The following is a 144,179-nucleotide window of genomic DNA, read 5'->3' as shown; positions in this document are numbered from 1 at the left end:
GACCCCCAGTGCCGGCCCCCCTGGAGAATCCTGACAGCACACATTATGAAGATTCACAAGTCTGCAGTCACAAGAAGTGACTGCAGACTTTTGTGCTAAACTTGGACAACCCCTTTAACATCTCGGTATAGAAGTCTGTCTGCTTGTGACGTGGACTCTCTACCATCCAAGACATGGTGTGGTACCATGCATAAGGGGAATCTTCTAATAAAGGAGCAGTCACTGTGTTATGCTTATTGCTGGACTTAAAGGGGTGGTCCATGATTTACAAAAGGCTGAGCTGAAACATCAGACACAAGTCTTGGACATGGATGGCACTGTTTCTGATTTTCCAAGATCATACTTCCTGTTTAACTATAGTAGACCCCCCCCAAAAAAATATACATCCATATATATATATATATATATACACACACAGTATAGATATATATATAATATTTGGCTTACTTCATCAAAACTGTTCAGCAGTAAAACTGTTCATTTCCCATAGCAACCAATTAGAACTCAGATTTCAAATTTCTAAACCAGTTTACATTTTGAATTCCAAGCTTTGATGTGGTTGCTATGGGCTATATCTATAGACAGAAATATAGTAAGGAAACACTTAGCTAACCTAAATGAATTCAAGTCTCCAGGTCCAGATGAATTACACCTGTTATGATGAGTCACCGAAGGAGGAAAAAACAAAATACCAGCTAAGTCCAGAAAAACCAGAGAGGTTGGCAGCTATATTCTTTTGCAGACCCCTGAACCTATCCACAACAACTAGCAGTAGCCGTGGGGGGTTTCTACAGTGCCCTAGACCCCTCGATCACAGCCGGAGAACTATATAGCCTAAAGACAGAAAGGGGAAAAACTAAACTGCCCCAGAGCAGACCCCAAAGCAATAGGCAGCCCCCAACATATAATGACGGTGAAGCAAGATGAAAACACTAACACAGATAGAAAGATAGGTTGAGCAAATGATGGGGCCCAAGCTAACTACATAGGACAGGATAGGAAAGCTGCTGTCTGCCATCCGTAAAACCCCTATCAAAATGAGCCAACCGACTGATAGGAAAAACAGGCCCTGAAGTCGCTAGGCTTCAAAAGACTATATCAGCACTCAGGTATATTCTGGAGACAGAGCAAAATATCAACAGATCAGAGACAAAAATGGAGTTCAGCTCACCCCCGGCCGGGGATGGCAGAACTCCCCAAAAAACAAGGCAAAACAAAAACAAAACTGAAGAGTACAAAGCAGAGCAGAAAACTTAGCTTTGAGATGCAGGAATCAGACTGGTCTCCAAGAATCCAGCAGGAAAATCACCAGCCAGGAAGAAGGGCGTCGGCAACCTTATATCCAGTCCTCAATTCCAGCCACCCAGTCATCATCTAGCTGCCCATGTGTTTGGTAATCAGCCTCACTACCTTCCTTAACCAGAGGAGGGAGTTCATCAGACCTCAATGGTGAAGGGAAAAATGAACTCACAACATACACCCCAGAGTACTGAAGGAGTTGGCCGAATAAATTTTTGAACCCCTCTCCATAATCTTTGAAAATTCTTGGAGAACAGGAGAAGTCCCAGAGGACTGGAGAAGAGCAAATGTTGTTATTATCTTCAAAAAGGGGAAGAAGGTGGATCCAGGCAACTATAGATCTTTGAACAAATTATTAAACAACATGTATGTAAGTACCTGGACAAGAGTGAAGTGATTAAACAGAGTCAGCATGGGTTTGTAACTAATAAGTCATGTCAGACTAACTTAATTTCCTTCTATGACAGAATCACTGACTGGGTGGATCAGGGAAATGCTGTAGATATAATATATCTTGACTTCAGCAAACCATTTGACAAAGTATCTCACACAATCCTTATTGAAAAAATGGCTAAGTATGGAATGGACAAGGCAACTGTTAGGTGAATTCATAACTGGCTTAGTGATCGGACCCAAAGAGTGGTCGTAAATGGCTGCACATCCAGTTGGAAGAATGTCTCAAGTGGGGTACCACAGGGCTCTGTCCTGGGCCCTGTATTGTTCAACAACTTTATCAACCATTTAGATGAAGGAATTGAGGGTAAACTGATTAAATTTGCAGATGACACAAAGCTAGGAGGGATAGCTAATACTAAAGAAGAGAGCGAGAGGATTCAAAAAGATATAAATAAACTGGAGCAGTGGGCAGCAACTAACAGAATGGTCTTTAACAGGGAAAAATGCAAAGTACTACATCTGGGCAATAAAAATGAAAAAAGCATATACAGAATGGGAGGAATAGGGCTAAGCAACAGCACATGTGAAAAAGACTTGGGTATACTAATAGATCACAGACTGAATATGAGTCAACAGTGTGATGCAGCAGCAAAAAAGGCAAATGCAATTCTAGAATGTATTAACAGAAGCATACAATCTAGATCACGTGAAGTCATTATTGCCCTCTACTCCTCTTTGGTCAGACCTCATCTGGAATACTGTGTCCAGTTTTGGGAGCTACATTTTAAAAAAGACATCAATAAACTGGAGCAAATTCAGAAAAGAGCGACCAGAATGGTGACCGGTCTGCAAACCCTGTCTTATGAGGAAAGGTTGCAGGATTTGGGAATGTTTAGTTTGCAGAAGAGAAGACCGAGAGGAGACTTAATAGCTGTCTACAAATATCTCAAGGGCTGTCACATTGTAGAAGGATCATCTTTATTCTCATTTGCACAAGGAAAGACTAGAAGCAATGGGATGAAACTGAATGGGAGGAGACACAGATTAGATAATAGAAAAAACTTTTTGACAGTTAGAGTGATCAATGAGTGGAGCAGGCTGCCACAAGAGGTGGTGAGTTCTCCTTCAATGGAAGTCTTCAAACAGAGGCTGGACAAACATCTGTCTGGGATGATTTAGCGAATCCTGCTTTGAGCAGGGGGTTGGACCAGATGGCCCAGGAGGTCCCTTCCAACTCTGCGATTCTATGATTCTATGAAAACAGTTTTAGTATCAGAGAGATAAGGTCTGTAATCTATAGCTTAGTACTTGTTTCAGATATTTGTGGAATTTATGGCACACCTTCCTGGTATGGTGAAGAAACCCTTTAAATAATAATAAAATTAATCTGTCTGGGTTTTAAAATTATGTTTTATACATTTTAGGTTTACTGGGTGGAAACGGTTAATTTATTACATTTTACATAAATCTGATGGAAATATTAATAACTTTCTGTCTGAAGACAAATACAGTGATAACATAAACACACAAGTAAATACAGATTGTAGACCATTAATGATAGTGGTGTAAATATATACAACATAATCCAGTGTAAATTGCTGAGGATTTAAAGGGGTTAGACATTTTGGACAATCCCTTTTATTGGATAGGTCACATGATAGGTAGATCACCGGATTACCCATTAGTGGTAACCTCAGTGATCAGAAATAATTTGTAGAGAATCCTTACAGCAAGAGTTTAATTTCTCTGCAGCACCACCACAGGAGAAATGAAGTATTACACAGCAATTTAGAGTGTAAATTACAGCAGGAGAACTTGCAGCAGGAGAACTTGCAGCAGAATGTCTGTGTCTGCCTCTCCCCTTTCCATAGAACATTATGAGTAGCAACTGTAATCTCCTGGTGAAAGTGAAAGATCAAACCAGGAAAAGAAGGAAGCAGATTTTCTCTGATAAAACATATTAAAAAATTGCTTATTTTCATGTGTTCTATTGATTTACAAAAAAAAAAATATTTAAAGTGATGGTTACACTTTAAATCAATGGAATGTCCACGTAATTCATGATGGTTCTCCAAACCAACAGATGCAGTTTGTAGCAGTAGACAGCGAATCGTCTACTAGCAAATCAATATTAAATTATTTATAAACATTTTTTAAAAATGTAATCTATAATTTTCATTATTAATAATTTATTTGAAACAATAATAAATGAGAAATATATATAGTATAGATGCCTAAAATAGGAACATCAATCACTAATATACACAGCAACAGAGTTTACACCTCAAAAGTGATTGTAAAAGTAAAAAATTGTGCTTCATAGCAGCCCTGACAAATTTAAGTAAAAATGAACGAAAATAAAATTAAGTTTAAACCTTTACCTTATCTTTCAGGTTATTCAAAAACTATATAGTCCATTAAAAAAGTCAGTTTCAATAAAATCTCAAAGATTTCCTACAGCCAAACCCATATTTTCATTTATAGGGGGCAGTACTTTATTATATATTATATGTTTATTTTCTTATATTTATATTTTTGTCCAAAAGGAAATAGTATTGTAATACCTTTATTGTCCATTGGGGGCAGTACTATAGTAGCTATATTCTTATTCATAGGGGGCAGTACTATAGTAGTTTTATTCTTATACATAGGGGGCAGCACTGATAAAGACTGTTCTGTTCCTTTACTCTCTGCTTTCCTCTTAGCAGTCTATACATTATCAAGCAGCAGGCGACAGTCAGCGCAGTAGAAAGCCTCTCTCAGTGAAAAGAGATTGTCTGTTCCTACCGTGAGGCATGGTGGGAGTAATATCTAGAATTAAAATATACGTCTTTAGAGAAACCTGTTTTATAAAACCGCTTTACCATCCACTTTAGGAAAGCTTGCTATCCTATAAATACTATTATCGATGGTAATTGGAGTTGCTCTTTAAAAATGTTATCAGCTATGGACAAACCTTTCTTTCTTGAGAACAGTCCCTCAACTATAAGCTTAGATAGCAAGTGTTCAATCTCCTGCAGCTCCTCCACAGGTCAAATGAAGAACTGACAATGCTAGGACCTCCAGCACAAGAGTCGTTCTTTACAGATGCTCCTAATGTGGTTTATAAATTAGGGACTTGAAAAGCAGAACCCCACTATCGTTAGTTATAGGGTATATGAATATAGGGTTTTTTAACCCCCTTATGGGAAATTTATAAAATCTGCCCCTAAAAACTTTTTAGAGATTAGAGTTGATAACAAGCTTGGTCTTACGATTTACCCACTTTAGGGCTTATCCTCCATCATTTACCCGAGACATTGTGTTTCTGTACTAAAACATGTATTTGTGCGTTACCAATATTAGTACATTCAGTGGACTGTACGATCCAAAGACATTCATGCTGTCGACCCTGATGTCTAATTGTTAAAACGGGAAAGTAAACCGAGATACCCAGCAAAGACCACGTGAAAGCATGCACTATAGATCTGAAAAGTCACTTTGGTCCTCAGGGGTTCATATTGGCCTCCAGTCCATGACAACAGTCTAAAAACGGGTGGCCTTGTTGTTCAGAGCCTGATTTTCTGAACTTATGCCATTGGCAATCACCTTGACTTCCGGAGTCTCGTCAAATGAGGGATCAATTGGCATCTCAACATCGGTAATTATGTCATTACTCTTGTACCACACTTGAGAGGCCTTGCCCCTCTTCAGGGCTTGGCCAGTCGTTTCACCGATTGGTGCCAGCTCCTGGCTGCAGCAGAGGCTTGCATCGCATTTCTTGGATATGCATGGAGCAGTGCATGCCAAGGAGAAGTCTTTGGCGTCTGTGAACTCAGCCTGAAGCGTGACGGCATGGACGCCTTCTGCGTGGAAGATTTTACGAATGACGTGATTGGCCAAGGTGTAGCTTTCAAGGTCCTGAAACTTCACGTGAAGCGTTGCGATGTTCTTCCCGCTGGCTAACTCCCAAACGTGAATTTCGTGGATACTTTTTACTCCCGGTACCACAGAAATTTTTTCACCTGCACAATGTGAAATGAAATGAAAAAAAAACATTTTATAGGTAAGATAAGAATTTGCTATTTTTTTTACGCTAAATGTAAAAAAAAATAGTAAAAAATAGGATATAAAAAGACAAATCCTTGTAAAATATTTTTATACCTAAATCTGTTCTGGGCCAACACACTAAACAAGAGTTTCATGATGAGTTCTCATCACCGAAAAGCAACATTTATTGATTTCAGATTTTGGAGGTGTTCCCCTTTAAATTGTGCTCAGGATCACTGAACCAACAAAACCTGAGTATTCTGATGGGGTTTTTTTAAATTCCTCTTACTGTGATAGGAAACGCACCCATATTAGATGCTGATATCCTGATAAATCTTAGTGGTTGATCCCTTTTAATTGCTAACTGAAAAGATGGTAAAACATTGCAAGCTTTCGGGACTACTCAGGTCTCTTCATCAGGCGTTGACTAATACAAAATCTGAAGAATCACATATTTATACACAAAACAGCACAGAAAAAATGCAATAGATAAGGCAAGTGAGGTGAAGCAGAACTATCAATATGGGAGAGGGAGAAACATAAATATTGGAACAGTTCATAGATAAGGAGTGTGAAAGTTTTATTGCCCTCTGATTGGGGTCTGGTTCTGTGTTGTGTGATGACAATTGTTGTTACTAAGTTTCACGCAAACAGCAAAGTCTTCTTGTCGTACCCTTGTGGCTCACAAGCTGATTATGTGCTTGGAGATTATATCTATTTTCCGGAATGAGATTCTTCTTTCGCTCTCTGTTTGTTCGTGCCTAACGTATGTTTACCCGCACCTGGCAGGGCTCTATGGGCCTTTGTGTTCTTACACGGAAATGCTTGTATAAATGACATTAGATGTCTTATATTTTTGATCTGATTCCAGAAGATCCAGTTTTAATCTCATTTTATATGTATCAACTTGTCTTTGTTTGTTTGTTGCGTTACTGTATATTATCTGTTTGTAATAACAGATGCAATGTTGGTTGAGTGATAAGTAAAAAAATAAAGAGACAACCAGGATCGGGCAGGTTCTGGGGTGGCCCGGTGGGGTTTCAAAGAGGGGCAGGGGCTGGGTTGGAGACCGGGCTTACACAATCCCAGAAATGATGGCAGCTACGACTATAGGGTAGTTTCTCAATGTCTCTACAGACATGAACACCATGTCCACATTTTCGTAAGCAGCGTTGACAGAGGAAGGTCACAAGTCCCAGGGACCACCAGGTACTGAGTGACTGCAGGAACTACTGGGCCGTAACAGATACAGATCAGCTCTGCTGGATATCTCATGAGGTTGCATTTCCCAGCAAAAAAAAAAAGCAATAAAAGATAAAATAATGCAATGCCCTCCTCAAAGATCTTGTATGACTTGATGACCCCAGACAAACCGCGCTTAAAGAAGCCCTCCCATCAAAGTTTTTATCCTCTTAATATATTGCAATCATCATATTAAATAGCAATGTATACTTACAATTGCTCATTTTACCTTTCTACTTAGTAAATTCTTCTGCTTTCCGTTAAGTCCACGACATCACGTGATTAAAAACAGACTAGCTGAATCCTTCTAAGCTCTATGTAGAAGCAGGAGGTAAATTCTCCATGCATGAGTCATCATTAGAACTATAATTCTACATCACTGCAAAGTCCTTAGCAGGGATGGAGGAGGTAGCCGCTGGGTCAGGAATTGAATAAGAGGTAGAGCTGGGCTGCCAGGAGCTTAGCAGTGATGTAGAATTGTAGTTCTAATGATAACTCATGCAGGGAAAAGAGACTTCATGTTTCTATATAGAGCTTAGAAGGATTCAGCTAGTCTGTAATCACGCGATATCATAGATCTAATGGAAAAGAGAATTAATTGGGAAGAAGGGCAAAATGAGCAATTGTAAGTACACGATGCTATATAATATAATGATTGCAATATACTAAGAGGATTAAAATTTTGATAGGAATGCTTCTTTAAAGAAAAAAAAAGAAAAAATAATGTCAATTGGAAAAAAAAAGAGCATCAGTGACCCAAACCACATCTTTTAGCTCCACTTCTGATGATCGGAAACTGTGTGTCTGTAGGGAAGGTGACCTGACGGACGGACGGACTAGTCAGAGTGAAGAAAGATAGGTTTGCACAGTGTAGGTAGGAGACAGTGATTACAGTGGGGAAACAACTAGGAAAGTGTAGTGGACGTGCAGTACCTTGGGATGACCATTAGATGGCAGGGTGGAGTGTGAGCAAAGGACTTTACAGCAGCTTAGGGCTTTAGAAACCGTTGGTCATGGGGGGCGTGGTGACAGTTAGTGACAGTTTCAAGGAACCGGGGAAGTTATAAATACTGAGGGAGGGTTCCAGAAGGTTCCAGTCCCCAGGGGGAGCCCAGGTGACAGGAGGACTTCTCCAGTCTGTGTGCCCTGAGGAGAATCCGACCAAGGGGACTGAGGAGAGGAAACGTCAGGGGGTGGTCCTGACAGGGAAGGACCGCAGCAGAGACAAGGCTCTGGGTGGAAGACACCGTATGTGTAACGACGAAACTGACCAGTAAAGTGCTGTTGGTGTACGGGCCTAAGGCGGCCACAGTAACCGAGCTGTCAGGATTGTCACAGTGTGAAACGGGACGTTGCGTATAAATACGTCCCTAGTGTGACATACGGTGTTGAAGCGGCCCTGGACACAGAGGGCAGAGAGAGAGATATCGCGGTGTACCGCGAGGACCGTCAGTCGGACGGTGAGCAATAAACTTGGACCTGTTGCACCCAGAATCTGCCTCATCGTGTCTCTGTTATCATCTCTGCGCGGTAAGAAGTGGGACCACCCCCCTATCACCCCCCCCCAGCTCGGCACCCCACCACCGACACTACATTTGGCGTAGTCGGCAGGATCGCCGCCGCTAATACGCTATCTTCTGCGGCAGGCCTGCAACTGAAGGACTGAGGAAAACTTGGACTGCTCTATTTTGGATTATAAACACCTGTGGACTAAAAATTACTGACCTGTGGATTACAAATTGGGACGCTGTGTCGGATCTGTGTTGCTTGCAGAGGATCCAAGGCAGTAGCTGATTCTGCCCAAGATGGCGGTATTACTTCAGCGCAGAGGAGAGGTCCGGGTGTTTGCAGTTGTTCAGAATGGACTGGGACCCCCTCCAACGTACCCCAAAAGGAAGCAATATATGCCCGGAGACCGACGTTTCCATATATTGGACCCTGGCAGATGGATGGAAAGGTCTGCCGACGCCCCACCCAGCAGGAGGAGTGGCACAGAAGAAAAACTTGGCTGCGGCTGTCTGACGCCATTCGAGTGCTGCCCAACAGACGGTATGAGATGCTGCGGGTGTCGGGGCATCGGCCGCCTAGAGTGGCAATGGCAGCGAGAGATGGAGCTGCACCAGAAGTCATCTTCAGATTTACGGGCAGGCAGCGGGATGCTGAGCCGGGGAGCGGAGCCTGAGGGGAGTTAGCGAGAATGGCTGCCACCAATACCAGCAGAGGACTTCTCAGCGGAGCCCCCGAGTCTGGAGGGAAGGCCCGCAGGACAGTGGAGCAAGGAACGGAGGCTGCGGGGGAAACTGCGTGATGATGGAACGGAGGCCGCAGCGCCAGGGAAGGTGAGAGTACCCCCGGCCCTACCAGGGCCTCCGCAAGCGGCCCCCACCATTCTGCTGCAGCACGCGGCCCCCTGCGCACCGGAAGGCCTAGTTACCACGGGCCCCGTGGTGTATGCAGAGCTGAGCGAGGTCCCCGCTCATGTCCCCGAACTACCCCGCCCGGAGTCACCAGTGCAGAGCTCACCCAAAGAAGACGCTGCTGCGCTTTCCATGCTAATAGCAGCTGCATCGTTGAAATCGGCCGTTACTCCAGCTCGGTTGGAAGTAGTGGATGCGGCCTGTCCTGAGGCTGCGGTTATGCCGCTGCTGGAGTCGGCTGCGGCCAACTTAGCGGGCCCTGTGATTCCAGCCCCCGAGGACCCGGTTGTCCCCATTTGCCACCTGACCCCAGCGGCTGCTGGGCCACAGAAATCTTCGGCCGTTTCTGTCTTGCGGTCTTTTTCAGCGGAGTCCCGCCCACCGGACTCCAGGGCCCGTGCTGTTCCCTCCGTGTGGGAAGCGGAGGTGATCAGGAAGAAAAAGGCCCGGGAGCAGGAAGTGTGGAACCTGCTCCACACTCAAGGAGAGGCCGTCATGGAAAAGAAGAGGACTTGAATGGACACCCTCAGTATCCCCGTGGAGCCCTCACCTCTGTCCATTGAGAGTGGTATAGACTGTCAGGAGTTCGATGCACCGTTGTGCAGATTATAAGGACAGTTGCATTTAGAAAAAAGTTTTGTTGTTTAACTGATGCAACTATTTTCTCTCTCTCTTTCTTTCTTCTTTCTATGTTCTTTATATACGAAAATATGTTTACCTGACAGAACGGGGATACGGAAAAGTGGAGGAGTGTCCAGGTCCAAGGAAGGGGGGGAGGAAGAAAGAGGAAATGCAATGTTATGTTATATTTTGGTTTTAAAAGTAAGAGAAAATGAAAAAAAAAAAATTATAAAAAAAATGGGTACTTGTGCTATTATAAAGTTGTATGATGTATAATATGCAAAGTAAAATGCAACAGGTCCGGGTTAAGGGAAGGTCTGCGGGACCAAAGGAAAGTGTGAGATCCGGTAGGGATCTAAGAGTTGAGGTCTGGGAGACCGGGACGCCGACCATGACATGTAATTGAAAGAAGGAAAATGAATGGGAAGATGTGAGAAAGACAGCCGTCCTAGGTCAGGTCCCCCGACACCACGGACACCCCTGAAGAAGGAAAGGCGGGCGCCGGCAATGATCTGGTAGGTGAGTGGCCTCGATCATGGCGTACCGGATAGTGAAAGGTAACAGTAGGGGAGAGTAGGGGAAAGATACACGCCGTAGAGAGAATACGGGTGTACCTTGCCCAATGTGAAAGACGTTGTCATGTGGCGTGCGCGCTGGTGAGTAGCAGTAGGCTGCTCAGAGCATAGTGCTCCCAGTATAGTTCGGCCCCCGCAGATAGTGGGCTTGGCTCAACTTCTGGTCCGACAACAGAATGTAGGTGTAGATTCAGAACGACGAAGGCAGGGATGACGATTGTCGAGGACGACAATGGACAAAGGAAGGGGGAGTGTAGGGAAGGTGACCTGACGGACGGACGGACTAGTCAGAGTGAAGAAAGATAGGTTTGCACAGTGTAGGTAGGAGACAGTGATTACAGTGGGGAAACAACTAGGAAAGTGTAGTGGACGTGCAGTACCTTGGGATGACCATTAGATGGCAGGGTGGAGTGTGAGCAAAGGACTTTACAGCAGCTTAGGGCTTTAGAAACCGTTGGTCATGGGGGGCGTGGTGACAGTTAGTGACAGTTTCAAGGAACCGGGGAAGTTATAAATACTGAGGGAGGGTTCCAGAAGGTTCCAGTCCCCAGGGGGAGCCCAGGTGACAGGAGGACTTCTCCAGTCTGTGTGCCCTGAGGAGAATCCGACCAAGGGGACTGAGGAGAGGAAACGTCAGGGGGTGGTCCTGACAGGGAAGGACCGCAGCAGAGACAAGGCTCTGGGTGGAAGACACCGTATGTGTAACGACGAAACTGACCAGTAAAGTGCTGTTGGTGTACGGGCCTAAGGCGGCCACAGTAACCGAGCTGTCAGGATTGTCACAGTGTGAAACGGGACGTTGCGTATAAATACGTCCCTAGTGTGACATACGGTGTTGAAGCGGCCCTGGACACAGAGGGCAGAGAGAGAGATATCGCGGTGTACCGCGAGGACCGTCAGTCGGACGGTGAGCAATAAACTTGGACCTGTTGCACCCAGAATCTGCCTCATCGTGTCTCTGTTATCATCTCTGCGCGGTAAGAAGTGGGACCACCCCCCTATCACCCCCCCCCAGCTCGGCACCCCACCACCGACACTACATGTCCTCCATATAAAAACCAGCAGAAATAAAGAATACAATTTAAAATGTATTTAAGTGGCTATCTGGGTTGAAAAAAATATGAAAAACACAGTAAATATATATATATATATATATATATATATCTATAATACTATACTATATATGTATTTATATATAGTAATACCATTTTTTTATTACTTTTTGCTAATATATATATATATATTAGCAAAAAGTAATAAAAAATGGTATTACTATAGCATAAAAATGAGGATAAATGTATCACAGAAAATAGACCATAAATTATTTTAATAAACTTTATAGCGTTTAAACCCACATGTACAATAAAAAAAAATGTGCCTGGTCATAAACTGGGAAATAATGCTCAGTCTGGAACTGGTTAGGGGAGGATTTGCCACCACGTGCCCAGTCAACCATCCATCAGGTGATTCATACAAATGATCTGGCCAGCGACATACCAGACTCAATTATTAGATCATGGATGCGCTTGAGTAAAGCAGCATTCCTTGGCTGGCTAGTAAAATCCTAAGGTCCTTCTACAGTACAGCGTGAAATGATAGGAATGTATTATTCTTACCAATTTCTCCTACGTTGATGCCTTTGGGGACCATCTGAAGCAGGATGGTGGCTGTTTCTTTAATGAGTGGGAAGGCAGAAAATAAAATGATGGCCACCATCACTACCGTCAGGCTAGGATCGATGTAGCACTGCCAGTTGCACTCTGCTGCGGTCGACAGTGGTCGTACATAAAATATGACGGCTGCCACCACAACCACCACAGACCCCAGGGCGTCACCCATTACATGAAGCAGAACGCCTGCGGAGACAGGAAAAACAACATGAATCAAAATTACACATGGTGACATTCATGGGTTAAGATTAACATTAAATGACTTGCTGGAGGTGGCCAACGATTCAGTCCACACCACCAAAACCGCATAGGTTATATGCACACAGAGTCTTTGATGAGGCTTTGGATCAGAATCTGGCTACATACACACAACGTCATCTTCAGGCATACTCACAAGAAAAAATGCCAAAAAAATTAACGAAATGCACAGCAATACCAAAACGATATTGCTGTGCACATTTAGAATTTAGTTACTACATCTAACTACTTCATGGTTTGGGAACCCTGGAGTAGTTAAATAAGTTGTCCACATGTCCTATTCTAGTATAGGGCATCAATGTCTCATCGGCTGGGGTCCAACACTCACCCCCCCTCACTGATCAGTTGTTATCGGTGCCGGTGGCGGACACCATCTGGAGGTACTTACTTGCGGAGCTTGACCATCTACTTGTAGTGACCGGGGGCTTGTTACTGCACATCCACGTCCTATTGCATTGATAAGGAGGCGGATGTGTAGTACCACACGGCGCCCACTACAAGTAGACAGGCATCAATAGGGCCATCAATGTAAAAGTAGTGGACAACCTCTTTACAAGAAGTAACATGTTCCTTTTTTTTGGGTGCCACCCGCTCTCTTAATAAGAAAGACACCAAGAGCAGAGCCGATGCGAAACGACAGCAAAACCCTCCTCAGAGCCGACTCAGGAAAAAAAGATACCGGATTTTCGCTGAAGCGGTTTAACTTGGGAAAACTTAGCATATTTGCCACCATCAAAAACATCTCGTGAACACCTAGGCGGTTTCTGCTCCAAAAGCTCAGCAAAAAGACTCAGTGTGCACCTACCCTTAGCCTTGAAAATTTTGTTTGGTCCTTGCTACCTAGTTCTCTATCCTCTGGTACGATGACCAGGCCACAGTGACATATGGTCAACAGTAATGTCCCATGGAAACTGCATCTACAGGAGTCCTGGGAACACATTCTTCCGGTATGTAACGCCTCACCGGTGACATTTCAACATTTCAGCTGGAAACCTGCTCGACCGCATTGCACTAATTAAGTGCCTGCAACTATGTAAGCTTGATAGAAGAACGGAGTCAGGTCTGCTGCAATGAAATCCAAGGCCCCGAGCAGCATATTGTATAATACAGAGGGTGCAGGTAGAGCCATAAGTCATAGCAACTGATATATTAGATTGATGATCACCTTCTTTTTTTATGCTATAGGACGTTCCAACTCTTACAAAACTTCCAGGAGGCTCCAGATAAAAAATGGTGCCTCTCAGACTCCTCGAAGAGTTGGCCAATCTCCGTGAAGGCCTACCGGAATTTCTGGAATGCATCGGTGTTTTCGTAGTCATGATGCTGATCTCCAGTATCCTGAGGAACATTGGGGGTGGATGGAGAAGGGCCTGTTCTAGGGAGTATGGTGTATGGTTATACAAATGAAACCTCCCCAATTATTGTGGTTGGCTAATTTGGCTAATGGGACAATAGGGTCAAACAGTACATCTTGAAGACCCCATACAGCAATACACGTAGAACATACTAGTGCTTAGTAATAAAATTTCAACCTTTTTATTTTTACTCTGGATAGCTGTAAATCTAGAAAGGATATCGAAAGTATGATCGGGGCTCTACTAATTATAAAAGCAAGATGAGATAGAGAATAGCTGAAAAAACTAGGTAGAGCTAAGGTCACTCTTCTGACATTCGTTGGGCCTATGAGAGCCAATGGACATATATTGGCGGAATAAATTGACTACAGATGTATACCTCCGATGTAGCCAAAAAATAAAAATGAGCCTTTGCCTATATTACCACCATTTTTGGACAATGCCATTGTGGTGTAGGAGCATTTGACCCATAGGACCATTTGACCTTGCCGTCTACAAAGCCACATTTGTATTACCTCTAATGTTGAGGGCGGCCGCGTCCTTTTCATTCTTGCTCTTTACTTCTTCTAGGTCAGAGTCTTGGTCATCTATATTGTCACCTATGGCCAAAGCAGAAACGCTGTGTTGTGTATAAATTCTACAAACAGAAGAAACACCAGTTTTTTCAAAAAAAATCAACTCCACCATTGACAACATAATAATACATTCCCCAGAAGTATCAGACTTAGGTCGTGTCAGACACATCAGAAGAACCTTCAGGATAGTCTTCATTTACGGCCTAACCGGTGAACTCCACCAAAAAGAAAAGGAGATGTAACATCTAATACCCATGAGGGCTTCAGAGAAGAACCAAGCATTACGCTTGAACCAGATGATGACTTTTCATGGAATCGAGTTTTCAGATTTTCAACCTAAACTCTATTGTAAATCTCTGGCAATGATCACTTGACCTGGATTTCTGTTTTACGGAACTGAGAAAGTAATTTCGTCTACATAGAAGACCATCCATGCCACCAATTTGACCCAGTTCTTAAAGGAAACCTACATTGCACATGGTGTCTGATCTATGTTTAGCATGTTCTAGATCAGGAGGAACTGAGCAGATTTCTATGTTGGTTTAAGAGAAATTATTCTATATTACTTGAAGTTTATTCATTTAAATCCCTACTCATATTGACCTTAGGAGTCCAGTGGGTGGTACTATTCAGTGATCTATGTGAAAAACTAAGTAAGACACGCCCACTGGACTCCTAAGGATAAAATGAGTTAAGAGCTAAATGAATAATAGATAGGTTATGCCAAACTTTTCCCAACTAAACTACATTCAAATCTGCTCAGCTCCTCCTATTTTTTGTCCATATTAATGTCTACAGATAAATAACAACCACTAAAATATTATCTACACCCTGACTTCCTCTGATCCCTTGCTTATTTTTAAGGTCACAGGTGACATTTCAGCTGGAAACCTGTTAGACCTCATTGCATTTATTAAGTGTCGGTAATTATGTGAGCCTATCTAAGATCAGGACTAAATATGTTCATTATTAGCATTTAAAGGGGAAGTTACATTTTACCAAGACTTGTGAGATTGAGATCCTGAACTGTTAAAAAAAGAAGAAGGGTCCTTAGTAATGCAAATAATTTGGTCCCCAAAATAGATTTTAGAACAGCAAGTAGGTACACAGTTGTGTTTTGATCTGAAAGCAGAAGCCCAGTATTTCATATCATAATTGTTAGCGAACTTCTCCTTTAAGTAATAAACTTCCCCTTTAACTTCACACACTGTCACAAACTTAGGTCTTTAAAAAAAAAGAAATAATAAAATACATGGGCCAACCATATATGAAACGGCCTAAAATATTTTTTGCTTACAAGGACTGCAAAATATCTTAGGGCGCCGGCTTAGACAGTGATGTATTGAGGCAACCACAAAAATGGATTGCTGACTGTCAGCATTACCGCCACTGTCAAAGTGAACAGTAATGGTGCCTGTTGTGTAATATTTGCCCTTTACTCCTGAAAGATGCAAGAATCGAGTGACTAATTTGCTTCGAGTCATCTGTAACTGTTGTTGCCTATTCCAAAAAATAGTCAAAATTTTCCAAAATGTCTGCATTTTTTGCATTTTACAAAAGGGTGTTCTTTATCTGCAGAGAGCACGATCAGGGAGCCCATGAATGCACTTTGTAAGTTTATGTGAGATAAGGACAACTAGGAATTTATGAAGCCATTAACCCTTGGTGACCCAGGATGCTAACATGTTAAAGTACAAAGATTAAATGTGCTGTGGGATTATTGCACTAATTGCAGAATGGCCTTCCAAAAAAAAGAGGACTTCAGAAGGTCCTACAACAGCCAAAAGTGAGCTTACCTAATACCTTAGGAGTTGGACCCTTTTTAATAAATTTTCAGATAATGGAAAAGCAATATCTTCTTTACATTTTTATAAGAAAGATCAGGAAAAAGATTGAAATATCATAATGTACCCAACGCTTATAGTTATATCACAAATTCCCTTGTAAAATAATCGAAAGGCACCTGCTAAATTGTCCGGGCTCTCAGATTCTTGGCTCCTTCCACTTTGGTAAGGGGTGACATTGATGCGATCATTGGAGGTTTCTTTGGGCACCTTTGGTCCCTGTTGGTCTTTAGGCCCAAATAAGCAGCGCATACACTTTCTATAGTCTTGGAAAACCAATAGACCCACGATGTTTACTCCCAACCCAAGTGTACCGACGATCAACACCAACTCAGGCTTATCAATTTTTTCAGGTCTTGCCAGTCTTAGTATAGAGTCCACCAAGATGGTAAAGCAAAGAGCGGTGAGGAAGACGGCATTGCACAGTGCCCCCACTACTTCCGCTCGAGTGTACCCGTAGGTAGCTTGGGGTCCCCTGCTCTGCCGCCTAGATATACGGGAGGCTGTGATGCCAACGCACAGAGAGATCAAATCTGACAACATATTAAAGGAGTCAGAGATTAGGGCGATGGAGTTGCCTATGTAGCCCGAAACTAACTCTGCCACAAAGAAGATGACTGTGAGGACCAACATGAAGATGAGTCTGCAGGTCTTCCCGGTGTAGCGACCCATTGTGGGCACTGGTGGTCCTTACAGTGGGTTCTTGGAAGTCAGATGTCTTGCAGTGGGGTCAGGTGTTGAGCCACTGTCATCTAATAATGTTGCTCAGAGACTCAGGCTCAGGGACTCTTTTTGCACTCCCTTTGCACTCCCTTTGGGCAGAGAGCATATAGTAGCAGGCAACTGGTGGTGTATTAGCCAGGGTGAGTAGTCTTATTCAGAGGGATACGTCCAAATTTAATGCAACAGAGTCTAGAAGGAAGATGGAAATGAAACACTGTAGAGCCAGAGGTGGCAATTCAACATAGCACCTGTGCAGGATGGCGGAGCACTTGGAAAGTTGCTTTGCTTCTTGCGCAGTGGGTGGCGCTAAAGTTGTGTACTTGGTGTAGTAGAGCACAAAAAAAGTATTGATGTCCTCGGTGGTGCAAGTGGTACAGAAGGGCTTGTGGTGCTGTTCCCCGATGCAGAAGGTCTAGCGGTCCTGTTCTGGTTGGTGCAGAAGGGCTCCAAGTGTTGTTCTCTCCTGGGGCAGGTGGTCCTATCCTGGGTCCAGTTGCTCTCAGGGAAATGGATCAGGGCTTTTGTAGCTCCAGTTTATATATGAGGCTGAGATAAGAGCAGTTGCTGTGTCAGGATTACCTCACTAACCAGCCCTGGCCGCTCCTATTTTCCAGCACGTACACAGGGTAATGTGACAGCCCGGACCTCCTCCTGTTACCTCTTATTATTTCTTCTGCATAACTAGCACTTAGCACGAATGGCAGCAATTCCCTATAGCACTATATGAGCTGGCATCCTCAGAGTCCCTGCTGGCTGAGTGATCCTACATATCAAATCTGATTCTGGAAAAGCTGCGAGTCATCCTGCTTTCCCAAATGCAACAAGTCTGATACTACCATTCAATAAGACCTGGGTTACTACCCCTCGAGGAACAATATTGAGGTGTAATAAATGGAATCAATCATGATATGAATATTATGTCACATTTTATGTAGGGGCGTACGTAGAAATTATGGGGCCCCATAGCAGAAGTCGTAATTGGCCCCCCTACAATAAAACAAAAATAATATCCAATGGGGTCACAGAAGAGCATATGTCACAACTTTACAGCCCTTAAAAAGTAATGTTGCCCCTATTGAAGCCCCATAGTGTTCCCACTCATTAAGATACCCCTCTCATGGTCCGCATGAAGTATGATGCCAACATAAGTGCTCCCTAAACATATGGCCGCATATTCCTCCACAGCACCCGCCACACGCACAGTATGATGTCCCTACAGTAGCCCCCCCTGCAAAGTATAATACGACCACAGTGACTCCAACACAGTATGATGGCCCTCCACACAATGATGCCCCCAAACAGCCCTCCACACAATATGATGCCCCCACACAGCCCTTCACACAATATGATGCCCCCACACAGCCCTTCACACAATATGATGCCCCCACACAGCCCTTCACACAATATGATGGCCTCCACACAGCCCTTCACACAATATGATGGCCCCCACACAGTCCTCCACACAATATGATGGCCTCCACACAGCCCTCCACACAATATGATGGCCTCCACACAGCCCTCCACACAATATGATGGCCTCCACACAGCCCTCCACACAATATGATGGCCTCCACACAGCCCTTCACACAATATAATGCCCCCACACAGCCCTCCACACAATATGATGCCCCCACACAGCCCTTCACACAATATGATGGCCCCCACAAAGCCCTCCACACAATATGATGGCCTCCACACAGTCCTCCACACAATATAATGCCCCCACACAGCCCTCCACACAATATGATGCCCCCACACAGTCCTCCACACAATATGATGGCCTCCACACAGCCCTTCACACAATATGATGGCCTCCACACAGCCCTCCACACAATATGATGGCCTCCACACAGCCCTTCACACAATATGATGCCCCCACACAGTCCTCCACACAATATGATGGCCTCCACACAGCCCTCCACACAATATGATGCCCCCACACAGCCCTTCACACAATATGATGGCCCCCACAAAGCCTTCCACACAATATGATGCCCCCACACAGCCCTCCACACAATATGATGGCCTCCACACAGCCCTCCACACAATATGATGGCCTCCACACAGCCCTCCACACAATATGATGCCCCCACACAGCCCTTCACACAATATAATGCCTCCACACAGCCCTCCACACAATAGGATGCCCCCACACAGCCCTTCACACAATATAATGCCTCCACACAGCCCTCCACACAATATGATGCCCCCACACAGCCCTCCACACAATATGATGGCCTCCTACACAGTGTGATGGCCCTTCATACAGTATAGTGACCAGCAATACAGCATAGTGGCCCCCACACAGCCCTCCACACAGTATGATGGCTCTTCATACAGTATGATGGCCCCCATGCAACCCTTCACAGTTACACAATATGATGTGCCCAGCACAAGCCTCCACACAGTATGAAGAACCCCACAGCACTGCAGACAATCAGTGAGCTCAGCAGATCTAAGCGGTTTGTGCCGTCAACTTTGGCAAAGTCGCTGATTAGCTGCAGTGCTGCCAAACTAACGTCAGGGCTGCAGCCAATGTCAAACAACGGGAGCAGCGGCATATGATCAGCGCCGGTTTCAATGAGGGTAGTAAGATATAATTTGTTGGGCTTTTTTTAAATAAACTGCAGCCTGTGGACAGGAAATTTCCAAAACCGAAAACCCCCATTAAGAATATGCCATAAAAGTGGGTTTCACTTCGGGTACACTCACTCAGCAATGTTCAGAACTCTGAAGTGAATGGAGAGCCGTGCATATAAGAACTGTACAAAACAGGTACCCGTCCTCAAGACAGGCGGGACCCGTATGTAGCAGGCATTTATGGCATATCCTCGGGCTACGCCATAAATGTCTGATATGACAAGACCCTTTTAAAGAGAACCTGTCAGCAGGATTCCGGATTTAGTCCTATAAAATAAAGGCATGGCTATAATGGCACAGTGATGCCGATTAACATGATACCTGATGTGAAGGGAACTTTATGAAGTTTTCAGAAAATCTTCTGTGCTTCGGGGTGGGACGTTGGCGCAGGGTCTTCTTCTGGTTCTCAGAAGAACAGCACACAAGACGCCGGCTACCTCCGTGTACACGCCGCCCACACAATGATGGTGGCTGTTGCGTGGAATTTTAAAAAGGAGGCAGGTCACTGAATATCCAGTGACCTGCACAAGAAAAAGAGGAGCATGGTGGGGAGTAGAGGGCGGAGAACCAGAAGAAGACCCTGCGCCCACATCCCTCCCCGAAGCACAGAAAACGTCATTTTCTGAAAACTTCAGAAGGTGAGTATTCAGCAGCCACTGAGCGGATCCCTTCACATCAGTTATCATATTAATCAGCATCACAGCACCTTTATGGCCATACCCTTAGTGCTTAGGGCTAAATCCTGCTGACAGGTTCTCTTTAAGGAGGTGTACGGGCAAAGATTTCCTGGTGCTGTGACAGATGAGGTTTTTGAGTCTCCCGAAATAACTTTAATTTTCTAAAAAAATAAAAATAAAAAAAGTTCTGTGTACGGGTGTTGGAGTCCTGAAACTTAGGCTTCACCGGAAGTCTATTTTTAAATGATAGAAAACATTCCCATTACAGTCTATTGGGCTGTTTACATGTCCGTGGGGGTTTTTTTGTGGACCGAGGCGTGTTCATTTTTACGTGTCCTGGATCAACCTCACCCATTCAAAGCAATGGGTCTGTGAGAAAATGAACAGCAGACGCCGTCCGTGTGACAGCTACAGTCATTTTTACTGTTTAATGGATAGGAGATACTTAGAAATTTTACGAGCATCAATGAATGGTAAAAACGGACGCACGGACGACAAATGGATGAAAATTGGATCCAGCATACTAATGAAAAACATATGAGAGCAAAACTGACGTCCCCTGAGGAAGAAAATGACGAAACGTACGTCGGGGTCAGAAGGAAGTTACTAGCACTGCAGCATTTTATCTACTTGTGAGCGCCACTGTTATCTAGCTAAGGTAATATGCAGTATGGATGTTCATAAGCTCCTTCTATGTTAGGTAGTTGCATGGGAATTTAGCATAGGAAAAATTTTCCTTTTCCCTGCATATATGCCACATCGGAATAGAGAGCTCTGTCCTTACATACTAATCAGGTTGGATATTTTCTCAGTGGTTTAGTGCAATATGTTTTTTCTAAATTTTGATGCTTTATTGCAATGCTTGTACGTTCCCTTTTGTAGTTAGGCACCATGTGTATTATTTTGTAACAATTGGTTCATTTTTTATATGAAAATAATTATAATAATAAAGCATGATTTTTTAACGGACCTTTTGGTTTTTTGGTTCTTTGTGGTGTATTGGACATTTTTTTATGTCCTAAAATGCACAGGTGTTTTTGGTTTTTTTTCTTATGTTATAAATTGAACCTTGAATTTTGTGGACTTTTTTGATACTCATGCTCAGTAACTAGCGGTGATGTCACAGAGCCTGTGCGCGCTACTTCTCCTTCATTCCCCTGTAGTTTTACAGTCGGAGCGGTCACATTAGCAGCGCTCCGGCTGTAAACTGATTAACCCCTGAAATGGATTTATGCCGTGGGATGTGACTGATCGCCGGACAGGCATGGATATTATTGGTTTATTATTTTATAATTTCTTACAGGAGAATGATGGCTTCGCTATGGAATTAGGAGTATACTATAGCTTTAAACAGTGTGTGTAGTGTATTCTTTCATTAAAAGACTTTGTTCTTATTTTGTGTGTGTTTATTTAGCCCTTTAGCAACTCTAGGATTAGTAATGGAGAGGTGTCTTATTGACACCTCTCAATTACTAACCCGGGCTTAATGTCACTTTACAATAGAATGGTGACATTAACCCTTTATGACCCCGCTTGCCGCAGCTACAGGGCAAGTGGGGAGAACCTGACAAAGCTTCAGAATAGGCGACAAAGCTCCAGAATTCCCAGAGCCTTCAATATGGTAGCGTGGGGGCTTGTTTTTGGCGGGACGAGTTGTACTTTTGAACGTCACCATATTTTACCATATCATGTACTAGAAAGTGGGAAAAAAGATCAAAGTATGGTGAAATTGCAAAAAAAGTGAAATTGTACTATTGTTTTTTTTTTATTTTAATGCTAAAACTGACCTGCCATTATGATTCTCTAGGTCATTACGAGTTCATAGACACCAAACACGTCTAGGTTCTTTTTTATTTAAGTGGTGAAAAAAATCCAAATTTTAGAAAAGAAAGAAAAGGCGCCATTTTCCAAGACCCATAGCGTCTCCATTTTTTGTGATCTGGGGTTGGGAGAGGGCTTATTTTTTTAAAGCTGAGCTGACATTTTAAGAAAACGTAAATCTGGAGTTTTGATTTTTTTTCTTGCTATGCCATTTACCAATTGGATTAATTATTTTTATATTTTGATAACTCTGGTATTTCTTTTACAAAATGTTTTTTTTTAATTATTGTTTTATTTTGAATGGGGTGAATGGGGGGTGATTTGAACTTTTTTTTATTTTTTTATATTTTTAAAAACATTTTTCTTTAACATTTCACTGGCTTCAATAGTTTCCAAGGGAGACTAGAAGCTGCGATCATCCGATCGCCTGTGTTCCACATTGCAGGGCTGCAGCACAGTACAGTCTCTATGTTTCCTCAATTGCATAAAATAGGGAAAATTGTGAAGTCGTTTTCACATTTCCTCTCATCCTATTTAATTCTTGAAAAAGTCATGATTGAACTTAGTTGTTTTAATTTTCCAGTCACAGAAGAAGAAGTAATCAGGCTCCTTACATCTTCTCGCCCAACCACTTGCACCAGTGACCCATTTCTGTCACATCTCCTCCAGTCCCTTTCCCCTGCTGTCACCCCTCACCTAACCAAAATATTTAACCTCTCTCTCTCTTCTGGTATCTTTCCCTCCTCATTTAAGCATGCCATCATACATCCACTACTTAAAAAACCATCCCTCGACTAAAACTGTGCCGCTAACTATAGACCTGTCTCTAATCTTCCCTTCATCTCTAAACTCCTGCAACGCCTGTCCATTCCCGTCTGATCCGCTATCTCTCTGATAACTCTCTTCTCGACCCTCTCCAATACGGTTTCCGCTCTTTACACTCCACTGAAACTGCCCTCACTAAAGTCTCTAATGATCTACTAACAGCTAAATCTAATAGTCATTACTCCATGCTAATTCTTTTGGATCTCGAGTCTGCAGCATTCGACACTGTGGATCATCAGCTCCTCCTCACTATGCTCCGTTCCATTGGCCTCAAGGACACCGTTCTCTCCTGGTTCTCCTATCTCTCTGACCGCTCCTTTACTGTATCTTTTGCCGGCTCCTCCTCCTCTCATCTTCCCCTTACTGTTGGGGTTCCTCAAGGATCGGTTCTAGGCCCCCTCCTCTTCTCCTTGTACACTGCCCCTATTGGTCAAACAATCAGTAGATTTGGTTTCCAGTACCATCTCTATGCTGATGACACCCAATTATACGCTTCTTCTCCTGACATCACACCAGCCTTTCTAGAAAACAGCGGCGATTGTCTAAACGCTGTGTCTAACATCATGTCTTCACTATATCTGAAACTGAACCTGTCAAAGACTGAACTCCTGGTGTTTCCTCCCGCTACTAATGCACCTATACCCCACACCGCCATTTCCGTGTGTGGTTCCACTATTACTCCCCAGCAACATGCCCGCTGTCTTGGGGTCATACTTGACTCCAAGCTTTCATTCACCCCCCACATCCAATCACTGGCTCGCTCTTGTTATCTGCATCTCAAAAACATTTCTAGAATTCGACCTTTTCTTACTTTTGACTCTGCAAAAACTCTTACTGTTTCTCTTATTCATTCTCGTCTGGACTATTGTAACTCTCTTCTAATCGGTCTCCCTCTTATCAAACTCTCCCCTCTCCAATCTGTCTTGAATGCTGCAGCCAGGATCATATTCCTCGCCAATCGTTACACCGATGCCTCTACCTTGTGCCAGTCATTACACTGGCTACCCATCGACTCCAGAATCCAGTACAAACTTATTACCCTCACCCACAAAGCCCTCCATAGCTCAGTACCACCTTACATCTCCTCCCTTGTATCAGTATACCACCCTAGCCGCGCCCTCCGTTCTGCTGATGACCTGAGGTTAGCATCCTCGATAATCAGAACCTTCCAGTCCCGTCTCCAAGACTATACACGTGCTGCGCCAATTCTTTGGAATGCACTTCCCAGGTCAATACGAGTAGTCCCCAATCCCTACAATTTTAAGCAATTTTAAGCTTGCCCTGAAAACTCATTTATTCAGACTGGCCTATCGCCTCAACACATTAAACTAACTATCCCTGTGTGGCACAGTCAAAAGTTTTACCATAACCAGGTTCCCCGTATCATGTTCCCACATGCTTTATGCATCCATTAGCCCTCTGTGTCTGTACTGTTACGCACTTAACATTATGGCTGGTCCATATAATCAGGGCAACTGTTACCACCCACTTTTCGTGTCTACCTCTTTCCTCATAGACTGTAAGCTTGCGAGCAGGGCCCTCATTCCTCTAGGTATCTCTTATGATCTATGTGATTATTGTTATGCTGTAATGTCTATTGTCTGTACAACTTATTACCCTCACCCACAAAGCACTCCATGGCTCAGCACCACCCTACATCTCCTCCCTTGTTTCAGTATACCATCCTACCCATGCCCTCTGTTCTGCTAATGACCTGAGGTTAGCATCCTCAATAATCAGAACATCCCACTCCCGTCTTCAAGACTTTACATGTGCTGTGCTAATTCTTTGGAATGCACTACCCAGGTCAATACGATTAATCCCCAAATCCCACAGTTTTAAGCGTGCCCTGAAAACGCATTTATTCAGACTGGCCTATCGCCTCAACACATTAACCTAACTATCCCTGTTAGCCCATTCAAAAAATGTTTACCATAACCAGGTTCCTCACATCATGTTTTCACATGCTTTATGCATTTAATAGCCCTCTGTGTCTGTACTGTTACATATTTTGGCTGTTAACTGGTTCATGCAGAATTACATGAACACCCAATTCAAACGCTATGACTGGTCTGAACAATGAAAGCAATTGTTACCACCCACCTTTCGTGTCTACCTCTTTCCTCATAGACTGTAAGCTTGCGAGAAGGGCCCTCATTCCTCTAGGTATCTCTTATGATCTATGTGATTATTGTTATGCTGTAATGTCTATTGTCTGTACAAGTCCCCTCTGAAATGTAAAGTGCTGCGGAATATGTCAGCGCTATAGAAATTAAATTTATTATTATTATTATTATTAATTTTAATTTAAAAAAAACATAATTGTGTAACCCACAATGCATCTTTAAATCCTTTACTGCCCCCTAGAGGTAATAGCTGGTATTGCAGTCTGTTAAAGGTTGCACTCGCAAGCAATTTTCAAGCTGTTGCAAAACTATAATTTCCAGCATGTCGGGATTTGACAGTTCCTGCTTTTCTACTTTAAAAAAAAAATAATTAAAAAAAATAATTTGCTTTTAGTTGCCATATTCTAACTACAACTTTTGTTCCATAGCGTTGTATTAGTGCTTTCTTTTTTTTTTGTTTTGTTTTGCTGGGTGAGCTGTTTTTATTGGCACAATTTTGGGGTCGATACAACTTTATGATCTCTTTATCATTTAATTTTTCAGCCATAATTTTTTTAGTTTGGGTGACAACGTACTTTTTTTAAAGATTTTTCTATTTATGCTTGGCGGGAAAGGGGATATCATCTTTTTTAAATACTTTATTATAAATCTTTTTAATGTTATTTTCTTACATTCTTAGGCCGGAGTCACACTGGCGAGGAATACGGGTGCGTGAGAGGCGCAAAAAGCACGCATTAGACACGGACCAATGATTCTCTATGGGGTCACTCGCACCAGCCGTATATTTCTCCTCAGTATCCTACGCTCCGTGCCACTCGCAGCATGCTGCGATTGTCAGCGTACTACGCCCGTAATACGCCAATGCAAGTCTATGGGTGCGCAAAAAATACGGATTACACACGGAGCACACATGTGACTTGCGAGAAATACGCACCCGGTGTCTTTTAGCAAAGCCGGCAATTCAGTGCGCTGTACAGTAAACTCACACTGACAGGTTTAATAAAGAAATGAAAGAATAGATCTAGACACATAGAATACATATATATATATATATATGCATTCTATGTGTCTATATCTATTCTTTCATTTCTTTATTAAAACTGTCATAGGGCTCCATTATATGTCCATTTTGCAAGCCTGCGAGAAAATCTCACCATACGGATGCCATACGGATTACATACGGATGCTCACATGCGCAAAATACGCGACCACACCTTGATTACGGATGACATACGGAGCACTGTTTAGGGGTCTGTCATCCGCATTACGCATGTAAAATACTGACCGTATTTTACGCAGGTTAGTGTGACTCCAGCCTTAGTTCCAATTGGTAACTTTAACCCCTTCCTGACATGAGACGTACTATCCCGTCCACGGTACCCGGGCCCGTATGACCGGGGACGGGATAGTACGTCTACCGCGATCAGCGGCGCCCACGTGGTGAGCGCCGCTGATCGCGGCCGGGTGTCAGCTGATTATCACAGCTGACACCCGGCACAATGTGTCAGGGGCGGTCACGGACCGCCCCCGACACGTTAACCCCTTGCACACCGCGATCAAACGCGATCGCGGTGTACCGGGAGTTAAAGGGAAGCATCGGCAGGGAGGGGGCTCCCTCCGTGCTTCCCTGAGCCCCCCACAGCAGCGCAATGTGCAGCGCTGCTGCGGGGGGCTCCTTTCCTCCAGGCCCCCGAATCCAAGATGGCGACGGGGGCCTTCGGGGGCCTGGGGAAGCTGGCTTCCTCAGTGCCTGCAAAGCGCAGGCATGAGGAAGCCTTGTGCACTGCCTGTGACAGATTGCTGATCTGTCACAGTGATCTGTGATGTGACAGATCAGCGATCTGTCACAGGACAGTGATGTCCCACCTGGGACTATGTAATAAAGTAAAAAAAAATTAAAAAAAAGTGTAAAAATAAATTAAAAAAAATCGCCAAATAAATTAGTAAAAAAAAAAAAAAATATTCCCCAATAAATTCATTTTTTTAAAATAATAAAAAAAAAAACAATAAATGTACACATATTAGGTATCGCCGCGTCCGTAACGACCTGCCCTATAAAACTGTCCCATTAGTTAACCCCTTTAGCAAACCCCTTAAAAAATAAAAATAAAAAACGAAGCAAAAAATAATGATTTATTATCATACCGCCAAACAAAAAGTGCAATAACGCGCGATCAAAAAGACGCATATAAATATCCATGGTACCGCTGAAAACGTCATCTTGTCCCGCAAAAAACAAGCCGCCACACAGCATCATCAGCGAAAAAATAAAAAAGTTATAGCTCACAGAATAAAGCGATGCAAAAATAATTATTTTTTATATAAAATAGTTTTCATTGCATAAAACCGACAAAAACATAAAAAAACGACCTAAATGAGGTATCGCTGTAACCGTACTGACCCGAAGAATAAAACCGCTTTATCAATTTTACCGCACGCGGAACGGTGTAAACGCACCCCCCCCCAAAAGAAATTCATGAAACGCTGGTTTTTGTTCATTCTGCGTCCCAAAAATCGGAATAAAAAGCGATCAAAAAATTTCACGTGCCCGAAAATGGTACCAATAAAAACGTCAACTCGTCCCGCAAAAAATAAGACCTCACATGACTCGGTGGGTCAAAATACGGAAAAATTATAGCTCTCAATATGTGGTGATGCAAAAACTATTTTTACAATAAAAAGTGTCTTTTAGCGTGCGACAGCCGCCAAACATAAAAACCGCCATAAATAGTAAATCAAACCCCCCGTTATCACCCCCTTAGTTAGGGAAAAATAATAAAATAAAAAAAATGTATTTATTTCCATTTTTCCATTAGGGTTAGGGCTAGGGTTAGGGCTAGGGGTGTGTTGGGGTAGGGTTAGGGCTAGGGTTAGGGTTAGGGCTAGGGCTAGGGTTAGGGCTAGGGTTAGGGCTAGGGTTAGGGCTAGGGTTAGGGCTAGGGTTAGGGGTGTGTTGGGGTTAGGGTTGGAGTTATAATTGGGGGTTTCCACTGTTTGGGCACATCAGGGGCTCTCCAAATGCAACATGGCGTCTGATCTCAATTCCAGCCAATTCTGAGTTGAAAAAGTCAAATGGTGCTCCTTCCCTTCCAAGCTCTGCTATGCGCCCAAACAGTGTTTTACCCCCTCATGTAGGGTATCAGCCTACTCAGGACAAATTGCAAAACAATTTTTGGGGTCCAATTTCTCCTGTTACCCTTAGGAAAATAAAAAATTGGGGGCAAAAATATCATTTTTGTGGAAAAAAATGATTTTTTTATTTTCACGTCCGAGTGTTATAAACTTCTGTGAAGCACTTGGGGGTTCAAAGTGCTCACCACACATCTAGATAAGTTACGTGGGGGGTCTAGTGTCCAAAATGGGGTCACTTGTGGGGAGTATCAATAGTTTAGGTACATCAGGGGCTCTCCAAACGCACATGACACCCGCAGACCATTCCATCAAAGTCTGCATTCCAAAACGTCACTGCTTCCCTTCCGAGCCCCGACGTGTGTCCATACAGTAGTTTTCTCCCACATATGGGGTGTCAGCGTACTCAGGACAAATTGGACAACAACTTTTGGGGTCCAATTTCTCCTGGTACCCTTGGGAAAATAAAAAAAATGGTGACTAAAAGATCATGTTTGTGGAAAAAATACGAATTTTTTATTTTCACGCCCGGGCGTTGTAAACTTCTGTGAAGCACTGGGGGGGTCAAAGTGCTCACCACACATCTAGATAAGTTCCTTGGGGGGTCTAGTTTACAAAATGGTGTCATTTGTGGGGGGTTTCCACTGTTTAGGTACATTAGGGGCTCTCCAAAGGCAATATGACACCCGCAGACCATTCCATCAAAGTCTGCATTCCAAAACGTCACTACTTCCCTTCCGAGCCCCGACGTGTGCCCATACAGTAGTTTTCTCCCACATATGGGGTATCAGCATACTCAGGACAAATTGGACAACAACTTTTGGGGTCCAATTTCTCCTGGTACCCTTGGGAAAATAAAAAAATGGTGACTAAAAGATCATGTTTATGGAAAAAATACGAATTTTTTATTTTCACGCCCGGGCGTTGTAAACTTCTGTGAAGCACTGGGGGGGTCAAAGTGCTCACCACACATCTAGATAAGTTCCTTGGGGGGTCTAGTTTACAAAATGGTGTCATTTGTGGGGGTTTCCACTGTTTAGGTACATTAGGGGCTCTCCAAAGGCAACATGACACCCGCAGACCATTCCATCAAAGTCTGCATTCCAAAACGTCACTACTTCCCTTCCGAGCCCCGACGTGTGCCCATACAGTAGTTTTCTCCCACATATGGGGTATCAGCATACTCAGGACAAATTGGACAACAACTTTTGGGGTCCAATTTCTCCTGGTACCCTTGGGAAAATAAAAAAATGGTGACTAAAAGATCATGTTTGTGGAAAAAATACGAATTTTTTATTTTCACGCCCGGGCGTTGTAAACTTCTGTGAAGCACTGGGGAGGTCAAAGTGCTCACCACACATCTAGATAAGTTCCTTAGGGGGTCTAGTTTCCAAAATGGTGTCATTTGTGGGGGGTTCCACTGTTTTGGTACATCAGGAGTTTTCCAAACGCGACATGGTGTCCGATCTCAATTCCAGCCAAAAACGTCAAATGGCGCTGCTTCCCTTCCGAGCTCTGCCATGCCCCCAAATAGTGGTTTACCCCCACATGTGGGGTATCAGCGTACTCAGGACAAATTGCACAATAACTTTTAGGGTCCTGTTACCCTTGGAAAAATAAGAATTGAGGGTGAAAAGATCATTTTTGTGGAAAAAATATGATTTTTTAATTGTATGGCTTTATGTTATAAACTTCTGTGAAGCCCATGGGGGTTCAAAGTTCTCACCACACATCTAGATAAGCTCCTTAGGGTGTCTAGTTTCCAAAATGGTGTCATTTGTGGGGGGTTTCCACTGTTTTGGTACATCAGGGGTTTTCCAAACGCGACATGGTGTCCGATCTCAATTCCAGCCAAAAACGTCAAATGGCGCTGCTTCCCTTCCGAGCTCTGCCATGCGCCCAAATAGTGGTTTACCCCCACATGTGGGGTATCAGCGTACTCAGGACAAATTGCACAATAACTTTTAGGGTCCTGTTACCCTTGGAAAAATAAGAATTGAGGGTGAAAAGATCATTTTTGTTGAAAAAATATGATTTTTTAATTGTATGGCTTTATGTTATAAACTTCTGTGAAGCCCATGGGGGTTCAAAGTTCTCACCACACATCTAGATAAGTTCCTTAGGGGGTCTAGTTTCCAAAATGGTGTCATTTGTGGGGGGTTTCCACTGTTTTGGTACATCAGGGGTTTTCCAAACGCGACATGGTGTCCGATCTCAATTCCAGCCAAAAACGTCAAATGGCGCTGCTTCCCTTCCGAGCTCTGCCATGCGCCCAAATAGTGGTTTACCCCCACATGTGGGGTATCAGCGTACTCAGGACAAATTGCACAATAACTTTTAGGGTCCTGTTACCCTTGGGAAAATAAAAATTGGGGTGAAAAGATCATTTTTGTGGAAAAAATATGATTTTTTAATTGTACCGCTGTACGTTATAAACTTCTGTAAAGCCCTTGTGGGTTCAAAGTTCTCACCACATATCTAGATAAGTTCCTTGGGGGGTCTAGTTTCCAAAATGGGGTCACTTGTGGGGGGTTTCCACTGTTTAGGTACATCAGGGACTCTCCAAACGTGACATGGCGTCCAATCTGAATTCCAGCCAATTTTGCATTGAAAAAGTCAAACGGCGCTCCTTCCATTCTGAGCTCTGCCATGAGCCGAAACAGTCGTTCCCCCCCACATATCAGGTATCTGCGTACTCAGGACAAATTGCACAATAACTTTTGCAGTTCAATTTCTCCTGTTACCCTTGGTAAAATAAAAAAAATTGAACCTGAAGTATTTTTTTTCTGAAAAAAAGTTAGATGTTCATTTTTTTTTAAATATTCAAAAAAATTCCTGTGACGCACCTAAAGGGTTAATAAACTTCTTGAATGTGGTTTTGAGCACCTTAAGGGGTGCAGTTTTTAGAATGGTGTCACTTTTGTGTATTTTCTATCATATACACCCCTCAAAGTGGCTTCAAATGTGATGTGGTCCTAAAAATAAAATGGTGTTGTAAAAATGAGAAATCGCTGGTCAACTTTTAACCCTTATAACTTCCTAACAAAAAAAATTTTGGTTCCAAAATTGTGCTGATGTAAAGTAAACATGTGGGAAATGTTAGTTATCAAGTTTTTTGTGTGCCGTATCTCTGTGATTTAAGGGCATAAAAATTCAAAGTTGGAAAATTGCGAAATTTTCAAAATTTTCGCCAAATTTCCGTTTTTCTCACAAATAAACGCAAGTTATTTGAATGAAATTTTACCACTAACATGAAGTACAATATGTCACGAGAAAACAATGTCAGAATCACCGGGATCCATGGAAGCGTTCGAGAGTTATGACCTCATAAAGGTACAGTGGTCAGAATTGTAAAAATTGGCCCGGTCATGAACGTGCAAACCACCCTTGGGGGTGAAGGGGTTAATGTGTGATTGCTAGATCACCTGTACAATACACTGCAATAGGCCGGAGTCACACTACAGCGAGATACGGCCGAGTCTCGCAGGTTAAAACTAAGCTCTGGCACCGGCACTCCGGAGCGCAGCGTGCAGCTGCACGCTGCGCTCTGGAGTGCCGGCACCAGAGCTTGGTTTTAACCTGCGAGACTCGACCGTATCTTGCTGTGTGTGATCCCGGCCATACAGCGATACTTCAATGTATTGGTAAATTGACAGTTTCTTATGGAGCTGAAAAAAAAACAGCCAAGAAATGCACCGACGCACTACAGGTAAGGGCTCATACTCATCCTCGTTTACGACGGACGAGTGCAGTCCGATAAAAAATGGAATTGCTCTCTGACTAATAATAGTCAAAGATTCTCTGTTCATCTGCGATTTCTCAGCTCGAAAAAAATATCGGTATGCTGCGAGTGACCGCGTACATCGGACGAGACTCACCAATGCAAAGATTGTGATGCGATCCTCGCGCAAGTAATATGGTCGTCTGACTGTGCCCTAAAACTAAGTGAACCATTGTTCCCAGAAGGGGTTGATTCACAAAGTAGCACACCGTGGCTTTCCTTTGCTGCAAAATACGACAGCCTAATCCTAGGTTCACATTTGCGGATGGCTGAGCTGCAGAGGGCTGCGGACTTCCTCCGTGAAGCTCCGCCCACTGCCGCACCTCCTCCGGTCAGCTGCGCCTACATCCGCATGCGGCCTGCGTACCTATCTTTAACATTGGGTACGCAGGCCGTGCAGATGTATGCGGATGCATCGTTTTGATGCTGCGGCGACCCCACGTGGAACGCAACATGTTGGAATTTTGATGCAGTCGCCGCATCGTCAAAACGACGCGTCTGCATACATCCGCACGGCCTGCGTACCCAATGTTAAAGATAGGTACGCAGGTCGCATGCGGACATAGGCGGAGCTGACCAGAGGAGTTGCAGCAGTGGACGGAGCTTCATGGAGGAAGTCCGCAGCCCAGCTACCCGCAAATGTGAACCTAACCTAATTAAGGCTGTGTGCACACATTCAGGATTTACAGCTGAAAATTCTGCTGCAAATCCTGATGTGTCGTCAGGAAAAATGCAGCGTAAAATACACGCATTCTTGCACATTTTTGTGTTTTGTACATGCATTTTTGTTGCAGCGAAAAACGCTGAAAGAATTGACACGCTGCAAAACTGCAAGGAAAAAATAAGCAATGTGTGCACGAGACTGAGCACAAAAAAAAAAGAACACAAAATGTGCACAGACCCTGAGGGCTCGTTCGGACTTCAGGTTATTTTTCACGTACGAGAAAAACGGACTGAGTTTCACTAGTGATTTCAATCAGATTTTCATCATTTTTTTTTTCCTGTTGAGAAAAAAAAAAAGTTTCTTTACCTTCTCTTATCCATCATTCAGTGAAAAACGGGCTGCAAACAGATGGCATCCGAGTGCTGAACAATTTGGTCACAAAGCCAAGATTACAGTATTGCAGTGTAATGTAGCAGCAGCAAAGTGATTGCAGATTCAAGTCCCCAAGAGAAATGAATTAAGAGAGTAAGGCCGGGGTCACACTGGCGATTAAATCAGACGAATGCAATGCGATAAAAAATCGCATTGCATTCGTCCCAATGTTATTCTATGGGGCAGCTCCCATCATGCGATTTTTGATCGGATCCGATCCTCTGACCGAGACAATCGCAGCATGCTGCGATTGTAACCAATTTTCGGATCGGATTCGACAATACAAGTCTATGGGGGCGAGAAAAAATGGGACTAAAAACGGGCCAGATGTGTGACTTGCGATAAAATCGCACCCGGTGTCCTTTAGGCCTCTTTCACACTTCAGTTTTTTTGCATCAGTTCAAATCCGCCAAAAAGTCATTCAAGCGGATCCGTTGTTAACTGATGTGAACGGATGGCACAGGATCCGTTTTTAGACGGATCCTGAAAATGCGGAAATTTAAAGGAAATGAGAGAGAGAGAGAGAGAGAGAATATTTTTTTTTTTTTGTCCGGCAACCAGAAAGAATTTCGGGTTAATTGAGTGTTTGGAGGATCCGCGACAGAAAAAAACGTTACAAGCTCCGTTTTCAAATCTTTGAGGATGGTGACGGACAGCAATTTTTGGCGGATCCTCAAAAAAAACGGATGCAACGGACAGCAATCCGTCACAATCCGCCATTAATGCAAGTCAATGGGAATTTGAGGATCCGTTTTTTTAAAAACCTGGCGGATTGTGACTGATTGTAAAAAACGGAAGTGTGAAAGAGGCCTTAGCAAAAGCCGGCAATTCTTCCAATACAGTAAAATCACAGTGACCGGTTAAATAAAGAATGAATAGATCTAGACACATATATATATATTTTATACATGTCATAGAGACACATTAATATATATTACAAATTCATACAGTTCATCATTGCAGAATAGCCGCAGAAACATTTGCCGGCTTTTATCTAATCATTCTCCTGCCCGACATGAAATGACACATGGTTTACATATAGTTAACCATTTAATTTCATGTTTTTTTTGTTATGTCTATCACAATTAATTAGATGAGGGTTTGTGGGTAAAATTTTGGACTTGTAGGGGTTAATTTAAGGGGTTAATTCGTTGTATGAAATTACTGGGACTCCCTGCAGCCTCAGTGACGTTAGCAGGAGTCCCTGCAATTTAATACAACAAATTAACCCCTTAAATTAACCCCTACAAGTCCAAAATTTTACCCACAAACCCTCATCTAATTAATTGTGATAGACATAACAAAAAAAACATGAAATTAAATGGTTAACTATATGTAAACCATGTGTCATTTCATGTCGGGCAGGAGAATGATTAGAGAGGGGACTCTGTGTCCTAAGGGCCCGCAAAAACCTGGGGTCGTTACCATTTTCTGCTGTGTCATCTCAATCACTGAATGGTCGCGTCCGCCCGCTCATCCCACCATCCAGACCTCACACCTAGCGTCTTCATCACAAGTCCTGATCTGATTACTTATCGTGTTCTCATCAATAATTTATTCCCCTTGTATATCAGCACACGGCGCGGAGGATTTCATGACAGTAACAGATCGTCACATTTATAATGGATGTGAAATAGAACTGTCCATGTACAAAGAGCTAATTACTGCCGACTATTATCACAGCACTCTATGAGTTCTTTCTATAGGGTTAAATTATATTTTTAAAAGGCGGCAATATGAAATATTGTCTAATAGAATGAACCATCCGCATCACAAGTGGCTACAGCATTAGTGCGGTTTGTGAGATCACCTAGCAAATTTAGAAATGGTCTTGACTAAAAATCGTTTTGTGCACTGTACACAGCTCCTCCGCTGACTGTGTGTCTCTATAGAAACCGACTACAAACAAACCCTGTGCAGCCTGATCCTGAGGTCATTCTGCCTTCATCTCACTCCCACGTCTTCCTCACATACATAAGGTAAGTGTTAGCAAGAAGTAGGGTATAGAGGACCAGATTACACGGGTCTGTATCTACAGTACAGAGCAAAAGTTTGGACACACCTTCTCATTCAAAGAGTTTTCTTTATTTTCATGACTATGAAAATTGTAGATTCACTCTGAAGGCATCAAAACTATGAATTACCACATGTAGAATTATATAATTAACAAAAAAGTGTGAAACAACTGAAAATACGTCTTATATTCTAGGTTCTTCAAAGTAGCCACCTTTTGCTTTGATTACTGCTTTGCACACTCTTGGCATTCTCTTGATGAGCTTCAAGAGGTAGTCACCGGAAATGGTCTTCCAACAGTCTTGAAGGAGTTCCCAGAGATGCTTAGCACTTGTTGGCCCTTTTGCCTTCACTCTGCGGTCCAGCTCACCCCAAACCATCTCGATTGGGTTCAGGTCTGGTGACTGTGGAGGCCAGGTCATCTGGCGTAGCACCCCATCACTCTCCTCCTTGGTCAAATAGCCCTTACACAGCCTGGAGGTGTGTTTGGGGTCATTTTCCTGTTGAAAAATAAATGATGGTCCAACTAAACGCAAACCGGATGGAATAGCATGCCGCTGTAAGATGCTGTGGTAGCCATGCTGGTTCAGTATGCCTTCTATTTTGTGTCACCAGTGTCACCAGCAAAGCACCCCCACACCATCACACCTCCTCCTCCATGCTTCACGGTGGGAACCAGGCATGTAGAGTCCATCCATTCACCTTTTCTGCGTCGCACAAAGACACGGTGGTTGGAACCAAAGATCTCAAATTTGGACTCATCAGACCAAAGCACAGATTTCCACTGGTCTAATGTCCACTCCTTGTGTTCTTTAGCCCAAACAAGTCTCTTCTGCTTGTTGCCTGTCCTTAGCAGTGGTTTCCTAGCAGCTATTTTACCATGAAGGCCTGCTGCACAAAGTCTCCTCTTAACAGTTGTAGAGATGTGTCTGCTGCTAGAACTCTGTGTGGCATTGACCTGGTGTCTAATCTGAGCTGCTGTTAACCTGCAATTTCTGAGGCTGGTGACTCGGATGAACTTATCCTCCGCAGCAGAGATGACTCTTGGTCTTCCTTTCCTGGGGCGGTCCTCATGTGAGCCAGTTTCTTTGTAGCGCTTGATGGTTTTTGCCACTGCACTTGGGGACACTTTCAAAGTTTTCCCAATTTTTCAGACTGACTGACCTTCATTTCTTAAAGTAATGATGGCCACTCGTTTTTCTTTACTTAGAATTTGTTTTACGGCAAGAAAAAAGCAGCTAACAGTCTATTCAGTAGGACTATCAGCTGTGTATCCACCAGACTTCTGCACAACACATCTGATGGTCCCAACCCCATTTATAAGACAAGAAATCCCACTTATTAAACCTGACAGGGCACACCTGTGAAGTGAAGACCATTTCCGGTGACTACCTCTTGAAGCTCATCAAGAGAATGCCAAGCGTGTGCAAAGCAGTAATCAAAGCAAAAGGTGGCTACTTTGAAGAACCTAGAATATAAGACATATTTTCAGTTGTTTCACACTTTTTTGTTAATTATATAATTCCACATGTGTTCATTCATAGTTTTGATGCCTTCAGAGTGAATCTACAATTTTCATAGTCATGAAGATAAAGAAAACTCTTTGAATGAGAAGGTGTGTCCAAACTTTTGGTCTGTACTGTACAGTGGGGAAAAAAAGTATTTAGTCAGTCAGCAATAGTGCAAGTTCTACCCTCCACCAGCTCTACCCTCGCCTACTGTATTATCACCCATCCCTTGAAGATTGTGAGCCCTCGCGGGCAGGGTCCTCTCTCCTCCTGTACCAGTTATGACTTGTATTGTTTAAGATTATTGTACTTGTTTTTATGTATACCCCCCTCACATGTAAAGCGCCATGGAATAAATGGCGCTATAACAATAAATAATAATAATAATAATAATAAGTTCCACCACTTAAAAAGATGAGAGGCGTCTGTAATTTACATCATAGGTAGACCTCAACTATGGGAGACAAACTGAGAAAAAAAAATCCAGAAAATCACATTGTCTGTTTTTTTTCATTTTATTTGCATATTATGGTGGAAAATAAGTATTTGGTCAGAAACAAGCAATCAAGATTTCTGGCTCTCACAGACCTGTAACTTCTTCTTTAAGAGTCTCCTCTTTCCTCCACTCATTACCTGTAGTAATGGCACCTGTTTAAACTTGTTATCAGTATAAAAAGACACCTGTGCACACCCTCAAACAGTCTGACTCCAAACTCCACTATGGTGAAGACCAAAGAGCTGTCAAAGGACACCAGAAACAAAATTGTAGCCCTGCACCAGGCTGGGAAGACTGAATCTGCAATAGCCAACCAGCTTGGAGTGAAGAAATCAACTGTGGGAGCAATAATTAGAAAATGGAAGACATACAAGACCACTGATAATCTCCCTCGATCTGGTGCTCCACGCAAAATCCCACCCCGTGGGGTCAGAATGATCACAAGAACGGTGAGCAAAAATCCCAGAACCACGCGGGGGGGACCTAGTGAATGAACTGCAGAGAGCTGGGACCAATGTAACAAGGCCTACCATAAGTAACACACTACGCCACCATGGACTCAGATCCTGCAGTGCCAGACGTGTCCCACAGCTTAAGCCTGTACATGTCCGGGCCCGTCTGAAGTTTGCTAGAGAGCATTTGGATGATCCAGAGGAGTTTTGTAAGAATGTCCTATGGTCTGATGAAACCAAACTGGAACTGTTTGGTAGAAACACTACTTGTCGTGTTTGGAGGAAAAAGAATACTGAGTTGCATCCATCAAACACCATACCTACTGTAAAGCATGGTGGTGGAAACATTATGCTTTGGGGCTGTTTCTCTGCAAAGGGGCCAGGACGACTGATCCGGGTACATGAAAGAATGAATGGGGCCATGTATCGTGAGATTTTGAGTGCAAACCTCCTTCCATCAGCAAGGGCATTGAAGATGAAACGTGGCTGGGTCTTTCAACATGACAATGATCCAAAGCACACCGCCAGGGCAACGAAGGAGTGGCTTCGTAAGAAGCATTTCAAGGTCCTGGAGTGGCCTAGCCAGTCTCCAGATCTCAACCCTATAGAAAACCTTTGGAGGGAGTTGAAAGTCCGTGTTGCCAAGCGAAAAGCCAAAAACATCACTGCTCTAGAGGAGATCTGCATGGAGGAATGGGCCAACATACCAACAACAGTGTGTGGCAACCTTGTGAAGACTTACAGAAAACGTTTGACCTCTGTCATTGCCAACAAAGGATATATCACAAAGTATTGAGATGAAATTTTGTTTCTGACCAAATACTTATTTTCCACCATAATATGCAAATAAAATGAAAAAAAAACAGACAATGTGATTTTCTGGATTTTTTTTTCTCAGTTTGTCTCCCATAGTTGAGGTCTACCTATGATGTAAATTACAGACGCCTCTCATCTTTTTAAGTGGTGGAACTTGCACTATTGCTGACTGACTAAATACTTTTTTTCCCCACTGTATGTAGTGTCTATCTATATAGTCCTTATCTATGTAGTGTCTGTATCTATGTATTGTCCAGTGGCGTAACTACAGAGTTATGGGCCCCGGTGCGAACTTTCAAATGGGCCCCCCATGGCAAAATGCAGGCACATCTCTGCTCCGTACACCTCGTACACACGTGGCTCCGCTCCGTACACCTCGTAACACACGGCTCCGCTCTGCACACCCCATACACACACGGCTCCGCTCCATACACACACAGCTCCGCTCTGCACACCCCATACACACACATCTTCACTCCGTACACCTCATACACACACAGCTCTGCTACATCCACACTGTAAACCCCTCCTGACCCCACACAGAAACTTTACCTCATCCAGCATCATGACAACCAGCACATCAGAGTCCTGCAGACAACGAAGCTCCTGATCATGTGACCCCTGACCTCATCACAGCTCCTGTGCGCACAGAAAAGGACTTCATTGCAGGCTGCGGGGGTCTGCGGTGGGTCTATCTGGGAGGGCGATAATGGGGTGCATGGGGGGGCGTGGCGGCTCAGTGCGGGATGCGGGGGGGGTCAAAAACGGGACTGTCCCGTGAGAATCGGCACGGTTGGGAGATAACATGGTCTGACCTGTGGGCCCCTGACTCCCCCCGGGCCTGGTCGCAGTGGCGACCGCTGCGACCGTGGTAGTTACACCCCTGGTAGTGTCCGTATCTATGTACATTAGTCTGTATCTATGAAAATGAATAGAACAACATAGGAGATGTATACCCAAAACAGTAGTAAAAATTTAATCATGTTCATTTCAAAGGATGGAACTTTTTTTTTTAAGTAGATGCATTGGAACGATAAGTAGATTAATTACGATCACTGGCTCGCTCTTGTCATCTGCACCTCAAAAACATCTCTAGAATTCGACCTTTTCTTACTTTCGACTCTGCAAAAACTTTTACTGTTTCTCTTATTCATTCTCGTCTGGACTATTGTAACTCTCTTCTAATCGGTCTCCCTCTTACCAAACTCTCCCCTCTCCAATCTGTCTTGAATGCTGCAGCCAGGATCATATTCCTCACCAATCGTTACACCGATGCCTCTACCTTGTGCCAGTCATTACACTGGTTACCCATCCACTCCAGAATCCAGTACAAACTTATTACCCTCACCCACAAAGCACTCCATGGCTCAGCACCACCCTACATCTCCTCCCTTGTTTCAGTATACCATCCTACCCGCGCCCTCCGTTCTGCTAATGACCTGAGGTTAGCATCCTCAATAATCAGAACATCCCACTCCCGTCTTCAAGACTTTACATGTGCTGTGCTAATTCTTTGGAATGCACTACCCAGGTCAATACGATTAATCCCCAAATCCCACAGTTTTAAGCGTGCCCTGAAAACGCATTTATTCAGACTGGCCTACCACCTCAACACATTAACCTAACTATCCCTGTTAGCCCATTCAAAAAATGTTTACCATAACCAGGTTCCTCGCATCATGTTTTCACATGCTTTATGCATTTAATAGCCCTCTGTGTCTGTACTGTTACATATTTTGGCTGTTAACTGGTTCATGCAGAATTACATGAACACCCAATTCAAACGCTATGACTGGTCTGAACAATGAAAGCAATTGTTACCACCCACCTTTCGTGTCTACCTTTCCTCATAGACTGTAAGCTTGCGAGCAGGGCCCTCATTCCTCTTGGTATTTGTTATGATCTATGTGATTATTGTTATTCTGTAATGTCTATTGTCTGTACAAGTCCCCTCTGAAATGTAAAGTGCTGCGGAATATGTCGGCGCTATAAAAATAAAATTATTATTATTATTACTAAGTTGGATATAACCTTTAAAGGGTTCCACCAACTGAATGCATTAGTGATCACACCTGCAAAATACTCAAATTCATCTGCAACTTTTTAATTTTTAAAGAAACTGTTCAAGCTACTTCTGTGGAAAACTAAATTTAACTTTCAGGAGAAAATTGCAGGTGCCAAACTGTTGTAGAAAAAAAAATATGTAGCACCAATTATGACCACCAGGTGGGGATAGTGACATCATAGATGGTGCGTATGTTATTGCAGTTTTCTTTATGGAAAACCTGTCGATTTCACGCACGCAGATTCAGTCCATTTCCACTAAGAATTTTGGAAAATCTCCAAAATCCAAAATTCTGCATCATTAAAAAGCAGCTTTCTTTCAACTTGAGAAAAAAAACTAATGCTGGATATCCACTCAGTGTATATGCACCATTAAAGGGGTTGCCCAAGCCCTTAACACTGATGACCTTTCCCCATTGGTGGGGGAACGACACTAAGACCCCCACCAATCAAGTTCAAGAGAAGCAGCCACTGCAAAGTGAATGGAGCCGCAATGGTACGGCTGAGTTTGCTATTTACATCTGACCACCCCAGCAAATAACTGCGACTAGTAAGGGTGCCGGGTATAAGATCACATCTATTTTCGATGAATATTAGCCCAAATTGCCTATTTAAAGTTCCAGCACTCTGAAAATAATGTTATAGCCCCCCCACAACCACTACAATGAGCTGTTTTTTAATGTTGGTGTCTACTTACATGGCACATGGGCCTTTGGGTCCCTTTTAGGCACATCCAGGGGCGGATATATAATTGGTGCAACCACAAGGGCCAAGGAGGCCCCTTTCTATCTCCAATGCAGGTTGAATTGGGCATTATACTGAGCTCTTGTGCTGCAAAGTGGCCATATATTTTTCTTCACAGGGGCCCTTTTCTGTTTGCGTGCACTGGTCTCCTACCTCCTTTTAGAAGCAGAAAGGTGCACTTTAGAGAAAGACCTAGTGCTCTCTGCTTCCTCATTTTCCCTAGACTGCAGTAAGGGCATGTTCACTCCGTGTCTCTTTTTTCGGAGGTAAATATGTCCTTTTTTCAAGCAGAAAATTCCTCAACTCTCCTTTTTGATGTAGCTTCGTAAACCTGAAGTGTCTTTAGATTAGAAGGGAATGTCCTACTAGTGATCGCTCACAATCTATAAGATCATTACACAACTGATAGGAATACCTGGAAACGTCATAAAAAACGTCCACATAGGGTAATATCAGAGCTATAGCGTCTAGTAAGGTAAAACACAACTGACGTAGTATAGAGTGACGGAATATTACTGCAGCACCTTAGCTGCAGGTCACATAAGCTTCAAAGGCGCTGTCCGGTCCGTCGACATCGAAGTCCGGTCCGTCGACATCGAAGTCCGGTCCGTCGACAACGAAGTCCTGTCTGACGACATCGAAGTCCGGTCCGATGACATCGAAGTCCGGTCCGACGACATCGAAGCCCTGTCCGACAACAACGAAGTCCTGTCTGACGACATCGAAGTCCGGTCCGTCGACATCGAAGTCCGGTCCGTCGACATCGAAGTCCGGTCCGTCGACAACGAAGTCCTGTCTGACGACATCGAAGTCCGGTCCGATGACATCGAAGTCCGGTCCGACGACATCGAAGCCCTGTCCGACAACAACGAAGTCCTGTCTGACGACATCGAAGTCCGGTCCGTCGACATCGAAGTCCAGTCCGATGACATCGAAGTCCGGTCCGACGACATTGAAGCCCTGTCCGACAACAACGAAGTCCTGTCTGACGACATCGAAGTCCGATGACCAGTCAGGTGATATCTTTAGGAGCGGTCATGGATATCAGATCAGATCCGTAAGGGGTGCGAAACTCATTGAGTTTTTGGTAAGTTTCTGAAGCTGCGCATTTTTGCTGCAATAAAAACGCAGCATTTTACATTTCCAACAAAGTAGATGGGATTTATAGAAATCTCATGTCCTTTGGGCTTCTTTTTGAATTAGCGTAAACTGACCCGCAGTACATGATCCAAATCCACAACATGTCAATTTCTCTTGCTGGTCCGCTAAGTATTATGGGCGGATTTTGCCTGTAGACTTTCATCAGATGTGAAAACTCCGCAGATAAAAAAAAATGTATATGCGTTTCCACTGCGGAAACACATCCAAAATGCATGTAATCTGTACACGACTGCATAAATGAAGCAACATCAAAAACCCGATAAAAAGGTATGTTAAAAAAAAAACTCAAAAACGTAAGTTTACATAATAGGTTCAGAAATGGTACGAAAAATCTGCAACATGAAAAACTCACCAAAAGCTCATCGAGGGAACTCAGCCTTAGGTAAGGTAGGTTACTTGCATTTTGATCGTGTTTTTGATGCTGTGGTTTTTGTCGCTTTCTACTATGTCGAGTTTTAAATACTTCCTGGTATTTGGGTTTGTCAAAACTTATTAATATAGCCATGTTCGGATCACGTGTGTTTTTAGGGCGTATTCACTGCGGAAACTCATATGTCATTTTTTATCTGTGGATTTTCCACATTTAATGCAATTCTATGGGGAAAATCCACACATAAAACTCAGCGCGCCCGCAAGAGAAACTGACATGTTGTGGATTTTAAAAACGTACAGTAAATCAGGCTACACAGCGCAAAAAAAAAAAAAGAAAAAAACAAAACAAAACACGCACAACATTTTTATAAATCCCGTCCGCGTTGCTGGGCTTGTAAGGTGCTGAATTTTTGAACAACGAAAAATACAGAACGTCTATTACATCTAGGCTCCGTTCCCACTGTGAACTTTGAGGTTGCAGATTTTCTGCTCCATTTCTCCACCCATTAAGTAAATAGGTTACTTGGATTTTTTATTACAAAATACGCCGCGTCAAAAATCGAGTGAACGTAGCCTTACCATTATGTCTTAAACTCATTTTATTTCTTTGGTCATCACTTTAATTATTCTGCATGTATTTGCCGCAATCTATCATCAGCTGCTCTCCTGCACAGATCACTGGCTTTCTTTAACCCTTCTCAGACCTCACACACTTTGGGATCTATTTCGTGTTTGCGTGGGGTTCTCTGATTTCCTTCCACACTCCAAAGACATACTGATCGGGAATGTAGATTGTGAGCCCCATCGGGGACAGTGATGATAATGTTTGTAAAGCCCTGTGGAATTAATGGCGCTATATAAGTGAGTAAAATACATAAATCTATTCATATCTAGTAGGGTGTAAAAAAAAAATGTAAGGCTCCTTTATTGACCCCCATGAGCTACATTTCGGCTTTCTATGGAGCTTTTTCTAAACCCAATTTTGGTAAATGAAGGCACCTTACACTTTTTTTTTTCAACATGTTGGATGTGGTGCCTCATTTTTGGATTTTTGTCTGGGAGTTGCTCATTAGGTGCCCTTAGATAAGTTTTACATCAAAAAATACTGTATATATATATTGGGACACAATCATATCCTTGGGCGTGCCATTGATCATTATATATGATCGATACAAGTGATAAATCGATAGAAGATCTGCTTATTCAGGAATCTATCAAAGTTGGTGACATTCCATTCATTCATTCATTCATTCGACAATTGTTCATTTACCTTTCTCATGGTCAAGATTACGTTCAGACTTTTTCGGAAAGCAGCAGTCCATAAAGATGACGTAATTTAATAGATTAATGGCCAGGCCGACTACCCCAGCGATCAGCACCAGCAGAGCATTTTCGGTCTTCTCCGGCTCAATAAACCTCTTGATGGCTTCCACAAGGATGCTGAACATAAGAGCGGTGGCAAAGATAGCGTTACCAAAAGCGCCAACCGCGTCCGCTCTTAGGAAGCCGTAGGTGTTTCTCTTGTGCCATTGAACACGACTATACCGGACTCCCAATAGACCAATTATCATAGAAATGAGGTGGGAAAGGACGGCAAAGCCATCGGAGGAGAGGGAGAGGGAGTTCCCTATGTATCCTATCGCCAACTCTGCTATGAACAAGAAGAAACTGATCACGCACATGAGGACCAGGCGCCCGGTTCTGCCCGTGTAACGACCCATTACTGGACTCTTACTGGTGCGCTGACTGAGCTGGGACTGAGCAGCTCTCAGCATGGATAACAGCTACCTTATATCTAATGCCAATCACAGTTTACAATCTGGTTTTATGACACTGTAAAATAATAACTTTGTTTTTTAACAAGCCACTAAGGTGAAGGAGTATTATTACCGAAGGAAACAGGCTATGTGAGGGCTACTAGACTCAGGAACCGGGTCCGTGTTATAACCCTGCAACAAATCCATTGATGTCATAACATTGTGTTCATAAAAATGTGAAGTTATATAAAGCGTTAAAATAGTAGCAATATAATTGCAGGAATAAAGTGCTCATCATTCTCTGGAGGGCTCATCTCCGCTTCATTCAAATGTGGCTCTACAGGACCGCATCTAAAGAGATTGCAGAGAGTTTCAGTGGTAGGACCCCCAGAGATCACTAAATTATACTTCATCCTATTAATATGGAATAACTTATACACTTCGCACAATCCCTTTAACTTTTTATTTCCTATTCTTCTGGGTGGTGGAGTTCTGAATATAGAGGATGTGTCCAGTGCGGTGTAGTACATAAAGAATGTGTATACAGCTGTGTTAAAAAGTTTAAATATCCTGGCAGAATTTTTGCTTTCTTTGTCTTTTTTCAGAGACTATGAATGATAACACCAAAACTTTTTCTCCTCTCATGGTTAGTGGTTGGGTGAAGCCATTTATTGTTAAACTACTGTGTTTTCTCTTTCTAAATGATGACGGCAACCCAAAACATCCCAATGACCTTGATCAAAATTTCACATACCCCATTTCTTAATACCGTATATTGCCCCCTCTTAACATCAATGACAGCTTGAAGTCTTTTGTGGTAGTTGTGGATGATGGGGTTCTTTATTTTCTAACATGGTAAAGCTGTCAACTCTTCTTGGCATAAAGCCTCCAGTTCCTGTAAATTCCTGGGCTGTTTAGCATGAACTGTACCTTTGAGATCTCCCCAGAGTGGCTCAATGATATTGAGATCTGGAGACTGAGATAGCCACTCCAGAACCTTCACTTTGTTCTGCTGTAGCCAATGACAGGTTGACTTGGCCTTGTGTTTTGGATCGTTGTCATGTTGGAACATCCAGGTACATCCCATACTCAGCTTCCGGGCTGATGATTGTAAATTTGCCTTTAGTATTTGCTGATAATGGGTCGCCCTCCCAGGGCTGTGGGGTACTCGGTACTGGGCGCCGGTCTCAGGGGGAGAGTATCATGGTAGCTGTGACCCGGTCCGTGGCCCTGGGCGCCCAATGTCAATATTGGTGTGTGGTTAATGGAATTGAATAGTTTGTGACGCCACCTGTGGTGTTCGGCAAGGGAGATATTAAGCCGACGCTGCAGACAGATCCTCTGGGACAGATGGTGGGATGCAGCAATGGTGGTATAGCCCTCCACAGGCAGGGCTGTTGTCCCAGGGCAGTGTAGAGGTGGGGACACCTTGATGGTGTAGTGTCCGGCACAGGGAATGTAGCAGTGGTGGCGGATGCAAGAAGGAATGGAGGACACCAGGGCTTGCAGTTTCAACATTTTACTCACAGTTCTTGGTAACCACTGGTGCCCGCTTCCATGCCGTGTCCTCCGGGGCAGAGACTCAATCAACCTCCCGGGCAAGTTAGGCTTCTCTTCTCCAACACTCCGCCAACATGTACCTTTCCTGAACGACTCCTCTATTGCGCCTTTAGTGTGAAGAGCTCCAGTACCGTGGTTACTCTGAAGTTCCTCCTGTCAGATGTTCCTAACAACTCTACTTGTATGACAGACAGCTGTAGCGTCTATCGGGGACTCCTCTCTGAGTCCTGGCTCTCTATTCGGTTGCAGTTGTGTCCCAAGTCTTGGATGGGAGTAGTGCATTTACAGCCAACTACTTGACCGGTGTCTGCTGCAGAACCATAAGTGTCCATACAACCTCGGGGACCAGGCCCCTGCCTTGTGCTGAGAACCTATAGGCAGGGTTCCTCTTACAACCCGCAACTCCTCTCTGTTCTCCTACTCCTTTGTTCTGCGCTGTTCCTTCTCTCTCTTATGGAAACTTAGGTTGCAGTTCTACGTCTCTCTCCTTCTGTTCCTTTCCTAGGGAGCTCGTTCCACTAAGACCAGTCCTCAGCCTCGCCTGACTGACTGTCTTCCTCCGCCTTGAGCTCCCCTCAGGCTGACCTCCTGTCAGCCTGCTCTCTGACTCAGACTCCCCGTCTGACTGACCTCCAGACTGAACTGTAATTCTAAACCTTCCCAACCTTTTATATATCTCAACTCCACCCACCTCCCAGCACATCTCATGTTACGAAGCAAGGACCCACGAAAGGTGCTCTGCTATCCTCTAAGCATGGAGCCGCAATCTGGTCCATTGCTGAACTATCCTGTGTGTGAGTGCAGGTGTTGGAGTGTGGAAAGGAGTTCCCAACTTACCTAGTTGGTGGGGCACTACACCTTAGGAGAAGGTGCAGTACCTCTGTGGCGACCGAGCCTCAGGGGCGCCACAATAACGTGCTGCATTCTTCTTTCCTTCACCTTTGACCAAGTTTCCTGTGCCTTTGTAGCGAACACATCCCCAAAACATCCGTGATCCACCTCCGTACTTTACAGTAGAAATGGTGTTCCTTTCATCATAAGCCTTGTTGACCTGTCTCCAAATGTAACATTTATTGCATTGGCGGACATACCGCCGGTTCAACTGATGCAGCTGCACCGGGGCCCAGAGACTCCAGGGGGCCCCTTCAGGGCGGCTAATGCATACCTGTGATGGTTCCCAAGGGTGAACCCACTGGACCGTGGCAAGCGAACCTCCCCTGGGCGAGCGGGCCAGGTGGACCACCCCCTATACAGGGAGCGTTAGGGACAGGCCCAGGGGAAACTACTCACCACGGCAGCTGGTACCCGAGAGGGCCGGAGGCACGACAAGAGAACTGGCAGGCAGGCAGATGAAGGCGCTGGACCGGAACCGGTAGGACTGGAACTCAGGAACGGTGAGACACGGGTCAGACGGAGACACAGGCTGGAAGCGGACACGAGATGGCGGGAGCTGGGGAAACACAAGGACCAGGTAAAGCAAGGAGCACGGGAAACGACAGGCAGACAGGGAGCCGGAGTCACAGAGAGTCACAAGTGACGATCAGGCAGTGATTCCGAGGAAGAGGCTGCCTCTTATGGAGACCTGAGTTCCGGGTCCGGTCAGCAGGGTCAGGGAGGCGGAGAGAAGGATGGGCTTGGCCTGTACTGAGAGCAGAGGCGCGAGGCGCGCATGCGCCGCGGGTAGACCACCGGGACAGAGCGCGGACCCGACGGCAGAAGTGCAGGCGAGCGCGCGCCCGCTGCAGGGGCGCGCCGAAGGCGGCGGGCGCTCCCGGAGGCCACGGGCGACGCTGAGCCCGACAGGGAGGCGACAGCAGGAGCCGCGTGTGAGGCGGGGGTGGAGAGCGTGGAGCCGGCGGGGCCGAGAGAAGCGGTAAGTGTGACAGTACCCCCCCTTTTACGCCCCCTCCTCCCAAGGCCGGAAAGAAACTTAGCTAACATCTGGGGGGCTTGGATGTTCTCCCGGGGTTCCCAGGATCTCTCCTCTGGGCCAAAACCTTTCCAGTCAATTAAAAAAAAGGTTTTACCTCTAGATCTTTTCATAGCGAGAATCTCTTTGACCTCAAAGACATCCTGTGCGGACACGGGTGCGGGAGTACTGCCAGTGGAAGCATGGAACTGGTTGAGTATGACCGGTTTCAAGAGGGAAACATGAAATGAATTTGGGATCCGTAGAGAAGCGGGGAGTCTTAGCTTGTAGGCAACGTCATTGATACGAGCTAAGACCTCAAAGGGTCCGATGTAGCGAGGGCCTAGTTTATAGGAGGGAATCTGGAGACGAACAAATTTTGAGGATAGCCAAACTTTATCCCCAGGGCGGTACACCGGGGCATCCAGGCGTCTCTTATCGGCGTGACTCTTGAACCCATCACGTGCTCGCTTGAGTGCGGATTTGGTCTCCTACCAGACCCTGGAGAACTCCTCGGTCAGAAGATCGGCCGCCGGCACACCCGAGGTCGGGAGTACCGGCAGAGGTATACCAGGATGTTGACCGTAGACCGTAAAAAAAAGGCGATTTAGCGGAGGATTCACTGGTGTGGTTATTGTAAGCGAATTCGGCCCAAGGGAGCAAGCTGGACCAGTTGTTCTGGTGAGCGTTGGAAAAATGTCGGAGATATGTTACGAGGATCTGGTTCGTGCGTTCCGCTTGACCGTTGGATTGAGGGTGATAAGCGGAGGAAAAGTCCAACGTTACTTCCATTAGCTTGCATAGGGCCCTCCAGAAACGCGAAGTAAACTGAACCCCTCTGTCCGAGACAATGTGCTTGGGGAAGCCATGAATCCGGAAGACATGAGATATAAAAATTCTCGCCAGGTCAGGAGCGGAAGGTAAACCGGGCAGACGGATGAAGTGGGCCATCTTGGAAAAGCGGTCCACGACCACCAGAATGACCGTGTGACCTGAGGACCGAGGTAGATCCGTGATAAAATCCATCGCGATATGCTGCCAGGGAGCCGAAGGAACCGGAAGTGGGTGCAGAAAACCGGAGGGTGGCTGTCGTGGGACCTTGTTCTTGGCACACGAAGGGCAGGAGAGGATGAAACTTCGGACATCCTGAGACAAAGAAGGCCACCAATAAAAGCGAGAGATGAGGAAGAGTGTTTTCTTGAGGCCGGCATGACCTGCTAACTTGGTGGCATGACCCCAATGTAGAACTCGCTTCCGGTCATCATCTGGGACAAAACTCTTGCCGGGGGGCAGGGAAGCCAGGTTAACAGGTGCGACTATGATGAGCTTGTTTGGCTCCACAATGTGCGAAGGCTCCTCCTCGTTGTCAGTGACTAGGAAGGATCGGGATAGGGCATCCGCTTTGAGATTCTTATCACCCGGACGGAAATGAAGCTCAAAATCGAACCGATTAAAGGATAATGACCATCGAGCCTGCCGAGGATTAAGCCTTTGTGCTGATTGAATGTAGGCTAGATTCTTGTGGTCGGTGTAGATCTGGAGTGGGTGTACAGCTCCCTCCAGAAGATACCGCCATTCCTCCAAGGCTAGCTTAATGGCAAGCAGCTCTCTGTCCCCGATGGTATAGTTTCTCTCCGAAGGGGAGAAGGTCTTGGAGAAAAAGCCGCAGGTAACCAAACGACCAGAAGGGGATCTCTGAGAGAGAACCGCACCGGCTCCGGTGGCAGAAGCGTCTACTTCTAGGGTGAACGGTTTGTTAGCCTCTGGACGGTGTAGCACCGGGGCGGTGGCAAAGGCTTGTCTCAAGGTTCGGAAGGCGTTCTCAGCCTCAGGAGGCCAGTGGTGAGGATCGGCTCCCTTTCGGATCAGAGCAGAGATGGGAGCGGTCAGAGAGGAAAAGTGCGGAATAAACTGCCGGTAATAGTTGGCGAATCCCAGGAACCGCTGGATTGCCTTAATTCCTTGAGGACGTGGCCAGTTGAGTACAGCAGACACTTTTCCTGGATCCATGCGCAAGCTGGAATCGGAAATGATGTAACCCAAGAACGGCAGAGACGACTGTTCGAAGGCGCATTTCTCCAGCTTGGCGTAGAGGCGATGTGTTCTCAAACGGAGTAAAACTTGACGCACGTCTTTTCGGTGTGAGGACAAATCCAGGGAGAACACCAGAATGTCGTCCAAGTAAACCACCACGCAGGAATAGAGAAGATCTCGGAATATGTCATTGACGAATTCTTGGAACACTGCGGGGGCGTTGCATAAGCCGAAGGGCATAACCAGATACTCATAATGACCGTCACGGGTGTTGAAGGCGGTCTTCCATTCATCACCAGAGCGGATCCGGACCAGATTGTAGGCCCCTCGGAGGTCTAACTTTGTGAGGATCCGTGCACCCCGTAGACGGTCAAATAGCTCCGGAATGAGGGGAAGAGGGTATTTGTTCTTAATGGTGATATCGTTGAGCCCTCTATAATCAATACAGGGACGCAGGGACCCATCCTTCTTCTTGATGAAAAAGAACCCGGCTCCTGCAGGTGAGGAAGACTTGCGAATAAAGCCTTTGGCCAGGTTTTCCTGTACGTATTCGGACATGGCCTGGGTCTTGGAGGGAGACAGTGGGTAGATCCGACCACGGGGCGGCGTAGAACCGGGAAGCAGATCGATGGGGCAGTCATATGGACAATGCGGGGGCAAGGACTCTGCTTCCTTCTTGTCAAAGACGTCCAAAAAGGCCCTGTAGACGGAGGGCAACTCGGTTGATACCGACGTTGAACGTGGGAATTTCGGCGGCTGTACAGGAAGTAAACACTTGTCTTGACAACGTTGGCCCCACCGTAGAACGTCACCAGAGCGCCAATCTAGGATAGGCTCGTGGATCCTTAGCCAGGGGAGTCCCAGGAGGATGGCATGGGACAAAGAAGGCAGCACGTAGAATACTATCTTCTCCCGGTGTAAAGCGCCGACCTGAAGCTCCACCTCTTCGGTAACCAGAGTAACGGACTCCCGCAGGGGTTGACCGTTGACCGAAGCAATCTGCCGAGGGGTCTCCAGGGATCTGACAGGAATTCCAAGTCTCTTAACCGCCTCAAGTTGAACGAAGTTACCAGCCGCCCCAGAATCTATATAGGCCCATTCAGAAAAACGTTTGGAGCCCAGACGCAAAAGGACAGATAGAGTCAAGGGTAGAGAGGAGTCAAAATTACCTAGGAAGACCTCTCTTACCTGTCCTAGGCGGAGGCGTTTCCCGGGCAAGTGGGGCAGGCGCGAAGAAAGTGAGACGCACTCCCACAGTAGAAACAGAGCCCCTGTTCGACCCTCTCTCTCCGACGCTCCTCCACCGGTTTGAGGCGGTCCACCTGCATGGGTTCCGGTAGCGGGAGTGTGGAGGCTGGTGTTGAGCGGACTCGAAGTGGACTCTGAGCAGCCGGAAGAGCGCGGGGAGGTCTCCTGTCCCTAGCGAGCTCTCGGGAGCGTTCTTGAAAGCGGAGATCGATGCGGGTAGCCAAAGAGATTAAATCCTCCAAGGAGGTGGGGGTATCACGACCCGCCAATTCGTCCTTGATTCGCCCCGAAAGGCCTCGCCAAAAGGCTCCCACCAAGGCCTCATTGTTCCAACCCAACTCTGAGGACAGGGTGCGAAACCGAATGGCGTACTGACCTACTGAGAGCGAGCCCTGATGGAGATTAAACAACGCTTTGGTGGTGGAGGCAAGGCGACCGGGTTCATCAAACACCTTACGAAAGGTGTCTAGGAAAAAGGAGAGTTGGGTAACCAGGGGGTCGTCTCGTTCCCAGAGGGGGTTAACCCAGGCTAGGGCCTCTCCTTCTAGGTGGGACACGATAAAGGCCACCTTGGCACGGTCGGTGGGGTATTGTTGCGGCAGCAACTCAAAATGTAGCTGGCATTGATTTAAAAACCCTCTACACGTCTTGGGGTCGCCACTATATCGCGGGGGTTTAGCCAAACGCGGGGATGGGGGCGGCACCACAGGCTGTACCGGAGCTGCAGCCGCGGTCTGGAGGGCCAGCAAGCGGTTGTCCACCGCGGCCATGTAGTTCAGGATATGAGCCTGCTGGGCAAGCTCCTGCTGGAGACCGGCGATCTGGGTGGCATTCCCTGGGTCCGAGGCCTGTAAAGACGAGAGGCGCGACTCCATGGACTTGAGGAATGACATGATCCTCGCCTGGTTTTCCCGCAGAAACAGAAGTTCCTTTTGGGTCGGGGTCGGAGCACCAGCGGGGTCCATGGCCTGATCGTTCTGTGATGGTTCCCAAGGGTGAACCCACTGGACCGTGGCAAGCGAACCTCCCCTGGGCGAGCGGGCCAGGTGGACCACCCCCTATACAGGGAGCGTTAGGGACAGGCCCAGGGGAAACTACTCACCACGGCAGCTGGTACCCGAGAGGGCCGGAGGCACGACAAGAGAACTGGCAGGCAGGCAGATGAAGGCGCTGGACCGGAACCGGTAGGACTGGAAACTCAGGAACGGTGAGACACGGGTCAGACGGAGACACAGGCTGGAAGCGGACACGAGATGGCGGGAGCTGGGGAAACACAAGGACCAGGTAAAGCAAGGAGCACGGGAAACGACATGCAGACAGGGAGCCGGAGTCACAGAGAGTCACAAGTGACGATCAGGCAGTGATTCCGAGGAAGAGGCTGCCTCTTATGGAGACCTGAGTTCCGGGTCCGGTCAGCAGGGTCAGGGAGGCGGAGAGAAGGATGGGCTTGGCCTGTACGGAGAGCAGAGGTGCGAGGCGCGCATGCACCGCGGGTAGACCACCGGGACAGAGCGCGGACCCGACGGCAGAAGTGCAGGCGAGCGCGCGCCCGCTGCAGGGGCGCGCCGAAGGCGGCGGGCGCTCCCGGAGGCCACGGGCGACGCTGAGCCCGACAGGGAGGCGACAGCAGGAGCCGCGCGTGAGGCGGGGGTGGAGAGCGTGGAGCCGGCGGGGCCGAGAGAGGCGGTAAGCGTGACAGTACCTCCCAACCGTCACGGGCGGGAGCTTATTTTTCCCGCATTGCACTGAGCCGCCTTCCCCCATGCACCAACCCCATACTCCCAGCCCTCCCAGAGACACCCACTGGCCACCGCAGCCCCTCACTGACAAATCCCACTGACAAATCCCAGCAGGACCTATGATGAGGTCACAGGAGGGGAGGAGTCAGGGGTCACATGATCAGGGGCCTCGGACAGAGGCCCCTGATCATGTGACCCCTGATTCCTCCCCTCCTGTGACCTCATCACAGGTCCTGTGTGCACAGCCCTCAGTGTATTCAGGACTCTGCTGTGCTAGTTGTCATGGTGCTGGATGAGGGGAAGTTTATGTGTGGGGTCAGGAGGGGTTTACAGTATACGGAGCGGAGCCGTGCATGTACAAAGTGGACGGAATGGAGCCACGCGTGTACGAGGTGTACGGAGCGGAGCCACACGTGTACGAGGTGTAGGGAGCGGAGCTGCACATGTACGAGGTGTACAGACTGGAGCCGTGCGTGTATGAGGTGTACGGAGCAGAGTCATGTGTGTACGGAGTGGAGAGGTGTACGGAGCAGAGTCGCGTATGTACGGAGTGGATCCGCGCATGTACGAGGTGTACGGAGCAGAGCCGTGTGTGTATGAGTTGTACAGAGCGGAGCTGCGTGTATGAGGTGTACAGAGCGGAGCCGTGTGTGTACGGAGCGGAGTCGCGTGTGTACGAGGTGTACGGAGTGGAGCCGGGTGTGTGCGAGGTGTACGGAGCGGAGCCGTGTGTGTGGCCTGTGGCTCAGGCGGCAGACAGCTGCTGTGCACAGGGGTGGCATTATGTGCTCTGCTACCAGCAGCACCTACAATTTAGCCTACATGCTGGTGCTGCTGGTAGCGTGCAAAGGCTTGTAATTGATGAGGTCACAGAAGGGAAGGAGTCAGGGCCCCCGATCATGAGACCCCTGACACCTCCCCTCCTGTGACCTCATCACAGGTCCTGTGCTGTGCGTATCAGCCCTCGGTCTATCGATCATCTCCGTCCCTGCTCTGCCACTATGTTCTATTCTCTGCCACAGGACCTGTGATGAGGTCACAGTTCGGGGAGGAGTCGAGGTCACTTGATCAGGGGCCTCAGTGTATGTAAGACTCTGCTGTGCTGGTTGTCTTGGTGCTGGATGAGGTGAAATTTATGTATGGGGTCAGGAGGGGTTTACAGGGTGGATGTAGCAGAGCTGCACGTGTGCGAGGTGCACGGAGCAGAGCCATGTGTGTGTGAGGTGTATGAAGCGGAGCCACACGTGTGCGAGGTGTATGGTGCGGCACCGCATGTGTGCGAGGTGTACGGAGCAGAGCCATGTGTACAAGTTGTTCGGAGCAGAGCCGCGCGTGTGCGAGGTGTACGGAGTGGAGCCGTGCGTGTGCGAGGTGTACGGAGCGGAGCAGCATGTGTAAGGGTTGTACGGAGTAGGGCTGTGTGTGTATGGGGCGTACAAAACGGAGCCCTGTGTGTACGAAGTGTACGGAGCTGAGTCATGTGTGTATGGAGCGGAGCAGAGCCGTGTGTGTACGGAGTGGAGTCGCGTGTGTACGGAGCGGAGCCGCGTGTGTACGGAGCGGAGCCGCGTGTGTACGGGGTGTACGGAGCGGAGCCGCATATGTAAGGGTTGTACGGAGTGGAGCTGTGTGTGTATGGGGCATACAAAATGAAGCCCTGTGTGTACGAAGTGTACGGAGCTGAGCCGTGTGTGTGCAGAGCAGAGCCTTGTGTGTATTTAGTGGAGCAGAGCCATGTGTGTACAGAGTGGAGCCACGTGTCTATGGAGTGGAACCGCGTGTGTACGAGGTGTATGGAGCAAATCCGCATGTGTACAAGGTTTACGGAGTGGAGCCATGTGCGTACAAGGTGTACAGAGCATGGCCACGTGTGTAAAAGGTGTACAGAGCAGAGTCGCATGTGTACGACGTTTACGGAGTGGAGCCGTGTGTGTGCGAGGCATAAAAAGCGGATCCGTGTGTGTATGAGGTGTGCGGAGCCATACGTGTATAAGGTGTATGGTGGGGAGTATCCATATCTCCCAGTGGGACAGTCCCGATTTTGAGAGAGAGTCTGACCCTCTGCCCCGGCCGGGAGCTTACTTTTCCCTCGGACACAGGAGTGCATGGCGGAGCCCCGAAGAGCACTTTAAAATTCACACGACATTCCAGAAGCTGACCGGAAATGAGGTAATTTCGGGAGGAGATTGTGACGGAACCATGGAGGCACTTCAGGGAATGCTTCAGATCCATCACCCTGTCCCTCCGACAGCGGGATCGCCTTGGACTCAGGGATGCCGGCCATGTGAGCGGATCATGATATGTCCTGTATCGGGAGGCTCAGGTGAGCACTACAATGGGAGCCGGGCTGCTATAGTATCTTTATAGAATCTTTCTCTGTTCTTTCTTTATCTCTCTAATCTTTCATTTTTCTTTCTCTCTCTGTTCTTTCTTTCCTCTCTCTTTATTCTTTCTCTCTTCCCCTCTTTCTTTCTCTCTTTCTCTAATCTTTCTTTCTTTTTCTCCCTGCTTTTTCTTTCTCTCGCTGTTCTTTCTTTCTCTCTGTTCTTTCTTTCTCTGTTCTCTTTCTTTCCCCTCTTTCTTTCCTGTCTTTCTCTCTCTCTGCTTTCTTTCCCATTTTTCTTTCCCATCTTTCTTTCTCTCTCTCTGTTCATTCTTTCCCCTCTTTCTCTCTCTTTTTTTATTTCCCCTCTCTTTCTCTCTCCCTCTCTGCTCTTTCTTTCTCTTTCTTTTTTTCTCTCTCTGTTCTTTGTTTCTGTCCACTCTTTTTTTCTCTCTGTTCTTTTTCTTTCTTTCTCTGTTCTTTCTTCCCCCTCTTTCTCTGTTCTTTCTTTTGCTCTGTTCTTTCTTTCTTTCTTTCTTTCCCCTCTTTCTTTCCCACTGTAATCTTTCTTTATTTCTCTCTCTGTTCTTACTTTCTTTCTCTCTGTTCTTTCTTTTTGTTCTCTTTCTTTCCGCTCTTTCTATTCTCTCTCTCTCTCTCTGTTCTTTATTTCTCTTTCTTTCTGTTCTTTCTCTCTCTGTTCTTTCTTTCCCCTCTTTCTTTCTCTCTCCCTCTGTTCTTTCTTTCCCCTCTTTCTTTTTTTCTCTCTCGCTGTTTTTTTTCTGTCCCCTCTTTCATTCTCTGTCTGTTCTCTCCCCTCTTTCTTTCTTTCTCTGTTCTTTTTTTCCCCTTTCTTTTTCTCTTTCTGTTCTTTCTTTCCCCTTTCTTTTGTCTCTCTCTGTTCCTTTTTTCTGTCCCCTCTTTCTTTCTCTCTGTTCTTTTTTTCTGTCCCCTCTTTCTTTCTCTCTCTGTTCTTTCTTTCTCTCTGTTTCTTTCTTTCTCTGTTCTCTTTCTTTCTTCCCCTCTTTCTCTCTCTGTGTTTTCTTTTTTCTCTCTCTCTGTTCTTTCTTTCTTTTCCTCAGTACCAGTCAGTGTGCCCACAGTACCGGTAGAATAAGAGGGGTAGGAAACTAGGTGGCACTGGTCACATTGAGCCTTTCATCCTTTTTACTGGTGTATAATCATATGCCCTGAGCACCCCCATAAAGTGGGCCAGCCCCAGACAACAGGGTACAAACAAATCACTATTACTATCAGTCCAAGTGGACAATTATATACGTAAAGTTAATGATGTCCCTGTGCGAAGCAGTGCAGAGAATCAGAATACACTGAGGAGACCAGAGCAGCGGGGTATGGTGAAAAGAATTATATGGGGCTCATTAAGCTGTATGAAGTAATATATGGTGCCCATTATACTGTATGAAGTAATATATGGGGCCCATTATGCTGTATGGAGTATTATATGGGCCCATAATACTGTATGCAGTAATACAGTTGTGGCCAAAAGTATTGACATCCCTGCAATTCTGTCAGATAATACTCAGTTTCTTCCTGAAAATGATTGCAAACAGAAATTCTTTGGTATTATTATCTTCATTTAATTTGTCTTAAATGAAAAAACACAAAAAGAATCGTCCTAAAGCCAAATTGGATATAATTCCACACCAAACATAAAAAAAGAGGGTGGACAAAAGTATTGGCACTGTTCGAAAAATCATGTGATGCTTCTCTTATTTGTGTAATTAACAGCACCTGTAACTTACCTGTGGCACCTAACAGGTGTTGGCAATAACTAAATCACACTTGCAGCCAGTTGACATGGATTAAAGTTGACTCAACCTCTGTCCTGTGTCCTTGTGTGTACCACATTGAGCATGGAGAAAAAAAAGAAGACCAAAGAACTGTCTGAGGACTTGAGAAACCAAATTGTGAGGAAGCATGAGCAATCTCAAGGCTACAAGTCCATCTCCAAAGACCTGAATGTTCCTGTGTCTACCGTGCGCATTGTCACCAAGAAGTGTAAAGCCCATGGCACTGTGGCTAACCTCCCTAGATGTGGACGGAAAAGAAAAATTGACAAGCGATTTCAACGCAAGATTGTGTGGATGCTGGATAAAGAACCTCGACTAACATCCAAACAAGTTCAAGCTGCCCTGCAGTCCGAGGGCACAACAGTGTCAACCCGTACTATCCGTCGGCGTCTGAATTAAAAGGGACTGTATGGTAGGAGACCCAGGAAGACCCCACTTCTTACCCCGAGACATAAAAAAGCCAGGCTGGAGTTTGCCAAAACTTACCTGAAAAAGCCTAAAACGTTTTGGAAGAATGTTCTCTGGTCAGATGAGACAAAAGTAGAGCTTTTTGGGAAAAGGCATCAACATAGAGTTTACAGGAGAAAAAAAAGAGGCAGTCAAAGAAAAGAACACAGTCCCTACAGTCAAACATGGCGGAGGTTCCCTGATGTTTGGGGTTGCTTTGCTGCCTCTGGTACTGGACTGCTTGACCGTGTGCATGGCATTATGAAGTCTGAAGACTACCAACAAATTTTGCAGCATAATGTAGGGCCCAGTGTGAGAAAGCTGGGTCTCCCTCAGAGGTCATGGGTCTTCCAGCAGGACCATGACCCAAAACACACTTCAAAAAGCACTAGAAAATGGTTTGAGAGAAAGCACTGGAGACTTCTATGGTGGCCAGCAATGAGTCCAGACCTGAATCCCATAGAACACCTGTGGAGAGATCTAAAAATGGCAGTTTGGAGAAGGCATCCTTCATATATCAGGGACCTGGAGCAGTTTGCCAAAGAAAAATGGTCTAAAATTCCAGCAGAGCATTGTAAGAAACTCATTGATGGTTACCCGAAGTGGTTGGTCGCAGTTATTTTGGCTAAAGGTTGTGCAACCAAGTATTAGGCTGAGGGTGCCAATAATTTTTGTCTGGCCCATTTTTTGAGTTTTGTGTGAAATGATCAATGTTTTGCTTTTTGCTTCATTCTCTTTTGTGTTTTTTCATTTAAGACAAATTAAATGAAGATAATACCAAAGAATTTGTGTTTGCAATCATTTTCAGGAAGAAACGGAGTATTATCTGACAGAATTGCAGGGGTGTCAATACTTTTGGCCACAACTGTATATGGGGCCCATAATACTGTATGGAGCATTATGTGGGGATAGGGGATGACGTTCTGTTTGTTGTGGATCTGACTGCTGGGACCCCCATGATCCTGGGAAATGTAGCTTAGAAGAGCACCATGTAAATGGAGCTGTGGTCAATCATATGTACTGTGGTGCCATTCACATGTGGCTCTTCAAATAACTCCTTTAATAGAGTGATGAGGGGACGACAAAGTATAGCAAAAATTCACTGATTGGGGCTGATGAGTTTGTGGGCTGGTGGGATTTGTGTGGAAGGGCTGCATTTTTGTCCCAGTCCGGCCCTGTGCCAGGCCTATTATTGCCATTAATGATCCTTGTTCTGGATACTTCTGTGTTGTTCTTGTATGTGCGTGTGATGACGCTGACATCCTTGTGTTTGGACATTTTTTTTTCAATTTATCTAAATCAAAATGTCCACTATTGTACTCAGTTTTACAATATAGATATAAAAATTTACTTTGTGTGTGGGGGGGGGGGGGGGCGTTATTTTGCTGTTCGTCTCAGGCAGCAGAGAGGCTAGGTTCACCCCTGCCCGTGAGGCATAATATATAGAGGATGTGCCCTTTGCGGTGCAGTATATAGAGCAGGGATGAGGAACCACAGTGCAAAACGGGGCCTACAGCTCTTTAATTACTTCTTAAACTTTGAGCACGAGTGTCTCCTATGTGCTGTATCTACAGCAGTCCCGATGTCTCCCATGGAATGCACATACAGCAGTCTTGGTGTCTCCCATATGATGTTTATACAGCAGTCTCAATCTCAGTGTCTCCCATGTAAAGTATATACACAACAGTCCCGGTGACTCCTATGTGATGCTTATATAGCAGTCTCTGTGTCTCCTATGTGATGTATATATTTTGTAGAGAATAACACGCAATTACTGATTTATAAGGACAGATTCAATCACAATTGAAGTTTTATGGAATTCCTCTCTGCATCTATGAATCCCTGAAGATTGGATCATGAATCTGTAATCACTTAAGCTGGTGATAGCCTCTGAAGCAGATTTCTCTGATAAGATATATTACAAAGTTGCTTATTTTTGCTTGTACTATTGAGCCATGAAGCAACAATTAATATGACTAATACTTAACTCCAAAAATTATTTCTTAGTGACCCCAAGGCTATAATAGTATGTGTATGATGATACACTGAAGTTTATAAAAAAAAAAAATCATCATCTGCACAGGTTCACACACAAGGTGGGACATTAGGTGCTAAATGACCTGATGTTTGATATAATTTTAGTAAGATGCAATGTGATACAGTATAAACAAAACGTAAATGTTTTACTTACTGTACCAAATTTTCTATTCTAGGTGAGGTTCTTATTTCATTGCAAATAGTAAAACAAGTCAAATTGAATTACACCAGGTTCAGTGAACTTTATTATGATGGGAGAAAATAACTATAAAGGTCTATTCTAGTTGTATTTTAGTGCTGTTATATAGCAATTTAACCAGGAAATATAAACATTCTACAACACATACTATTGTAATACTGTTCCCTATGTACAAAAATATAACTACTATAATAATGCCCCCAATGTACAAGAATATAACTACTATAATAATGCCCCCCTATGTGCAAGAATATAACTACTATAATACTGCCCCTATGTACAAGAATATAACTACTATAATACTGCCCCCTACGTACAAGAATATAACTACAATAGCACTGCCTCCCTATGTACAAGAATATAACTACTATAATACTGCCCCTATATACAAGAATATAAGTACTATAATACTGCCCCTATGTACAAGAATATAACTACTATAATACTGCCCCCTATGTACAAGAATATAACTACTATAATACTGCCCCCTATGTACAAGAATAATAACTACTATAATACTGCCTCTATGTACAAGAATATAACTACTATATTACTGCCCCTATGTACAAGAATATAACTACTATAATACTGCTCTCTATGTACAAGAATATAACTACTATAATACTGCTCTCTATGTACAAGAATATAACTACTATAATACTGCTCTCTATGTACAAGAATATAACTACTATAATACTGCTCTCTATGTACAAGAATATAACTACTATAATACTGCTCTCTATGTACAAGAATATAACTACTATAATAATGCTCTCTATGTACAAGAATATAACTACTATAATACTGCTCTCTATGTACAAGAATATAACTACTATAATACTGCCCCCTATATACAAGAATATAACTACAATAACGCTGCCTCCCTATGTACAAGAATATATCTACTATAATACTGCCCCTATGTACAAGACTATAACTACTATAATGCTGTTCCTATGTACAAGAATATAACTACTATAATACTGCTCTATGTACACGAATATAACTACTATAATACTGCTCCTATGTACAAGAATATATCTACTATAATGCTACCCCTATGTACAGTAATATAGCTACAATAACACTGCTTCCTACGTACAAGAATATACAGGTGCTTCTCACAAAATTAGAACATCAAAAAGTTAATTTATTTCAGTTCTTCAATACAATAAATGAAACCCATATTTTATATAGAGTCATTACACACAGAGTGATCTATTTCACATGTTTATTTCTGTTAATGTTGATGATTATGGCTTATAGCCAATAAGAACCCAAAAGTCATCATCCCAGTAAATTAGAATAATTAACAAAAAACACCTGCAAAGGCTCCTAAGCATTTATAAAGGTCCCTTAGTCTGTTTCAGTAGCTCCACAATCATGGGGAAGACTGCTGTCCTGACAGATGTCCAGAAGGCAGTAACTGACTCACTCCACAAGGAAGATAAGCCACAAAAGGTCATTGCTAAAGAAGTCAGCTGTTCAGAGTGCTGTATCCAAGCATATTAATGGAAAGTTGAGTGGAAGGAGAAATTGTGGTAGAAAAAGGTGCAGAAGCAACCATGATAAACGCAGCCTTGAAAGGATTGTTGAGAAAAAGCCATTCAAAAACTTGGGGGAGATTCACAAGGAGTGGACTGCTGGAGTCATTGCTTCAAGAGCCACCACACAGTCGTATCCAGGACATGGGCGACAAGTGTCGCATTCCTTGTGTCAAGCCACTCATGACCAATAGACAACGCCAGAAGCGTTTTACCTGGGCCAAGGAGAAAAAGAACTGGACTGTTGTCAGTGGTCCAAGGTGTTGTGTTCAGATGGAAGTAAATTTTGCATTTCATTTGGAAATCAAGGTCCCAGAGTCTGGAGGAAGAGTGGAGAGGCCACAATCCAAGCTGCTGGACATCTAGTGTGAAGTTTCCACAATCAGTGATGGTTTGGGGATCCATGTCATCTGCTGGTGTAGGTCCACTGTGTTTTATCAAGACCAAAGTCAGCACGAACGTCTACCAGGAAATTTTAGAGCACTTCATGGTTCCCTCTACCGACAAGCTTTTTGGAGATGGAAATTTCATTCTCCAGCAGGACTCAGCACCTGTCCACACTGCGAAAAGTACAAATACCTGATGTACAAACAACAGTGTCACTGTGCTTGATTGGCAGCAAACTCGTCGGACCGTAACCCCATAGAGAATCTATGGAGTATTGTCAAGAGGAAGATGAGAGACACCAGACCCAACAATGCAGACGAGCTGAAGGCTGCTATCAAAGCAACCTGGGCTTCCATAACCCCTCAGCAGCACCACAGGCTGATCGCCTCCATGCCACGCCGCATTGATGCAGGAATTGATGCCAAAGGAGCCCTAACCAAGTATTGAGTACATTTACTGAACATACATTTCAGTAGGCCAACATTTTGGATTTTAAAATAATTTTTCAAGCTGGTGTTATAAAGTATTCTACTTTACTGAGATAATGACTTTTGGGTTTTCATTGGCTGTAAGCCATAATCATCAACATTAGCATAAATAAACACGTGAAATAGATCACTCTGTGCGTAATGACTCTATAGAATATAGGAGTTTCACTTTTTGTATTGAAGAACTTAAATAAATTAACTTTTTGATGATATTCTAATCTTGTGAGATGCACCTGTAACTACTATAATATTGCCTCCTATGTACAAGAATATAAGAATAAAGCTACTATAAAACTGCCATTTATATTTAAGATTATTAGAATACTTCCTCCTAGGTACAAGTTATCTAATTTTCAAGCAACTTTATCATCAGATATCTTTGTGATGTGATAAAGATTAGATTGCTCTGTTTAATGATCTTGCTATACTGCAGCAGTGTAATAACACTTATATAGCAATATGCATTTATGGGTAAACAGACAACTATTACCCTCAAGATATTACCCTCAAGATTAGAGTAGAGATGAGTGTGCAGCATGCAAAAGTGTGAGCACAACTAGGATTTATAGGGGTTGTCTCATGGAGGACAGAACTGTGTCTGAAGGATTGGAGATAGATGTTTGATTTGTGAGAGAACCAACGTGATTCATTAGAACAGAGGTCTCAAGAGCATGCTCCCCCTCAATGCATATATTCCAAATGACTGCAAGAGTGTTCCGAGTTTGGAACTCAAGATTGAAGGGCAGGGGATTTCTTACACACAATGAACTTCAGCTCTCAATAGTCCTGTTCTGTGAATCAAAATGGTGGTTATGTTCAGCAGATCCTACTGGAGTAAAGTGATAATTTCAAAATCCCACATGAACCAAAATTAGACATCCTGCATAATACATTTTGCACTTGTCTGTTCATATCACATTAACTACTTCTCAGTGGTTGATACCTTTTAATGGCTACCTGAAAAGATGGTAACACATTGCTAGCTTTCGTGACTACTCAGGTCTCTTCATCAGGCATAGACGAATACAAAGTCTGAAGAGTCACATATTTATGCACAATACAGCACAGAAAAAATGTAATAGATGAGACAAGTGACATGAAGCAGAATTATGATTATGGGAGAGGGAGAAACATAAATATTGGACCAGTTCATAGATAAGGAGTCCAGATGTTTTATTGTCCTCTGATTGGGGTCTCCTAATGTGTTGTGATGCCCCCACAAGATCTTAGGAGCAAATTCCTTAATTGATGTAAAAAGACATAAATCCATGCGACACATTCATTCCAGCATTATGAATGTGTCGCATGGATTTATGTCTTTTTACATCAATTAAGGAATTTGCTCCTAAGACCTTGTGGGGGCATCACAACACATTAGGAGACCCCAATCAGAGGACAATAAAACATCCAGACTCCTTATCTATGAACTGGTCCAATATTTGTTTCTCCCTCTCCCATAATCATAATTCTGCTTCACGTCACTTGTCTCATCTATTGCATTATTTCTGTGCTGTGTTGTGCATAAATATGTGACTCTTCAGATTTTGTATTAGTCTATGCCTGATGAAGAGACCTGAGTAGTCTCGAAAGCTTGCAATGTGTTACCATCTTTTCAGTTAGCCATTAAAAGGTATCAACCACTGAGGACTCTCAATTCTGAATATTTTTCTATCTACTGGCTAACACGGTACAAAGATATACATCTTTCCTGTATTAACTACTTCTAGACAGCTTGTAGACTTTAAATGTTCAGTCGGTCCACACTTTATTCTGAAGTGACATTTTAAAATGTCAGTGCAGAGTAAGCAGCTTGCACAAGATCATGCAGCTGTGGTAAGAGGAGGGAGCTGGCTGTAAGATACAGCCTGACTTCCCATGGAATATGAACATGATTTATTAACATCTTTACCTTCTGCATGGCTTTATACACAAGCTGAATCAGTACTAGTGTATACAGATTAGGAGGCACTGACAGTGCTTCCTCCTCAGGACCCAGTGATAATGTGATCACTGGCTGTAGGGAGGGAACAGGAGTTGCTGGGTCTTAGGAGACTCATTCAGCTCTGCCATGCTGCATAAGTGAATGAATTTGCTCAATAACTGAAGCTAATATACCAGCAGTCTCAGTTAAAGGGGAAATCAGTTGGGGAAAGGGGAAAATGAAAATTTTGAGTATCTACCGTAAAATTTCTTTCTCGGAGCTTTCATTGGGGACACAGGAAACCATGTATGTATGCTGCTGGCACTAGGAGGTTGACACTAGGCAAAAAAGCTAGCTTCTCCCCAGCAGTGTATACCCACCAACTGGCAGGAAGCTAATCAGTTAGTGAAAAAGCAGTAGGAGAAGCAACAGGTATACAACTATAATAACATAACCACAATGAACAATAAACAAGGGCAGGTGCTGTGTCCCCCAATGAAGGCTCTAAGAGATTTTATGGTAGGTACCCAAAATCTTCTATCGCTTCATTGAGGGACACAGGAAACCAAGAGACATCCAAAAACAGTCCCAAGGGTGGGTAAAATTAGTACCGTCAAATCAGAGCTTGGGTCACTGCTGCTTACAGAACCTTTCTACAGAGATTCGCATAAGACTAAGCCTACATGTGAACTTTGTAGAACTTAGCAAAGGTAAGAGCAAGGGACCCAAAATCCAGAATGTTGATGGGAAGAGACGATTTCTGGGTGGTCCACCAGTCCTAGACTGTTAAGTTCTGAAAATCTGCTCCCAACTGAGAAGATTGGCTTCTGTTGTAGCGATCTTCCAACATGGTGTGGGAAAGATTTTCTGCAATTGACTAGGGGAGATAGAGTCCACCATTCTAGAAACTTATTTATCCGGAGAGGGGTGTGATTAGTCAATACAGGGAGTGAATCGACCGGTCCCATCTTATGGCAGAAAAAAATTGAAGAGGATGCATATGAAAGAAGGCAAATGGAACTGCTTCCATTGACACAACCATCCTACCTAGGACGCACAATCACAAGCGGAGCGAACGTGCAAATGTGCCTCTGAAGCCGGAATCACACTTGCAAGAAAGTCGTAGGAGTCCGCATCTCAATACCTGGCACTCGGACTGGAGCGTTCAGCTGCATAGAAATACATGCAGCCACACACTCCTGTCCCGAGTGTCAGCGGCAGTTCGCTCCGCTTGTGCATTAGCATCCTAGGTAGGATGGTTGCGTCAATGGAAGCAGTTCCATTTGCCTACTTTCATACGCTTCCTCTGCAGCAGTGCCGGATACGGATACGCGAGACTCGTGCGAGTTTCTCGCAAGTGTGATCCCGGCCTGAGAGAGAGAGTCCCGCATGATAGGATCGAGTGTTTTCCTTGGGCAGATAAAAACTCTTGATTGTGTTGTGTCAAACAGCATTCCCAGAAAAATAAATATGTAGGACCGGGATCAGAGACTACTTTGGGATGTTGATAACCCAGCCTAGATGGGAAAGGTGACCAGAATGCAATCTTGGGAAAAGGGCTACAAACTCTTTGGAGAAGTGTCCGTGGCGAAATCTGAACCGAGAATCCAGGTGCCAAGGGACGAAAGTGTGGAGCAGAGAGACGGAAAAAAACGTGAATGGTGAAAAAATGACAATGCTGATGTGGACTCTAAATCGCTTTGAGGACGACTGGTCCAGTTTATGGAAATTAGTACTGATAACCTGAGGTATCTTGGTAAGGAAGTGGGTAAGAATCCTTGAGGAGCTCCAGCCAATGCCTGGCACAGGAAACAAACATTTTTTTGCAGTAAAAGATTCCATTTATTGACATCCAGGTGACAATTATGTTAAACATTTAGTGTCCCAGATTGGACCTTCATCATAGGTTCTATATGCCACCTTGTGTAATGACACCTCAATCAGACAAGATGCCTGGATGATGTCCTGGGATGTGTGCAGCAGCGCATATGTGGAGTGCGACCTCCGTCGCTGTGGTCGCACTCCACATATGCGCTGCTGCACACAGATCCCAAGACATCATCCAGGCATCTTGTCTGATTGAGGTGTCATTACACAAGGTGGAATATAGAACCGTTCTCTGAACCAGTCCTGATGAAGGTCCAATCTGGGACTAAAAATGTTTAACATTTACGGTATAGTTGTGTGTTTGCCTGTCTATTCCCCAAATCACTGGGGGCTTTCCCTGTGATTTGGGGAATTTACTTCCCTACCCATTGTTCCTCACCCTATATCCATACCCTTTAAAATTTTAAATACCAATAAAAAATTATTGGAAAAGAAAATGTTTAACATAGTTGTCATTTAGATGTTAATAAATGGAATCTTTTACTGCAAAAAAATTTTTTGGAGTGCCAAGTTTTCTTACTGCGGATAAAGATGGGCTGGATACCCTACTTGAGCACCAATACTTCATACTGTATGAGTGCCATGTTTATCTATATTGATCACAGGAAACAAAAAAGGCGGAGACAGAGTCACTGACGTGACCAGTTGGGCAAGAGTGCTGACCCTGTGACTCGCAGGGTCAGAAATAGTCAGGGTTTCCTTAAGTTGGAATGGGCTGTCCAGGTGAGACAGCGTTGGCCCCAAGAATCTTAATTTAATCACCGGGATGGAAAAAACCCACAGGATTATAACTCTAAATACTGAGAAAGGTTACAGTCTTTGCCAGAGAAGATGACTTGTTTACGTGACATTCAGAGATCGGATCCAAGGCTGAAGAGGCTCTCGTGCTCTTGGCTGCGGCTTGAGAATCATAGAATCGTAGAGTTGGAAGGGACCTCCTGGGCCATCTGGTCCAACCCCCTGCTCAAAGCAGGATTCGCTAAATCATCCCAGTCAGATGTCTGTCCAGCCTCTGTTTGAAGACTTCCATTGAAGGAGAACTCACCACTTCTTGTGGCAGCCTGTTCCACTCATTGATCACTCTAACTGTCAAAAAGTTTTTTCTAATATCTAATCTGTGTCTCCTCCCATTCAGTTTCATCCCATTGCTTCTAGTCTTTCCTTGTGCAAATGAGAATAAAGTTGATCCTTCTACAATGTGACAGCCCTTTAGATATTTGTAGACAGCTATTAAGTCTCCTCTCAGTCTTCTCTTTTGCAAACTAAACATTCCCAAATCCTGCAACCTTTCCTCATAAGACAGGGTTTGCAGACCGGTCACCATTCTGGTCGCTCTTTTCTGAACTTGCTCCAGTTTGTTGATGTCTTTTTTCTTTTTTAAAATGTGGTGCCCAAAACTGGACACAATATTCCAGATGAGGTCTGACCAAAGAGAAGTAGAGGGAAATAATGACTTCACGTGATCTAGACTGTATGCTTCTGTTAATACATCCTAGAATTGCATTTGCCTTTTTTGCTGCTGCATCACACTGTTGACTCATATTCAGTCTGTGATCTATTAGTATACCCAAGTCTTTTTCACATGTGCTGTCACTTAGCCCTATTCCTCCCATTGTATATACTGTATGCTTTTTTCATTTTTATTGCCCAGATGTAGTACTTTGCATTTCTCCCTGTTAAAAACCATTGTGTTAGTTGCTGCCCACTTCTCCAGTTTATTTAAATCTTTTTGAATCCTCTCTCTCTTCTCTAGTATTAGCTATCCCTCCTAGCTTTGTGTCATCAGCAAATTTAATCAGTTTACCCTCAATTCCTTCATCTAAATCGTTGATAAAGATGTTGAACAATACAGGGCCCAGGACAGAGCCCTGTGGTACCCCACTTGAGATATTCTTCCAACTGGATGTGCAGCCATTTACGACCACTCTTTGGGTCCGATCACTAAGCCAGTTATGAATCCACCTAACAGTTGCCTTGTCCATTCCATACTTAGTCATTTTTTCAATAAGGATTGTATGAGAGACTTTGTCAAATGCTTTGCTGAAGTCAAGATATACTATATCTACAGCATTTCCTTGATCCACCCAATCAGTGATACCGTCATAGAAGGAAATTAAGTTAGTCTGACATGACTTATTAGTTACAAACCCATGCTGACTCTGTTTAATCACTTCATTCTTATCCAGGTATTGACATACATGTTGTTTAATAGTTTGTTCAAAGATCTTTCCTGGTATAGAAGTCAGACTCACCGGCCTATAGTTGCTTGGGTCCACCTTCTTCCCCTTTTTGAAGATAGGAACAACATTTGCTCTTCTCCTGTTCTCCAAGAATTTTCAAAGATTATGGAGAGGGGTTCAAAAATTTCTTCTGCTATCTCCTTCAGTACTCTGGGGTGTAATTCATCTGGACCTGGAGACTTGAATTCATTTAGGTTAGCTAAGTGTTTCCTCACTATCTTTCTGTTTATAGATATCCTGGATTCTTCTATTCCCTTAATAGGACAGTGAATAACAGTTGATGTTACATTTCCTTTCTGAGAGAAAACAGATGCAAAATAGGAATTTAAAAGTTCAGCCTTCTCAACATCCTGTCTTACCATTTCATCATTTTCATCCTGTAAAAATCCTATAGCATCTTTGACTTTTCTTTTACTTTTGACATATCCCCAAAATCCTTTATTATTGCTTTTGACATCTCTTGCAAGCCTCAATTCATTTTCAGCTTTTGCTAATCTGATTTGTGCCCTGCAGGTTCTGCAGACCGCATTATATTCTTCTTTAGATATGCCTCCCTCTTTCCATTTTATAAACATTTTTTTCTTCCTTTTTAGCATGTGCTTAAGTTCTGTGTTCATCCATCCTGGTTTCCTTAAATGCTTCCTATTCTTCCCTCTTTTCGGAATTGTTAACAACTGTGCTTTGAGAATTTCATTTTTCAAGATTTCCCATCCTTCCTGGACATTTTTGTCTTTAAGGATATCCAGCCATTGGATCCCTCCAATTCTCTTTCTGAATCCCTTAAAATCTGCCTTTCTGAAATCTAACCTTGATGTCTGAGTCTTCACAGGTCTTCCGCCTCTAGTTATCCAAAATTCTAAAATAGCATGGTCGCTACCTCCTAGGGTCCCAGCCACTTTTACCTCCTCAACCATTTCCTCCCTGTTTATAAGGATTAGATCCAAGGTAGCAGTTCCCCTTGTTTTCTCCCTTACCTTTTGGAAGATAAAGTTGTCAGCAAGAGAGGATAAGAATTTCCTTGACCTGTTAGTTTTGCCTGAGAGATTCCCAACAAATTCCTGGATAGTTGAAATCTCCCATGACAACTATGTCATATTTTTTGGAGAACTTGGCCATTTGATGCATAAAGAGTTCATCCATATCTTCAGCTTGCACAGGCGGCCTGTAGTAAATGCCTACAATGGTGTCCTTTCCATTGTTCTGTCCTTGTATTCTTACCCAAACAGTTTCCACAGAACTCCCAGTCTCTGAAGCTTCAATCTCTGTGCAGATATACGCGTTTCTAACATACAATGCGACACCCCCTCCTCGTTTATCAAGTCTGTTTCTTGCAAATAAGTTGTATCCTTCTAGTCTTGTATTCCAATCATGTGTATTGTCCCACCAAGTTTCAGTGATTCCAATAACATCATATTTCTTTTCCTGTGTTAGTAGTTCCAATTCTCCTTGTTTGTTGCCCATGCTTTGTGCATTAGTATAGAAACATTTTAGTTTGTGATTGGTTTCTCTTTCTCCAATATTTTTATTGATTAGATTCTTTCGTCTTTGTTCTTCCTTTCCACTTCTAATAGAGTTCTCGATAGCATTTGTCAGGTGTATGGCTTTTTCTGGTCTTTTGCTTCCCTTCCCATGTTGTTCTAGTTTAAAGCTCTCCTTACAAGTGTAGCAAGGCGACTTCCAAATACATGTTTTCCAGTCTTCGTAAGGTGCACCCCATCTCTAGCAAGTAGTCCATCGTATAAGTAGTTCACTCCGTGATCCAGAAATCCAAATAGTTGCTGACGGCACCATCTACGTAGCCAGTTGTTCACCTGCAGAATCTTATTCCACCTCCTTGTTCCATGGCCATCCACTGGGAGGATGGAAGAGAAGACCACCTGCGCTCCCAGTTCTTTCACTTTCTTGCCTAAGTCTTCAAAGTCTCTGCAGATGGTTTCCAGGTCGTTTCTTGCGGTGTCATTTGTCCCCACATGTAGTAGCAGGAATGGGTAGTCATCTGTAGGTCTGAAGAGTCCTGATATCCTGTCAGACACATCTTTAATTTTTGCACCTGGAAGACAGCACATTTCTCTTGAAGTTATATCCGGTCTGCAGATAGCGGCCTCTGTTCCTCTCAACAGGGAATCCCCCATGACCACCACTCTCCGTTTCTTCTTCACAACATTTTTCTTTCTCCATCCAGGAGGACTCTGAAGGCGTACAAGGTTGCTGTTTGTTGGCAAAGTCTTATCCTGATGTATTTCTTCATCGTTTTCCTGCGTGAGAGCCTGGTACTGGTTTCTGAGCAGTATGGGTACTGACTGCCTCCTGATCCTCCTGCTTCTCTGGGTCACATGTCTCCATTCCTGTTTCTTCAGGTGCACTTCGAATTTCTTCTCTTTCTGTAACATGAAGAGATAATTCTGCTCTTTCCAAGAACTCTTCACCTTCCTTAATGATCTTCAACGTAGCTAACCTCTCTTCGAGATTTTGCAACTTTTCCTCCAACAGGGACACAAGCTTGCATTTGTGGCATGTGAAGTTTGGCTTTTCCACTGGTAAATCTGTGAACATGTAGCAAGAAATGCAGCTCACCAAATGGCTCCTGGCCTCTTCCATATTGAGATTTCTTAAAAACGATGAAAGATGAGCCAAAATTCGCGCGCCTATAGGCACTGGGAATATGCAAATGATCTCCTCAAGACTCTTCCCCTGGTTTTCCGATTTCCTCTTTTCAGCTGCAACGGCCAAAACCTAGTGATCGTTGAGCTCGCGGAGACTCTTCACTTATCCCAGAAGGCACTGGGAATATGCAAATGATCTCCTCAAGACTCTTCCCCTGGTTTTCCGATTTCCTCTTTTCAGCTGCAACGGCCAAAACCCAGTGATCGTTGAGCTCGTGGAGACTCTTCACTTATCCCAGAAGGCACTGGGAATATGCAAATTATCTCCTCAAGACTCTTCCCCTGGTTTTCCAATTTCCTCTTTTCAGCTGCAACGGCCAAAACCCAGTGATCGTTGAGCTCGCGGAGACTCTTCACTTAGCCCAGAAGGCACTGGGAATATGCAAATGATCTCAAGACTCTTCCCCTGGTTTTCCGATTTCCTCTTTTCAGCTGCAACGGCCAAAACCCAGTGACTCCTGGCACTCAGCAGCATAATACAGTGGTGCAGTCGCCCTCGTCAACTGGATTCATTTACGGATTGTCTCGTTTCCCGGCTGCAACCAGGGCAAAGTGCTATTCAATCTCTGTAAGGCCAGGTTCATACTGCGTTAAAGCTGTCCGCATAGCATTGACGGGCTGTGTGAACACTATAGCATAACGCCATATCGTTATGCTATACCGCTAGCACAGATGCTTCATCTTATTCTTGGCAAATCGTGTTCACCGGATGGAGGACAAGAACTCTTGGTCATAACCGTAATCAAGGTTGGATTACGTGGTAGTGAGTCTGCCTTTCTGGATAGAAAAAAAGTGAGTTTGTCTTGTGCAAGCTATTTGTCCAAGGCAGATCTAGGAAAACCTGCCATGGGCTTTTATTTTTTAAACGGACTACAGAAAGGTAGTGGGGCAGTCCGTTTCCTTCCCAGCCCGTGTTTTCCAGGTGGCCTACGGGCCACAGGTTCTTTGGTAAAAGCCCCTGCAGTAGAGAGTTGGGTGGTGTGTCAGTGTGGAGTTTGCAAAGAGCTCAGCCTATGTAAGGGAACACAGAGCCAAGTGAAGAGAACTCCTGGCACTCAGCAGCATAATACGGTGGTGCAGTCGCCCTAGTCAACTGGATTCATTTACGGATTGTCTCGTTTCCCGGCTGCAATCCGCAGGATACCGTTTGCTTTGTAAGTTTAGGACATTAAATCTACGTTTACTTTGAACTTTCCTGGGTCACTACCTCATCACTGCACAGTGAGGACACCGCTGCACTACAGTGGTCATATGGTACATGATAGACGGTGTGACTGGCACTTCCATTTGCTGAAGCGATCGGCCATGTGGTACACGGTGAATCAGACTCACTGGATAGTGGGCAGGAAACGTGGACAACTGCTGCAAACAACCATGAGGAACGTGATAGGTGGTGCATCTGAGTCACTGGATGGTAGACAGGAAACGTGGACCGATGCTGTCATTGACTATGAGATACGAGGTAAATGGTACATCTGACTCACTGGATAGTGGGCATGAGAAATGGACCACTGCTGCGATCGACCATGAGGTATGTGGTAGATGGTGCACCTGACTCACTGAATGGTTGACAGAACATTGTACAGCTGCTGCAATTGACCAGGAGGTACATGGTAAATGGTGCATCTGATACACTAGATAGGGGTCAGAAAATGTGGACTGCAGCTGTGATCGACCATGAGGTATGTGGTAAAAGGTACATCAGACTCACTGGGTAGGGGACCGAACACTATGGCTACTATCCCTATAGCACCTAAAGTCTAATTCCCCATGGATGGAAAAGCTTGGTGGGCATAGGAAAAAAAAACAAAAACAGTCCATTGCTGCGGCTGAGGTCTCGATACCTGACCAAAATAGATAAGGGAGCCACTGAAGGAAGAAATGTACAGACATCTGCAGGAGCTACATTGTGAAGGACTATAAGATATTGACAAAGGGCAACTATGTCTGTCTAAAAAATAAAAGTGTGTCCTGGAGTCATGAACTATTTTTTTTTTTTTTTTTACATTAGAGGCACAGGTGCTTTAAGCTTCTGAGCCACAAGCTCTAGACAATTGGGAGGTGGGAGCTCTCCTCTAGGGATTGAATTTGAAACATCTAGGCAGAGTGTCTGGCCCAAACACTGCAGTACAGCAGGTGGTGCATGTCTCCTCATGATACTCAAGGAAGAAAAGATGGCACTGAGGAGTCAGAGGTTAGGTAAAAAAGGGCGCGGTGAGTTCCCACGATGGATGAGTTCCCGCACTTCTGAGGATCGAGTCACGCTGTGTGGGATTACGACGGTTGGCGGGGAGCACGAGACAGCCTGCACAACTGGCAGACTAAATGGCGAGTGCAAGTACCGACCGCGGAAACAGGCCCAGGAACAAGCCAGAGACTAAATTTAGAAACCTGGTCACCGGGAGAGGCAGAGTGGCGAGGAGCCTTGGTTGAGCTATAACTGCATCACGATTTTACGTAAAACACCATATCACTATTGTGTTTATGGGAAGCCACCCCCTTCTATTTTCCCAGAACCTATGGGGAGAGATACCTGTCCTGAAGGCTCCAGAATCCATCTTCACAGCACAATATGGAAAACAGTCATGAGACAGCCCGGAGGGACGGTCGGCTGGAGGGTACCTGGTCCCGGAGCTCTCTGTCGGGCAGCTATAAGGTACCAATACCGTCTTTGCACCCTACACATTTGGCTCTGTGATGAACGGACTAGGGTGTAGTGGCAAGGACCAGTCCGCATCTTCCTCCGTGCGGAGGCGCCAAGCCAAACACTCTTGATGTGTTAGGAGGCATGGGGTCCTGCCTGATAAGACGCGAAAATGTATAGTAGTGACGCATTCCCACAATGCAGGAAGCGCCAAGACTTTTGGCATAATGACTCCTCCAATTTGGCAGTAGCAGTCAATGCTGGGTCTTTGTTCACAGCGGTATATCAGAGGTATCGGGGGATTGTGGATACACTTTTACATTTGAGGAATGAAGACACAACACAGTTTGTTCTGAGCTTTTATTATTAGGGATGTATTCAGAAAATACATGTGTAGAGCTGGAGAGCACTGCCCCCTCCTCCCACACAGGATGGGTCCTAAAATCTGTTCTGAGGTTGGCGTTAGGTAATAAAAATAAAGAGCTTAATAAAGGGATCCGCGAGTCAGTCACTGTCTAGTAGCTGCGGCCGAACAGGGTGTAGTACTTGGCGGAGGCATTGTCACAAACGCACTTGGCTCCAGACTGCAACTCCTTAAGAGGCTTGAAGGGGATACAGAGACTCTTGGCTCCCATTGATGGTGCTCCGGGCTCCAAATCCTGGTCCCTATACGTATAGAAAAGGACGTATGAATGACAACCTACACCATCCTAATACACTCATATATATACACTGTATACTCTACTACTGAAAGTGCCGTTACACTGAAGCTGGCCTATGCTGCGTCGTAGATTTGGCCGTGGTAACTGAGTCGTTAATGAACGCCAGCATCACTTGATAAGTCACAGACACTTGTAGGCGTCTTCCTATGTGACAGATCAATTATTATGATAAGGACTCGCAACTTGAAGACGCACCCTAATCTTATTTATAGGACTTGTGAATGTCAGTCAAAGTTTGGCCATCCCCTGATGAAGCGGAAGATCTGGTGAAACGCATTGATGGAGATGTGTCTATAGTTAGTTTTACTCAGGATACAGCCTGTACCAATTCAAGCACCGAATATGCTATACAGTACCTCAGCAATGGGGTAAACTACCACATCTTTGTTTTTAATCTTCACATGATCCCTAGATTTACACAATTTTCACTAATTATGTTACTAAAACTCAAGTTTTAGCGATCTGTTAGAGAGATGATGGCCTATTAGTGAGGCTTTTCCTACATTTATTAATTCAATTACTCTCCTAGATCAGTTTTTTTTTCCTAGTCACTTTTTTTTTTAGTTTGCTTATACACCTAAAATTAGAGGACTGCCCCACTATAGAGGCTGTAGTTAAATAACATGCACTTACTTAGCTGTTGTCTTCTTAATCCAGTCTTCACAGTCAATTTCACCACAGAACGGAATCTGTACAATCTGGAGACAAAGAATATTCATGAAACTGATGCATTCAGAAAGCAATAATATCCAACATAAAAGGTAAAAAGATTTGTCCTGTCTGCCATCTGACTTACTAATTGGGTGACCAATAGTTGATCACGTGGTAATACACAAAACTTCAAATAATTACATCTGCTGAACAATGAACTGACTCCCAATGCTACACAGACTTGTGACAAGTATTCTGAATGGTCATAGGGAAGTGGCGGCAGCTTGTCTCCCTTGTATTAAAAAAAAAAAAAAAAAAAAAAGATTGCACATGTTGAAATCGAACATGCCCAATCCTTCTTCCACCAACTTGACGGCAGATGTTGGTGACTATCATACAAATTACACAGTCTTGCTAAAACCAACAGCTGTGCTTCTCGTCCGTCCATTTATGCATGGCCTTCATAAAAAAAAAAAAAAAAAAATCTCTCAGTAAGTACAATGGCACGCAATAGCCGAAGAAAAACACAAAAGTTAGCTCACCCATGAGAAGATCCGAGGCACGGAGACAGAGGAAAAAATCCACCTTCAGAATCTTCAGTTAAAAACCATGTATTTATTCAGAAATATAAAAAAAAAGTCTCCATTCCAAATCCAGTAGAAAAATGTAAGAAAATCTAGCAAACGAGTTTCAGGCAACCATCTTACAATGACTAAAGACGGTTGTCTGAAACCCGTTTGCTAAATTTTCTAACATTTTTCTACGTTATTCGGAATTTTTTATATTTCTGAAGATCCTGAGGCTGGACATAGGGAATAACTAATCTTGTCCATATAAGCAAGATCCTTAATTGGAAAGTTCCAGTAAGTCTCAGGCTCGTGAGACGTATATATTGCTATAGAGCACAATACAGTCTAGGGAAGCAGAAAAGTTACCTAGCAATTATATATCATAAAGATTAGGCGCTGTCACATACCGCAGTAATCACGATGGCTTCCTGTTGATGTTTCAATGCCAATTTTATCTCATCTCCGATCAACCTTGACATCATTTGATCTTTTTTACATGATAATGATCTCGCAGGGACATTTTATTATAGGCTTATCGCCGTACAAATCTCAAAAATTCTGCCATTTTAGGAAGGGCGTATGGTATGTGCAGGAGAGAGGAGCTTAATCTTAAACCAACGTGCGGTAAACAACTTGGTGCCCCTTGGGCTGCCGTAATAAGGAAGCAGCGATGCTGCAGGCGAAAGGGACCACAGCGCTGTATAGGAAAATAGGGAGGGGTACAGCGCTATATAAAATACCAGAATGTACCAGAGCAGAACATACCCTCAGAAGACCAAGTCATAAAAAGCCAAAACACATACAATGTGGTCACGCACAACAGAACACATATGCTCAGCGGGAACCTGCTCTCATCCGTGAAGAGCACAGGGTGCCAATGTCGAGTCTGCCAATCTTGGTGTTTTCTGGAAAATGTCAATCACCCTGCACGGTAATAACAAAAAAACTGACTGGCACATCCAAACTAGCCTGAATAGGTGCATACTAGAAAAAGCTACCTCCATATACAATATACAAAAAAAAAAGTTGCACACTATCGTGCTAAAGCATGTCATTGTGAAATATCTTAAAAATAAATGGCTTCACCCAACCACTAACCATGAATGGAGAAAAAGGTTTGGTGTTATTCATATTCTCTGGAAAAAAAGGCCAAGAAATCAAAAACATTCCTGAAAAATCTCAGTCCACACACAGCACAGGATCAGGCATCAGGAACAGCAACATCACACTATAAACCATGTCACAAATCCAAGAACTATTCGCTCTTTTTCTACTGCTACTTATTTCAGGGAATAGCTCTCCCAACCCTGGTCCACCATCCGCCAACCCTTTCCCTACATCATATAGAAACCTTACAAACCTGATTAACATTAGTTGTACTCCATCTCCCTCTTAATTGTGCACTCTGGAATCCACAGTCAATATGTAATAAGCTTCCTTTCCTGCTCAACTACTTTATAACCAACTTTCTTAACCTGTTGGCCCTCACTGAAACCTGGATTCAGGTTTCTGACACTGTCTCCCCAGCTGGTACTTGTCGTGGCTGCTTACTTTTCTCCAGTTCCTCGAGACCCGCAAACAGACTTGATAGTGGAGTCGGCCATACTCCTGTCGCCACAACGCACTATCCAGGTCATGCCCCCAATTCTATCACTCTCATTCCCTTCTTTTGAGGTCCACACCATCAGGCTCTTCCATCCTCTCTCCCTCAGAGTAGCGGTCATATACTAGCCCCTAGGCTCACCCACCCAGTTTCTTGACCATTTTTCTGCCTGGCTGCTGCACTTCATGTCCTCAGAATTACCAACCCTTATCCTAGGAGACTTCAGTATCCCCAATATCCCCCATAAACAGCCCCACTTCCCCATCTGCATCCCAGCTCCTAACTCTACTTCTCTCGGCCTCTCACAGCTTTCAACCTCTGAGACACACAAAGATGGTAACGCCCTTGATAAGGTCTTTGTCTGGCTCTGTTCAATCTCCTACATAGATAACTCACCTCTTCCACTCTCTGACCACAACATCCTCTCCTTCACGCTCACAAATCCTCGCCCACCCCACCTCACTCCTACTCAACACACATGCAGAAATTTTACAAGCTGTTAACCCTCATACACTTACAGACTCCCTACACTCATCACTGTCCCCAATCTCCTCTCTTTCCTGTCCTGATCTGGCTGCACACCAGTACAGACGCCCTCAAAAGCACCCTTGACCAAGTAGCGCCCCTCATCCTCTGAACCTCCAAACACGAAGTAAAACAGCCCTGGCTCACATCGCAAACTCAACTTCTCCAGCGATGCTCTAGGAGTGCTGAACGCTTATGGAGGAAAACTCACACACCAGAAGACTTCATCCACTACAAATTTATGTCAAGAACCTATAACGCTGCCCTTCACCTCACCAAACAGACCTACTACACCACCCTGATCGCCTAACTATCCAACAACCCAAAAAAACCCCAAAAAAAAACAAAAAAAAAAACTTGACACCTTTCACTCCCTTCTCAGTCAGAAAACACAGGCCCTTATCACAGACATTTGTGCTGATGATTTGGCTTCACACTTTACATAGAAAATAGAGAATATCCGTCAGGAAATCCGCTCCTAGCCACCAAGTGCTGCAACTCCAATTCCTCCCCACATCTCCCCTGGCTCAGTCTCCACATTTGATCCCATCACAGAAGAAGTCTCCGGGTTCCTCTTCTACTCGTCCTACTACATGCACTACTGACCGCATTCCTTCACATCTCCTCCAGTCTCTGTCCAGTCACTACTCACCTAACTAAAATCATCAATCTCTTCCTCTCCTCTGGCATTTTCCCCTCCTCCTTGTAAATACTTATGTCGCAAACAATTGAGAAAAGTATACAAGGAGTAATACCTTTTATTGGCTAACCAGAGAAATTACATTTGCAAGCTTTCGGAGCTCAAAAGGCCCCTTTATCAGGCTATATAAGTGAATTACTAAGAAAATATAGCAACATTTAAATAGGCATTACACAAGGACATGAGGTGATGCTTGCTAGAGATAGGCCAAGGAGATCAAATTAAAGGTTTTTATTATACATGCAGATGAGGTGGAAGTGTTCTATTAGAGATCTGAAAACCTTTTTTTTTTTTTTTTTTTTTTTTTTAGGTGTGAACTGTGTCCATGTAATGACTCATGAATCCAGGTGTCAAACTGGGTCCTATTGTTAGAGATTGAAACATATTTATCAACTTGAACTCCCAGATTTTACTTCCTCTGTCACTGTTAAAATGACCTTTCAATATTAGGACTTTTAGATCTGCCAAGCTGTGTCCAGGTCTAGAGAAGTGTATTCCTACAGGTGTGTCCAGCTCATTTTTTATTGTATGTCTATGCAGATTCATCCTTGTTTGTAGTTTTTGCTTAGTTTCCACGATGTATGCCCCTGCATTGCACCTTGTACACTGTATCATGTACACCACATTGGAGGGTGAACATGAAAAACAGTCCATGATCTTATAGTCCTGATTTGTGTTGGGTATGGGGATTTTATCTGTTGGTGATATGTGGGTGCAGGTTTTGCATTTCTTAATTAATGTTACAGGGGACTGTATGGTGATGTGAGAACACTTCTTACAAGGATATTCCTTAGGTTGGGTGGCTGTTTGTAGGAGAGCAGTGGCAGTTCTGGGAATATTGCTTTCAGTCTGTGGTCTCTGTGGAATATGGGTTGGAGGTCAGCGCCAATTTTCCTTAAAATGTTCATGTGAGGGTTGTACGTGACCACAAGCGGCACCCTGTTGTTATCCTCCTTCTGTTTGTAATCCAGGAGGCTGCTTCTTGGGACCCTTGTAGCTCTGTGGATCTGTTCATCTATGACCAGTGGATGATATCCTTGTTGTAGGAATGTTTTCCTCAGTGATGATAGTTGTAGTTTTCTATCCTCATTGTCTGAACAGATCCGAATGTACCTTAGAGTTTGACTGTAGATTATTGATTTTTTTGTGTGTCTCGGATGAAAGCTGTTCCATCTCAGGTATGCCGGACGTCCTGTGGGTTTATGGTAAATAGTCGCTTGTACGGTATTGTCTTTGATGTATATGATCGTGTCTAGAAAATGAATTTGGGACTTTGAAAAATTGAGGGTGAGCTTGATGGTTGGATGGAACTCGTTGATGTTTTTGTGGAAGGTAAGCAGATCCTCCTTTGAGCCTGTCCAGATTATTAGTAGGTCATCAATGTAGCGGAAGTATGCTAGAGGTTTGATAGTGCAGGATGCCAAAAAGTCTTGTTCTAGTTTAGCCATAAACAGGTTAGCAAACTGTGGTGACATTTTGCTTCCCATGGCGCTGCCCATGCACTGTTGGTTCATATTATTCCCAAAGGAAAAATAGTTGTGGTGGAGCACAAACCTGATGAATTGCAGGGCTGGTTCCGTGGCCAGATTGTTTTTTTTTGGAGGAAATATTTGCATGCAGCAATCCCATTATTATGAGGAATGTTGGAGGAAAGGGACTCTACAACCATGGTGGCCAATATTGTATCCTCTGGAAGCGGACCCAGGGCTGATAATCTGATAATGTCTGTGGTGTCCTGGATGTAGCTGGGCGTTTGCCTCACCAAGGGTTTTAAACTGTTCTTCAACCAGTCAGAGATATTCCCAGTTCATGTCCCAATACCAGAGATGATGGGTCTCCCTGGATTACCCTCTTTATGTATTTTATGTAACATGTAGAAGGTACACCCTCCTCCTTCAAACACTCGATCATTACTACATAATTAAAAAAAGAAAAACCTCTCTGGACCAACCCTGAAAAAATAACTACCGACTAGTCTCCAACCTTCCCTTCATCGCTAAACTCGGAGCGCCTGGTCTACTCCCGCCTCACCCGTTACCTTTCCACTCACTCTCCTACATCCTTTACAGTCCGGCTTCCGCCCCCTACATTCGACAGAAACTGCACTCATCAAAGTGACCATCGACCTTCTGACAGCAAAATGTAACGGTGACCACACTCCGCTCATTCTTCTCGACCTTTCTGCAGCTTTCAACACTGTTGACCACCATCTCCTACTCTCTATGCTCCAGTCACTAGTCATAAAGGACACTGCTCTCTCCTGGTTCTCTTCCAATCTTTCTGACCACTCCTTCAGTGTCTTCTTTCGCTGGCTCCATATGCCCTCCTCCTCTTCTCACTATAGGGATCCCTTACGATTCAGTCCTTGGCCCCCTTCTCTTCTCTCACTACACGACCCCAATTGGACACACCATCAGCAGATTTGGCTTTCAGTACCATTTTTATGCCGATGACAACTATACACGTCATCCTCCGACCTTACCCCCGCTGTACTACAGAACGCCAGTGACTGTCTGTCCGCAGTCTCCAACATCATGTCCGCTCTCTATCTGAAACTCAACCTTTCCAAAACTGAACTTATTCTGCTCCCGCCGTCTATTAACCTCCCTAAATCTGATATCTCCCACTCCGTGGGTGGCACGACAATAACACCCCAGGAGCAGGTGCGCTGTCTGGGTGTTATGTTTGACATCAATCTTTCCTTCACCTCGCACATACAATATCTTGCCGCTTACATCTAAAGAACATCTCTAGAATTCGCTCCTTTCTCACCATGGAAACAACAAAAAGGAGATTTTTGTGTACTCACCGTAAAATCTCTTTCTCTTAACCTTTAATTGGGGGACACAGAACCGTGGGTGTTATGCTGCTGTCCACTAGGAGGCGACACTATGCATAATCTGAAAAAGATTAACTTTGGCTCCTCCTTTGCAGTATACACCCCTGGACGGCGTCAGCCTTCTCCAGTTTTGTGCAAAAGCATTAGGAGGAATATACCAGAAACATAACCATGCCTGTAAGAAGGCTACTATAAACGAGCTCAAACAATATGAGAACCCAGCTCAAACAATATGAGAACCCAAACGTAACAACGGCCCGCAAGGGCAACAGGGTGGGAGCTGTGTCCCCCAATTAAAGGCTAAGAGAAAGAGATTTTACGGTGAGTACACAAAAATCTCCTTTACTCTGTCGCCTTATTGGGGGACACAGAACCGTGGGACGTCCCAAAGCAGTCCCTGGGTGGGAAGCAGTGGACGAATATTGTACTGACAGTTCCCTAAATTTGGGGTACTGCCGCCTGCAGGACCCGTCTATCCAGGCTCGCGTACGCTGAGGACTGGGTATGCACTCTGTAGTGTTTTGTAAATGTGTGCAGGCTAGTCCAAGTGGCTGCCTTACACACTTGATGTGCCGAGGCTTGAAGCTGAATGGCCCAAGAGGCCCCTACCGCCCGCGTAGAGTGAGCCGTGATACCGGCCGGAAGAGCAGAATTGTTAAGGCGGTAAGCTTCTTGAATGGTGGACTTGATCCACCTAGCAAGGGTGGCGTTGGAAGCCGGTAGGCCCTTGCGAACGCCTTCTGGAAGAAGGAAAAGTGAATCAGACTTCCGGAAGGGAGCAGTCCTAGACACGTAAATACGCAATGCCCTGACAAGGTCTAGCGTATGCAGAGCCTTCTCCACTCTATGAACGGTAACCAGGCAAAGAGATGGTAATGAGATTTTCTCATTGAGGTGGAAGGTGGACACAACCTTCGGAAGGAAGGATGGCACTGTACGGAGAACCACCCTGTCCTGATCAAAAACCAGGAAGGGTTGTCTGCAGGAAAGAGCTGAAAGTTCGGACACCCTGCGTAGCGAGGTGATTGCCACCAGGAAAAACCACTTTCTGTGATAGAAAGCGGAGTGAGACCTCCTTTAGGGGTTCAAAAGGAGGTGTCTGTAGTGCTGTCAAGACCAGGTTGAGGTCCCACGTCTCCGACGGATGTTTGTAGGGGGGAACCAATCGAGAAACCCCTTGGAGAAAAGTCTTCACTTGCGGCTTGTTAGCAATATGCCTCTGAAAGAGCACTGAAAGCGCTGACACTTGGCTCTTAAGCGAGCCCAGGGATAGCCCGGCGTCCAGGCCTGACTGAAAGAAACCGAGGACCTTTGGAAGAGAATAGGGGAGTGGGATGTGCCCACGAAATTCGCACCATGTGAAGAAAGCCTTCCAGGTACGATAGTAAATTTTGGCTGAAGTTGGCTTTCGAGCCCTGATCATGGTTTTAACAACGTCCGATGAAAAACCTGCTTGGGTCAAAAACCAGGTCTCAATGGCCACGCCGTCAAATTGAGAGCCCCTGATTTCTGGTGGAAGAACAGGCCTTGTGACAGAAGTTCGGGACGTGTGGGGAGACGCCAGGGAGCGTCTGCTGTGAGTTGCACTACGTCGGCGTGCCATGTACGCCTGGGCCAGTCTGGAGCAAATAGGATGGTGGGAACACCCTCTTGTTTGATCTTCCTCAGGACTCTGGAAATCAGGGGAAGGGGTGGAAAAATGTACAGAAGCCGGAACTGGGTCCAGTCCTGAACCAGGGCATCTGCTCCGAGCGACTGCGGATTGCGCGTCCTGGCCATGAAATTGGGAACTTTGGCATTGAGATGGGATACCATCAGAACCACGTCCGGGGTCCCCCAACGATGGCAGATCTGATGGAAAACTTCGGGATGGAGAGACCACTCCCCCGAGTCCATTCCTTGACAGCTGAGATAGTCGGCTTCCCAGTTGTCCACACCCGGAATGTGGACCGCAGAGAGTACCGACCTCGCATCCTCCGCCCAGTGTAGGATACGTGTTACTTCGTTCATCGCCTGGATGCGGTTGCCGCCTTGATGGATCACGTATGCCACCGCCGTGGCATTGTCCGACTGCACTCTGATATGAGAGTCTGCTAGCAAGTGATGGAAGGCTTTCAATGCCAGGAAGATGGCCCGAATTTCCAGGATGTTGATGGGCATGGTCACTTCCATTGGTGACCACTTGCCTTGCGCTCTGTGATGTAGGTGTACCGCGCTCCAACCCGTAAGGCTTGCGCCGGCGGTCAAAACCTTTCAGTGACCGGAGAGAAAGGATTTTCCCATTGCAAGCGAGGTTGGCTGGAGCCACCAGTGCAGGGACCTCCTGGTTTTCGCTGATAACCGGAACTCTCTGTTGAGAGAGAACAGATTCCTGTCCCAGGACTTGAGGATGGGGTCTGAGGTGAAACTGGGCAAATGGTACCGCCTCCATTGCCGCTGCCATCCTGCCCAGTCCGCTCATGGCATACCGGAGAGATCGGGGAAAACCGCGGAGGAGAGTGTGAACTCCCAAACGGAGGGCCAGTGCCTTGTCCCTGGGGAGGATCACCAGACCCCTGGATGTGTCAAATAGCATCCCCAGGAAGACTGACTTGGGGTAGTCGAGGACTTCTGTAAATTGACTAACCATCCCAGGCGACTCAGAGTGTCGATCGTGATTGAGACTTTGACCTCGCAGTCCTTGAAGGTGGGGGCCTTGATGAGGAGGTCGTCCAGGTATGGAACGACTACTATGCCTCTGGAGTGCAGAACGTCCATGGTAGCTGCCATGTCCTTTGTAAATGTTCTGGGAGCCGTGGCGAGACCAAACGGGAGGGCCACAAACTGGTAATGGTCTTGGTTGATTGCGAGTTTGAGAAATCTGATGGGCGGAGCAATCGGTATATGCAGGTATGCGTCCTGTATGTCTATGGAGGCGAGATATTCTCCTTCCTCCATGGACGCAACGATTGACCGGAGGGATTCCATGCGAAGGTGACGAACTCGAACATACTTATTCAGTTGCTTGAGGTCTAGTATGGGTCGGACGCTGCCTCCCTTTTTGGGCACCACGAACAGGTTGGAGTAGAACCCTCGTAAGCGCTCGTCTGCTGGAACCGGTATTATGACTCCTGCTTGCAGGAGGGATGAAACCGCTTGATGGAAGGCTCGAGCTTTGAGTGGAGGTTTTGGAGGGACAGAGAGAAAAAATCTGTGCGGTGGGCTGGTAGTAACTCGATCTTGTATCCTGAAGACACTATTTCCTTGACCCACCTGTCTTCTGTAATAGGCAGCCAGACCTGCTGAAAGAGTAGCAGTCGTCCGCCTACAAGTGGGGTGTTTTCCGGAGGGGATGAGTAATGATGAATGAAAAGTCTGAGCTTTCCCTCCCTTGGATTTTGCCTGGCTTTCCTTTGACTGCCAGTTTCTGTCCAGCCTCTGTGCCGCCCGTGTGTTGTCCCTGAGAGGGGAACTGTTACGATTTTGTGCCGGGAGCGAGAAAGACATCAACAAACTGGAGCAAGTTCAGAAAAGAGCAACCAGAATGGTGACCGGTCTGCAAACCCTGTCTTATGAGGAAAGGTTGCAGGATTTGGGATTGTTTAGTTTGCAAAAGAGAAGACTGAGAGGAGACTTAATAGCTGTCTACAAATATCTCAAGGGCTGTCACATTGTAGAAGGATCATCTTTATTCTCATTTGCACAAGGAAAGACTAGAAGCAATGGGTTGAAACTGAATGGGAGGAGACACAGATTAGATAAAACTTTTTGACAGTTAGAGTGATCAATGAGTGGAACAAGCTGCCACGAGAAGTGGTGAGTTCTCCTTCAATGGATGTCTTCAAACAGAGGCTGGACAGACATCTGACTGGGATGATTTAGCGAATCCTGCTTTGAGCAGGGGGTTGGACCAGATGGCCCAGGAGGTCCCTTCCAACTCTACGATTCTATGATTCTATGACTAGCCTGAAGAAATCCGAAAGGATCGGAAACGAGATTGATTACGTCTTTTAAACGTGCGTTTTGGTTTTAGCTGAGGGAGGGAAGTACTTTTACCCCCGGTAGCATTGGATATCATTGTATCCAGCTTTTCACCGAAAGGACAGCCCCTGAAATACAGGAGATTTGTTAGGGACTTTTTTAAGGCCGCATCCGCCTTCCATTGTCTTAGCCAGAGAATACGCCGGATTGTGATGGCGTTTGATGCTATTTCCGCTACCCCTCTTGCAGAATCCAACGCTGCATGGACCATGTAATCTGCCACTACTGCAATTTGCACCGCCTGGTCCGCCAGCTGAGGATTTGAAGCTTGGAGGCCCTGTTGTAATAGATCAGCCCAGGCCATAATGGCCTTGGCTGCCCAAACTGAAGCAAATGCAGGAGCTAAAGAGGCACCTGCCGCCTCGAAGATTGAACGAGCCATGCGTTCTACCTGTCTGCTGCGTCCTTGAGGGCTGAGCTGTCAGGCAGCGAGAGAAGCGTTTGTGCTGCCAGCCTAGAGACTGGAGGATCCACTTTAGGCGGATCTGTCCAATCCTTAGTGTCCTTCTGTGGGAAGGATGGATGGAAGAGATTATATCCTCAACTAGCGCAGCATTGCTAGGGGGACAAGGGAGCAGAGCGTTCCTTGTTTCGTTATCTGAGTTGGAGTCACATATGCCCTCTGAGTCTGGGATCGTTGTGGAGATCCACATTGTCTCTCTCTATCAGGGGACGGTCTCGGTGACCTGTAGCCACTGTCTCTCCCTGGAGGGGGACGACCTAGTGCTATGTGAGGACGCAGATGAACGCGACCTGTGGGTCCGCTTACGTCTCGAACTGTCGTAAGCGGCCTGTTCCTGATACCGGACGTCCCTTTGCTGGGTAACGTTCATAGTCGAGACATGACCCTGCAGAGCCTGCAGTAGTGAGGAGGTCAGGTTATCTATAGACTTTGTTATAGACTGTGACATCTCAGTCGCCCATTCCGGAGCAGTAGTGGCCGCAGAAGCGTTGCTGTTCTTTGGGTACAGTCCCAGCAGTGCGGGTATGCCGCTGGGGAGAGTGGCCTTGCAGGCTGTGCACACTGCGTAAAAGCAGTCTTGCCTGGTCCTTTTTTGAGCCCGACATAGTACCTATTTGCAGAGGCCCTACAGGGGTATCTATGCAGAGGAAAGAAGGAGTAGGGGAGCGTTATAGGTCACAGGAACTCACAGCTGAGTACAAAGAACCCAGCTGTGATCTTACCCCACCGGTGCTCCCCCTAGGTCCAGCGCTGATAAATCCTCTTGTGCCCCCCAGAGACTGCTGTGCTGCCTTCAGTTTCTTCAGGTGCAGCAAGATGGCCACCGGATTCTGAGGTGGAGGGGGAAGGGGGCGGAGAGCTGAAAAGGGCACGCGGAGCTATGTAAAAGCGCGCCCTTCCTGTCTCAATCCGCCCCTTCTATGACACTGTAGTGTCATTTTTCGTCATCCGGGGGGCGGGAATAAGGCGGCGACTTCGGCTAGGCCGAAGCCGCGGCATAAATTTGATAGCTCATGCCCAGAAGGGCTCCAGGACGGCGCGGTTGTCCGGGGGAGGGTCGGATTCCAACCAGACCCCCCCGGATTGAACGGTAGGCTAGCGGTGGGGACATGAGCGCCACCTGGGCCCTGTGGGGGGTCCCTTTGAGGCGCTATGCAGCTGGTGCTGCCGCAGAGACAGGGGTGCCGGGAGCCCTGTCTCTGACAAGTGCCATGCCTGCCTGCACCTCCCCCGGTCCAAACAGGAGCCCGCAGCTGGGCTGGGGTCCCTGGACATGTAAGTGGCCGAATGGTACCTGGTACAGGCCCTACCTGCGGTGTCTCGACCTAATGCCCCCAGAGGGGGATTAGGGAGGGTGCTGCTGTCACCGTCAGGGGGGCTTCGTCCTACCCTCGACCTCAACCCAGAGCCCAAGGAACTGGGGAAGGAGGGGGGGGGCCTCAACTTCGAACCAGTACCCGAGGGACTGGGGAAGGAGCGACATGGGGAAGAGCCATCTCGACCTCAACCGGGTACCCCTTAATAGGGGACCAAGGAGGGAGCCATGCCGGGGGTCTCACTGGAGACCCGCTTTTCTTCATCTGTAATCCGTTGAAAAAAATTAAGGAAAAAAACGGAAGAGAAAAAAATCTTAGGTGTGCCTCCTTGCGACACTAAGCAAAAACTGGAGAAGGCTGACGCCGTCCAGGGGTGTATACTGCAGAGGAGGAGCCAAAGTTAATCTTTTTCAGATTATGCATAGTGTCGCCTCCTAGTGGACAGCAGCATAACACCCACGGTTCTGTGTCCCCCAATAAGGCGACAGAGTAAACCCTCACTGTTGCCCTGATCCACTCCTGCCTGGACTACTGTAACGCTCTATTAATTGGTTTCCCCCTCACTCGACTTTCCCCTCTCCAGTCCATCATTAATGCAGCAGCCAGGGTCATCTATCTGGCTAATCGGTACTCAGACGCCTCCACTCTGTGCAAGTTATTGCACTGGCTGCCCATTCATTATAGGATCCAATTCAAAGTACTTGTTCTCACCCACAAAGTTCTCCATAGTGCGGCACCCCCCCTACATCTCCTCCCTCATTTCTGTCTATCGGCCTACTTGCTTCTTATGCTCCGCAAGCGACTTTCGCTAACATCCACACTAATAACAATAAACAATAATCTTTATTTTTATATAGCGCTAACATATTCTGCAGCGCTTTACAGTTTGCACACATTTTCATCACTGTCCCCGATGGGGCTCACAATCTAAATTCCCTATCAGTATGTCTTTGGAGTGTGGGAGGAAACCGGAGTAGCCGGAGGAAACCCACGCAAACACGGGGAGAACATACAAACTCCTTGCAGATGTTGTCCTTGGTGGGATTCGAACCCACTGAGCCACCGTGCTGCCCCAAATCCGTACCTCCCACTCCTGGCTCCAAGACTTCTCACTAGCTGCACCAATCCTCTAGAATGCTCTACCCCGAGAAATTAGGACTAACCACAACTTATACAGTTTTAGGAGCTCCATAAAACCACGTCTGTTCAGAGCGGCCTATCACGTTCCATCAAACTACAATGCACCCAAAAGCACCACACAAACTGGCTGGTGACAACTTCATGCAGCCTTAATCTATCCCCATTCCCTCAAAATAGCTAGACCATCATTGCAAATATGCACGTGTACTTTGTGTCAGCTGTATAGATCAGCTGTTGTGTGTGAGGAAAGGTGCAGTCTCAGCGCAAGAGCCTGCACCAAACAGGGGGGAGTCCAACATGGGCGTACCATTATGCCCAAAGTCAGAAAGGGGTTAATCTCTTGTAAGGAGAAACAGAATGAAGGGTAATTGTGGTTCTTTCAGGCCTGGTTGTTCAGGGGCTAATCTGGAAATAGTAAAAGCTACTTACTTTCCCTGTGTCGAGCAGCTTCTGAAACTCTTCCATTGTGTTGGCGACAACCATGTGACTTGTCAGATCGCTGAGGGCCCTGAGGAAGGGGAAGGTAATGAGTGACCCCAAAATCCAGCTAAAATCTCCAGAATTCAGTCACTATGGCTGCTAGCGGCATTATAAAGTGTAGATGTGTTACCTGTTATAGAGGTTCTTGTGAATTTCCTCTAGAAGATCCTGTAGTTTTGTTTCGGCCTGATCCTCAGGTATGGTCAGTTTCTCTCCGGTGTCCCGTCTGACAGCTACGAACTGCTTACTCTTCATGTCTCTGGGCCCCACTTCAAGTCTGATGGGGACCCCCTGTGTAAAGCAAGACAAGAAATTAAAAAAAAAAAAAAAAAAAAAATGCAGGACAACCTCTTTAAAGTGCCACATCTATGCACAGTTTGTGTATGGTATTGCAGCTCATGTCAATAAATACTGCTGAAGTTTTCTTCCCCTTCTTCCATCAGCCAAAACTTTTTTTTTTGTCTACATGGCCACACGGTGGCTGGTGTTTTGAAGGGTAAGTCGTAGTTTTGGATGATGCCATACAATGTACTGAGAAATTAGAGAAAAAAATTCAAGCGCTGTGAAATTTTAAATTTTCTTTATTTTTGCTCAAAGTAAAGAAAGGGATTTAAACTTTTACGTTTGACTTTTTATTAGTACTTTTAATCCCTTTTTTATAGTCCCAATCACTTGTACTGTATGCTGCAATATTTCAGTAAATATTAACAATCTCCTATTAAGCACTTCTGTGCGTCATAGCAGTACAAAGATAGTGGCAAACTGGACCTATCTGCCATAGCAAACCATTGTGGGAGAAGGGTAAGGTCATATGAACAATGGAATGAAACAAAACTCTGGATCTCAATGTTTCAATGCTGCGGTCTTGAGATTAATTGCAGCACTGAAACGGTTAAAAAAGCAGCAGGCGCTGTCTGTATGAAATAGCTGGCACCAGTCATGTATGAGGCAGGGACCCAAAACCTGCCGTACATGTACAGCAAATGTCTGGAAGGGGTTAAAAATAGGATGCTTGTGACATTAATACATTTAGGATCGCAGATATTTTGAGCCTTAACATCAAAGCCATTTTTTCTTTTTATCACTGCGTTCCAATAATCCTAAACTTTAAATTTTTCTATGCCTGGATAGCATCATCCATCGGACTGTTATTAAGTTAGAGGGTATCTGCTGCTGGCTTTACGGTGAGGTGAGTGAATGAGTTATGTTACGAGCATCACCTGTAACATACACTTTACATGTAGGACATTTTGCATTAAATGGTTACAAAGTCAAATCAAATCCATACAAGCAGTGAGAGAGACGCAGAGTAATATTTGTCAGTACAGACAGGAAGGTTCATAAAACCTAAGCTCAATGTCTAACCAGCGAGCGTTCACCGTGTAATCAGTCACACATAAAGTGCAAGCAGAGGATATTTTCGATGTTTTATAATTGACCATTTTTACAGCTGATTACAACCGGATGAGGAAACCGCAATAAAGGCCAACAATAAACCTCTGCCTAATAAACCCCCTCTCACACGCTCAAAATTTTGCTTTTGCACCTGAACGTGGCATGCGAGCAAGTGGGTTAATATCAGGTAACTAACCTTCAGCTCCCAGTGGTTGAACTTCCACCCAGGGGAGTAGTTGTCACGTAGGTCGGTTCGTGCTCGGACGTTCACGTTGAGAAGGCGCTTGAAATACTGACTGCATTTCTGGAGGAGAGCTTCCCTGTCTTCTTCAGATAGCGAGTTTGTGATGCCACACGGGATCACAATAACCTGCAAAAGAAAAAAAATATCAATCAACTTTTTTTTTTTTTAATTTGGTGACAGAAGATGCCTTCTCCATCTGTATAACCACTTAGATGCTGCAGTCAGCATTGACCGTGGCAGCTTAGGCGGTTAAACAGCAAGAATCAGAGTCCTCTCAAAATCCAGAGTAGGGTGTCAGCGGTAAAATACAGCAGGCACAGTGCGGACACACCAACCTGTGCCATAACTTTGCCGTCATAGTATCATCTGGCAGAGTCAGGACTCACCTGGACACAGGCAACTCGCGGAGGCAGCACCAGACCCATATTGTCTCCATGCACCATGGTCATTACGCCGATCGTCCTGGTGGTGAGACCCCACGAGTTCTGGAAGGCATACTGCTTTTCACCTGGTTTTTTTGGATCTTCAAATATGATTTCAAACATTTTTGAGAAGTTTTGGCCGAGGTGATGTGATGTGGCACCCTGTAAGCAAGAAAAGAAGTGGGGAGTAGAGTTGAGCGAAACAGGTCGGCCAGATTCATAAGTCACCGACTTATGACAAAGTCGGGTGTCGCCGACCGAAACCCGACCACAGCGTGAAGTCGGCCATGCAGTTGGCAAAACGAGCACCAAAGTCGGATTTCCCACAATGCTTGCACGTGACTTTTTTCAGCCACTGAGCAAGGACGTACGAGAGAGAGAGAGATTTCGTGCACTTTAAAAAAAGAGGTCCGGCATGTAGGTATGTTTACTGTCCTCAACTCACTGCGGACTTTGCTTCCCCATTGACTTGCATTGGGTTTCGTGTTTCATTCGGACCTTCGACTTTTCCCTATAGTCGGCCGTTTTCTTTAGACTCGACTTTTGAGAAAGTCGGGTTTCATGAAACCTGACTCGACCCTAAAAAAGGTAAAGTCGTTCATCTCTAGTGGGGAGTTGTTTATCTGCTTGACAATGTGCTAAAAGCATCAAAACTACTAAAAAGTATAAATACAGCCTGGTGAAGAGTGAAGGTCACAAATTAAAAGGGAAAAAGAATTAACCCTTTTTATACAGCATCTAATAATCAGGGAGCCATTGTGCCGTCTGTATACCCTTAAAGTTTATGGACATGCAACAAATAAGAATTATTTTTACATATTAGTGGTAACACATAGTCAATAAAATTGTCTGCAAGCTTCATTCCTTCAATAATTTTCAGATCCTTTGATAAGCAGTTTGCAGCCTGATCCAAATATTAGATTTTGCTATGAGTGTTTTTCTCAGTAATATACACTCACTGGCCACTTTATTAGGTACACCATGCTAGTAACGGGTTGGACCCCCTTTTGCCTTCAGAACTGCCTCAATTCTTCGTGGCAGAGATTCAACAAGGTGCTGGAAGCATTCCTCAGAGATTTTGGACCATATTGACATGATGGCATCACACAGTTGGCGCAGATTTGTCGGCTGCACATCCCTGATGCGAATCTCCCGTTCCACCACATCCCAAAGATGCTCTATTGGATTGAGATCTGGTGACTGAGGAGGCCATTTGAGTACAGTGAACTCATTGTCATGTTCAAGAAACCAATCTGAGATGATTCGAGCTTTATGACATGGCGCATTATCCTGCTGAAAGTAGCCATCAGATGCCTGTTCTTAGCTGAGAGGAGTGGTACCCAGTGTGGTCTTCTGCTGCTGTAGCCCATCTGCCTCAAAGTTCGACGCACTGTGCGTTCAGAGATGCTCTTCTGCCTACCTTGGTTGTAACGGGTGGCAATTTGAGTCACTGTTGCCTTTCTATCAGCTCGAACCAGTCTGCCCATTCTCCTCTGACCTCTGGCATCAACAAGGCATTTCCGGCCACAGAACTGCCGCTCACTGGATTTTTTTTCTTTTTCGGACCATTCTCTGTAAACCCTAGAGATGGTTGTGCGTGAAAATCCCAGTAGATCAGCAGTTTCTGAAATACTCAGACCAGCCCTTCTGGCACCAACAATCATGCCACGTTCAAAGGCACTCAAATCACCTTTCTTCCCCATACTGATGCTCGGTTTGAACTGCAGGAGATTGTCTTGACCATGTCTACATGCCTAAATGCACTGAGTTGCCGCCATGTGATTGGCTGATTAGAAATTAAGTCTTAACACACAGTTGGACAGGTGTACCTAATAAAGTGGCCAGTGAGTGTAGGCTGGATGTGAGGATTGTGTCTTTATCCCAATAACAGACTGAATGCGACTCTTGTGTCTCAGTAATACAGGCTGGATGTCTGGGTGTCTGTTGCGGTAATATAAGCTGGATGTGAGGCCTGTGTGTCCCTCCCTGAAATACAGACTAGATGTGAGTTGTGTGTCTCTGCCCCAGTAACATAGGCTGCATGAGAGTGGTGTGTGTCTGTCTCAGTAATATAGGCTGAATTTGAGGTCTGTGTATCTATCCCAGTACTATAAGCTGGATGTGAGGTCTGGTGTTTCCCAGTAATATAGGCTGGATGTGAGGTCTGTGTGTTTCCCAGTAATATAGGCTGGATGTGAGGTCTGTGTGTTTCCCAGTACTATAGGCTGGATGTGAGGTCTGTGTGTTTCCCAGTAATATAGGCTGGATGTGAGGTCTGTGTGTTTCCCAGTAATATAGGCTGGATGTGAGGTCTGTGTGTTTCCCAGTAATATAGGCTGGATGTGAGGTCTGTGTGTTTCCCAGTAATATAGGCTGGATGTGAGGTCTGTGTGTTTCCCAGTAATATAGGCTGGATGTGAGGTCTGTGTGTTTCCCAGTAATATAGGCTGGGTGTGAGGTCTGTGTGTTTCCCAGTAATACAAGCAGGATGTGAGGTCTGTGTATCTCCCAGTAATACAAGCAGGATGTGAGGTCTGTGTATCTCCCAGTAATACAAGCAGGATGTGAGGTCTGTGTGTTTCCCAGTAATACAAGCAGGATGTGAGGTCTGTGTGTTTCCCAGTAATACAAGCAGGATGTGAGGTCTGTGTATCTCCCAGTAATACAAGCAGGATGTGAGGTCTGTGTATCTCCCAGTAATACAAGCAGGATGTGAGGTCTGTGTATCTCCCAGTAATATAGGCTGGATGTGAGGTCTGTGTGTTTCCCAGTAATATAGGCTGGATGTGAGGTCTGTGTGTTTCCCAGTAATATAGGCTGGATGTGAGGTCTGTGTGTTTCCCAGTAATATAGGCTGGATGTGAGGTCTGTGTGTTTCCCAGTAATATAGGCTGGATGTGAGGTCTGTGTGTTTCCCAGTAATATAGGCTGGGTGTGAGGTCTGTGTGTTTCCCAGTAATACAAGCAGGATGTGAGGTCTGTGTATCTCCCAGTAATACAAGCAGGATGTGAGGTCTGTGTATCTCCCAGTAATACAAGCAGGATGTGAGGTCTGTGTATCTCCCAGTAATACAAGCAGGATGTGAGGTCTGTGTATCTCCCAGTAATACAAGCAGGATGTGAGGTCTGTGTGCCTATCCCAGTAATATAGGCTGGTGTGAGGTCTGTGCATCTATCCCAGTACTATAGGCTGGATGTGAGGTCTGCGTGTCTCCCAGTAATATAGGCTGGATGTGAGGTCTGCGTGTCTCCCAGTAATATAGGCTGGATGTGAGCTCTGTGCCCCTCTCAGTAGTGCAGCTAGGATGAGTGCTGTGTAAATCTTTCAATAATATAGGCTCAATGTGAGGTCTGTGTCTCTCTCTCTCAGTAATATATGCTCAATGCAAGTTCTGTGTCTGTCAGTCAAGAATATAGCATGGATGTGAGCTTTGTGTGCGTCTCCCATTAATACAAGCTGGATGTAACATGTTTCTACAAACAATACAGGCTCGTTGTGTGTTCTATGCCCATGTCCCAGTAATTTAAGCTTGATGTGAGCTGTGTCTTTCTCCCAGTAATATAGGTTGTATGTGAGATCTGTGTTTTTCTCTCAGTGATACCTGCAATATAGGCTTAATATACGCTCTGTACATCTCTCCCAGCAGTACAGGTTGGATATAAGGATTGTGTATGCCTCAAAGTAATATGGGCTGGATGTGAGGTCTGTGTACCCAGGGTTGTGTAGTCTTCATTAGCTCATGTAGCTGCACAGCTTCTATCTTGCATCTATTTCCCCTTCATATGCTTTCCACTTTATCTTTGCCTGTTTTCTCTGCCCTCCCTAAGATGCTTTTCTCCCATCTCCAATGTTGTGGAAATCCATGTTTGTTTGCAAATCACAAATTGCAAGGGTCTCACTTGCTACAGACTGTAATGCAAGTGGCATGCGACTGCAGCTTGGTCCAGCATCCGGTGACGACCACTTCAACGAGCACATAGGAGGAGACAACACTACAGAATTATAAAAGGGACCCTGGTGGATTTTTTTTTTTTTTAATTTTACATTATCCACGTTGTAGTAAAGTCAGGTAGGACAGGGTTAAGTCCCAGCTCTCCAAATCTTGATTAGATGCACCAGCCTAGCCTTTTACTAGAAATATGGCCTTGGGTCAGTCTGCCGGATGGAGCAGAGTCGAGTGTGCTGATGGTGAATGACCAGCCAGAATGTGAGCTATAGCTGGAAGAGGGACAGGCCAGGGTTTCTCACTGAAGGGTCAGATAGGAAAGTTTAGCAAGTCTGTGTGTGTGTAAGCTGCAGCCTTTTCAGTGTGAACTGTGCCTGGAGTTGAACACTTCTGTTTGGTGCTGGAAGCTTCTGGAGCTAGGGCTGAAGGAGACACCGAGACTGGTGGGATTGAGATTGGGCCTGTTCTATGTATGATGTTTGCTCCGGGATAACGGACTGTAATCAGTTCGGGTGAGCCCGTGGTGACACATGTGCCCTGCTAAATGAACTGTAATTTTCTGTGATACCTTTAGGACCAGATGAGGTTGCTTTTTTGTTTTTGATAGTATCTGAGTTTAATTAAATAAAAAAAAAAAAAACCACGCACCTGTCTGGAACAAACCGCATTGCCTGTGTGAACGCTACCTAATGCCTACCTGAGAGGGTGGCTCCCTACAATAGTTAGTACCATAAGAACTTGGGCGGACCCTCCTCCTACTACCCACCTGGATCGCTCGGCCGCTGGCAGAAATGAACGCTTCTACAGTGGTGGTGTAATCGCCTCCTGCAAACTTTTCTTTCTCAGTCTTCCTTCCTTTTACTACAGGAATTGCCAAGAGCTCCTCATAGACCCGGGCATAGAAATCCAGAATCTGCAGGACCTGCAGGCATCATCAAAGACAATTAATATTTCAAAGCTCTTTCACTGTTACTGGAAACAGTCAACAAGCTGGTTGACAGATGCACCCCCTAATAACCAGTCTCTACATCAGGATATTCGAAAATGAAAACATTATTTCATTTACATGTAAGAAATGTCAATTGCAGACCTGAAAACTAAGGATTTTGTGAGGTCCCCCCCCCAGCACTTGCAGTATCGAAAAGTGACGCTGTGCCTTTAAAAAAAGTTGCTGCTCACTGTGCATGGAAAGAGCGTCAGAAACTTCTAATCTAAGGAACCTGGGAACATTTTATTAAAGTAATTCATTTCACAAAGTGACTTTAGGTAAAAAAAATGAAAAGAATCTGTATTTATTTACAGCCCGACTTAAAGGGAACCTGTCACCCCCCACAGGTGATTTTAAGTAATAGAGCCACCTTGTGCAGCACTAATCCTGCATTCTGTCAAGGTGGCTCTTTTATTTAGCGTCCCTTCCACCGCCAAAATAATCCTTTTTAAAATTGGTCAGACATACCTGATATTTGTCAGGGGGACAGGGCTTTCCGCCCTGGACACAGATGCCTCACATACGTCAGTCATGTCCTGCTTTTGAATTTGGCGCCGCCACCTCAGCGTTCATTTCTTTTTCTGGTGCCTGCTGCACCGCTGCCCTGCTTAGCTCCGCCTCTACTGGTCACATGGTGCTGACGTCATCACAGGTCCTGCTGCACCAATGAAAGAATATTACAGCGCAGGTGCAGCGTTCATTTCTTTTTCTGGTGCCTGCTGCACCGCTGCCCTGCTTAGGTCCGCCTCTACTGGTCACATGGTGCTGATGTCATCACAGGTCCTGCTTGCACCCACTGCTCTGGTGAGCTCCGCCCCTACTGGTCACATGGTGCTGACGTCATCACAGGTCCTGCTGCACCACTGAAAGAATATTACAGCGCAGGTGCAGCGTTCATTTCTTTTTCTTGCACCTGTGCTGTAATATTCTTTCAGTGGTGCAGCAGGACCTGTGATGACGTCAGCACCATGTGACCAGTAGGGGCGGAGCTAAGCAGGGCAGCGGTGCAGCAGGCACCAGAAAAAGAAATGAACGCTGAGGAGGCAGCACCAAATTCAAAAGCAGGACATGACTGACGTATGTGAGGCGTCTCTGTCAGAGGGGGAAAGCCCTGTCCCCCTGACAAATATCAGGTATGTCTGACCAATTTTAAAAACGATTATTTCGGCGGTGGAAGGGAAGCTAAATAAAAGAGCCACCTAGACAGAATGCAGCATTAGTGCTGCACAAGGTGACTCTTTTACTTAAAACCGCCTGTGGGGGGTGACAAGTTTCCTTTAAGTGGTGTAACCGAAAAAGAGAGGAAAAAAAAAAAAATTCTGCAATGTGACGTCCAAAGCAAATAATAACGAGGCCCCTTGTATTACAGATCTTGGGCACAACTCCATTTATATGACCCTATAGGAATAAGCCGAGAAAGGTGAAGTGAGGACACTTGGCGGACAGAGCCGGGATCAAGACGACAGGTAAGCGGCAGCAAGACGGGGCAACGCTGCCATCTTGTGGGCCGCTGGAAACATTACACCCACCTGTGCCAAATGGACAGGAAATCCTACTCGTTGTCATTCAGACTTGATCCTGTAGGACTATTTTCTGGCCATTTGCTAAAGTATTTAATTCTGGACTAGTTAGATTTTTATTTCTTTTTCCATTATGGCAGTCATAACATTTTTAATCATTTTGTCGGATGTGTGATAGTTTCTTTATTGCTGTACTAGTTACACAATATATAGGTGTCATTTTTTGGTACATATAAATTACTGTTAATTACATTAACTTTTGTTATTTTTTTTTTGCAAAACAGCAGGAAAAACTAATTTTGATTAAGTTTTATGACATACTTTTATCATCCAAAAATATTTCATGTATTGGGGACTTATAATCCACATCTCTCTATGCCGCTGCATTATCTTAAGTACTAATGGTACATAGCCAGTTGCTAGGGCAGAGCAAAACTATAGTCAGCAGGATATATGGAGAAAGAGTTAATTAAAAAATCTCCCAATACATTTACAGAACAGACATACCTCCTCTGCAGCCTCCTCTTGTGTAGCAAAAGCAGTGTGTCCCTCCTGCCACAGGAACTCGCGGGTGCGGAGGAACGGCTGAGGATGTTTGAACTCCCACCTCTGGAAGGGGTAGGAAAAAAAAAAAAAAAAGTCAATTGTAAAGGCTAAAGAGGCCAATATAGGGCTACCGTGCAGCAGATGATAGTACATGTACATACCACAACGTTGCACCACTGGTTGAGCTTTATAGGGAGGTCACGATGTGACTGCACCCATTTCGCGTACGCAGGATACATAACTGGAAAATGAAAATATAGAATTAGAAAAATATAATCTATAAATTTTATTTAAAAAAAAATGAATATTCATTTCTCTGTAATTGCGGGCACAGTAGTCGCAGCCGTCGGCTTCCTGCAGCGGCGGGTCGATCATGTGTGCCTGCTACTTAAGGGAATGAATATTCACTGCCCTCCACGCCCATAAGCGTGAAGGGCAGTGAATATTCATTCCCTTAAGTAGCGGGAACAGGTAACCGACCCCGCACTTGGTGGTACCGGAACAAGACGTTGTGAGGGAGTGCAGGGACGGTAAGTAGGATTTTTTTTTCAATGTTTTTCTGATGGAATCCATGCATACTAGGATAGGGATGAGGAGCCATGCATACCAGGATAGGGATGATGGAGCCATGTATACCAGGATAGGGATGAGGGATCCATGCATACAAGGATAGGGATGAGGGATCCATGCATACAAGGATAGGGATGAGGGATCCATGCATACAAGGATAGGGATGAGGGATCCATGCATACAAGGATAGGGATGAGGGATCCATGCATACAAGGATAGGGATGAGGGATCCATGCATACAAGGATAGGGATGAGGGATCCATGCATACAAGGGTAGGGATGAGGGGCCATGCATAACAGGATAGGGATGAGGGATCCATGCATACCAGGATAGGGATGAGGGATCCATGCATACAAGGATAGGGATGAGGGATCCATGCATACAATAGGGATGAGGGATCCATGCATACAAGGATAGGGATGAGGGATCCATGCATACAAGGGTAGGGATGAGGGGCCATGCATAACAGGATAGGGATGAGGGATCCATGCATACAAGGATAGGGATGAGGGATCCATGCATACAAGGGTAGGGATGAGGGATCCATGCATACAAGGGTAGGGATGAGGGGCCATGCATAACAGGATAGGGATGAGGGATCCATGCATACCAGGATAGGGATGAGGGATCCATGCATACAAGGATAGGGATGAGGGATCCATGCATACAAGGATAGGGATGAGGGATCCATGTATACAAGGATAGGGATGAGGGATCCATGCATACAAGGATAGGGATGAGGGATCCATGCATACAAGGATAGGGATGAGGGATCCATGCATACAAGGATAGGGATGAGGGATCCATGCATACAAGGGTAGGGATGAGGGGCCATGCATAACAGGATAGGGATGAGGGATCCATGCATACCAGGATAGGGATGAGGGATCCATGCATACAAGGATAGGGATGAGGGATCCATGCATACAAGGATAGGGATGATGGATCCATGCATACAAGGATAGGGATGAGGGATCCATGCATACAAGGATAGGGATGAGGGATCCATGCATACAAGAATAGGGATGAGGAGCCATGCATACAAGGATAGGGATGAGGAGCCATACATACCAGGTCAGGGATGAAGAGCCATACTTACAAGGATAGAGCTGAAGAGCCATGATTACAAGGATAGAGATGAAAAGCCATGCATACGAGGATAGGGATGAAGAGCCATGCATTCCAGGATAGGGATGAGGAGCCATGCATATCAGGACAGAGATGAGGAGCCATGCATTCCAGGATAGGGATGAGGAGCCATGCATTCCAGGATAGGGATGGGGCCATGCATATCAGGACAGAGATGAGGAGTCATGCATACAGGATAGGGATGAGGCGCCATGAAGACCAGGCTAGGGATGAGGAGCCATGAAGACCAGGACGTTTTGGAGCTTGTTTTTTAGAGCAAACATCCATTTGCAAAGCAAGTTTTTCCTAATCTAACAGGGCAGAAAGCGATCCTATTCTTGTCTCTAAAATATGTGACCCCTGTGTGGAGCCATAATGGGGCCACATCCCATATCAAGATGGCGGCGTAATGTTAGAAACTGAATGTCCCCACTACGAATGTGCCGGTTATAGCGCTGCCGGTCATTGCTGACAGCGGGTGATTTAATCCTATGATTATTTACCCGTTTCGCTCGTCGGCCGCACGGCGATTGGCTCAGCCAGTTCGGTCTTCCCTGATCGGGTCACCCAGGCCACCTAAATAAATAAAAATTGCAAACATATTTAATACAGAATAATAATAAACCTCGGTCAGATTAAACATAAAAGTAAAGCTCTAATGTACGGCCTGTAAAATAGTTTCCTACACCGCACGACCTTTCTACATTAACACCTCAGTGATGCAGTCAATTTTAGCTTACATTTACTCTTCTATCTTCCAAGAGCCATCATTTTTTTATATTTGCATTTTCACAGTCATGGATGTTCTTTTCACAAGATGACACCATTCATTTTACCATTAAAAGTACTCAAAAAACAAGAAAGAAAATAAAAGTCCTTCTTGGGCTCACATCAGCCGAGGCCCAGGTATGCACACTGTAGAATTTGGAAAACATGGATTTTTGTGAGTACTAAACCTTAAAATCCTTTTCTCCGAGACGCTCATTGGGGGACACTGGTACTGTGGGTGTATGCTACTGCCGCCTGGAGGCTGACACTAAGTGAACAAAAAAAGGTTAGCTCCTCCTCCGCCGCATACACCCTCGCCCCGATTGCGGGCGGAACTCAGTTTAGTGCAACAGCAGTAGGAGAACACAAAACAAATCAGCCTTAATGCAAAATACAATCTGTCTGGAAAAGGCCCACCCTAATCTCCACAAAAAATATAATAATTAAACAAGAGCCAACTTGGCTAACAGGGTGGGTTGCTGTGTCCCCCAATGAGCTTCTCGGAGAAAAGGATTTTACAGAGAGTACTCCCAAAAATCCATGTTTCTCCTTCGTCTCATTGGGGGACACAGGTACTGTGGGACGTCCTAAAGCAGTCCCTGGGTGGGAGATTGACTCACCGATCCAAGCCACATGCACCTCTTGTCTAAAGGTGTGCCACTGCTGCTTGGAGAACTCTTCTACCCAGGCTCGCATCTGCCAAAGCCTGAGTATGCACATTGTAATGTTTAGAAAATGTGTGCAGGCTGGACCAGGTCGCTGCCTTGCATACATGCTCCGCCGAAGCCTGGTACCGAAGCGCCCAAGAGGCGCCCCCTGCCCGAGTAGAATGCGCCCCGTTCCCTGCTGGAATCGGAGTGCCTCTAATACGGCAGGCCTCTTGAATAGTTAGACGGATCCATCTGGCTATGGTCGACTTTGATGCTCCGAGCCCCTTCCTGCGCCCTTCGGGGAGCAAGAACAGCATATCCGTCTGGCGAAAGGGTGCCGTCCGCGACACGTACCTTCTGAGTGCTCTCACTAGGTCTAATGTGTGAAGCGCTTTTTCCACATGATGTACTGGCGCTGGACAAAATGAAGGCAAGACGATATCCTCATTAATGTGAAATGAGGACACAACCTTCGGCAGAAAGGGGGGAGCTGACCTTAGAACCACTTTATCCTTGAAAAAAGTGAGAAACGGAGCTCGGCATAACAGGGCCGCCAACTCCAAGACCCGCCTAATGGAAGTTATGGCTACCAAGAATACCACCTTCCTGGAAAGGTACGACAACGAAATTTCTCGTAATGGCTCAAACGGAGCTTCCTGCAGGACACTCAGGACCAGGTTAAGGTCCCAGCTGTCTAGGGGCGCTCTATAGGGGGGTACCAAATATGAGACCCCCTGGATAAAGGTCTTCACCTGCATATTAGTAGCGATCTTTCACTGGAAGAGGACAGACAAGGCCGATATCTGTCTCCTAAGGGAGCTCGGGCCAACTCTGAGTCTAGGCCTGACTGAAGAAAAGCCAAGATGTTGGGAATAGAAAAAATTAGTGGAGCAACCCCGCGATTTCGACACCAACTAAAGACGACCTTTCAAGTGTGATGGTAAATCTTTGCCGAGGTAGGCTTCCGGGCACTAACCATTGTAGCGACCACTTCCCGCCCAAACCCCGCCTGGGTCAGAATCCAAGATTCAACGGCCATGCCGTCAAACACAGGGCCCATGAGTTCGGGTGGCAGATCGGCCCCTGCGACAGTAAGTCTGGTCGTTCTGGCAGACGCCATGGAACGTCTGCAAGGAGCTGCACTAGATCCGCGTGCCATGCCCGACGGGGCCAGTCTGGGGCCAGCAGAATTGCTGGAACCCCCTCTGTTTTGATTTTCTTGATGACCCTCGGAAGTAGTGGTAGCGGGGGAAACAAGTATGGAAGGCGAAACTGGTTCCATAGTAGAACCAACGCATCCACTGCGATCGCTCGCGGGTCCCGAGACTGAGCGACGAACACGGGCACTTTGGCGTTCACCCCGGAGGTCAGATCCACATCCGGTGTTCCCCACCGTTGGCAAATCTGCTGGAAAACCTCGGGGTGCAGAGCCCATTCCCCGGACACAACACCCTGCCGGCTGAGGAAGTCCGCCACCCAATTTTCCACGCCCGGTATGTGGACTGCTGAAATTACCGAGTGGTTCCTCTCGGCCCAGCGAAGTACGTGTTCTACTTCACGCATGGTTGCCCTGCTGCGGGTGCCCCCTTGATGATTTACGTAAGCCACCGCCGTGGCGTTGTCCGATTGAATCCGGACAGGACGTCCTGCTAGAAAGTGCTGGAAATGTTGCAGCGCCAGCCGCACTGCTCGTATCTCCAACAAGTTGATCTGGAGGCATGCCTCCTGTTGTGACCATTGCCCCTGAACTGTGTGGTGACGAAAAACCGCTCCCCAGCCAAGGAGGCTCGCGTCGGTCGTGACCACCAACCATTGAGCCAAGGAGGCTCGGGTCGGTCGTGACCACCAACCATTGATCTTGGGGGGAAAGGCTTCCCCTGAATAAGGGAGGAACTGCTCGTCCACCACTGTAGTGACTGTCTGACCTGAGAGGACAACCGGCACTGATGATTGAGCGTGAATGGGCTCTTGTCCCAGACTGTCAAGAGAGCATGCTGCAGGGGACAAAGATGAAATTGGGCAAACGGAATCGCTTCCATTGCCGCCACCATCTTCCCTAGCACCCTCATCCCGAACCGAATGGTGTGAGGGACTGGCTGCTGCAGTTTCCGGACTCCCTGCCGGAGCGCTAGAGCCTTGTCCTGAGGGAGAATTAGCAACCCTCGGGAGGTGTCGAAAATCATCCCTAAGAAAGAAATCTTCTGGGCTGGGACAAGGGATGACTTCTTCCCGTTGACCAACCATTCTAGGCGGGATAGGGTATCCAGCGCGATGCTGACATTCTCTTCGCATGCCCGAAATGAAGGGCCTTTCACCAAGAGGTCGTCTAAGTACGGCAAGACAACTATGCCCCAAGAGTTTAGAATGGCCATGACGACTGCCATTACCTTTGTGAACACCCTGGGGGCAGTAGCCAGCCCGAAGGGCAGTGCTACAAACTGGAAATGCCGGCCATCGATGGCAAAACATAGGAACTTCTGATGTGGAGAAAAAATAGGGACGTGCAGATAGGCATCCTGGATGTCTATCGAGGCCAAGTATTCCCCTTGCTCCATGGCCGCTATAACCGAACAGAGAGATTCCATTCGAAAATGTTTGATCCTGATGAACCTGTTCAGGAGCTTTAGGTCCAGTATCGGCTTGACTGTCCCGTCCTTTTTGGGGACCACGAACAGATTGGAGTAAAAACCCCGAGCCCTCTCGCACTCTGGTACGGGAATAGTGACTCCGTTGCGCTGGAGTACGTTGATGGCTCCCAGCAATGCCTCTGCCCGGGCTTCCACCTTGGGAAGCCGGGAAAGAAAAAATAGTCTTGGAGGATCTCTGACAAATTCTATTTTGTACCCGGACGACACTAATTCCGCCACCCATGCGTCGCGTGACACCGCGACCCAGACGTGGCAGAACCGGAGTAGACGGCCGCCCACCCTGTCGTTTTCGGGTAACGGCTGCCCCGAGTCATTTTGCTGAGGGTCTTTGGGATCTGGCTCCCCTCGACCTGGGCTGGCGAGCCCGCATCCTGCCCAGCGGGTTGGCTCTATATGTAACCTGTCGATCCTTGTTTTGGTTGTAGCGAACTGGAGCGGCGGAACTGGCCGCTGCCATCCACCCGGGGTTACGAAAAGCCCGAAACCGCGCCTGAGGCTGATGAAACGGCGGCTTGATTTTCTGCTGTGGGAGAAAACCGCTTTTTCCCCCTGTAGCATCAGAGATGAGTTGGTCTAATTTTTCCCCAAATAGGCGGCTACCTTGATAAGACAGGGAAGTCAAGGATTTTTTGGAAATCGAATCGGCCCGCCACATCCTTAACCATAGAGCCCTCCTAATGGCGATTGCATTAGCCACCGCTAGTGCCGCGCAATTAGCAGCGTCTAAGGAAGCATTGATCAGGTAATCATCTGCCATCGCGATCTGACTTGCTATCTCTGATACCTCCGTCGGCAGGTCCCTATCCTGCAAGACTTTATTTAATGATTTTGACCATGACATCATGGCCTTGGCTACCCATGTTGCTGCGAATGAGGGAGAGAGCGCTGAACCTGATGCCTAATATACCGAGCGGGCCAAACTCTCTATGAGCCGATCCGTGGGGTCTTCAATGCAAGAAACACTAGGTACCAATAACAAAGATTTCAAAGCCAAGCATGACACTGGCGGATCCACCACCGGGGATTCCACCCATTTCTTACAGAGCTCCGGTGCAAACGGATACCTTGCTTCCAGCATTTTCTGGCCCGAGAAACGCCTGTCCAGTTGCTCCCTGTGACGCTGTACTATGTCCTCGAACTCTGGGTGAGTGCCAAATAATACGGTCGCTTGGCCCTCTTAAAGGACACCTTATGACCTGAGGCCAGAGAGACGTCATCCTCGATACCCAAAGTCTGATTGACAGCCTCAATGAGACTGTCAACCGTCTCCCGACACCCTGGAGCATCTAGGGCCAGGGGCTCATCTGCGTCATAATCTGAACTCTGCTTGCTCCCAGATAGTGGTGACGGTGAACGAGACGCCGCACTCATGGATGCCAAAGCACCGGATGGGCCCAGAGACGCCGTGTGGGTTCTCTTCCTATGCGCCTGTCTAGAATGACTGCGGCCCCTGCAGGCCGGAGGCTCTTGTGAGGAGGATGATCCCTCCCAGACAGGCGAGCCGCCATCTCTGCCCCTATCTGGAGCCTGAAGGGTCTCGATCGCCCTTGTCAGAGAAGCCATAGACCGGGAAAGCGATAAGGCCCAGTCCGGGGGATCCGGACCCCTGGGCTCTGTCGCAGGGGAGGGCTCCTGGGCGCGTTCGGAGTCACAGGCTTCACATAGTTTTTGGCTCTGAGCTCGTGGAAACCTAACCCCACAAGAAATGCATGCGGCATAAAGGAACGTGTGCGATTTACCTTTTCCGGACATATTGCTGCCAGGCCTAATTTATATGAGGGTTGAGGGGAAGGGAGGAGGACAAAACCACCTTTAATCCCCGTAGCGCGCCTCTAGGGTCAGGGTCACACTTACCCTGTCCTGAGTCCCCACGTGCTCTTGCTGCTGCCTCTGCGCTGCGTTCCTTTCCTCTGGGTAGGCCGGGACGTTCCTCTCCCGGTCGCGGCCTACCCTGCAATGAAGCAGGAGGCTCAACTTGTTTGGCGTCCGCCCTAGCCCGCGGGGGGCGGTGCGGGAAACGACGTCACGCCGGAGGCGGGACTTCCGCCCATGGCCTTGCCCGCACGCCGCGGGGAGGGCGCGCGCGGCCTCTCTATCGCCGGGACCCGGCGTCCACGCCTGGCGAAAAGAGGGAGGAGGGAGGAGAGGGAAGGAGGATTGCCCTACACTTCCTAAGACGCCTGGAGCTTCAGTGGACAGGAACGCTGCCGCAGGACCCTCCCCAGCCCTCCATACCTGACTCCGGATCCAGCACCCAGGTAGAGGGGATGGGGTTAATTTCTGGATGATGCAGGCACCCTAACACCGTCTAACCCCTTCAGGGGGTGAGGAGAGGGCCTGTCCGCCAACTTGCAGCACCGCCGTCTAGCGTTGGTGGAGCAGTGGGGGCCGCAGAGACTAGTCTTGTGCCTCTGTGCAAGCCCATGGTTTCAATACTTAGGGGTGGACAGGGCTAAGTCCGGCATCGTGTCCCACGTCGCGGGAGAGGATACGTGGAGGGACACTCGCAAGTGCTCGCCCGTTGTTGGTTTGGGGAAATCGGACCCTTTCAATAGGATCCGTTGCCCCTGTCTTATCTTCATAAAAATAAAAAACAAAAATAGAAGTCTGGGGAAAAAAACCCAGATACGTCCCTCGGTGCGGGAAAGGATACGTGGAGACGATACTCAACACGTGCTCGCCCGTTGATGGTTTGGGGAGATCGGACCCTTTCAATAGGATCCGTCGCCCCTGTCTTATCTTCATGGAAAAAAGAAGTCTGGAGAAAACCAGACATGTGTGCCTCCAGAGACACTAAGCAAAAAATTGAGTTCCACCCGCAATCGGGGCGAGGGTGTATGCGGCGGCGGAGGAGCTAACCTTTTTTTGTTCACTTAGTGTCAGCCTCCAAGCAGCAGTAGCATACACCCACAGTACCTGTGTCCCCCAAAGAGACGAAGGAGAAAAGTATGAAGGTAAGACCAGGTAGCGGCTGTACAAAGCTGGGTCACAGAGGCCTGGTGATGGCAGCCCCCACTGCGTGGGTGGAGAGAGCCCTCACTCCTGGAGGAGGTGGTCAATCCTTCACTTGGTATGTGTCCAGTATGGCAGAGCGGAACCAGCGAGCGATAGTGGCCCCTGGAAGCAAAAAGTATCCTGCGATGACCCTCAGGAATCACGAAAAAGGAGTTGGAGTCTGAATGATTCTGTTCTTGAGAGGTGTAAGCTTTGGGGGCCCTAACAAGTTCTGATTTGTGAAGGGATGTTCTAGATGATGAGATGGGCAGAATTACGGATGATGTCCTCGTTGAGGCGGAATGGTGAAACCACCTTGGGAAGGAAAGCACCAGTTGGAGAGCCACCTTGTCCTGGTGGAGGACAAGAAAGTGGGAGCATCACGAGAGAGCTGCTAATTCTGAGAACTGCCTGATAGCAGTGATCGCAGCAAAGGACAAAACTTTCTAGGAAAGATAATAGTGGGCGATGCCTTGAATTGGTCCCTGGAAGACGCTCAAGACTAGGTTAAGGTCCCACGGATCCATGGGATGACGATATGGTGGAACAGAGTGTGCGACTCCCTGCAGGAAGGTCTTGATCTGGGAGTGGGAAACCAGAGGATAGAGAGCGTGGAGACCTGACCCTTGAGGAAATGGAGAGACAACACAGATTCTAGGCCTGAATGTAGGAAGCCCAGGAGTGAAATGAAAGAAAAGACATGAAGGTTGTCCGAATGTCCTCGCACCAGCAAAAAAAAAAAAAAAAAAAAAAGCTTTCCACGATATATGCGAGAGAACAAGGGCTTTCTCACCTTGATCATAGTCTGGATGAACTGACGAGAAGCCTGCCTATCTCAACACTGTGGCTACAACACCCATGCCATCAGATTGAGAGACTGAACTCTGGTGGAAAAGGGGACAATGAGCAAGTAAGGTCTGGGGGACCCAGGACATTCCAGGGGACATCTGAAAAAAGGACGACTGCGCACCAAGCTCTTCTGGGCCAGTCTGCTGCCATGAAGATTACTGGTACTCCTTCTGCTTTGATCTTCTTGATGAGTCTGGGAATCAAAGGGATCAGGGAAGGACCAAAGCGTCGGATCCGATCACCAGGAGGACCTAGACACGAAATGAGGGACCTTGTTGTTCATCCAGGAAGCCATGAGGTTGACGTCGGGTGTGCTCCACCTTAAAAAGATTTGGTTGAACAGATCTACAATATCTGGTTGTGTTGAGAGACCTCTTGCTTCACGAGAGGCCTTCGAACCTCCAGGATGTTGATGGGTAAAGAGGCCTCCCGGGGTTTCCAGCGGCCTTGAGCTGTGCGTTGGTGGAATACTGCCCCCACACATGTCTGCCTCCTAGTGACACTAAGTAGGTGTACCCTGTTGAGGAGGAACTTTTTTTTGCCTAGGGACAGCAACACACACACTCAGGGCTACCTGTGTTCCTCAATGAAGAGATAGAGAAATTGCAATTACCCCATTGTTTGGGTTTGTTTTCTTTTTGTTTTGTTTTTTGGGGGGGGGGGGGGATCTTTATGGCATTGAGCAGCAAAAACGTCCAGGCGACACGCATCTCAGCAATAAATATTTTTTTCCTCTTCAGTGCCACTTACACATACTTTTTATATTTTTCATAGATTAAACTTTTACGGATAAGGCAAACACGTTCATTATTTTTTTTTAATATTTAATTGGAAATAGAAAGTGATTCACTTAGATTTTTTTCCAATTCATTTCCTTCCTTTTTTTCACCTGGATCTACGATCCTTTGATCAGACAGTGAGCGTTACACCTTGTGGCCGACACTTTGCTATAACTCACCTCTGGGGCAAAGTCGGCAATGTGGGTCTTCTCTTTCTCAAGTGCCGCCTGAGACACGAACATGGGGAAGTAGCAGTTTTCCACGCCCAACTTTCTTATCTCGCCATCGAAGAAATTTTGAATGGATTCCCAGATGGCAAAGGCCCATGGCCGCAGCACGTAGCACCCGCTGACGTCGTAATACTCGATCATCTCTGCCTTTGTGATCACCTGGAAGACACAGAAGATATGTAGGATGTGACACTTTCTGACATGGGCTACGTGCACATCTCGCCCCTGATGTGCGCCCGTCGTACATATCTTTACTGCTTCTACGTGAAAACCAGCCATCAGCAAAACCGCATGTGTACAGAGCATACAAGTGATGAGCGAGCGTGCTCAAATTAGGTGTCATCTAAGGATGCTCGTGTCTTAAATAGAGGATTTTCAGAGTGCTCAAAAATATGCGCGAGTCCCCATGGCTGCATGTCTCGCGGCTGTTTGACAGTCACAACACATACAGAGATTTCCTGTTTGTTATGCATTTCCTGCATGTGCTGCAGCTGTCGAACAGCCGCGATACATGCAGACGTGCTGACTCGAGCATATTTTACGAGCACGCCAAAACGCTCGATTAGCACCCGAGCATGCTCAGATAACACCTTATACAAGCACGCTTGCTCATCACTAGAGTATATGCCTTTTTTTAAAGAGGTATTCCCATCTTATAAAACAATGGCTACTGCTAAGATATGACATTACTGAACCATCCTTGGGGGGTGGGGGGGGGGGGGGGAGCACCGACATTCCAGAGAATAAAGGGGGCAGCAATGATTTAGCCTTGCACATGTATTCAGACTAAACACAATGTGCAGAGAGGCCTAAACGCACCACACTGCCATCCGTAACACACCTGGGAATACCAGTCTGCAAGATTTTCCTCCTTCTTGGCTTCCAGTCCCAGCCTAAAATAGTAAAAAATAAATACATTTAAAAAAAAAAAAAAAAAAATCACATTTGGGGAACAAGCCCTTATTGCACGTACGTTATTTTACAGTGTTCTGCAGCCAAGCATCTATTGTTCACTGTTAGCAGAAAAACAGGAACACTGCTCCTTAAAACGCTTTTTTCTTTAGTGCATGCATGTTTAGCACCCTCCAAAAAATAAAAAATGTTAGCCCTCTATAACCTCTATATTACTGGCTGCAAAATGAGTAAAAAGAGGATCTGTCAGTGAGCTCATTTTAACGGTCCAATGGCAGACTTTCTAATTCTTGTCTTTTTCTGAGCTCCTCTCAGCTGATCGATGACCATAGACCACATCAAAACGCAAATGTGCAGAGAAATAAGGCGCCAAGAACTTCTCCACCTGGGCGGAGGTCCCTTTTAAGTGACCTTGAACTCAGATATAAGTATCAGCCAGAGAAGTGGAGCCGTACCTGGTCTGTTTCTTAGGGCCCTGCCCCTCAGCGACCTCCTTGGCAGCGTCCATCTTTTTCTGTCCGTCTCCTTGCTTCGGTTGCTTGTTCTGCTTTTCGGACTTATTCTCTTTCTCCTTCTGCTTCTTGTCTTCTTTCAGTGCAGTTGTGGCTGCCGTTGTCTGCTCCGCTCCAGTCTGACCCTTGTACTGAGCCAGCGCAAGCACTGAATCGAGAAGTTGCTTCACTGCAGCATCAACCACATCCTAAAGATAATCAGGCGTGTCAAATCACCATAAAAAGGATTGTAAAAAAGAAAAAATCCAATTTTATTTTCCCTGTAAAGAGAGCTCTACATTCTCAGCACTCCTAACGACTTCCATTATAGATTCTGGTGGCCACTAGGGGGAGCTTACTGCCTAGTCCAATGTATAAATATATGCAGTAAGCTCCAAAGCTCCCCCTAGTGGAGGCCAGAATTGTACCATCTTCATAGATTGGGATTGCCAGATTGTGCATGTAAATATAAGCAATTTTGCAATTTACTACTTGTTAAAATTTTCAACCGTTCTTGAGATATTTCTTTTGTTCACAGCTGATTGACTTGGAGACCAACCACCGCTGTGAGACACCAGAACACGCGCAGTGCTTTCATGCTCTTTATGTAGAGCTTGTAAGCACAGTTTAGACAATATCCAGGAACACTGGAGTGTGTTGTAAGCTCCGAATCCCAGCTAGCTTCAGCGCACTGCTTACAAGCCAGACAGCAGCAGTGGTCGGTCTCCTAAGCAACGAGCTACAAGCAAAGAATGAAATGTTAACCCCTTCACCCCCAAGGGTGGTTTGCACGTTCATGACCCGGCCAATTTTTAGGCTAAGTGCACACGTACCGGAACTCTCGCGGAAATTACAGCGAGAATTCCGGAATTCCAGTCCGCGGGAAAATCGCATTTTAAATTCCCGCGATTTTCCCACGGAAAAACTAGCATTTTGCAAGCGTAATTAGCTTGCAAAATGCTAGCGTTCTCCAAGCGATCTGTAGCATCGCTTGGAGAACTGATTGACAGATTGGTCACACTCGTCAAACAGTGTTTGACGAGTGTGACCAACTTTTTACTACTGAGATGCAGCCTCAGTAGTAAAAGATAAAATGTAAAAAAAAAAATAAAAAATGGTGTTATTCTCACCCTCCGACGTCCCGCGCAGCCGTTCCCAGTAGTCCTTTGCGAAAATGCCCGCGATGACGTCAGTTCTCGCGGGATCGCGACGTCTCGCGGTCATTCGCGATGACGTCGCGCGAATGACCGCGAGACTTCGCGATCCCGCGAGAAGGGACGTCATCGCGAGCATTTTCGCAAAGGACTACTGGGAACGAGAGCGTGGAGAGAGGCGGGAAGGCTGCGCGGGACGTCGGAGGGTGAGAATAACAATATTTTTTATTTTAAATTCTATTTTTTACAGGGATATGGTACCCAAAGCCCGGAGGACAGTCTCCTCTCCTCCGGACCAGAAGTTTATAATGCCCGGGCATGAAAATAAAAAAATCGTATTTTTTCCACAAACATGATCAATTAGTCCCCAATTTTTTCATTTTCCCAAGGGTAACAGGAGAAATTGGACCCCAAAAGTTGTTGTCCAATTTGTCATGAGTACGCCGACACCCCATATGTGGGAGAAAACTACTGTATGGACACACGTCGGGGCTCGGAAGGGAAGCAGTGACGTTTTGGAATGCAGACTTTGATGGAATGGTCTGCGGGTGTCATGTGCGTTTGGAGAGCCCCTGATGTACCTAAACTATTGAAACTCCCCACAAGTGACCCAATTTTGGAAACTAGACCCCCCACGGAACTTATCTAGATGTGTGGTGAGCACTTTGAACCCCCAAGTGCTTCACAGAAGTTTATAACGCTCGGACGTGAAAATAAAAAAATCATTTTTTTCCACAAAAATGATATTTTTGCCCCCAATTTTTTATTTTCCTAAGGGTAACAGGAGAAATTGGACCCAAAAGTTGTTTTGCAATTTGTCCTGAGTAGGCTGATACCCTACATGTGGGGGTAAAACACTGTTTGGGCGCATGGCAGTGCTTGGAAGGGAAGGAGCACCATTTGACTTTTTCAACTCAGAATTGGCTGGAATTGAGATCAGACACAATGTTGCATTTGGAGAGCCCCTGATGTGCCCAAACAGTGGAAACCCCCAATTCTAACTCCAACCCTAACCCCAACACACCCCTAACCCTAATCTGAGCCCTAACCCTAGCCCTAACCCTAATGGGAAAATGGACATAAATACATTTTTATTTCATTATTTTTCCCTAATTAAGGGGGTGATAACGGGGGGTTTGATTTACTATTTATGGCGGTTTTTATGTTTGGCGGCTGTCGCACGCTAAAAGACGCTTTTTATTGTAAAAATAGTTTTTGCATCACCACATATTGAGAGCTATAATTTTTCCGTATTTTGACCCACCGAGTCATGTGAGGTCTTATTTTTTGCGGGACGAGTTGACGTTTTTATCGGTACCATTTTCGGGCACGTGACATTTTTTGATCGCTTTTTATTCCGGTTTTTGGGACGCAGAATGAACAAAAACCAGCGTTTCATGAATTTCTTTTGGGGAAGTGCGTTTACACCGTTCCGCGTGCGGTAAAATTGATAAAGTGGTTTTATTCTTCGGGTCAGTACGGTTACAGCGATGCCTCATTTAGGTCGTTTTTTTATGTTTTGTCGGTTTTATGCAATGAAAACTATTTTATATAAAAAAATTATTTTTGCATCGCTTTATTCTGCGAGCTATAACTTTTTTATTTTTTCGCTGATGATGCTGTGTGGCGGCTCGTTTTTTGCGGGACAAGATGACGTTTTCAGCGGTACCATGGATATTTATATGCGTCTTTTTGATCGCGCGTTATTACACTTTTTGTTTGGCGGTATGATAATAAATCATTATTTTTTGCTTCGTTTTTTATTTTTATTTTTTAAGGGGTTCGCTAAAGGGGTAAATAATGGGACAGTTTTATAGGGCGGGTCGTTACGGACGCGGCGATACCCAATATGTGTACTTTTATTGTTTTTTTTTTTTTTTTTCAAAAAATGAATTTATTGGGGAATATTTTTTTTTTTTTTACTAATTTATGTGGCGATTTTTTTAAAATTATTTGTACACTTTTTTTTTTTTCTTTTTTTTTAACTTTATTACATAGTCCCAGATGGGACATCACTATCCTGTGACAGATCGCTGATCTGTCACATCACAGATCACTGTGACAGATCAGCGATCTGTCACAGGCAGTGCCGAAGGCTTCCTCATGCCTGCGCTTTGCAGGCACTGAGGAAGCCAGCTTCCTGCAGGCCCCCGTCGCCATCTTGGATTCGGGGGCCTGGAGGAAAGGAGCCCCCCCCCGCAGCAGCGCTGCACATTGCGCTGCCGTGGGGGGCTCAGGGAAGCACGGAGGGAGCCCCCTCCCTGCCGATGCTTCCCTTTAACTCCCGGTACACCGCGATCATGTTTGATCGCGGTGTGCAAGGGGTTAACGTGTCGGGGGCGGTCCGTGACTGCCCCTGACACATTGTGCCGGGTGTCAGCTGTGATAATCAGCTGACACCCGGCCGCGATCAGCGGCGCTCATCACGTGGGCGCCGCTGATCGCGGTAGACGTACTATCCCGTCCATGGGCATAGGGGCCCAGGTCCCATGGACGGGATAGTACGTCGGATGGCAGGAAGGGGTTAATATCTCAGGAACCGCTGAAAATTTTAAAAAGCAGTAAATTGCAAAACTGCTTGTTTTTACCAGGACAATCCAACAATATCCACCTGTGAAGATGAAAATAACCCCTTTAACGTCTATTACATACCCATACCACCCATATTCGTAATTTTCAGAAGCAACGTAGTGGACACAATCTGATAAACACATCGATGCATAGGACACAATAGTCTTCTTACCTTGGAAGCGTTCTCGCTCGTCAGCTTTCGGACCTGTTCCCCTTGCTTGGTGAGCATGTTTAGCAGTTCCTCAGACTCACAAGACGGCGGCTTACTTTCCTGAGCTTTAACAGGTTGCACTGCCGCTGCGCTGCTTGCAGGAGGTTGTCCCGGCTTGTACTCCTGCCCGGTCATTTCTTTATATTCGGCCTTGAGAGACAGCAGGGATTTTACCGCTTCATCCACCTTGTCCTTAAAAAAATAGAAAAAGATGATGACCCACATTTGTCAGTAAAATCAGCTTTGTTGCCCGTAACAGCCAATCATAGACGGCTTTCATTTCATTAACGATTTTTGAAAAATTAAAGCTGTACTGTGATTGGCCGTTGTAGGCAACGATTCACAGTCCTGGAAGACATCACATCTGTGGTTATTTCTACCCAATCATCTTAAATAACTCTCTCAAAGACAACCGACGTCCTTATATCATGAGGGGTCGTAAGGACGTCCTAGAGAGCCGCTAACAAGCAGATCTCTCTGAGGCGGCCTCACAGTCAATATCTTTAAAGGATTATCCCCATCTTACCAAATGGGTATTGTCAGATAGTTCATGTAAATACAAAAAAATTTGCAATTTACTCCTAATTAAAATTTTCAGCCGTTCATGAGATATTAATACTTTTATTTTGTTTACAATTCGTTGCCTTGGAGACCGACCACCGCTGATAGATACAGCTGTAAACAAAAGTGTCTATATCTCAAGAACGGCTGAAAATTTTAATGAGTAAATTGCGTAAGTTTTTGTTTTAACAAGCACTATCCGATAATAGCCATCTATGGAGATGAGAATAAACCCTTTAATGGCCAGAATGACATATTACATTACATCAGCTGGCATAGCTAGTGGCATCTCCCCTCTGCAGAAAGATATGGGAACACTGCACACAAAAGATGCAGCATCTTATTGCAAACGGCCCCAAACTATTTTACCTTTGGAGCCTTTTCGGATTTGAGCTTGCGGACGAGCTCCCCCTGCTGCGACACCTTGTTGTAGAGAGCGATGCTGTCACTGGGGGCTGCGTGTTTGGAGGTTGTTTGGGGAGTGGAAGTACTAGAAGGAGACTGAGAAGGAGGAGGACCAACACCGGGCTTGTATTCCTGACCGCTCTGCTGCTTGTATTCAGCTTTAAGGTTCAAGAGGCTTTTAACTGCAGCATCTATCTCCTCCTAAATGTGGGAGCGAGAAGGGGGGGGGAAGCGAGAAAGAGCGGGGGGGGGGAGCGAGAGAAAAAGCGGGGGGGAGCAAGAGAGAGAGCGGGGGGAGAGCAAGAGAGAGAGCGGGGGGAGAGCAAGAGAAAGAGCGGGGGGAGAGCAAGAGAGAGAGCGGGGGGAGAGCAAGAGAGAGAGCGGGGGGAGAGCAAGAGAGAGAGCGGGGGGAGAGCAAGAGAGAGAGCGGGGGGAGAGCAAGAGAGAGAGCGGGGGGAGAGCAAGAGAGAGCGGGGGGAGAGCAAGAGAAAGAGTGGCGGGGGAGAGCAACAGAGAGAGCGGGGGGAGAGCAAGAGAGAGAGCGGGGGGAGAGCAAGAGAGAGCGCGGGGGGAGAGCAAGAGAGAGAGCGGGGGGAGAGCAAGAGAGAGAGCGGGGGGAGAGCAAGAGAGAGAGCGGGGGGAGAGCAAGAGAAAGAGCGGCGGGGGAGAGCAAGAGAAAGAGCGGGGGGGAGAGCAAGAGAAAGAGCGGGGGGGAGAGCAAGAGAAAGAGCGGGGGGGGAGAGCAAGAGAAAGAGCGGCGGGGAGAGCAAGAGAAAGAGCGGCGGGGGAGAGCAAGAGAAAGAGCGGCGGGGGAGAGCAAGAGAAAGAGCGGCGGGGGAGAGCAAGAGAAAGAGCGGCGGGGGAGAGCAAGAGAAAGAGTGGCGGGGGGAGAGCAAGAGAAAGAGTGGCGGGGGGAGAGCAAGAGAGAGAGCGGGGGGAGAGCAAGAGAGAGAGCGGGGGGAGAGCAAGAGAGAGAGCGGGGGGAGAGCAAGAGAGAGCGGGGGGAGAGCAAGAGAGAGCGGGGGGAGAGCAAGAGAAAGAGTGGCGGGGGAGAGCAACAGAGAGAGCGGGGGGAGAGCAAGAGAGAGCGGGGGGAGAGCAAGAGAGAGCGCGGGGGGAGAGCAAGAGAGAGAGCGGGGGGAGAGCAAGAGAGAGAGCGGGGGGAGAGCAAGAGAGAGAGCGGGGGGAGAGCAAGAGAGAGAGCGGCGGGAGAGCAAGAGAAAGAGCGGCGGGGGAGAGCAAGAGAAAGAGCGGGGGGGGAGAGCAAGAGAAAGAGCGGGGGGGAGAGCAAGAGAAAGAGCGGCGGGGGAGAGCAAGAGAAAGAGCGGCGGGGGAGAGCAAGAGAAAGAGCGGCGGGGGAGAGCAAGAGAAAGAGCGGCGGGGGAGAGCAAGAGAAAGAGCGGCGGGGGAGAGCAAGAGAAAGAGCGGCGGGGGAGAGCAAGAGAAAGAGCGGCGGGGGAGAGCAAGAGAAAGAGCGGCGGGGGAGAGCAAGAGAAAGAGCGGCGGGGGAGAGCAAGAGAAAGAGCGGCGGGGGAGAGCAAGAGAAAGAGCGGCGGGGGAGAGCAAGAGAAAGAGCGGCGGGGGAGAGCAAGAGAAAGAGCGGCGGGGGAGAGCAAGAGAAAGAGCGGCGGGGGAGAGCAAGAGAAAGAGCGGCGGGGGAGAGCAAGAGAAAGAGCGGCGGGGGAGAGCAAGAGAAAGAGCGGCGGGGGAGAGCAAGAGAAAGAGCGGCGGGGGAGAGCAAGAGAAAGAGCGGCGGGGGAGAGCAAGAGAAAGAGCGGCGGGGGAGAGCAAGAGAAAGAGCGGCGGGGGAGAGCAAGAGAAAGAGGGGGGAGAGCAAGAGAAAGAGGGGGGAGAGCAAGAGAAAGAGCGGGGGAGAGCAAGAGAAAGAGCGGGGGAGAGCAAGAGAAAGAGCGGGGGAGAGCAAGAGAAAGAGCGGGGGAGAGCAAGAGAAAGGGGGGGGGGAGAGCAAGAGAAAGGGCGGGGGAGACCAAGAGAAAGGGCGGGGGAGACCAAGAGAAAGGGCGGGGGAGACCAAGAGAAAGAAGGGGGAGACCAAGAGAAAGAAGGGGGGGGAGACCAAGAGAAAGAGTGGGGGGAGACCAAAAGAAAGAGGGGGGGGGGAGACCAAGAGAAAGGGCGGGGGAGACCAAGAGAAAGAAGGGGGGGGAGACCAAGAGAAAGAAGGGGGGGGAGACCAAGAGAAAGAGTGGGGGGAGACCAAAAGAAAGAGGGGGGGGGAGACCAAGAGAAAGAGTGGGGGGAGACCAAAAGAAAGAGGTGGGGGAAGAACAAGAGAAAGAGGGGGAGAGCGCAAGAGAAAGGGGGGGGAGAGCGGCAAAGAGGGAAGTGGAAAAGAGGAAAGAAGCAAAGAATTAAACCAAGTTCATCTGATGACAAAAGAAACATTGGCACAAAAATCTTCAGTGTATCCTATAGAGGAATAACATTGCAATGCCGAGTCCTGTGGTGAGTATTAATGTCCAATAGTTACATCTAGTCAGAAAGATCACATTTATTCATATGTAGATAATACACGATATGGAGAAAAGGATTGGAGCACAAGTCCTAATTCAGATTTTGTCATCTGGACCAGTCACCCTCACAGTATAAAGCATTCAATTACATGGCCCCTCAGGAGTAGACGGCATCCAGCCCTGTTGCCCCTCGGGGGGGAGGGGAGGAGGAAGGGCATCTGGACCAGTCACCCCTCGGGGGGGGGGGTGGTTGGAATGCGACATAAGGACATGGATGGGGGAGTTTGGTGGACCCAGTGGTCAGATATTTAGGTCCATCCTGAAGGAGATTGATCAGTAATTTGCACATGGATTATCTGAACGTTCCCAGTCAGCCTCAGAAATGGAGTTTATTGCACGTGGTCATGTCTGCAGTTTTATAGACCCAGAACACAAAGGCAAAGCATTGCATCTACACATACAACAGAAGTGTAGCCGCAGGGTCCTACCTTGGAAGCCTTCTTGCTTTTCAGCTGTCGGACCACCTCTCCTTGCTCAGAAACCCTGCTGTATAACAGGGTGATGTCGGAGCTTGGAAGACTGGAGGGAGCAGGCAGTGGGGGGCCGCTGGCTGTGGCTATAGGAGGTGAGGGGCTGCTGGCTGGAGCTACAGGAGAGGCGCCTGCCTTGTACTCCTGTCCAGTTATTTGCTTATATTGTGTTTTCAGCTCTAATAAACTTTTCACAGCCGCTTCTACCTCAGGCTTTAGAGTGAAAAAGAGAAGGAGCAGCAGAGCAGACACCAAACAGAAGGAAAAAAAGAAAAAGTTTAGGAAAGTTGTGAAAGAAGCTGGAGAAAATCCCTGCAATCAGCCCAGTTTAAAGGGTTCCTGGTGCAGCTGCCTTCCACATCAATAGCCTAGCAGGTATCGTGAACGCATCCTACATGACGTCACCATCACCGATGCAAAAAGCAAGCAGTGCCAGAGATCCCCTTTAAGACATTAAGTAAAAGGGGCTTTTCTGGAGACTTTTCAAAAGTAGTCATAGGAGAGAGATTCTTATAAAACAAGGAAATACGCATTACTGACCCCTTAATATCATCTCGACCATCCTTCACATGACCACTGCAGGGATGTATATATCTACAACACAAGGTCAGTGATTGGCTGCAGTGATCACATGAGTGATGGATGGCCTGTTATTACTTTCGGTATTAGAAGGGGTGGGGGAGAGGATTAAAGCATTAATGGTCATTTCTGCATTTTAAACCATTCTTTACTCTTAGCCCACCTTTGGAAAACCCCTTTAAGGAAAACCTTAAAAAGATCCTGATAACTCCCTTGTATAAAGCCATAGAAGGGTTTGGCCTCTACTTTAAAACACTTTCTAAAGGATCCTTTTTAATCCAATGAAATGGTCGATGTCGACCAGAATAAACAATCGTCAGCGTAACGATCGGTCGTGCGTGTCAACAATTGTCCACAATCATCCAAAACACCCTGTCAGGCATGTTGGAATTTTCTCGGCTGATAATCGGGTTCCGCTTTCACATTCTGTCTGAGCAAGAAGAGAGATTGTGCCCTTTAAATCAGATGGAATGTGAAGGTGGCAACCGCTGATTAGCTGCAGCGGTCATATGATGCCACCAGTCGGAAAAAAATCCCAAAATGCCAGGAGATTTGGCAGGTCTGGGAGGCTTTAATAATTTTTTTCTTTCCACTACCCTTGACCTATTTAGAATGTGTTTTAGAGTCATGGACAATCATTTAATATTTCATTAAAAGCAACAGTGGAGGGGAAAAAAGGCTAACAAGCGTCAAAACAAGGTTGGCCTTTCAGGACTCTAGGAAAGATGGAGGACAAACCTCGGCGAGCAGGGTGAACGGCTCATTGTCATCTTACCTTTGGCGCCTTCTCGGTCTTTAGTCTACGCACCACCTCCCCTTGTTCGGACACCCTGTCATAAGCCGCTTTGGCATCGCCACCATCAGAGGCTGCCGCTGGGCAGGAGGCGACTCCCAATGCTGGGGCGTTTCCGGGTTTATAGTCCTGACCCGTTGCCTGCTTATATTCAGCTTTCATTGACAGGAGAGCTTTTACAGCTGCGTCGATTTCAGCTTTTTCGGCTTTCTTAGTTTTGAGTTCCCGGACGAGGTCTCCCTGAGCTGTAACCTTGTTGTAGAGAACGGAGGGGTCTGCTGCTGAAACGGGGGAAGGGACAGGGGCATCGTTCACTGCCGCTTCGGTGGGTTTTGCCTTTGTCTGTGAAGCAGAGAAGTGGCAAATTAAGAGATGTCATACTTATACAGTAGGGGGTCCAGGGACTAAATACGGAGGATAAGACATCAGTATCGGATTGAAGGGGGGTACAGCTGGACTACCCCCATCAATCTGACATCGATTACCCACTAGGCCACGTCTGTACAGTAAATGTCCTGGACAACCCCCTTTAAAATGTAATGTTCGGCCTATGATTGAAGAATGCTCTGGGTATGGCGTTTTGCCCTGTGGTCATTTCTATAGGACTTAACGGCGCTGGGCATGTTAAAAATAATTATGCTTAGATGTGTTCCTAATAAAAAAAAATACAACCTATTAAATGTACTAATATTATCACTGGACCCCAATTTTCAGACATCAACCTCCAAACCGGGTACCGGCCAGAAGTGTATCTGCCGAACCCACAAACAGGGGAAATATCTGATGTTCAGGGTACTTTGGAAACCAGAAGCAAGTTGTAAAAGTTACTACATTAAAACAAATTTGCATCATTCTGTTTACATTGGATTTTCCTTTCGAAATAACCACATATTTCAAACTTTGTTTTAAAGGGACTTCTAAAAAGTATTTTATTTTCTTCTCACTATAAAATATCATCTGTTGTCATGGCAAATAGATTGGAAAAAAAAAAACTTTAGTATGTACCGACTCTAATTTCCTCCTTTGCCATTATTGGGGTAGATTGACGACGTGTAGAAGACATTAAACCAGAGGTACGATTGAAGGGTTAAGTCCTCTAAGGAGGCTAATTAAAAATGTAGAAAATTTAAAATAAAAGGAATATTTCGATCACCCCACATTTCTCATAAAACATATTCAGAACCCTAGAAAAAAAAAAAAAAAATAATAGAGAAAAGAAAATGGGTTTCCTAAAAGGAGCAATTTTTTTCCGTCTACTTTTAACACTCACTTCTTTCTTGGCACCAGCAGATTTTGTTTTCTCCTTGGAGCCAGAAGTTGGCATCTCCTTGGTGTGACCATCTGGGATGTAGATCAGGACACACGGAGCCTCCTTGCAGCTGTTGGGGCTGAGAAAAGTAAAAGAAGGGTCAATAGAAGAAAGTTCTTGGATTTGTTAATAGAAAAGTGGAAGATTTACAATGGCCAGTTTCCAAGATTGGGAGGTCATTTAAAAAAAAAAAAAAAAAAAAGTCTGGTCCTAATAAATCTCATCTCTTACCTGATGGGCTCATACGTCTCATCACAAATATAAAAGCCCCTCCGCTGCAGCTGGATGATGTCTCCTTTCTTCAGGGTCTTCAGACAAGGGTCTCCGAGCATCACTTCTTCTTGCTGAAAAGAATTGCAATTTAATCATGTAACCAGTGATAGCACAAGTGGACCTTTATCAACAAGAAAAAAAAAAAAAAAATGAGGAATTTGGGTACTCGGCGTAATATCTCTTTCTTGGAGCCTTCACTGGGGGACAGTTTCCCGAGTTCCCCGATCCAGAAGTAGAGAAAAAAGGTTTTGCAGGGCTGGCAACCCAACATTTACAATGCTAAGCAGCTCAGTGCGGGGGGAAATAGAACAACGGCGGGACTGACAGATCCGCCATAGTCCTATGTTGGAGGGAGAGTCAGCATCGTGAAAATCATTTCATAGATACATACGTGTGGGCTTTCTGCAGATCCTTACTAAAGTCTACCCAGGTCATATTCCTTGGGGTGATTAAAAGAGTTGTTCCCTTTCCCCAAAAATTTCCTGATTTATAAAGTTCGTTGGAAAACAAAAAACAAACCGAGTCTCAATAATCCACCCTGGGTCCAGTGCCAAGTTTCTGCCGCTGCCCCCATTACTCCATTGTCACGTCGACATTGCTGCAGCCGATCAGTGAGCTCAGCGGTTCACGCCATCTACGTGGGGGCAAAGACGCTGAGCTCAGAGTTAGGCTGGGGCAATGTCAACATGGCGCAAATGCTGCAGTCATATAATGGAGATGGGGGAAGTCGAAAATAGACGAACGCCGTACCCTGTAGTCTGAAGGACAACGGATGGAGTGGAGGGCGAGCATGTGCGCCTCTGCTACGCTCACGCCCGGGCTCAGTGGCGAGTTGGGCGCCATCAATCAGTAAGCTATTCACTATCCTATGGATAAGGCATAATTTTACCGCTTTAATCTCATATTTCCAATATGGAGTCCCGCCGTTAACATTTCCATAAATCTGATTTTTTTTTTTAATGCTCGGTAATAAGTGTTTTTTGGCAGGACAGGACGGTCGTGGTCACCTTGCTGCTCCTGTTAATGTACTGTTTGAAGTCTTCTTCTTTCCCCAGGACGGGTTTTGTGATCAGATGGTCGTAGTTGACACAAACTGTTGGGGTTAATGGAGCTTTAGGAGTGTCAGCCAGCCACGTTATCTTGGTGGTTTTCTTGTAGTCTTTGTTTTCCAAATTGAGTTGGGCATCGAGAGACGTTATCTTCCCACTGGAGTCTCTGCAGATGAGAAACCGGAAGTCTAAATTAAAGGTACCCAAAGCAAAGTTAAAATAGGGTCTCCGACGTATGTACGAGCAGCTTTGTATTAGGGTACATCTACGAGGTCACATCTGCACAATCGGCAGGTACCTATTGAATATAGGGTTGGCGACTGATGCTTTCCGATCATGGAGGTTTGCCCCACACAATGTCACCTGTGCCGATCACCACCCACTGTGCAAGTGAGCCGTGCCCCTCTATGTTCTTTTTAACAGTGTCTTACCGGTGGATTTTGGTGATGATGAGATTCCCCCAGTTGATAAAGGTGACCATCTCTCCCTCAGACAGAGTCTCAGCATCGGCTCCTTCTATAAGGACTCGAGGGCCGTACCATACAGATTTCATGCCGACCTCCGCATTCTAGACAAGTGAAAAAAAAATAAAAATTGTACAATTTTACCTGCGCTGATACATTGTAGCAAACCATCATGGCAGGAGAGAGCGTCCACTGCCAAGGCACAACTGCAACAAACCCACAGAAAATCAGAGGTTGCTTTGGCGTAAAATGCGCCCAAAGAAGAGCAAATACATTGATAAATGACGGGGAAAAGTTTGAGAAAAGTTGCTGAAACTTTCTGCAAACTAGGATTAAACTTTCACCCTCCAAAACCTAACTGTGAATGAATATTAATGAGGAATATAATGGACGGATTTATATTGTTCTTTCCGTGAAATGCGAGATCTGTCCAGTCCTGCCCTACAAAGACAACTCACTGATGTCATTGAGCACTGTGTAATACCTAGTCTGCCCTGCGGGAGTGCTGTAGAGAAATTAAACACTTACTGCCAGGTCTCCCTATAGATTAGAGATGGTTTCAGGAGGAACCTGAAGGGGGAACATTGGGTATCCTTCCTAACAAATAGAGATCTTCTAAAGCCCAATCCCGCTTTAAAAAGAATGATAGCGCATGGGAAACCTTTGGGTGCTTGGCCACTTCTGTCACTCCATCCTGAGCCCCGGGGATGTTGACTGGAACGACTTGGCTCTTCAGTAAGGCGTTGTACCGCGGGGCAATAGGGTCAATCACCTGGCGGAGGCAAACACAGGAAGAGGTGAGGTGCAGTCATGTATTTTTCTTACCATCTATAAAGCGGGAGATTTACTGGTCTTGAGTGCTCAGGACAGAAGTGTCAGCGGATGATTGCGGTTACTCATTGGGGGTCTCCAGAAAAATCACCAAACTCTAATGAGATCTCCCTGGACTAGGTCTTCCATGTTTTCTGCACTGCATGCATCAGTAAAGGGAATTATTCCAAACATTCCCTAAACTAAGGGAACTTAAAGCAGATCAGTCACCAGTATACCAGTACAACAAATGGCATACATTATTCAGATCTAAATAAAAGACAAATCTGAACTGAGAGAAGTTAATGTGTATGCACAATGTAAGTGCATATTAACACATGACCATTAACCAGAGAAAACAAAAAGCAAAAAACACAAATATCCTGAACTAAAAAGTAAAAAATATACTGCAAATAATGCATAAAGGTAATAATAATAATAAGGGTATTTAGTAAACATAATTTTGATCAAAATAATGCACAAGCCATCCCGCCACGTCACGGCAACCCTTGTGGGACAGTCCCTACTCTAGTATTTAAAACCTTTTCACTTGCCAAGTGGCATGAATGTGAATAAGGGTCGAGGGACTGACCCACTAGTAAAAGCTTAGGCCAGGCTGGATGGCTTTCCCAGCTCAGAAAGAGGGCGGTCACACCCCCATATGCACTGAATGCACAATGAAATGAATAAAAGACAAATCTGAACTGAGAAAAGTAAGTTAATGTGTATGCACAATGTAAGTGCATATTAACACATGACCATTAACCAGAGAAAACAAAAAGCAAAAAACACAAATATCCTGAACTAAAAAGTAAAAAATATACTGCAAATAATGCATAAAGGTAATAATAATTATTACCTTTATGCATTATTTGCAGTATATTTTTTACTTTTTAGTTCAGGATATTTGTGTTTTTTGCTTTTTGATTATGCAGATCTACTAGACCTGATGGGGCTGGTACTCTTACTATGAAAATCCATGACAAAATGGCTATATCATCAATACTAAAAGTTTAAACTAAATCACCACCAACCTAGACTGACAGCTCCTCAGTGTCCCTACTCCCTGCTGCGGAATCTAAACCCATCTTGTCTTATTTACAGCTCCTCAATGTCTACTCCCTGCAGCTGAATCTCCACCACTTAGGCTAGTTTCACACTAGCATTTGGAGGCTCAGCGGACGCTCGCCGTGAAGCTCCGCCCCCTGCCAAGCCTCCTCCGGTCAGCTCCGCCCGGTACGGCCTGCGTACCCTATTTTTAGCATTGGGTACGCAGGCCGTGCGCAGGTATGCTTTCGCCGGCAAACGCGTCTTTTTGACGATGCGCCGGCCGCACCAAACTGCAACACAATGCGTTTAGAGCAGGTCGGCGCACTGTCAAAAGGACGCATGCGCCGGCAAAAGCATACCTGCACACGGCCTGCGTACCCAATGCTAAGAATAGAGTACGCAGGTCGCATGCAGCGTTATGCGCCCATAAGCGAAGCTGGGCGGAGAAGACGCGGCAGGGGGCAGAGCTTCACGGCGAGCGTCCGCTGCGCCTCCAAAGGCTAGTGTGAAACCAGCCTTAGCTTGACAGCTCCTCAAAGTAGCTCCTCAATGTTCCTCCTCCCTGCTGCTGAATCTAACAGGACTAGTGGTGAATTTGGGACATCCAGTATAGCACCAAATCCCTTGTAGAGCTATAGATATAAAATTATAGCATTTTGACTTTCTGCAGTCACCACCAGAGGGAGCTCAGGAGCACAACGCGTACAATTAACCCAATATGCCTGAAGCTCCCCCTAATGGTGGCTGCTGGAATTTTATCATTTAAATCAATGGTTTTGTAGGGGATTTCAAGCTCTGTAAGCAAAAAAATTAAAAAAAAAAAAAAAATTATATATATATATATATATATATATATATATATATATATATATATATATATATATATATATATATATATATATAATATATTTATATTTTTTTTGTTATTTTTTTTCTTGTTTGCTGCTAACCCTCCTACCTAGACTCAAGACCAGTTAATGGCATACATAAAAATTAATACTAAGAACGATCACAAGGAGGAGGGCACATGCTGAATAGGCAAAGGCAAATTGAGATCATTTCAGTATGGAGTCAAGCAGAAATTAAAAATAAAATTGTAAGGAAAAGGAGGAGGCGTTGCAGGGCCTGGCTGGACCGGGGATCTGTAAAGATGGATGAGCTGATGGAAAGTTATCGGAGCCCGATCGATAATGATCCAGCCAGCCCCTGAGCAGAACACAATCACAAACCCCTGGACTAAGCAACGCTCACAATATCAGAGGTCATTGGGGAATGTGCTACAATATTAGGAATATTGGGATCGGCACCGGACCAACCAAATTCTAGTAGCTTTAATATTGTGGGAGAGGCGTAGAAACTGCTACGAATTCGCTGTAGACGAGGTGCATTCACTGCATGGACGGCAGCTGGCCTCAGGGGGCGCTCTTAGGATTCGTGTAGTGGGGTGAATATAGGGGGGGCGATGTGGGGGGACGCCAGAGTCTCAGTCAGGGCAGCTCTCATCACATCGTTGGTTTATAGCCAAGGTATATTTTGCCTTTCTGGAGTCCACAAGCTGAGGATGATGGATCCTATAATGATCGGCTGCGCACGTCTAGTAGGAATGTGGCCAGGAGCATGCATGTAGTAAACTTGCGGTCACATGACCACTTTTCTCCAGGCGCTGGCACCGGGATTCCGGCTGACTGCAGACTTTCAGACCAAACCTGGAAAACACTTTTATGGGCCTGATTCATTTTAGAATTGGAGCCTTCTTTTAATCTATTTTTAAATGTTTTTCACTTGTTTTTTCCATTTTTGGCTTTGAAAGTCTATGTTGTATACTATAATTTAATTTTGAGTGAATGTACTCGAAATATTGTAAAACTGATACTCGGCTATGTCCACACAGATTTTAAAGGGGGTTATTCGAATCTTCGTAGATGGATATTGTCACACAGAGCTTGTAAATACAAGCACTTTTGCAATTTACTGTTCATTAAAATTTTCAGCCATTCTTGATTTATTAACACTTTTCTATTGTTTACTTGTTGACTAGGAGACTGACCACCGCTGATGTTTAAGCTCTAGCCATCACTGGGAGGTAACCGTGCTCTTCAGCAATCCTGGCCGGCTTCAAAACAGTGCTTACAAAAAGGAGATTTTTGTGAACTCACCGTAAAATCTCTTTCTCTTAGCCTCTAATTGGGGGACACAGAACCATGGGTGTTATGCTGCTGTCCACTAGGAGGCGACACTATGCATAATCTGAAAAAGATTAACTATGGCTCCTCCTCTGCAGTATACACCCCTGGACGGCATCAGCCTTCTCCAGTTTTGTGCAAAAGCATTAGGAGGAACATAACAGAAACAACATAATCATGCCTGTGAGAAGGCTACTATGTACAGGCTCAAAGAACAATATGAGAACTCAACCGTAACAAAAGCCCGTAGGGGCAACAGGGTGGGAGCTGTGTCCCCCAATTAGAGGCTAAGAGAAAGATTTTACGGTGAGTACACAAAAATCTCCTTTACTCTGTCGCCTCATTGGGGGACACAGAACCATGGGATGTCCCAAAGCAGTCCCTGGGTGGGAAGCAATGGACGAATATTGTGCTAGCAGAACCCTAAACTTGGGGCACTGCCGCCTGCAGAACCCGTCTACCCAGGCTCGCGTCCGCTGAGGACTGGGTATGAACACTGTAGTGTTTCGTAAACGTGTGTAGGCTAGTCCAAGTGGCCGCCTTGCACACTTGTTGTGCCGAAGCCTGGTGCCGAATGGCCCAGGAGGCCCCTACTGCCCGTGTAGAGTGTGCCTTGATACCGTCCGGAAGAGGGGAACTGTTAAGTCGGTAGGCCTCATGTATGGTGGACTTGATCCACCTGGCAAGGGTAGCCTTGGAAGCCAGCAGGCCCTTGCGACCGCCTTCCGGAAGAATGAAGAGGGAATCAGACTTCCGGAAGGGTGCAGTCCTGGACACGTAAAACCGCAATGCTCTGACGAGGTCAAGCGTATGCAGAGCCTTCTCCACTCTACGAACCGCAACCGGACAAAGGGATGGCAGTGAGATTTCCTCATTGAGGTGAAAGGTGGACACAACCTTCGGAAGGAAGGATTGTACAGTACGGAGAACCACCTTGTCCTGGTGAAAAGCTAGGAAAGGCCGTCTGCAGGAAAGTGCTGACAATTCAGACACTCTGCGTAGCTAGGTGATTGCCACTAGAAAAAACACTTTCTGTGACAGAATGCAGAGTGGGACTTCTTTAAGGGGTTCGAAGGGTGGTGCCTGAAATGCTGTCAGGACCAGGTTGAGGTCCCACGTTTCCAGTGGACGTCTGTAGGGGGGAACCAATCGGCAAACTAGCTGGAGAAAAGTCCTTACTTGCGGTTTGGTAGCAATGCACCTTTGAAAAAGGACTGAAAGCGCTGACACCTGACTCTTAAGCGAGCCTAGGGATAGCTTGGCGTCTAGGCCCGATTGAAGGAAACCTAGTACCTTCGGGAGGGAATAAGGGAGTGGGACCTGTCCGTGAGATTCGCACCAGGAAAAGTAAGCTCTCCAGGTACGACAAATCTTGGTGGAGGCTGGCTTCCTTGCCCTGATCATGGTCGCAATGACATCCGGTGAGAACCCTGCCTGGGTTAGAATCCAGGTTTCAAGGGCCATGCCGTCAAATTGAGAGCCCCTGAATTCTGATTGTACGATGTCGGCGTACCATGTACATCTGGGCCAGTCCGGCGCGATCAGGATGGTTGGAACTCCCTCTTGTTTGATCTTCCTCACGACCCTGGAGATCAGGGTGGAAAAATGTACAGGAGCTGGAACTTGGTCCAGTCCTGGACCAGGGCATCCGCTCCGAGCGACCGCGGGTCGTGTGTCCTGGCCATGAAATTGGAGACCTTGGCATTGAGATGGGATGCCATTAGGTCCACATCCGGGTTTACCCAGCGTTGACAGATCTGGTAAAAAATTTCGGGGTGGAGAGACCACTCCCCCGAGTCCATTCCTTGCCTGCTGAGGAAGTCGGCTTCCCAGTTTTCCACACCCGGAATGTGGACCGCAGAGAGTACCGACCTCGTGTCTTACGCCCAGTGGAGGATATGTGCCACTTCTCTCATCGCCTGGGCACTGCGGGTCCCGCCTTGGTGATTCACATATGCCACCGCCGTGGCATTGTCTGACTGTATCCGTATGTGAGAGGCTGCAAGCAAGTGATGAAAGGTTCCCAGTGCCAGGAAGATGGCCCGGATTTCCAGGATATTGATGGGCAAGGTCGCTTCCATTGGTGACCACTTGCCTTGTGCCCTGTGATGTAGGTGCACCGCACCCCAACCTGTCAGGCTTGCATCAGTGGTCAGGACCTTCCATTGACCTGAGAGAAAGGGTTTTCCTCTTGCAAGCGAAGTTGGCTTGAGACACCAATGTAGGGACCTCCTGGTTGACGATGTCAACCGGAACTCCCTGTCGAGGGAGAAAGGGTTCCTGTCCCAAGATCTGAGGATGGCTAGTTGAAGAGGCCTGAGGTGAAACTGGGTAAATGGCACTGCCTCCATTGCTGCTGCCATCCTGCCGAAGACTTTCATGGCAAACCGGAGAGATCGGGAAGGACTGCGGAGGAGTGTGCGAACTCCCAGACGGAGGGCCAGTGTCTTGTCCTTGGGAAGGAGCACCAGACCCCTGGAGGTGTCGAATAACATCCCCAGGAAGGTTAGAGTCTGACTCGGGGTAGTCGATGATTTTTGTAGGTTGACTAACCATCCCAGACGACTCAGTGTGTCTATTGTGATTGAGACACTGACCTCGCAGTCCTTGAAGGTGGAAGCCTTGATGAGAAGGTCGTCCAGGTATGGAACGACTACAATGCCTCTGGAGTGTAGAACGTCCATGGTGGCTGCCATGATTTTGGTAAACGTCCTGGGAGACGTGGCGAGTCCGAACGGGAGAGCCACGAACTGGTAGTGGTCCTGGTTGATCGCGAACCTGAGAAATCTTTGATGGTCGGGAGCAATTGGTATGTGCAGGTATGCGTCTTGTATGTCTATGGAGGTGAGGTATTCTCCCTGCTCCATGGACGCAATGATGGACCGGAGGGACTCCATGCGGAAATGACGGACCCGTACATATTTGTTGAGCTGTTTTAGGTCTAGTATGGGCCGGACGCTGCCTCCTTTCTTGGGAACTACAAATAGATTGGAGTAGAACCCTCGGAAGCGTTCGTTTACGGGAACCGGTAACGGTCCTGCTTGAAGGAGAGAGGAGACCGCTTGGTGGAAGGTACGAGCTTTGTCTGATGGTGTTGGTGGAATAGAGAGGAAGAACCGGTTCGGTGGACTGGAAGTGAACGCCATCTTGTATCCGGAAGACACTATTTCCCTGACCCACCTGTCTTCTGTAATAGACAGCCAGACTTGCTGAAAGAGAAGAAGTCGCCCGCCTACTGGTGGGATGTCTTCCAGAGTTCGTGAGTCATGATGAAGCGAAGTTCTGAGGTTTTCCTCCCTTGGGTTTCGCTTGGCCTGCTTTCGACTGACAAGTCCTGTCCGGTCTCTGCGCCGTCCGTGGGTTGTCCCTGCGTGGACAGCGGTTACGATTTTGCGCTGGGCGCGGGACGGACCAGCCCGAAGAGTTCCAAAAGGATCGGAATCGTGTTTGGTTTCTCCGTTTAAACGTGCGTTTAGGTTTCAGTTGAGGGAGAGAGGTACTCTTACCCCCAGTGGCATTGGATATCATTGTGTCCAACTTTTCGCCAAAAAGCCTTCCACTAAGGTACGGAAGATGCGTGAGGGACTTCTTTTAAGCCGCATCCGCTTTTCATTCTCGCAGCCAGAGGATACGCCGAATCGTAATGGCATTTGCCGCTATCCCCGCTAGACCTCTTGCTGAGTCTAGGGCTGCATGAAGCATGTAGTCTGCTACCACTGCTATTTGAACCGCTTGGTCCGAGATCCCGGTATTTGAAGCTTGAAGACCCTCCTGCAGTTTTTTGGCCCAAGCCAGGATGCCCTTGGCCACCCAAACTGAAGCGAACGCAGGGGCCAGGGAGGCCCCTGCCGCTTCGAAAATGGAACGAGCCATGCGTTCTACTTGCCGGTCTGCTGCGTCCATGAGGGTTGAGCTATCTGGCAGTGAGAGGAGGGTCTGTGCTGCTAGTCTAGATACCGGGGGGTCCACTTCGGGTGGATCTGTCCACTCTTTGGTGTCCTTCTGTGAGAAGGGGTACTTCGCTTCCAAATATTTGCGATTGGCAAATTTTTTCTCAGGCTGCGAAAACTGCTTAGTATCGTTTGAAACTCATGGTGATTAAGGAAGACCTTAGGCGGTTTCAGAACACTTTCAAAGCAAATCTTATGTTCTGGGGCTTCCGGGGCTGGATGTGAAATTTCCAGCACCTGATGGATGGCAGAGATTATGTCCTCAGCTAGCGCTGTATTGCTAGGGGGACAAGGTACCACGGACCTCTCCATTTCGTTGTCTGAGTCAGAGTCACAGATGCCTTCCGAATCCTGTGTATCGCTAAGGTGTTCCCTGGTGGGCGATCTGGGGCGGAGGTCTTCTGTGGTAGGGGATCTCTGTGGTGAACTTCATTGTCTGTCTCTGATAGGGGACTGCCTAGGAGACCTGGAATGATGGTGTCTCTCCCTGGGGGGGGGGATGACCGTGTGCTATAGGACAACTCAGGTGATCGCGACCTGTGGGTCCGCTTACGTCTGTGTCGGAAACAGCATGTTCCTGAGACAAGCTGTCCGTTTGCTGGGTAACGTTCATAGCCGAGACACGACCCTGCAGAGAGCTTGCAGCAATGTAGCGGTTAAGTTATCTATGGACTGTGTCATAGACTGCGACATCTGAGTAGCCCATTTCGGCGTGGTATCCGACACTGAAGCACTGGTAGGGACTCCCTGGGGTTCTGACCCAGAGTTCTGGATGCAATCCCGGCAGTTCGGATACGTGCTGCCACTGGGGAGAGTGGTTTTGCAGGCTGTGCAGAATGCTTAAAAACAGTCGTGCCTGGTTCTCTTTCTTGAGCCTGGCAGAGTGCACAGAAGCTGGCTATCAGGGATCCTACAGGGGTGGCTACGCAGAGGGAACCCACAGAGAGCCTTATAGGTAGTATGGATTCACAGCTGAGTAAAGAGAACCCAGCTGTGATCTTACCCTACCAGTGCCCCTAGGTCCAGCGCCGATAATTCACAGTTCTGTGCCCCCCGGAGACTGCTGTGGCTCTCCTTCTTGCAGGAGGTGTCCGTTGTCAGATATGCCTCCAGCCAAAAAGAAAATGGCCACCGGGACGCTGAGGAGCGGAAGGAGGGGGCGGAGAGCTGAAAAGGGTGCGCTGTGCTATGTAGAAACGCGCCCTTTCTGCCTCGATCCGCCCTTTCTATGACACTATAGAGTGTCATCTTAGTCATCCGGGGGGCGGGCCGGGAGGCGGAGAAAAGGCGGCGGCTTCAGCTAGGCCGAAGCCGCGGTCTCAATTAGAGGTCTGATGCCCAGGAGGGCGCGGTAGTGCGGGAGGGGGTCGGATCTGCACCAGACCCCCCCCGGAATGGGTGACTGGCTAGCGGTGGGGACAGCAGGGGTAGCAGTTCCTGTTTGGGGGGGTCCCTCTGAAGCGCTATGGAGCCACTGCTGCTGCAGAGACAGGGGCGCAGAAAGCCCTGTCTCTGCTGTGCCATGTCTGCCTGCACCCTCCCCCGGCCCCAGCAGGATCCCACAGCTGGCCTGGGGTCCCTGGTGCAGAGTGCTACCTATTCACCGACCCTACCTGAGGTGTCTCAACCTAATGCCCCCTGAGGGGGATTAGGGAGGGTGCGTCTGTCACCGTCAGGGGGTCTTCATCCTTGCCTCGGCCTCAACCCAGACCCCAAAGGGGTTGGGGAAGGAGGGGGGGTCTCAACTTCGGACCAGTACCTGAGGGACTGGGGAAGGAGCGACATGGGGAATAGCCGTCTCCACTTCAACTGGGCACCCCTAAAAAGGGGGCCAAGGAGGAAGCCATGCCGGGAGTCTCGCTGGAGACCCACTTTTCTTCATCTGTATTCCGGATGAAAAAAGAAAAACGGAAGAAAAAAAAAAAAAAAGGTGTGCCTCCTTGCGACACTAAGCAAAAACTGGAGAAGGCTGACGCCGTCTAGGGGTGTATACTGCAGAGGAGGAGCCATAGTTAATCTTTTTCAGATTATATATAGTGTCGTCTCCTAGTGGACAGCAGCATAACACCCATGGTTCTGTGTCCCCAATGAGGCGTAAATAGGGATTTTTGTGTACTCACTGAGAAAGTTCTACTGTATATAGCAGCAGTGGTCGGTCTCCAAGGCAACGATATGTAAGCAAAACAAAAATTCTAATATCTCAAGAATGGCTTAACATTTTAACGAACAGTAAATTGCAAAAGGGCTTGTTTTTAAAAGTACTATTCGATGATAACAAGGTAATTTGAACAGTCACATTGTCTCCTTCAGCAATTCTGTCCCTATAGCAATGAAGGCACCTCGTGTTGACCTCACTTTAAGCCAGAGCTGCGAGACGAGTCAGCATGACAGCGATGTGATTGTGTCATTCATTTTTTTTGGCAAAAAAGATGAAGTAAGCAATGTGCGCTTACACGGCTGTAAGCTATAGGCCAAATAAAATTAAAAATAAAAAAATATATATAAGCGTTCAGTAATACCTTCTTACAGATAGCTCGCAGCTTGGAAGCAGAAAAATGAAATGCAGAATTTACTGATAAAATTCACGCCAAGATCCGTTCCCACAAGTCAACGTTTGGTTGGGGCAAGTCGATGGAGGCATTAATAGGTGTATGTGCTAATATTAATGATTGAGGCTAACGAGCCTGCAGGACATGTCATTAGGATGTACTGCAGACTACCGGGGTGGTAGTCAAGAGGTCAGTAGGGGGCGCTCTGATAGTTCAGGCTACAGTGCAAGGCGCCCTCCTCCCCCTTTACCTTCTTGTTAAACGCCCAGATTTTGTCCCATTCCATGTTCACAACGGATCGGGAAGAGCCCTGCAAGAAAAAATAAATAAAATAAAAGTGGGATTCAAAGAAAAGCGCGGCAAAAGTTGTGTTCTGAAGCAGACGTTGTCTTCCGTACACACCTGCGCGGCTATAAATTGCTTCAGCCCCTCCACAGTCATTCCTCTTCTAAGAACGCCCCGCACAGTAGGGAACCTGGGGTCATCCCTACGATAGAGATAGTTATTTAAAGGGGTTATCCATGACTTTGCGACAGGTCATTAACCAGATGGGTGACTGTGTGACACCTCGCGCCAGCGGCGATCAGTTTTTTGCAGGTCCTAAGGCAGCTGGATGTACACAGTGTAAGGCACAGCTCCAGACACCGCCTAGTGTCCGATCCTGGGTATTGCAGCTCAAGTCATATTTAAACCAGCTCCACGCACTGTTTACTTCAGGCCGCCATGGGAGCCTGAAAACAACTGCTCGGCATCGGATGTCACTCCCACCGGTCTGATCTTGCTGTAATCATTATAGAAGGTAAAAAATGTACTGAAGAGCACAATTATTTTACCCCTTTAACCCTACCAGGACTCTTATCCCATCATCGAAGAGGTGCCAGTGTATGGAGCAAAGTTTTTCCTTTTTCTTTCAGTAAAAAATTGTGTCATTAATCCATAACTCATGCTCGAAAGAAAGGAAAAAAAAAAAAACCCTTGTATGGGTTATATTAATGGAAAAATTAAAAAAAATAAGTTAAGGAGGGAAAAATGAAAGACCCCCCCCCCACAAAAAAAAGAAAGAAATAGGTCACAGAGGGAATGGATTAATACTACAGAACACAAAGGCACATTGTGCAATTGTCAGTTTTGTAGTAATTGACCTCAACTCCATCCAAAAAAAAAAAAAAAAAAAAGCACAACTCCTTGGGTTTCGAAAGGGAACCGAGCTTGTAGGTTGTCACCAGCAGGCCGCTCAGCCAGGTGCCCACAGGCCGGCGGGGCGCTCAGCCAGTTGCCCACAGGGCACTCAGCCAGTTGCCAACAGGCCGGCGGGGCGCTCAGCCAGTTGTCAACAGGCCGGCGGGGCGCTCAGCCAGTTGCCAACAGGCCGGCGGGGCGCTCAGCCAGTTGCCCACATATGTTTGGACATACATCTATAGGCAGTATGACACTTACCAACCATCCACGAGGCCCTCGTTCACAAACCAGGTGAGCTTTCTCTTGGACAGCACAGTGTTGTTGAGGTTCAGGCGGCTGTACTCCCAAATGTAAGGTTTCCTGATTCCCAAGGCGTCAATGATCCAATAGAACTGTTCGTCACGGTCATGATATTCTGTCGTTCTTAGGGCGTGCGTGACTCCTTCTATACTGTCCACGATTGGGCAGGCAAAATCATATGTGGGGTAGATGCTGCAGAAAATAAAGGGCAGACATGCAATTAATAAGCTATAAAAAGTCATCCAGCACCACCTCAGCCAAACAGGACCCACGTGGATCGTGCCCAGCAGGTGTGCGAGGCAGTGCCATCATTGGAATCGCTCAGTTCCAAAATAAAAATGACGTCACTAGACGATCCCTTTAAGATACAGCGACACGATTCTCACTAGTATAAAATGACTTGACGAGTGTTAAAGTATTGGTGCCCCCGTCTGTGGCATCAGAACCTACTTGTACTTGCTTCCCGTCCGTGGATGTGGCTGGGTCTTGCACCGGAATAAGGTCGGGTCCCGCATACATCCATTGTTGGAGTTCATATCGATCTTCGCTCGGAGACAGCAGGTCTGGCCGAGCTCTGATCCCTTCTTCATTTCCTCCCACATTTGCTGGTTCTTTTCCACATCTGCAATAGAAAAAGAAAAAAGGAGATTTTTGTGTACTCACCGTAAAATCTCTTTCTCTTAGCATCTAATTGGGGGACACAGAACCATGGGTGTTATGCTGCTGTCCACTAGTAGGCGACACTATGCATAATCTGAAAAAGATTAACTATGGCTCCTCCTCTGCAGTATACACCCCTGGATGGCATCAGCCTTCTCCAGTTTTGTGCAAAAGCATTAGGAGGAACGTAACAGAAACAACATAACCATGCCTGTAAGAAGACTACTATGTACGAGCTCAAAGAACAACGGCCCGTAGGGCAACAGGGTGGGAGCTGTGTCCCCCAATTAGAGGCTAAGAGAAAGATTTTACGGTGAGTACACAAAAATCTCCTTTACTCTGTCGCCTCATTGGGGGACACAGAACCATGGGACGTCCCAAAGCAGTCCCTGGGTGGGAAGCAATGGACGAATATTGTGCTAGCAGGTCTAAACTTGGGGCACTGCCAGCCTGCAAAACCAGTCTACCCAGGCTCGCATCCGCTGTGGACTGGGTATGAACACTGTAGTGTTTCGTAAATGTGTGTAGGCTAGTCCAAGTGGCCGCCTTACACATGTGTTGTGCCGAAGCCTGGTGCCGAATGGCCCAGGATGCCCCTACTGCCCGCATGGAGTGCGCCGTGATACCGGTCGGAAGAGGGGAATTGCTAAGTCGGTAAGCCTCTTGTATGGTGGACTTGGTCCACCTGGTAAGGGTAGCTTTGGAAGCCGGCAAACCCTTGCGAAGCCCTCCAGAAGAAGGAAAAGGGAATCAGACTTCCGGAAGGGTGCAGTCCTAGTCACGTATATTCGCAATGCCCTGACGAGGTCAAGTGTATGCAGAGCCTTCTCCACTCTATGAACTGGAACCGGGCAAAGGGATGGCAGTGAGATTTCTTCATTGAGGTGGAAGGTGGACACAATCTTCGGAAGGAAGGATGGTACTGTACGGAGAACCACCTTGTCCTGGTGGAAAGCTAGGAAAGGCCGTCTCTGCAGGAGAGTGCTGACAATTCAGACACCCTGCGCAGCGAGGTGATTGCCACCAGAAAAACCACCTTCTGTGATAGAATGAAGAGTGTGACTTCCTTAAGGGGTTCGAAAGGTAGTGCCTGTAATGCTGTCAGGACCAGGTTGAGACCCCACGTTTCCAGTGGGCGTCTGTAGGGGGGAACCAATCGGGAAACTCCCTGGAGAAAAGTCCTTACTTGCGGCTTGTTAACAATACGCCTTTGGAAAAGCACTGAAAGCGCTGACACCTGGCTCTTAAGTGAGCCTAGGGATAGCCTGGCGTCCAGGCCCGATTGAAGAAAACCGAGTACCTTCGGGAGGGAATAAGGGACAATAAATCTTGGCGGAGGCTGGCTTTCTTGCTCTGATCATGGTTGTGATGACATCTGGTGAGAGCTCTGCTTGGGTGAGAGCTCTGCTTGGGTTAGAACCCAGGTTTCAAGGGCCATGCCGTCAAATTGAGAGCCCCTGAGTTCAGATGGTAGAACGGACCTTCTGACAGAAGGTCGTGACGATTGGGGAGACAATTCAGATTGTACGATGTTGGCGTACCATGTACGTCTGGGCCAGTCCGGCGTGATCAGGATGGTTGGAACTCCCTCTTGTTTGATATTCCTCACGACTCTGGAGATCAGGGGGATGGGTGGAAAAATATACAGAAGCTGGAACTGGGTCCAGTCCTGCACCAGGGCATCCGCTCCGAGCGACCACGGGTCGCGTGTCCTGGCCATGAAATTGGAGACCTTGGCATTGAAATGGGATGCCATTAGGTCCACGTCCGGGGTCCCCCAGCTATGGCAGATCTGGTGAAAAATTTCAGGATGGAGAGACCACTCCCCCGCATCCATTCCTTGTCTGCTGAGGAAGTCGGCTTCCCAGTTGTCCACACCCGGAATGTGAACCGCTGAATGTACCGACCTCGTCTCTTCCACCCAGTGGAGGATATGTGCCACTTCTCTCATCGCCTGGGCACTGCGGGTCCCGCCTTGGTGATTCACATATGCCACCGCCGTGGCATTGCCCGACTGTATCCTTATGTGAGAGGCTGCCAGCAAGCGATGAAAGGCTCTCAGTGCCAGGAAGATGGCCCGAATTTCCAGAATATTGATGGACAAAGTAATTTCCGCTGGTGACCACTTGCCTTGTGCCCTGTGATGTAGGTACACCGCACCCCAACCTGTCAGGCTTACATCGGTGGTCAGGACCTTCCAGTGACCTGAGAGAAAAGGTTTTCCTCTTGCAAGCGAAGTTGGCTTGAGCCACCAGTGTAGGGACCTCCTGGTTGACGATGTCAACCGGAATACCCTGTCGAGGGAGAAGGGATTCCTGTCCCAAGACTTGAGGATGGCAAGTTGAAGAGGCCTGAGGTGAAACTGGGCAAATGGTACCGCCACCATTGCTGCTGCCATCCTGCCGAGGACTCTCATAGCAAACCGGAGGGATCGAGGAGGATTGCGGAGGAGTATGCGAACTCCCAGACGGAGAGCCAGTGTCTTGTCCCTGGGTAGGAGCACCAGACCCTTGGAAGTGTTGAATAGCATCCCCAGGAAGGTCAGGGCCTGACTCTGGGTAGTCGATGACTTTTGTAGGTTGACTAACAAGCCCAGGCGACTCAGAGTGTCGATTGTGATTGAGACACTGTCCTTGCAGTCCTTGAAGGTGGAAGCCTTGATGAGAAGGTCGTCCAGGTATGGAACGACTACGATGCCTCTGGAGTGTAGAACGTCCATGGTAGCTGCCATGACCTTGGTAAACGATCTTGGAGCCGTGGCAAGCCCGAACGGGAGAGCCACGAACTGGTAGTGGTCCTAGTTGATCGCGAACCTGAGAAACCATTGATGGGCGGAAGCAATTGGTATGTGCAGGTATGCGTCTTGTATATCTATGGAGGTGAGCTATTCTCCCTGCTCCATGGACGCAATGATGGACCGAAGGGACTCCATGCGAAAATGACGGACCCGTACATATTTGTTGAGCTGTTTCAGGTCTAGTATGGTCCGGACGCTGCCTCCTTTCTTGGGGACTACGAATAGATTGGAGTAGAACCCTCGGAAACGTTCGTTTACGGGAACCGGTACTACGACTCCTGCTTGAAGGAGAGAGGAGACCGCTTGGTGGAAGGCACGAGCCTTGTCTGGCGGTTTTGGTAGAACAGAGAGGAAGAACCGGTTCGGTGGACTGGAAGTGAACTCTATCTTGTATCCGGAAGACACTATTTCCCTGACCCACCTGTCTTCTGTAATAGGCAGCCAGACTTGCTGAAAGAGTAAAAGTCGTCCTCCTACGGGTGGGGTGTCTTCCGGAGTTCGTGAGTCATGATGAGAAAGTCTGAGGTTTTCCTCCCTTGGGTTTCGCCTGGCCTGCTTTCGACTGCCAGGTCCTGTCCGGCCTCTGCGCCGCCCGTGGGTTGTCCCTGCGTGGACAGCGATTACTATTTTGTGCTGGGCGCGAGACGGACCAGCCCGAAGAATTCCGAAAGGATCGGAATCGTGTTTGGTTACGCCGTTTGAACGTGCGTTTAGGTTTCAGCTAAGGGAGAGAGGTACTCTTACCCCCAGTGGCGTTGGATATCATTGTGTCCAGCTTTTCACCAAAAAGCCGTCCACTAAGGTACGGGAGATGCGTGAGGGACTTCTTTGAGGCCGCATCCGCTTTCCATTCTCGCAGCCAGAGGATACGCCAGATCGTGATGGCGTTTGCTGTTATCCCCGCTACACCTCTTGCAGAGTCCAGGGCTGCATGAAGCATGTAATCTGCTACAACTGCTATCTGAACCGCTTGGTCCGAAAGCCGGGGATTTGAAGCTTGAAGACCATCTTGCAATGCTTTGGCCCAAGCCAGAATGGCCTTGGTCTCCCAAACTGAAGCGAACGCGGGGGCCAGGGAGGCCCCTGCCGCTTCGAAAACTGAACGAGCCATGCGTTCTACCTGCCGGTCTGCTGCGTCCCTGAGGGTTGAGCCATCTGGCAGTGAAAGTAGGGTCTGTGCTGCTAGCCTAGAGACTGGGTGGACCACTTCGGGTGGGTCTGTCCACCCCTTGGTGTCCTTCTGTGGGAAAGGGAACCTTGCTTCCAAATATTTGCGATTGTCAAATTTCTTCTCAGGCTGCGAGAACTGCTTAGTAAGTATCGTCTGAAACTCCAGGTGATTAGGGAAGACCTTAGGTGGTTTCTGGACACTTTCAAAGCAAATTTTGTGTTCTGGGGCTTCCGGGGTTGGATCAGAAATTTCCAGCACCCGATGGATGGAAGAGACTATGTCCTCAACTAGCGCTGTAGTTCTAGGGGGACAAGGTACCGCAGACCTCTCCGTTTCGTTGTCGGAGTCACAGATGCCTTCCGAATCCTGCGTGTCACTAAGGCGATCCCTGATGGGCAAAGTGGAGTGGAGGTCTGCTGTGATCGGAGATCGCTGTGGGGATCTGCGTTGTCCGTCTCTGGTAGGGGACGGTCGAGGTGACCTGGAGCTACGGTGTCTCTCCATGGAGGGGGATGACCGTGTGCTATGAGATGACGCAGAGGAACGCGACGTGTGGGTCTGGGAGAGCCAGAACCGGCCTGTCCCTGGGTGGAGCTGTCCCTTTGCTGGGTAACGCTAATAGCCGAGACATGACCCTGCAGAGCCTGGAGTAATGTGTAGGTCAGGTTATCTATGGACTGTGTCACAGACTGCGACATCTGGGTAGCCCATTCCGGCGTGGTAGCGGCCGCTGAAGCAATGATAGGGGCTTCCTGGGGCTCTGACCCAGTATTTTGGATACAATCCCTGCAGTGCGGGTACGTGCTGCCACTGGGGAGAGCGACTTTGCAGGCTGTGCAGAAAGCATAAAAACAGTTCTGCCTGGTTCTTTTCCTTGAGCCCAGCATAGTGCACAGAGGCTGGCTAGCGGAGGACCGTACAGGGGTGGCTACACAGGGGAAACTATAGGAAAGCCTTACCCCACCAGTGTGCCCCTAGGTCCAGCGCCGATAATTCACAGTCCTATGCCCCCCCGGAGACTGCTGGCGTTAGTTCTGCTGTATCAGACGGCGTCTGCTGCAGCAAAGATGGCCGCCGAGGAGATGAGGAGGAAGAAGGGGACGGAGAGCTGAAAAGAGCGCGCAGGGCTATGTAAAAGCGCACCCTTTCTGCTTCGATCCGCCCCTTCTATGACACTGTGGCGTGTCATATTTGTCATCCGGGGGGCGGGCCGGGGGGGCGGAGAGGAGGCGGCGACCTCAGCTAGGCCGAAGCCGCGGCCTAAATTAGACCTCTATGCCCAGGAAGGGCTCCAGGCCGGCGCAGTAGTCCGGGGAGGTTTTAACCGGACCCCCCCGGATCGAAAGGCAGGCTAGCGGTGGGGCCAAAACCTGAAGCGGGGCCCTGTGTGGGGTCCCCCTGCGGCGCTGTAGACAGATGCTGCCACAGACACAGGGACGCAGAGAGCCCTGTGTCTGCATGTGCTATGCCTGCCCGCACTCTCCCCGGTCCCGACAGGAGCCCGCAGCTGGCTGGGGTCTCTGGATGCTGTGCAGGTTGCCATAGAACTGACCCTACCTGCGGCGTCTCAACCTAATACCCCCAGAGGGGGATTAGGGAGGGTGCTGCTGTCACCGTCAGGGGGCTTCTTCCTCGCCTCGACCTCAACCCAAGACCAAAAGGAATTGGGGAAGGAGGGGGGTCTCAACTTCAAACCAGCACCCGCAGGACTGGGGAAGGAGCGACATGGGGAACTGCCATCTCAACTTCAACTGGGCACCCCATAATAGGGGGCCGAGGAAGGAGCCATGCCGGGAGTCTCACTTAGGAGACCCACTTTTCTTCATCTGTCATCTGGAAGAAAAAAAACGGGAAAAAACAGAAAAAGAAAAAATTCTTTAGGTGTGCCTCCTTGCGACACTAAGCAAAAACTGGAGAAGGCTAACGCCGTCCAGGGGTGTATACTGCAGAGGAGGAGCCATAGTTAATCTTTTTCAGATTATGCATAGTGTTGCTTCCAAGTGGACAGCAGCATAACACCCATGGTTCTGTGTCCCCCAATGAGGCGACAGAGTAAAAGTGTTGTACAAAATTTGCAATGAAACCTCAATATATAAAATATAAAAATTTAGAAGACATTTCGATTTCAATTTGTTTTAATTATGAAAATAAAGCTGTCCTATATTCATCCTCCCTGGGTCAACGGCGGCACTGACATCAGCGCTGCAGCCAATCAGTGATTTCACCAGCTTGTACAGTCTACATAAGAAGAGCTCTGTCATTGGCAACAGTGAGGTTGACAATAAAAGACACAGGGAGCAGCAGCAGAGACTCAGTGCTGAACCCGGGGAGGGTAAGTAGAGTGCAGTTTGGATTGTCTGCAGCAAGTACAGCAGCGCGGTCATTTTAAGGATACAGATTCTGCCAAACCAGGAAAATTCCCGAGTGTTCCTAATTTTTATAATGTCATGATTGCCTCCCCACTCTCCAAGAGCCACATTTTTTTTTTTTTTCTTTAGATTTCCATCAGTACTGCTATATGACGGCTTGTTTGTTCCAGGATGAGTTGTAGCTTTAAATTACACTTTTGACTTTACCAAGTATTGCATTTCTTTTAGATTTCGACAGGTTCGAGTTTTACGTATCGGGTGATCATGAATGTGCTTAGTTTTTATTTCTTACTGTTGCTCCGGTGTTTGGACTCGATCCTCTGTTCCCGTTCCGCCTTCATCTGCTCCGCGGGGGTGTCGTCCACATAAGCTTTTCCCTCTCTAATGAGCTTCTCTGCGTATTCGATAATCTTCTCGAAGTGATCGGATGTGTATGTGAACTGATTGGGCTTGATCTGAAGCATCGAGACGTCTTCCAGGATAACCTGAGAATCAGAGAATGGGTGAAGTCACGCTTCTATATAATAAGATACACGACGATTGTTGTGATGTTTAATAAACCCGCACATCTCTACATCAGTCAGGTAATACTGGATTCTGCAATTACCTTTTCGAAATCTTCCTTCTCTTTCTCCGGGTTGGTGTCGTCGAACCTCATGATGAGTTTTCCTTTGAAGTTCACCTGGTAATGCTGATTGAGAAGAGCGGCCTTCGCGTGTCCAATGTGCAGGTATCTGAGGACATAATTCTACGTTATCATCACATACCGGATTGCATTTTCCTTAAAGGGTTTTTCTCATCTATCTATAATGGATCAGTTGCAATCCGCTTGGAAAAACACAAACTTTGCAATTTACTTCTTATTCAAAGTTTTCTTTGCTCCCAGGAAACCGAGAGGTTTCTTAATTCTACAGTTTACAGCGCTTTGCTAGGCTACCGGCCACCTCTGCAGTCTATCAGAGGTGGCTGGTCTTCTAGGCAAGAACTGCAGCACTAACAAGCTCTTTGCTAACCCCAATCTGTACACTGTGTAACACACCAGAACCTAAAAACAGCTGATCGGTGTGGGTCTGGCTGATCTGATATATATTGATAGTTCATCAATATACAAGTCCTGGAAAGCCCCTTTAACAGAAATAAAGAAACTTCACCCCTCCAATGAAAATATGGGGCCAATAATAAGTGAGCTCCGACCCTACTAATGAGTAGAACTTACCCGCTGGCCTCTGGAGGGAACCTTACAATCACTTTTCCCATCTCGGCCCCTGGAAGCTCAACGAACTTTCCAACATCTTGTTTCTTCTCTGCAGGCTTTTAAAAAAAAAAAAAAAGAAATAATAAAAATTGATAAACATCTGACGACAAGGACCCTCAGGGATCAACGGAACAGGGGTCCAGTACCCTTGGTCAGTCGATTAGGTGCCATTCCGCTCTGTATGTACTTGCCTGTCACGGTGCTAGCAATCAGCGGGGCAGCAAGCAATCAGCAACAAGTGATCACTTATAGAAATAGGATGTCGGTGTTGGGACTTGCACCAATGGGCAGAACGGGGGAACTTTTATCCCTGTTGCAATGGAGAAGCAGTGAACATGCCGGACCTCCGTGCCATGGGACTGCTGGAAATATCTGCGCTCGGCAGCCCTGTACGGTATGAATATAGCTGTGGTCGAGCATGCGCAATTCCGCTCCATCTACCTGGGATAAAAGTCCCCCCTTTGGCTGATCGGTGCCGGTCTCAGCGGTCAGACCATCACAGATCAATAACTTATAACCTGTCCAAACTTCTTTTCACCGGACAACCCCTTTAATTGCCCTGAAACCTAGTATGGAGAGATAACAAGGATGTAACGAGGCAGCTAAGCAGTGACGTTCTTCACATACTCACCGCCGCTACGCTTAGCTTTCCCTGGTACGGGACCGTGGGCTCCAGGAAGGCGTACCAGCGTCTGACATTGACGGCAGCTTTATTCTTTTGTATATGTTCCTGCCATGGAGCGCTGACTGCAGGGGGAAAGAAAACATCTGGTCATTTCCAAGCCTGACAATCAAGGAAAACGTAAGGATAGATGGGAGAAAAAAATACAACTTTGTATTTGTGACCGTGTTGGTCAACGCTCAGCTTATCCAACCCTTGTGAGGCGTCACAGTCGCCCTCTTGTACAGAGTGCAAGCAAAGAGCGTGAAAGGGCCGCAGTGCTGAATTATTGCTTCATGCTCTGAGGCGGTGTGGGTCCCAGAAATTTGACCTCCAGCCATTATAAATTGAAGGCATATTTGAGGCCAGCCTCAGCAGAGGAATTAGCTGAAGGTAAACCCCGGTGACCAGGTAGGATAACTGTACATGGCAGATGTATAGCTACTTTCCAGTGCCAGGGTGGAGGGTCTATTCAATGAAAATCCCTTTAAATGGCAAAAGTGGCACTAGGGTAGAGGGATCGCTTCCCACCATTAGCACGGATGTAAATTACCTGCCAAAGCAGAGAAGATGCTGATGTCTGCGAGGGTCAAAGCATCGCCCACCAAGTACGTCCGCAGAGACAGGGAATGGTTCAGCTCCTGGAGGGTGGCGGAGAACATGGACTTATCCTGCAGCCGGGTCTGACTGAACTCCATCCAATGGTTGATCTACAGGAGGACAAGGAATCGGTTCATGGCCGGGCACAATGGGTTAATAGTCAGCAAAAAGCGAATTTCAAGTACTAATATGATGGGATAGGAAAGCTGAGGGTCACGTCTGCAGTCCTGCAGAAACGGGAAGGTAACCTTCATTATAGAGGCCATTAAAGGGATACGCTACAACCGCTCAGGAGCCGCACTGGTGGAAGCCATTACCTACCCGGACTGGAAACCAGCATTGACTAAGGCCTCTTTCACACTTCAGTTTTTTGTGTCAGTTAAAATCCGCCAAAAAGGCTTAAAAGCGGATCCGTTCCTAACTGATGTGAACGGATGCCACAGGATCTGTTTTTTGACGGATCCGCAGAATTTTTAAAGGAACCGCTGGCCGGGAAGGAGAGAGAGAGAGAGAGAGAGAGAGAGAGAGGAGAGAGAGAGAGAGGAGGGAGGAGAGAGAGAGAGAGAGAGGGAGGAGAGAGAGAGGAGGAGAGAGGGAGA

The 144,179-nt window shown here is 46.5% G+C and overlaps 2 protein-coding genes across 5 annotated transcripts in view; both read right to left on the bottom strand.

Moving 5' to 3' along the window:
• SLC30A10 (solute carrier family 30 member 10) overlaps window positions 1–44,453 on the bottom strand; it is a 45,551-nt gene extending 1,098 nt beyond the window's left edge. The window contains exons 1-4 of one of the 2 annotated variants that reach the window (XM_073553334.1): window positions 43,996–44,453; window positions 14,378–14,461; window positions 12,196–12,435; window positions 1–5,699 (exon numbers count right to left, since the gene is read on the bottom strand). The exon at window positions 1–5,699 is cut by the window's left edge and continues 1,098 nt beyond it. In XM_073553334.1, the coding sequence (XP_073409435.1) occupies window positions 5,221–5,699; window positions 12,196–12,435; window positions 14,378–14,461; window positions 43,996–44,446 (1,254 nt within the window). In that variant the 5' untranslated portion in view covers window positions 44,447–44,453 and the 3' untranslated portion in view covers window positions 1–5,220. Of the gene's footprint in view, window positions 5,700–12,195; window positions 12,436–14,377; window positions 14,462–16,400; window positions 17,613–43,995 lie in introns of those variants that run through there. The other variant, XM_073553333.1, reaches the window with a different exon arrangement.
• A 29,455-nt stretch (window positions 44,454–73,908) lies between these two features.
• LOC141056887 (bifunctional glutamate/proline--tRNA ligase-like) lies at window positions 73,909–143,711 on the bottom strand. Of its 3 annotated transcripts, XM_073553330.1 has the most exons (32): window positions 143,534–143,711; window positions 142,951–143,066; window positions 142,281–142,375; window positions 141,672–141,798; window positions 141,357–141,549; window positions 134,518–134,689; window positions 134,026–134,259; window positions 132,991–133,075; window positions 132,839–132,898; window positions 132,559–132,579; window positions 122,708–122,818; window positions 122,014–122,150; window positions 121,541–121,748; window positions 120,492–120,604; window positions 120,222–120,339; window positions 118,934–119,293; window positions 117,538–117,792; window positions 114,540–114,776; window positions 113,571–113,801; window positions 109,638–109,882; window positions 109,112–109,163; window positions 108,220–108,429; window positions 99,856–99,928; window positions 97,815–97,894; window positions 97,615–97,716; window positions 95,366–95,521; window positions 90,617–90,814; window positions 90,183–90,356; window positions 88,722–88,882; window positions 88,541–88,619; window positions 74,919–74,983; window positions 73,909–74,229 (listed from the first exon to the last, which is right to left on the bottom strand). In XM_073553330.1, the coding sequence occupies exons 1-32, from the start codon at window positions 143,676–143,678 to the stop codon at window positions 74,079–74,081; spliced, it is 4,764 nt and encodes a 1,587-aa protein (XP_073409431.1). In that variant the 5' UTR covers window positions 143,679–143,711; the 3' UTR covers window positions 73,909–74,078. The 3 variants fall into 3 exon arrangements, with proteins under 3 accessions (XP_073409431.1, XP_073409433.1, XP_073409432.1); XM_073553332.1 differs by lacking the exon at window positions 117,538–117,792; XM_073553331.1 differs by lacking the exon at window positions 132,559–132,579.
• Between the last annotated feature and the right edge of the window lie 468 nt (window positions 143,712–144,179).

This window comes from Dendrobates tinctorius, unplaced genomic scaffold (genome assembly GCF_039654945.1).
Source record: "Dendrobates tinctorius isolate UK_male_01 unplaced genomic scaffold, ASM3965494v1 ptg000201l, whole genome shotgun sequence".
Classification (NCBI taxonomy): Eukaryota; Metazoa; Chordata; class Amphibia; order Anura; family Dendrobatidae; genus Dendrobates; species Dendrobates tinctorius.
Note: the sequence above shows the minus strand (reverse complement) of the source record. Positions and strands in the feature narration are given on the sequence as shown.

Bases quoted from the DNA above. Each gene is read 5' to 3' on its own strand.
- LOC141056887 (XM_073553330.1), bottom strand. From the start codon at position 143,678: ATGGAGTTCAGTCAGACCCGGCTGCAGGATAAGTCCATGTTCTCCGCC. The intron at 134,260-134,517 runs GTAGGTTCTGAT...TATTTTCTGCAG, and splicing joins CGGACGGGAAGCAAGTACAA to CATCTACCCCACATATGATT. The intron at 88,620-88,721 runs GTAACACATCTA...CCCCTTCCTCAG, and splicing joins CACAAGAACCTCTATAACAG to GGCCCTCAGCGATCTGACAA.